The 121,896-nt window shown below is 38.8% G+C and overlaps 1 protein-coding gene, 1 long non-coding RNA gene and 1 other non-coding gene across 4 annotated transcripts; all 3 read left to right on the top strand.

Moving 5' to 3' along the window:
- The first annotated feature begins 27,852 nt into the window (after positions 1-27,852).
- LOC116658802 lies at positions 27,853-37,639 on the top strand. Its single transcript, XR_004314110.1, has 3 exons — positions 27,853-27,942; positions 37,549-37,551; positions 37,630-37,639. It is a non-coding gene; the product is annotated as an uncharacterized LOC116658802 (long non-coding RNA).
- An 11,150-nt stretch (positions 37,640-48,789) lies between these two features.
- TNFSF4 (TNF superfamily member 4) lies at positions 48,790-121,391 on the top strand. Of its 2 annotated transcripts, XM_006187695.3 has the most exons (4): positions 48,790-49,281; positions 101,452-101,610; positions 116,522-116,570; positions 118,104-121,391. In XM_006187695.3, exons 2-4 carry the CDS (start codon positions 101,461-101,463, stop codon positions 118,448-118,450), a joined length of 546 nt encoding a protein of 181 aa, XP_006187757.1. In that variant the 5' UTR covers positions 48,790-49,281; positions 101,452-101,460; the 3' UTR covers positions 118,451-121,391. The 2 variants fall into 2 exon arrangements, with proteins under 2 accessions (XP_006187757.1, XP_032319611.1); XM_032463720.1 differs by lacking the exons at positions 48,790-49,281; positions 101,452-101,610 and adding an exon at positions 103,049-103,327.
- LOC116658839 lies at positions 78,382-78,484 on the top strand. Its single transcript, XR_004314131.1, has one exon. It is a non-coding gene; the product is annotated as a U6 spliceosomal RNA (small nuclear RNA).
- Positions 121,392-121,896: the final 505 nt, after the last annotated feature.

Consider the following 121,896-nt stretch of genomic DNA (forward strand, 5'->3'; position numbering starts at 1 on the left):
CTCTGTTGAATGATGGCATTTTTGAGGAAGAGCAGAACTAAATTCTAAGTGTGGAACAGCTCAGTGAAATGATTCTGCTTTACAACATTCTCCTTCCCTCCTTCTTTCCTTCCTTTCTTGTCAAGACTCAAGTGTATCATTGTCAAAATACATGTTTTTCTTTTGAAATTTTTTAGTAGTAACAAAGAATGCCATTTATAGATAATAGAACTTGCCTTCTGGAAGACCCAGGTCCCCTCTGCCCCTTCCCCATATATTTGCTGAATGTCTGATCATTGCACAGGTGCTGATGATTACCTGGTCTTATGGGGCTCTCCCACCTTCAGCAGCTCCTATAGTTTGAGAGCAACAAGGATCTCCATGGGCAAATCACAATACCGTTTCCCTTCCTGCTTGCCAGTTTCCCACAGTAGGAATTGGAGTTCAATTCATTCTTCTTCCTAACAAAACCACAGAACAAATGATTTGCTATGCAAAAACTCCAGCCAGTATGTTTTTCCCAAACGCTTCATTCTGCTCAACCACTCCTTCTCTTGTCAGCCACTTTCTGAATCTCGTCAGTGATGGCTCATGTTTCACCATCTGTACGCTGCCTCCACCCTCAGTCAACACATGATCTTGCCTCCTACACACCAAGACAACAGCGGCTATTAACCAAAAACTCCAACTTCCCTTTCCTTCATGGCCTAATGTCTATAATGTGACAATGAACAGTAACCAGGAAATCCACAGTTCTGCAGGAGAAGAAGCCCATGTGTTGGTTGAAGGGAAGAGCCCAGCTGAGAAATCTGGAAGTGATCCTTTAGTGGTCGTAAAGGCTCAAAACATTATCTGGGAGAAAGAGGGAAAGTTGGTCACTCCCACCAAGTGAAATGAAATGCTTCCTTCCCTTTAGCAAAGTCAGCACTCAGCAAGAGTCCAAGGAAGGAGGTGCCACAGTGCTGTAGGTACAATACCGTAGCACTGTAATGAGAGATCCCAGAGGGAATCGGGTCAAATTAGAGTTGTAGCATTTCTTAAAATTTCTTACATCCTTGCCCTTTGTATTTCTTGTTTTCCAGCCTTTCATTCATTCACTTGCCCACTATTGACTGAGGTTTATTTCCCAAGATTTTAAGAGTCAAAAATCCCTGTTTTCATGCAGCTTACATTCTTCAGGGAGTAAAAGAAAGAAATAAATCAATGCCTGCTATGACAGAAGGTGGTATTTTCTAGGCAATAAAAGGAGGATGGGGAGTCCTGTGGGGTTGTGGGAGTGATGGAATTACAAACAGGATAGTTAAGGAGGACCTGTCTGATCATATGAGTAAGTCCTGAAAGAAATGAGGGTGTTAGCCATGCAGATATCTGTGAGAAGACCCTTAGAAGCAGAGGGAAAAGCAAGTGCAAAGACCTTAAGTCAAGAATCAGCCTGATTCCTTCAAGGAACAACAAGGAGCCACATCACGGAAGTTTTCTCAGCCACTGTGATTAGTTTGGCTTTTGCTGGGAGTAAGGAGGGAAGTCACTGGATAATTCTGATAAGAGTCACGGCAGGTAAATATGTAGAAATATGCAGTATGCCAGACATTGAGAACTGTCATGAAGAAAAACAGAGACAAGGGGGGAAAATGGTGATGCACAAAAGAAAAAGAGAGAGGGCCCAAATAAATAAAATTAGAAATAAAAGAGGTGAAATTACAACCAACATAATCCCAGAAATACAGAAAATCGTAAGAGAATACTAAGCACAAGTACATAAAAAAATTGGACAACCTAGGAGAAATGGATAAAATCCTAGAAACTTATCAGAAAAAATTATGTTATGTCCTAGTGTGAGTCTGTTTGGGACACTGTGTGCTTCCTGTACCTGGATATCTGTTTCCTTCTTCAGGTTTGTGAAGTTTTTAGCCATAATTTTACTGCATATATTTTGAGCCCCCTTCTTTCTCTCTTCTTCTTCTGGGACCTTGTAATGTGAATGTTGGTGTGCTTGATGTTATCCCAAATATCCCTTAAACTGTTTAAATGTTTTAGAATCTTTTTCTTTTTGCTATCCTGATTGGATGTTTTCCATTATTCTGTCTTCCAGATCACTTACTCATTCTTCTTTGTCACCTAGTCTGTTGTTCGTTTCTTCTAATATGTTTTTAATTTTTAGTTATTGTATTCTTAACCTCTGACTGGTTCTTTTTTTACTTTCTAGTTCCTTATAAAATTCTCACTATGTTATGTTCATATATTCCTTTCCCTAATTTAGTTAGCATTCTTATTACTAATGTTTTGAATTCTTTATCTGGTAAATTATTTATTTCTGTTTCATTAGTTGTTTTTTCAGGTTTTTTTTTCCTTCTCTCTCATTTGAGACAAATTCTCTTGTTTCTTCATTTTGCTTATCTTTCTCTGTCTCTATGAAATTAGGTAAAACAATGACCTGTGATGGTCTTGAAATGGTGTCTTTATGTTGGAATGTCCATGTACAGTCTGCATGGGTCCAGAGGCTTTGGTGGGAAAGATAGATTTGATGTGAACACAAGTAACCTCTTTCCTTAGGATGAGCTGGCAGCTAACCTCTTGATAAGGAGATGTGACTGGAGAAGAAGGGGCTAGGTCTAGAGTCAGATGTCGGGCAGGGATTCCCCTCTGTTCAGTGGTTGTTACCACCCTATTTGGGTGGGTTGAGGTCCCATGTTGCTGGAACAGAAGGCTGAAGGTTGGGTCCAAGCTGGCTTAGTTCCCTTTAAATGTGTGTTCTTCCCCTTTCCAGCACCAGCATCCTCTGCCCCAGAAGGGAGCAGTGCTGGAGCAAGAGGGGCTGGTATGAGTATCTGGTGAGGTTTGAGGCATGAGGTGTGGTGGTCTGGCCAACCTCTGATGGGATGCCTGTGTAATCACCAGTAATGGATGCTCCCCTCTCTGTTCAGATGCTGCATAGCATTTGAGCTGCCACAAGGCAGTCTCTGCTTTTGGTAGCAGAGAAAACTGTGTAGTAACCACATGAAAAGACAGATGAATATGATAGGGATAATGTTGAGCACAAGAAGCCAGGAACAAAAATGTACATACTGTAAGATTCCATTTATATTAAGCTCAATAAAGGCAAAATTAACCAATGGTGATAGAAGTCAGAATAGTGATTACCTTTGGGGGTATACTGACTGGGAGGGAGCCATCTGAAGTGGTGCCTTTATTCTGTATCATGATCTTTTGGTGAGTACTCATGCTGAGTTATGCAGTTAAAATTTGTGCTCTTTATGGTATGTACCTTAATGAATAAGAACAAAGAAAATTCAAGTAAAAGTAATGCTTAACTTTATAAAAACAAAACAAAACAACAAAAAAAAGAAAGCACTATATAAATGTTTTAAGACACAGGCTATTTCCAGGCAGTCTATATATTTGTTCATAACTACTGTGGTCTGAATTGAATGTTTGTGTCCCCCCAAAATTCGTATGTTGAAAACCTAATGCCCAAGGTGATAGTATTAGGAGACAGAGGCCTTTGGGAGGTGATTAGATCATGAGGGAATAGCCTTCATAAATGGGGTTACTGCCTTCTAAAGGAGGCCCTGGAGAGCAAGCTTGCCCCTTTCAACATGTGAAGATGCAAAGAGACGCCTGCAGTCTGGAAGTGGACTCTCACCTGACCATGCTGGCACCTGGTCTTGGGTGGCTAGTTTCTAGCACTATAAGCAATACATTTGTGTTGTTTATAAGCTGGCAGTCTATGGTATTTTGTTATAGCAGACCAAAGGAACTAAGATGAAAACTATACCTGGAGAGTCCCATTAACTTTGTATTTTATAAAAATGAAAGAGGATTTGTTTGAAAACATTGGATTCACAATGTGAAGTTTAAAAATTACGTATATTTAGTAGTACCTTAATAAGTAAATGTAACAATAATAAAGATTGTTCATGAAATTTGATACACACTCCTGGTTTTCTCTCTCTGAATGTCTGGGAGGAACTGTTTTCAGTGCGGTTAGGGAAATAATCTCCAGCCTGGTCCGATCTCATATGTAGTCCTTTTTCCTTTTCTTGCCTGATTTGGAGTCTGTGGGTTTTGTTTTCCCATCATATTTTAACTGTTTCCTACTGTGGATGCTGGGGATGCCTGATTCCTTGCTTTCCAGCCTTATTGCCCTTCTCTGCTCATACACGTTACTCCCTCCAGCAAGCCCTGTAAATTGTGGCTGATTCCTTCACATGTCAGCCTGGAAATTGGTGTCTGTTGCTGCTCCTCCAGTCTTCCCAAACTGTGTTTTCTGAATTCGTTTGTTCACTTAACAAAGTCAATGTGTTTGTACCTTGTGGACAGGGCTTTTTAAAGATTTTGGAGGTCTTATGTTATTTCATATTTACTAAAATGTCTTCATAACCCATATAAACTTTTTTCTTGGCTATAAAATTTTTGAAAGGATTTTTTTTTTGCTTTTTAAAAAACTTAGCTGCAAATAACTCCCTTAAAATACTACTAGCTACAATTTCTTGCCAATATTGGAAATGATAAAATGTGACTAAAATTGTAACTTACATCAGTTTTCAAGTATAATGATGTTTTATCAACACTAAATTTAATAATTACTAAAATAATCTCTTAATTAACTGATAATTAATCATTAATTTAATAATCAATGCTATAGTTTTTAGACTTTAACATTTGTCAGTTTTACTTTCTCAATATTTAGTTTTTGGAGCCAGTAAAAATATTTTAGCTCTCAAAAATTTTCATAATTCCTGGAAAGCCTGAAAGCTTTTTCACTGACTCTGTGAAGCTTGTAGTGCATAAAAGAAGCCTGATTGTGTAGTCTTTCTATACAAGTTTTCTTTCTATGTGTTTGTTCTCTTCTATAATTGGTGTCCTCCTAGTTGTGCCAATGGGAAGAGTGTGTCTGAATTTCTTTTGACTGAAAGAATGAAAGCCTACACTGAGCTGAGACACAAATGCCTGTGTTAGGTAAAGCATTAAACATACTCTCACCTTGCCCCCAGCCCTACCTAAGGAACAGGTTAGGGAGTGTGGTTGCACTATTTAACCATTTTGTGACCAGTATTATGTTATGAATATCAGTTTTATGATGAATATCATGTCTCAAAAGTGGTTTCATGGACTGGTGCTGGTAATAGCCTGCAAACAGATAAGAATAAGAATTGAGAGTAAATATTTAGAACATTATAAAGACAATTTGAGAGGGTAATTTTATTCTGTGTAATTAAAAATAAAAAGTTGGTTTTCCTTTTTTGTGTTATTTTGTTTAGTAATTTATTCTTATATTTTTCAAAGGTATTAGATCATGATGGATTGGGGAAAAGTGGTCCTCTATCATAGATGGTTTGAGAAACAATGATGTACACTACACTTTAATATAGTAAGTTCTTGGTACGTGTTTGCTTCAACAAATAAAGAAATTAACCATCATGTGGTTTTGGCCATAAGTTACAAATTGCCTTCTAGATCTGGAGTTTTCTCACTTGGAAAAGATCTTTGTTCTGAAACATCTAGTGTAATCTGTGATACTCAAGAACTTCTGAGTACAAAGTATTTTAGGGAAAATTGATACAACCTTGAAAAGCTACTCAGTGATAAAACTATAAGTTTAAATCTATCTCATTGTATAAAGTCATAAATGCCTTCTTACCCTTGAAAATGTGCCAAAGAATCAGTTTTTGCACCAAAAGTGGACTCCCTTTCATCATGTGCTTCTACAGTTTAGGATATACTTGAAATATATATATATATATATATATGTATTTTGCCTCCACCTATGGCTGGAATATGATTTCATGGGGTTTTCTAAATCCCCAGTAGTGTTTTCCTGAAGCAGTAGACTGTGGTTAACCTCAAATAGGTGAAGAACTCCCCTGTGATATTCATCTGGTATTCTTTTTGCCTTGATGACTAGAGTGTTTACCCTCAAAAATGATGAGACTTTTACCCTATAAAAATATGAATGGAATAGTTAATCTATGAAGGTAATTTTTAGGGGATTGAAATGCCAGATTAATTTAAAAAATCCTTTTGCCATGCATATGATGATACTGAATTTTCAAATATACTAATTGACCTATCTCAGCAAGTACCTAGGCTGGCTAGAGTTTTCATTTATCTAAGTATTCATAGCTTTAAATCACAACTGAAGAACACAGAAGAGACTTAACCCTGTATAAAAGGTGGGAAACGATCATCAGCTTCCAATGACCTTGCTTCTGATCTCATCCATCACCCTTCCTGAGTTTTCTTCATTATTAGTTACTGTTGACCACTTCTGTCATCTTGGACTCTCTCCCATTTAAGTTTCCATGGTATTGATTCACCCTGCTGCCTGCTTCTCCTCCTCATCACCCCCCCCCCCACCTTCCATTCTCCTCCCATTTAACTGTGGGCATACCTCATGCTTGGCGCTCAGTCCTCTCCTCTATTAATACCTCACTTGGGAGAGTGTGGCTTTGACTATTGGGTAAATGGCTCCTTGAAAGGTCAGTGTCTCCAACTCTGATGTCATTCAGCCCTTTCTCCTCTGTGTTTCAGCATTACACCATGATACACAAAAGTACTGCAGTGGTCTCAGTAATCAAATATTAAAGAATTCAGCTAGTGATTTTCTTCTTTCAACAGTGACTGAGTCTCTGTTTTGTAACCTCCAGGCTCTTTGTAGCACACTGGAAAGAAAGCAGAGATGACAGAGAAAGAAATTGCTCTCAAGGAGCTTAAATTCCAGTAATGCATGTACAGAATGAAATAAGTTCTATAGTAAAAGTATGCACAATAGGTCTGCTGTGGGAACACAAAATAGAAGTTTGCTGTCATCAAATGGGGGACATTGAAGGCTGAGAAAATAGAGGAGGAAATTTGCCCCTCTACTCCTCTTAAGTTCTTGTGATTGGAATAATAATAAAATTGACCCAAAACAGATTCACAGGGGAAAAAGAAACAAATTTTAATTCATGCGCACAAAGGTTTCATAGAAATGGGACCAAAGAAGTGGCCAAAGCAGGAAGCTTGCATTTAATTAATTAATTATTGAGAAAGAAACAGTAAATTTGAGAGGAACTGATGGAACAGAGAAACTTAGGTTTGGGTGCTTAATTAGTAAGGAATTTAAGCAAAGTTTGGGCAAGTAGTAAGTTAGTACAGAAGTAACAAAGTTTGTTTATACAGCCTTCTTGGTCCCAAATTCCTGTCTCTGGGGATAAGAATGTCTTTCTACCTCCTGGTACAGGAAGGGCAACTTTCACACAGGAGTTATTTCCTGCTTTCAGGGAGATAGGGAGCTTTTACATCAGTTCGTTCTTAAGTAACTTTAATTCAAAATAATCAATATGACATTAAGACAGATTTGGGGGCAGCCCGCCTTGGCCCCCAACAGCATACTTCCTGACTGAAAATTAGCAAGTATTCATTTGGTTCAGTAGGCTGAGAGATAAATCAAAATTAAAAGCTCAAGAAAGGGAAGAATGGTGTGAAACAAAAATTGGTAAGTAGAGAGGCCAATAAATTTTAGAGTTGTTACTAAAATTATAATGCAATAAAATGTAAACAGTATTTCTTAGAAGATATGCTACATAAGGTGAGAAGAAATAGAATAATTTGCATCAGAAACTCAGTTAAAATTTATGAGATAGGCAGAGGGGAGGCTATTATATTCCACAGAGGGAAATCATTATTGATTTTAATGCATGTAGTTTAAAACAAAACTGAGTTGCCTTATTAAGCTGAAAAGTATGAAAAGGTTTAACTTGTGTTTGTAATGAAGTCTTTATTAATTTTGAATTTTCCTATAAAATGCTAAATATCTGAAATATCTATATTAAAAAATCACATAAAAACTGGAAAGCAAATGATAAACCAGCAGAAAAAAATAAGCTGTATTATGGGCAATAAATGGGTATCTTTCATGTATCAAGATCTCTTATGTAGAAGGGACCATTTTCTCTTCTTCCTGGAATCCCTACATACGCCAGTAAAATAGAGTTTTCAACTATGTATTAGAAAAAGGAAGGGAATTTCCACCCTACATTCTGTTCTTCTCAAACCTTCAGTAAGATTGAGAGAAAGAATTAGGCACACAGGGCTGCCACCTGCACTGGGCTGCCCATCTGTGCCGGTGGTGAGTAGGGGGCTGAAACTCAGTTGAACTTTCAGGCCTCGTGCCTTGGAAGAGAGCTAGGTTTACCTGGAGGAAGGAGTGATCCCAACAAAGACGTTGTGGAATCTAAGCCTTGTGCCAGAGGGTCTGGATCCACCTAGAGTGTCTCTATCTACAAAGTTGCCATTTGTGCTATTCCGGGGCGCATGAACATGTGTATTTTAGCGTCTCCTGAGTTCTTTTCTTTTTTAGATCTGCCTACCCCTCAACCAGGGTATCTTAGTCTCCTTCTCTCTACTTGACAAGCTTAATGAAGCTGAATTAAGAGACCTATGGTTTATGCACATATTAGGGGGAGGGACTAGTGTTATATCTGATTAATTCAGGAGCAAAGTATTAAGAAGTGTTAGCATTTGGCCTCTGCATTCCTCAAAATATCTTTGTCAGTAAGAAAACTGATAGTTTGGTCTGATTTCTATATTCCGAGTCTTTGTCTGCTATTTCCTCATGATTATATTTAGGTTTTGCATTCCTGGCAGGCATACTACATTAGTGATGTTTTATCCTTCTTAGTACATCAACGGGAACATAAAGGACCAGGCATAAAGTAGATAGTCACTATATCTCACCCTACGGTTACATTTTTTTTGCTGTGAGCAATTTCTCAGCATTTTTTGAGGAAAAAGTAGAGAATTAATTGATTTAACAAAACCTTTTTTTTAAAAAGCATTTTATGTGTGTTTTTGCCTTAAAGTTGATGATTAAACCAGAAACAGAAGTGAAGTTGCCTAAGACTGACCATTCCAAGAAGCAATTAATGAGATGATGTTCTTAGACCCAGTGATGATGCTTCTAGAGAACCACTGGAGAGGTTTTCATGTGTTCCTGGACGTTGGAGGGATGCAGGGACTGGCATCTGACTCACACCTACCAAGTCTAAAGGTGAGAGTAGGTGGCCTGAGCTCTGTTGCCGTGGAGCACAGTGAGGGAAAAGGGCTCTTTTGGAATCCACCACCACTTCTAGTCTCCGGTGTGAGACAAAGGATGTTTGAATTTCCCATGAACCCATGAGGTACCGCCCCTACCCCGTGCCCCAAGTGGGTAATTGTATTGGGTTGTTTTGAATGGGACTCCACACAAGAGGACTAAATCCAATGGAGGGGTGGGCCACACAACACCAGTGGCTAAAGGGGAAGTTGTAAGTGGCCAGCTGGAGGAGGCATAGTGTACGTCAGAGGAACTGTAGGCAAGAGATCCCCCATGATGGAAGTTGTCTCTGAGGAAGCCACAAAACCACTTTGAGAAAGAAAGAATTGACATTTAGAACATCCCTCACAGAGAAGATACCTATAGCAGAGTACAACTGTACTGTGAAATAATATTTTATTTACTTGTGGTTCTTTTCTCTCACCTCAGTCCAATCCCCGAAAGGTTCCAAAGCATTGGCTAGGGAGTCAAGGAGAAGGTAGAGGAAGAACTGGAGATGACCCTGACTATCCCCATCTTCTTTCATTAGAGGCTCCCAAGCCTGAAGTAGGCCAGGGCTCAGAGAAGGGAGAAGTTTTAAGTTTGATGAGAATAGGATTTTGATTACCATACGCCACTAGATTTTTTAATACTGAGAAGAAGAGATTATTAAATTTCACTGAGCTTAAGATGTTGTTGATTATAAGATGTTCCATTATTTTGTATAACACTAAGAAAGGGGAAAAACCTTTCAAGTTATGATTATAAGATGATACTGAGATTCAGAGATGAGATATTAAAATGGAGAAATATATTCATTTTAGAGTAGATGAAATATAGTAACATTTTATCATCTGAGAATAATAGGAAAAGCTATGAGATCTGATTGAGATTTCATTGAAGGGAGGGTAAATGAATGAATTATGGAACATTTAAAGGGGAGCAGTGGTGATAAAAAGTAAAAGTTCTTCTTTCCTGTACCCTAGGTGTCCAACTTGTACAATAAACTGGTTAAATAATCTAATTTCTCAGTTTAATTTCAAGCAAACACACTCACATGAGCTAAACCTACCTTTGATAAAAGCCTGAAGAGAAAAGGAGGTCCAAGCACTCAAAGGCTCATTTTAAGGTTCATTTTCTGCAACTTACATATGTCTTATCCTGCCCAGAGAGAGCAGAACACACTCCCTGAGTGCTAATGTAGATGCCAGATTTTCTTGGTTGGAATTAAAAATTGAGAACTATGAAAATAATGAAATACTCGGGATGTTTTCATAATTCATGAGGACTAATAGGGAAAGAATTAGATCTCATGCTCTCATTAACACATTTGATACCCATGGGGAGGTTGACAGTATAACTGAAATATCAGCTGGCCCCCCTGCCTCTCAGACGTCTAGATACACTAAACTGAATCCTCCCAATTCTATGGACTGTGGAAGTCTGAAGAACTCTCTTTCGCTTTTGTGAATTCCTGGAGAATCATGTCTCACAGTCCCCTAAGCCTCTGGCTCTTATGTGCATCAGCCTGGATTCAAAAAAGATTCCTGGGGTGGTTTTAAAATATGTCCCCAAATTCTTTGACATTCCTCTCTTCAGGAGATGGCACCTAATTCGGTCCCATTGAGTGTGGGATGGACTGAGTGACTTCTAGTGAAATGGATAAGGTGGATGTGGCACTGTGTGACTTCTGAGACTAGGTGATGAAGCACGTGGCTTTCTTGCTGCCCTCTCTCTTGGACTGCTTGCTCTGGAGGAAGCTAGCTTCCAGGCCATGAGGACACTCAAGCAGCCCTCTAGAGGGAGAGATTCTTGTGGTGAGAAACTGAGGCTTCCAGCCACAGCCATGTAATTAAACCATCTTGGAAATGGAGGTTGCTTTCTTTGGCAATGTATTGAGTGCAAGGGACGTTTTATAAGGAGAGGCCAGAGTCTATATTTATACTGTTGATGAAGAAGAAATTTTCTTCCACTCTTCTAGGTTCTTCTGGCTGGTCTAAGAATTAAATTGACATGAGACATCCTAATAGGAGAAAATCACACAAAAGTTTAAAAACATGTTTACATGGGAGCAACCCAGAAAAACTGAGTAACTTGCCAAAATGGCCAAATCCCTCACCTTGAATATCTTCAGCTAAAGACAAAAGAGGATACTGGGGGTACTGGTTTGGGATTTCAAAGGAGAGGAAGGCAATTGACATGGAAATGAAAAAGCAAATGTTTGGTAGCAGATGTTTGCTGGGCCAGGCAGAGACAATAGGACACAAAGAGGGATTTTAACAAACAGACTTTGCTAGGTCATCCCTGTTTACAAATCTAGTTCATACTATTGTTATATATGGTGATAGCTCCCATCCTGGAACAAATCCTTTATCTACCTTCTTCGGGCAGTTTGAAGGTAGAAAGTCAAAATTTCTTCCTGAATCCTTTGGGTCTTGATTTTTTTCAGTTTGAAATAATCCACATTCCAGAGAGACATTTTGAGGTGGTACGTTTTGCTCTCCTACAAAACTTCTGTCAGCAGTGATGATATCAACGCTGAGTCAATTTGCCCCAACAGTACTTAATATCTTAATAAACTAAATAAAGTAATATTTTTAAAAGTAAAGGTAAAGTATTAATAAGGTATAATACTTAATATTGTTACTGCAAGGGGCTTTCTGCCCAATGCACTTAGAAACCAATACTATAGCACTGATTTTTAAGAAAAGGGTTTATTGAGAGGTCAACCAGTAAGGAGACAGGAGGCAGGGCTCTCAATCTGTTTCCCCAGTCTTGAGTTTGGTCAAATTTTTATGAGTTAGGGGACGATGGGTTGGTGTGTAGAGCAGGTTTCCATTTGAGAGCTTTGGAACTTGGCCATTCATGGTAAGGTATGGTAAAGGGGGCTTCAGCACTGGATCTCCCTGGACAATGGACCATTTCCTTTTGAAAGGTTTCCAGCATTCAGGTTCTCGTCATGTCCTGGCTCTTTGGTTTCTGGGTGTTAATTGAGATCAAAATTTTCTCCTCTGTGCATGCATTGGTTGTATGATTTAGTTTTATTCTGTTGTCTCTGAAAAACAACTCAGTATCTGGTTAGGAATGGAATAGGGCTAGTTTGGGCTGGTTTTTTGGTTAGAATACCTTAATAAAGACTTCCTGTTCATGAGCAACTGGGTCTCCTTGCCCCTGGGTTTTCCTCATTCTAAACCATTATCTTTAGCCAGTGAGATCTTCCTATATCATTTATCCAATGATGCTATCCCCCAGTTAAAAATTCATTCAGGCCCCATAAATACCCAACGCCTCCAGAATAAAATTTCAACTCCTTTAGTTGATTTATAAGAACTCATTAAGTATGGCGATGATATGAGATTGTGGTCACTTCTCTGGCCATGGGATACTGATTTTGAACCTCATGCAATAAAGATCTTATTTTTTCACAAGTTCTGGGTGAAACAGAAGATAGCATAACCTTTACCTGGAGAATTTTTTTTGTTCTAGAAATGAATACTTATTTCATGTCAGTATTTCTTACATACACAGAATTAGGGGACCAAGTGACCAAAGCTTCTGGGAAAGAAAGAAATGACTGTTTTCACACCTACAAAGTAGGAACAGCTAAAACTCTGTGGGTGGTTGAAACTGGACAGGAGAATGAAAAGAAATTGGTGAAGCAATCTATCTGTCTTCTGAAAATATATTATGCATTAAATTCTTAAAGATAAAGAAAAGAATAACTATGGTATGTCCACCGTTGAAAAGAAAAAGGCAGATCTATCTGTTGGCCTGGAACATTGTTTATCATATGGAGTGGAAAAAGTGGTGAGAAAGTAGTATGTAGAGAATGATCACATTTAGGTAAAAGTTTAGATAAACAAATAGAGTGCAGAAGGCACAATATCAAGTTGTTCATGATTGTCTCCAGGGCAGGGGCTTATGAGGGGAATTTGTGGGTTACTTCCTGTGTTACTCACTTCTGCATTAAAAAAAAAGTGTAGAAACATATCCTTTATGAATTTAAAATATAGTACCATTTTATAAATGTCAAGTATCACAACTAGGAAGCTTGACTTCTATCCCTTTGTCTCTTCACAGACTCTCATTCAAATTTCCTTGGCATGATGGAAGGTTTGATGTCAGGGTATAAATACATCTTAAAATCATATTCCAGAAGTATCCTTCATAACCTCATTAGTGGCTAAAACACTGTATCTGATATTAAATTCTTCCTCACAGCTAATCCTTATGTTACTCCATATACATTTTCCCCCAGCGTGCAGTTAAAAACCTGGGAACAAAGAAAGAGTTGATAATTCTCCTTTTTATTTATTTATTTATTTATTTTTATTTTATTTATTTAATTTATTTTTTATTTATATTATTTATTTATTTATTATTTATTAAAAAAAGAGATTAAGTGATTTTAATTTTCTTTTCATAGCATATTTCTCTTTTGCCAAATTTCATGCCCTTGATCATTTCTTGAAAGCAACATGGTGAAAATGAAGAGTGTAGGGTTTGAAGTCAAAGGACTGGCCTCACAGCTAGTCATCTTCCTTTATCGGTAGGCTACTTGTGGACAAACCACTACCTTAAATCTCTGCATGTCAGCTTACTCATCTATAAAATGGAATGAGAGTGACTGAGAGGATCACAAGAGATAATGGAAGTGGGAGTGAGGTGAACAACAGCATCTTGCAATGATGCTGCTTGACCCTTCTCTTGCCCCCTTCTCTCTTTTCCTTCTTTCTTTTCTTACCAGAGTTAGAACCCTCTAATATTAGTGTCCTCTTCTGTAAAACAGAATGAAAGTAATCCCTCCTTTATGTACTCCAAAGGGTCACTTTTGTAAGACTCAGCTGGGCAAGTGCATGTTAAAGCATGTTGTAAAGGCCAGGGTCCTAATGCTAGCTCTATTTGTATTTTGCCACATGACAGTCCTATGAGAGGGTTTGTCAGAATGGACATCATCTTTCCCATTTTACAGACAAGGATGTGGTTGGAGAGGCTGTGACTTCCACATGGTCTCACAGCATGAGAGAAGAACCCAGGCTTCTAGACTATTAAAGGCCATTTTTAAAGTTTCTGTAAGTTAAATGATCTCAACTCTTCTAGGTTTTCTTCATAAATTTCACACATCAACCTAATCCATAAGGAAAAGCAAATTAATTTTTCAAGTGGTTTTCTTCTCTGGAATTTTGCTATTCAGATTGGGTTGAAGTATGTGAGCACTGAGTGAGTAATAGCGAGCACTGTGCAGGGAACACAGTGGTAAATGAGAAGTCATGGTCCCTGCCTTTATGGAGTGTTTGTTCTGTGGGGGTTGGGGTGGAGTCAGTGGATAGTAAGCAGAAAAGAAGTCAGTAAGCAAATAAATGAACAAGAGAGTTTGGGGTAGTGATAAGCATTTTTGAATCAAATAAAGTCTAATGACCCAAAGGGGTGACAGTGTGGTGGTGTTGGATGAGGAGGTGTGACCTAGACTAAATGATCAAGAAGGGCTCTGAAAGGAGGTGACCACAGAGCTGAGACTTCAAGGAGAGAAGGGACTTTGCCTTCACCATTGCGTCCCCATTCCCAGTGACTTAGCCAGTGCCAGGTAAACAACACGTGTTCAGTAGATACTGGGTGAATGAAATTAATCAGTGAATGAAGGAGCCATTCATACAAAAATCAGGGAGTGTATAGAAATGCTTTTGCTATAATAGCTCATATTAATAGCTGCTCCTGAGTTTGCTCATATTACATGCCAGGTCCTTATGCTTAATGATTTACATTTATTTAAAAGTGGACTCCTCATAACAACCCAAATAATTAATTACATTATTATCCCATTTTTTCAGATAAGGGCTATAATGACATTTGTGGTAAAGGGAATGGAATTTTATACTTTAAAATCTTTGATTTTCTTGTTACTCAAACACTTTAAGATCAACATTTGGTTACATTTTAATTAGTCAAAATGCTGGGAGATGTGATGTTCTGACTTACCTAATTTCCTATCAAAACATATTTTTTAAGTTCTATATAAAAATAAGTTTGTCTGTCTGCTTCTTTCATATGCTAGTTAAAACTGACTCATAGAAAATCTGAGTTGAAAGCATCTGTAGAATTCAACTTGTCAGACAGTGCTGTTTTACACATAATGGGATTTAGCCATCAAGAACCTTTTCAATTTTTTTCTTCAATAACTGAATTTTTCCCGTGACTATTTGTAGTCAGTAAACTTATAATAACAAGACTCTGTCATTTGTTAAGCACATGAATCACGTGTTCCAAAAACAGTTTATTCGCTCTTCATAAGAACTGCAATGACACAGACATTAGAATCCCCACCTTACTGATAAAAGTACCTGAGATTCAGGGGCCTACATGATTTGCTCAAGGTCACCTTGACCATAAATGGTAGACCTGAGATTCATAGTCAGAATCTAATACACCATGCTGCTTCTTCCAAAATAGGGTCAATCCATAGAAAAAATTTAGAAATTGATCACAAAAATTATAGCAGTTTGGATTGAGTATTTACTCATCCTGGGACGCTAGAAATTATGTTTATTTTGTTTATTTTGGAGGGGGAGGCAAATTTTTCTCCACCTGGAAGTAAAGGGTAGAAAAAAAATTCCACTTAGTTATATTTGAATTAATGCATGTAGCACCACACATCCAATGGTCAACAAAACGCAGCTCATTTGAACAGTAAGACCGTTGGCTTTTGGCAAAGACAGAGAGGGAAACTTGACAGAGACTTGTGGGGAAGTCCCTACCCTAAGAAAACCCCTCTATGACAACGAAGTGCCCCAGGGACCTTTGAGTTCTCTAAGGGCTGATAAAGTGCAATCTTTACACCAGTGGCAGATACTATCTTTCATGTCTTCTCTGATTGACTAAGGTTTTCTGCCTCTGATATTCTTCCCTTCTCCTTCTCATAGGAAGTTCCTGGCTGGAGAAACCCCCAATATGGGTGGGCTAAAGATACAGGACTCTGGGGCCGCTCGGTCTTCTCCAGAGGTTTTAAAGATGAATGTCAGCTGTTATTTTATCTACCTATCTGTCACCATCATCATTGCCACTTATTTTGGAGGAGGTGGGGGAGTATAAAGAACAGCCATTAAAAAACATCAACAGCAACAACAACAGAGCCTAGTGATTTACTGACCTCAAAACAAACCAGTAAAATATACCTTCCAGAGATTGGGAGAAACCAGCCTAAAAGTGATTTTAGCCATTTGAGGCCTTTTGAAGATGAGTTTAAACAACATTTAGTCTTTTTTTCCCTTTATTTTTTAATTTAATTTTATTTTTACTATTGAAATATTGTCAGTTATAATGTGTCAATTTCTGGTGTACAGCATAATGTCCCAGTCATGCATAGACATACACATATTTGTTTTCATATTCTTTGTCATTAAAGGTTATTACAAGATATTGAACATAATTCCCTGTGCTATACAGCAGAAACTTTTTAAATCTATTTTTATATATAGCGGCTAACATTTGTAAATCTCAAATTCCCAAATTTATCCCTTCCCACCCCCTTTCCCCACTAACCATAAGATTGTTTACTATGTCTGCAAGTCTGTTTCTGTTTTGTAGATAAGTTCATCATGTCCTTTTAGTCTTTATAGTTGAGAAGCTCCTCAGTCCCCACTCTCTACTCCTTTCCCGCCTTCCCCCCACCCCTCTATCCCCACATGCTTTGGGGGCATGCTGGAATCCCAATATATCTAGTCATCACAGTCTGAGAAAAAGACTATGCATTCATGATTACAAATTTAGATTATTTCTGCAAGATAATTGTTGTGTCATCCCCCCAAACCTTAATTCCAGGAATAAATCCAACTATCAGTACAAAAAGCACTTATGAGATACTTCCCGTGAATTTTTGGATAAAACATGGTGGAATTTAGCGGTTAGGTTGCCCTAAACCGGTAGAAAAACATTTCAAAGAAATAGACAGAAAAAAGTCCTCAGTTCCCTGAAATCATATAAATGTCAAGCCTTGATCTTGTCAAGCTGGTCCTTTGGCATTTTCTCTTCATATCTGTATGACATTACGCTCCCAAATGGATTACCAGAGCCACCCTGGCCATCAAAACCAACATAATAAGATAAAACCAAAGACGTCTATATTTTATAACTAAAAATATCAGGGAATATGCTATTTTCTGTGACTGAAATTTACACCTCCCCATCCCAGGTCTTCCCCAGGACGTGTTGCTTCATTGTAGGCTTACCACTCTCTACTGTAATTGCCCCTTTGCTTCTTAGCCTCCCAAACTAGGCCAAGTCCTTTAAAGACAGCTCACAGTGCTAGTCACACTGTGCTTGCCTTAGGTGGGCTTCCACTGGAAGACATCCACGGGAGACTGGGATGTGTGTGCAGACATTCTCAAAAACAACACCTGTGGTGGGGACGAGAGAAGCAGGAATGGGCCGAGGGAGGAGTTGAAATGTGATACCATCACGAGGAAGGCCGCACAAGATCCCTGGGTGGCTCTAAAGCTGGGATGACCCCTTCAGAATCCTCTCACCTTGAAGCAAGGGAACTAACCGGGCCTTTCTTGCTCATCCGCTAATCGATGCAGGTTGGCTCTCCCAGTGCGGCATGACCTTGGGCAAGGTGACTCTCACCAGCTGAGGGCAGTTCCCAGCAAAGAGTGACTCAGCTAAGCACTGTCAGCTGCCGCCAATACTCCCCAAAGCTGGGGGAATAATGAATGTGCCTCAAGTCTGAATGCAGTGATCTGGGTGGCATATCACAACATTCACTACAATCCTCAAAAAAAATTATTAGATAAGTGGCATTATAGTTCAGCCATTTCTCCAAGTGACTGGTGTTTTTGATTTCACATATGTAAGTGGAATACTTCAACCAACTGGGGATGTATCGTGCATAGCTTTTAGTCTAGAAGGATCACTTTTAGGTAGCAGTTACATAGCTACTAGGTTTTGGCACAAATTTTTGACAGAAAATTCGTTTTATTTATCCAGTGTTGAAGAAATTCTGAAACCAGAGTTAAAAGACCTGGGTTCTTATTAGAACTCTGCCACTTACTACATGAGTCATGTTACTTCTTTGTTTTCAGTTTTCTCATCTGTAAAATGGCAAAAATGGTATTTTGGGTGACTCTTGCACAGGGTTGTAGGACAAATAACAGAAAGGATGCTTGTCAAACCCCTTTGTCAGTGACTGGTGAAGAAGGGACCAAAGAGGCTGTGGGAAGCCTCCGTTAGCATGAGGAACAGGGTAGGGGATGGCCAAGGGAAGGGATTAGGAAAAAGAGGTGGAATTTTCCCAAGGTGCCGAAAACCATCTTTTTATTTCACCACTGCATCTCAGACCTACTCAAGCAAATTCAAAACAAAGGAGAGAGACAAATCATCTGACTGGATTATATACAGTAAGTCAGTCTTCATGTATTTTAGGATTTGTTTCTCACCCCTTTCCCACCAGGTAGAGGCTGCAGCAATTAAATTATTGGGAGGAAAGGAAAACCACTGTGTTTATTTAGTTCTTGGGGTTCTTGGCTACAATGTAACATCTATCACCTCAACACCACTTTGACTCAAGCTGTTCATCCGAAAGCAAGTGGGTGTGCATTTCTAAGTCTCTCTTTATCTCTCTCTCTCTTTGTTGTGGTCGTGGTTGCTTTGGTCTCATTTTTGATCTTTCCCCATGACAGCCCTTTCTTAGTCCCTGTCCTGAAAGCAGTTGATCATCCTTCAGGTCTCAATAAAGTTAGCATGGACTTCCCCACAGTAGCGGAAATGTTTCCTTTGAATTTGAAGCTTTTTCACCCTGATGGCATGACCTTGGTTTGGGTTGAAAACTGGAGATAAATGTCATGTGGTCAACTCCAGGGAGGTGTACTTGGCTGATTTCTAACCAAAGATATTTCCTGACCATTTGCCCACAAGAGGCTAGTTTTCTCTTCTATCCTAGAGGTTTTTCTGTTGCACATTCTCCCCTTCTCCCTCTGCTATTCTTTCTAAGAATCCATCCATTCATCCATCCCTCTCCCTTCCTCTTGGTTAAGAAGCCAGCTTACGTTGCATTGCAAATTTCATGTTCCCTTCCGCAGCCTCCTTGCTTAGGCTAGATGTAGATGAACTCTGCCTTCAGTTTCACTGCTGTGCTCCTGGGAGATATGTGTGTGTGTGTGTGTGTGTGTATTTGCACTTTATTTTTTTGCTTGGCCTCCACCTCCAAGAGCTGGCGATGGGCCAGGATAATTTCAACAAAGCAGTGGGGCAGATCAGGATCTGGCCTGCCCTGGGCTTCCTGTTGTTATTTCAAGATTTATGGGTTGCATGAATCTTGCACTCAGTCCTGGACTTGTTATCATGTTTGTTTTTATTGGTACCCTATAAAGAGACCACATCAATGCTTGGGAAACCTGACTTGGACTTTGACAGATCTGGCCTCCATATCAATGTTCTTTTTTCCTGTGTAGCCAGGCAACTTTCCCCTTACCAGGTTTCTGAAAGGTAATGAGGTATTGCATATAATTAGACAGTATATGGATATAATGGAAGCATTTTTCTCATGGAAGCCTGCCCTGACCCCTCAAGGGTAGACTGGGTACCCTTCTTATGGCACCATATACTTTTCCCTGTATTTTCTGAAGTCAAAAAGAATCTCTTGTTCATCATTGTATCTCCAGAGTCTAGAACACAGAAGTGTCAATACGTATCTGTTCACTAATTACCTGAACTTTGGAAAGTGTGGACCATCGTCGTCCAGTTTCCTGAGAAGGAAGGGAAGTAATGATATCTGCTTTTCTGGGTCCCATCTACCCTGGGCTCCATGGCCTCTTGAGAGGCAGTGCTGAGGGTAAGTGGATGTTGTGTTCTTACATGTGATTTTGTCTTTTCATCACTGTGTCCAGCCATGACATCCTCCTTGTTATACCTAGAACTTGTCAAGCACAGTCCTCTCCGTGGGGGAAGCATGGTTGGTCGGCAGTGGGTTCAGGTGGTCAGGACATAATAGCAAGCTGCCGATAACCACCATTTTCTTCCTGCCTACCCATGTTCATTAACAAGGTGAGGAAATGTGCTTTTTGCCGTGTATCCATGCTGTCAAGATCCTTTCCAAACCTTTATCTTTCTCTTTGTATAAATATCAAGTCAATGTTTGTTGGGTAGAATTGAAATTCAGGTGGTAAGACATCCAGATTGTGATGGGTAGATGTGCTTGATACCGTCACCTTTTGTTTCCAGGGGATCAGGGCTTCTAACCAAGCCTTTCTAGCTCTTTGTCTGGCTAACTCATACTTATCTTAATATCTTCCTCTAAGGGACCCTCTAGGGTGATGCAAATTTGGGCTTCCTGCTACATGGTTCCCCATGTAACTGGAGTGTATTATCATTTTTATCATATTATAATTTCTTGTGTAATTTGTCTTTTTCACTCATGAGAATAAATGTTTCTTGAGGGCAGGGAACTTGTACATGTCTTTTTTTTTTTTTTTTTTGTGGTCAGACTTGGTTGAACAGTGCTGTCCCAGAGAACTTTCAGCAATGGTGGAAATGCTCTATTCTGCTTGGTCCAGTGAGGTAGCCACTAGTCAGATGTGGCTGTTGAATACTTGAAATGTAGCTAAGGTGACTGAGGAACTACATTAATTGTATTTAATTATAATTAATCTGTATTTAACTTTAATTAGCCATGTATGACTAAAAGTTAAGGTGCTGAGCTGCACAGTTAGAAGTCTTTCTATTTATACTATTGTTTTCAAAGAACAAACTTTCGGCTTTGTTAATTCTCAATTTTTTTTTTTCCTGTTTCAATAAATTCTGCTCTTTATCATTTCCATCTACTTCTTTTCTTCTTTCCCCTTTTTTCTTTCTTGTTATTTTTCTAACTTCATCATTAATTTTAACATTTCTTCATCCTACTGTAAGCATTCAAAGGTGTAAATTTTCCTCAGTGTTGCTTTATTATATTCCACAAATTTAAGCTACAGTATTTTAAATCAACTTTATTTACATACATTAAAGTGCATCCTTTTAAAAAGTACACTTAGATCAGTTTCAGTGAATGTACACACCACCTATTTTACCACCATCACAATTAAAATATGGACTTTTTCCATCACACGAAAATGTACCTTCATGCCTGTTTGCCATCATTCCCTATCCCATTAATCTACTGTCACTACAGACTAGTTTTGCCTTTTGTAGAATTTCATATAAATGGAAAAAAATAGCATTGATTCTTTGCTTCTGTTTCTTAAATTCAACATAGTGTTTTTGAGAGTTATCCATGTTATTGTATGTAACAATAATTACTTCCTTTTATTACAGATTAGTATTCCATGGGATGGGTAGATCACAATTTGCTTATCCATTTATTTCTTGTTGAATGTCTGAGTTGTTTTCAGCTTTTGGCTATCATGAATAAAGCTGCTTTGAACATACATGCACAGGTTTTTATGTGGAGATGTATTTTCATTTTTCTTGGGTACTAGGTGTGGACTTGTTGGGTCATATGGTGACTAGAAGCTTAACTTTATAGGAAATGGCCCAAGTGTTTTTAAAGCATAGTTGTGTCATTTTCAATTTCCACCAGTAACATATGAGAGTTTCAGTTGCTCCATATCCTCACTGATACTTGCTATTGTCAGTGTTTTAACTCGTAGCTGTTCTGTGGGTACGTAGCAATCTCTAACTTATTTTATGCTCCTGATGCCTAATGATGTTGAGCATGTTCTCATGTGCAGACCTTTGTGTAATTTTTGTGATATGCCTATTCAAATATTTTGCCCATTTAAAAATTGGGTTGATTATCTTCTTAGTATTCAGTTGTAAGAGTTCTTTATGTATTCCGGATATAAAACTTTTTTTTTGTCACCTCTGTGTACTACAGATTTCCTCCTTGTCTGTGGCTTTCCTCCTCATCTGCTCTTTTAAAAGCAAGATATTATAATTTTAATTAAGTTCAGTTTATCAACTTTTGTCTTTTATGGTTCATTGCCTACCCTAAGGTCACAAAGATATTTTCTTCTGTGTTTTCCTCTAGAAGTTTTAGAGTTTTAGCTTTTAAGTTGAGGTCTATGATCCATTTTGAGTTTGTGTGTGTGTGTGTGTGTGTGTGTGTGTGTAAGGTGTGGAAGAAAGGGTCAAAGTTAATTTTTTTCCAAACAGGTATCAGTTGTTCCAGAACCACTTGTTGGATTTCCTTTCCCCAATGAATTATCATGGCACCTTTGTTGAAAATAAATTGACAACATGTATGTGGGTAATGTAATGTCTGTCTCTTTATTGCATATTCCGTTCCATTAATCTATATGTGTACTTTATGCCAATACCATACTGTTCTGATTACTGTAGTTTTGAATTATCTTAAAATTATATAGTGGAAGTCCTTCAATGTTGTCTTCTTTTACAAAATTTGGCTATTCTAGATATTTTACATTTCTATATAAATTTTAGAATTAGTTTTGTCAATTTCTAATTTCGTTTGGAATTGTATTGAATCTACAGATGAGTTTGGAGGAATGACATTTTAATAATACTGAGAATTCTAATCCCTGAACAGGGAATATTTTTCCACTTAGACATTTTAAAATTTCTTTCAATAGTGTTTTATAGTTTTTAGTGGGGGAGGATAGCTCAGTGGTAGAGTGCGTGCTTAGCGTGCATGATGTCCTGAGTTCAATCCCCAGTATGTCTGTTTAAATAATAAAAATAAATTAAATAAACAAACTTAATTACTGCCCCCAAATAGTGTTTTATAGTTTTTAGTGTATAGGTCTTGCACCTATATTGTTAAACTTATCCCTAAATATTTCATATTATTTTCATTCTATTATAATTTTTTAACTTTGGTTTTAAATTGTTATTTAAACATACAAATGATTTTTTATATTTGTGTATTTTGTGTATTGTCTTTTGTATCTTCTAACATGGCTAAATTCACTTATTATTTCTAGTAGCCTTTTTGAAAAAATAGAATGCTTAGGATATTATATATTTACTAACAAGCTGTCTAAGAATAAAGACAATTCTACTACTTCATTTCCAATATGTATAATTCTACTGTTCTTCTTGCATATTGCGTGGGCTAGGAACCCCTAATACAATATTAAATAGAAATTGTGGGAACCCTCAACATTGCCTTCTTCTTGCCACCTTCTTAGTCTTGGGGGAAACATAATTCTTGCAGTATCAATTGTGGTACTAGCTGTAGATTTCTTAAAGATGCTCCTTGTCAGGTTGATGGAATTAGTTCATTCCTAGTTTGCTGAGGGGTTTTATTGTGAATGGGTGTTGAATCTTGTTAAGTGTTTTTTCTGCATTTATTGAGATGATCATATGGTTTTTCTCCACCTGTGAATATGGCTAATTATGTTGCTATTTGAGTGTTAAACCAATCTTTCATTTCTGACATAAATGACACTTTGGTGTTTATTATGGTATATTGCCCTTTATGTACATGGTTGGATTTGATATGCTAACATTTTGTTAAGAATTTTTGCATCTGTGTTCAAGAGGAAAATTTATTTGTATTTATTTTTGTAGTAAGTTTGTTTCATTTTGGTATTAGGTTAATGGTGGTCTCATGAAAGGAGCTGGGAATTTTTCCCTTCTCTATTTTTGGAAAGGGTTTGTATAAAATGTGCATTTTTTTCTTTCTTAAATATCAATATAATTCACCAGTGAAGCCATCTGTACTAGGAGTTTTCTGTGTGGAATTTTTTTATTAATAAATTTAATTCATTGACTATATAGGCTTATTAAGATTTTCTGGGTTTTTTTTTTTTAAGTTTTTGTTGGTTTGCTAATTTTTGACTTTTAAGAAATTTGTCCTTTCTATTTAATATGGTATAAATTTGTTCATACTCTTATCATCTTTTTAATATCTGTTGTCTCTTTTGAATCCACTAATTTCTCATATTGATAATTTTTCTCTTTTCTTACTTCTTTTTCCTACCAAGCTAGGGGTTTATCAATTTCAAAGAACCAACTTTTGGTTTTATTGAATTTTCTGTAATGTTTGTCCAATTTCTGTGTTACAGACTTCTATATATATATTTATTATTTTGCTTTTTTATATACTTTGGACTTAATCTGGCTTCCTTTTTAAAGAAGACCTTTGTAGGTCCCTTATGTGATAATTGATCCAAGGGCAAAAATTCATCACAGAAAATCTAGCCAAGAGATGGGAAGGCCTGCATAATCCAGCAAGAACTAGTCTGAGGGAAATATCTTGGTTAAAGTCAGAAAGGCTGTGGGACTGCCACCCACTGACATCTTTTTTTTTAAGTAATTTGGTCAATGACTATCTTTTAGCTGATTTCTTAGCCATCCTCCAGAAATATGAGGCAGGGGGCACTTACCCATTAGGTACAGTAGGTGAGGTGCCAAAGCCCCATGATCTCACAAATGTTTAATTTCCTTCACAAAATGATGGTGAAGATGATGGTCCTCGTGACCATAAAAACAGGGTAAATCATGTATGGTCCCAAGCATAGGGCCCATTATGAGAAGCTATCTTCAATATTTGAAGTAATAACACCTCCAGAGCATCAACAAAACATATCTTGAAGGGAGAACCCTAGAATCCTCAATCTGGCCTGGATCTCTTTGTTTGACAATAAATAAAATTTAACTTTTTCCTGAGCAAGAAATCAGAATGCTATTTCTAGAGAAAAGGAGGGGGGAGGGGGACAGGTGGAAACTCACATACTTCATTTTGCCTGAGCTTGTGGGGAAGACCTGCAACCAGAGACGCTGGAGTGGACACTGCACAGGATGCAAACTCCACTGTCATGTCCCAGACTTGTGCAATGCAAGCATTTCTGGATGTACTAAGTCCTGGGTAGTGGTCTACCCTTGCACTCTGATGTGGATTTATTCCTAAAAATCTGGAGCGCTTAAACTTTCTCAAGGGGCGGTTCGAGTTTCTTGCAGAGCTTATCTGACCCAGAATGCTTTGCAAACCCAGCCCCAAGATCCCACTCCCAGCAGAAACTGAGAAGCAAGCAGCATCCTCGTTAATCATTTCAGCTTAATAACTAGCCCTTGGCCTTTGCAGGCTGCCAAATATGAAAGGCTGGACCATGAGATGCTCTCCAAACTTTTCCATAAGGACTCTGGAGGTTAGTGTGAGGTCTCGTGTCCCCACCTTCCCTCGCATTCCCCTCATCCCAAAATGAGCTTGCATAACAACCCTCAGGGCAGACACTCTGCTCCAGTGGGGAATAGCTAGCTTCTGCAGACGCCCACGCTCCCACCAGCCCCCTGTTTTCCCAGAGGCCCTCTTTTTTGGCCACGCCCCAGCCTCTAAGCAAGCCCCACCCCCCTGCAGCTGGCGGTAAAACGTCAGCCAATAGCGATCGCCCAAGGCGGAGCACGTCGGTAGGCATTGACCCCCCACAGAGCCGGTGGTAACCAGTTCGCTGCACGCGAAATAGCGCGAGGCTGCCTTCGCTTGAGGCCGTGTTTGCAAACCGCAGAGCTTGTGGAGGCTCAGGGTTTCCACAGCGCATCTACTATGGCGCCTGGGCCCAGGGGCCTCTACTGTGACCGGGCTACTACTGCCTAGGGGGTGTACGAAATGGAAATATGACCTGAATCTGTGCAGGGTCCAGCGCCAGAGCTAGAGCACGCTAGGTGGAGGAAGGAGATTCAGGCCTCGTGGATGGCGGGAACTACGAGGGCGGCGTTGGCGGCCGGGAGCCCGGGTAGCAGCCCCCTGAGGAGACGGGACAGGCGTCCGCTGCCGCCGAGGCCCCGCAACCCGGAAACCGGCTTCGCTTCTGTTTTAATGTAAGTATTTCGAGCTATAAATCCCCTCTAGGCACTGCCTTATCTGTATTCCACAAGTTTTGTTATGGCGTGTTTTAATTTTTATTTAATTTAAAATATTTCTAATTTCCCTGTGATCTCTTATTTGATTTGTGGGTTGTTTAGAAGTGCATCTTTTAATTTCTAAATATAAATTATTTTACAGATTTCTTTTAGGTATTGATTTATATTTCTGGTCGCTTATTTCTAACTTGAATTTATGCAAAGGAAAAGCCAGGCTGGGCTAACTCGTAAATCTAATTTTAGCAAGTGTCAGATTACTGATCTGAGTTCTGCTGGGCTAACTTGTAAATCTAAGTTAATAAATGTCGATTTGCTGATTCCCTGCTCATGTTTTTTGCTAGCCAGCTGGATTTTCAGAGAGACATATCTGGCCTTGAAATGTTGGTTTGCTGCCTCCCTGCCTCTGCTTTTGTGATAATGACGCGGCTAATGCTGTTCCATGCCTATTGGCCGAATACCCCAAGCTTGTAATTAACCCTATAAAACCTCATGCACACATTTCGGAGCAGAAGCCCCTCTGAGCCCGCCAGCGTAATAAATCTGAGTACTCCAACCCTCCGAGTGGTGCTTATTTCTTGGCTGGCCTGTCATTTCCTTAACGTTTCCAGTCCTTCTAAATTTATCAAGACTTGGTTTATGAAAGAACATAAAGTCCATTTCCGTCGTTTTACGGGTATATGAAAAGAATGTGTGTTCTGCTCTTGTGGGTTGCAATGTTCTGTAAATGCCAATTAGACTAAGTTGTTAGATAGTGGTGTTAAGTTCTTCTACATCCTTACTGATTTTGTCTACTTGTTCTATCGTTTATTAAGAGAACAGTATTGAAATTTCCAGTTACACTTGGGGACGTACATATTTCTCCCTGAAGTTCTGTCAGTTTTGCTTCAAGTGTTTTGAAGCTTTGTCATTAAGTCTGTATAGACTTAAGATTATTAGCTTCCTAATGATTTAACCCTTTTATGATTATGAAATGTCACTCTTTGTCCTTGATAACTTGCCTTATTTTCATGTCTAGTTTGTGTGATATTAATAAAACCACTTTCGTTAATGCTAGCTTTCCACCCTTTTGCTTTTAATCTGTATCTTTATATTTTAACTGTTTCTCATAGACAGCATAAGGTAGGCTTCCTTTTTTTATCTATTCTGATAATCTCTGCCTCTTAAGTGGAGTGTTAAATTTATTTCTTTATAATAAGCAATTTGATGAGGCATAAACCTGCCATCTTGCTGTTTGTTTTCTATTTGTCCCAGCTATTCTTCCTTTTTTCCTCTTTCTTACCATACAATAGATTAATGAGCTTTTTTTTTTTTTTTTTTTTAGTATTCTTATTTATCTCCACTATTGGTGTCTTAGCTCTGTCTCTTTTAAGTGGTTGCTCTAGGGTTTCAAGTTGCATCTTTAATTCATCCCCATATACCTTCAGATAGTATTATATCTCTCCATATATAACGTAAAAATCTTTCACCAGTATGCATTTATTTACCCTTTTGTAGCTTGCAGTATTTTGTCGTACATTTGATTTCTGTATGTAAAAATCACAGTTTTCATATTTCTGCTGTAACACTCAATTATCTTAAAAAATGAGAAAGCAAGAGTGAGTTATTTATTTATTTGTTTTTACCATACATTTATCATTTCTGACCCTTCACGCATTTGTGTAGATCCAACTTTCCGTCTGGTGTAATTGTTTTTCGATCTGAAGAATTTGTATTATTCTTCCTGCCAGTGACAGGGTCCTTCAGCTTTTGTTTGTCTGCAAACGTCTCTATTTCCCTTCATTTGAAGGATATTTCTTATGGATATAATGAATGTTGACAGATTTCTTTTCCAACCCTTTAGAGATATCATTCCCTGTAGTCTGGTATACATTATTCTGACAGTCTGCAGTTCTTCTTATATTTGTAATGTAATGTCATATCATGTCATATGTTAACATCTTTTTTTTTTCCTGGACACTCTTAAGATTTTCTCTTCATGAAAAATTTTAAAAGGCAATTTGATAATAATGTACCTTGTGAGATTTCTTTGCTTTTATCCTGCTCTTGGTTCATTGAGGTTCTTGGGTCTATGGGCTTACAATTTTCATCAAATTTGGAAGGATGTTGAACCATTAAATAATGGTTCAAATTTTTTTTACAGCCTCTCATCTTTATTCTTTCTTTCTGGAACTCCAGTTATACTTCTGTTACATTGCTTAATATTGTCCTACAGATTCTTGAGGCTGTGTTAGTTTTTTTCATCCTTTTTCTCTTTTTGCTTTAGTTTGGATTGTTTCTGTTATATATGTTCAGGTTCACTGATTGTTCTGCTGTGTCTAATTTGCTGTAATTATAGTCAGTGAATTTGCAATTTATATAGTGCTTTTTCAGTTTTAGAAGTTCCAGCTGGTTCTTTATTAAATCTTCCATTTCTACTCACATATGTTCATATTCTTTCACACACTTGAGCAATTTTTTTAAAATTTTAATTAATTTTATTGAAGTATAGATTTACAATATTGTGTTAATTTCTGGTGTACAGCATAGTGATTCATATATATATATATATATATATATATATATATATATATATATATATATATATATATATATCCTTTTTATTTTCTTTTTCATTATAAGCTGTTACAAGGTATTGAATATAGTCCCTGTATAGGAACTTGGCTGTTGATCTGTTTTATATATAGTAGTTAGTATCTGCAAATCTCAGACTCCCAATTTATCCCTCCCCACCCCTTTCCCCACCTAGAATCTATAAATTTGTTTTCTATGTCTATGACTCTGTTTCTGTTTTCTAAATAAATTCATTTGTGTCTATTTTTTAGATTCCACATTTAAGTGATACCATGTAGTATTTTTCTCTCTTTCTGGCTTACTTCACTTAGTTGTTATGTGTGAATAAGCTTCTTCATTTAAAAGTTGTTTTAAATTTTATCTGGAAAAGCTTAAAGTAGTCTGTATTAGCTCAAATATCCCTCCACCTTATGAGAGCTTTGAGAAGTTTTCATCTTGCAAATTTCATCTTCATTGTTTGCCCAGCCTCACAACATTTCACATTATATATACATGGCTTTCTATTCAGTAAAGGGGACCACTGTGCATATTTCTAGAGCTTTTTCTATGCATCTTTTTCTTTTCTTTAGCACTCTGCTATAAAAAAAAAAAAAAGTCTCCTTAGCACCTCCACCCACTGCCAGAGCTCTTCTGTCTCTTCAAGTCACTGAGGAAAGTGATCTCTGATGATTCTCCCTCTTTGTACTATAGTCTGGAAATTCTTCCAGCAGAAAGCCAGGGTGAGCTTAGGGTTCTCCTAGTTGATTTCATTGCTGTGAGGGATCACAGTACTGCGTAGCTGTTATACAATTTCTTAAAACACTGTTTCATACATTTTGTCCAGTTTTACAAAGCTTTATAGTAGGAGAATAGGCTTGGTTCTATTTATTCCATCATGCAGAAGTAGAAGTCGTGAACTGTGGTATTTTTATTATTGTTTTTCTACTATGATTTATTTTAACCCATGAATTATTCACAACTGGGTTTTTAAATTTCCAAAATGTGTGAGAGTTTTAAAATTGTTTTGTATTGATTTCAAAGTTAATTGCGTTGTGCCCTCCAAAAATCTGAAATTTGCTGGAATTTGATACATAGCATATTACCCTGAGAATATTTTGTGTGTATATGAGAAGAAAGGGTATTTTCGAATTGTTAAGGAGTATGTCTATATATGTCCATTAAATCAGTCTTGTTAATTGTGTTCAAATCTTTAATCTTTACTAGTTTCTTGACTGCTTGGCTATTTCTTAAAGAGAGAAGTAAATTGAAATCTAATACTGGGATGATTGAGTTGTCAATTTCTCTTTATAGTTCTATCAGCTTTTGCTTTATGTATTTTTACACTTTAAAGAAAATTGAGGTAAATTATACACAGTAAAGTACACAAGTCTTAAATGTATAGTTCAAAGAATTTTTACACACACATACCAACCCATACAACTACCACTTAGATCAAGATACGGAACATTTCCTGAACCGCAGAAGCCTCTCTTGTTTCTGCTTCCTGGCAATACTCAAACCAGTATTTGAGCCTTTACCAACATTGTTAAGTTTAGTTTATTTTTAAGCTTCATATAAATAGGAATATACAATATATATTTTTTGTCTTTTTTTTTGCCAACATGATTTTGAGATTTATCTATGCTGCTTTGTGTATCAGTAGATTTTAAAAATTGTTCAGAATAATTTATTCTGAATATTGTGTGACTGTTTCTCCATTCTATTATGGACAGTCATTAAAGGTTGTTTCCAATTTGGAACTATAATGAATAATGCTTCTGTAAATATTCTTGTACATGTCTTTGGTGGTGGGAATAGGCATGTATTGATAAATTCCCAGGATGGAATTGCTAAGTCCTAAGTAGAATTTTAAGTATGTGCTTCACTTTTGTAAATACAGTCAAACAGTTTTATAAAATAATTGTACCATTTACACTCCTACTGATACTATATGAGAATTACAGTTGCTCTACATCCTTTTAAACAGTATTGTCTATATTTTGGTAATTCTGCTGGGTATGTAGCAGTATCTCATTGTGGTTTTAAATTTGCATTTCTCTAATGACTGACTGATGGTGTTGAGCATTTTCAGATGTTTGCCATTTGGATGTCCTTTTTTTCCCTTTTAAGTGACTATTTTGGCTGATTTTTTCCCATTGGGTTATCTTTTTCCTATTGATATACTGAATTTTAAAAATATTCTGAATAATAATTCTTTGTCAATTATATGCATTATAATATGTATATATGGTTTGCCTTTTTATTATCTTAATAGTGCCTTTTGATGAACAGAAGTTTTTTATTTTAAGGAAGTCTAATATATCACTTTTTCTTTTATGCATAGTACTTTTTGTGTCTTATTTAAGAAACCTTTGCCTTCCCCAAGTTCAAGAAGATGTTCCTCTAATTTTTCTATTAGAATCTTTATTGGTTTAGCTTTTATATTTAAGTCTGTGATCCATTTGGAATAGATTTTTGCATGTATCATAACATTGGAATTAAGGTTAATGTTTAAAAATGGGTATCTTATTGATTCATCACTATTTATTGAATTGACTATTTTTCCCTACTGAATTGACGTCTTTGATACAAATCAGGTGATTGTATATGTGTGGGTATGTTTTGGTTTCTATTCTGTACCGTTGCTCTATCCTTGTGCCAATATAATAGTGTCTTAATTTCTTCAATTGCATAATATTTTTATATCAGATAGTGTAAGTATTCCACCTTTAATCTTGTACAAAATTGCCTTGGCTATTCTAGACCCTTTATGTTTCCATATAAACTTTAGAATTAGCTTGTCAAATTCCAAACAAAATAAAACCTCTGCTGGGAGTTTAGATTGAGATTGAACTGAATTTATAGAACAATTTGGGGTGAAATGACATCTTAACAATTTTGAATTTTATAATCCATGAGTGTAGTATATTTTTCTATTTAGTTACATCTTTAATTTTTCTTGGCAGTGTTTTGTTATTTTCTGAGGCTACTTTGTTGTTTCATACAGTCAATTTTTAAAAATATCTTCTAAATTAACTGAATCTTTCAACCTTTCCATGTCTTTTTATTTTAGATCAGATGTCAGCAAACTTTTTTTCTGTAAAGTGCCAGGTTTTCAGGTATGTAGGCCATTAAGTCTCATTGCAATTAACTTTGTTGAAGGGTGAAAGCAGACAGAGACATGTAAACAAATGAGTATGTATGTAATCCAATAAAACTTAATTTATAAAAACAGACAGCATAATTTGGCCTGTGAACTGTAGTTTGCTGACAGTCTTATATAGTTTTCTTATAAGTAGCTTATAACTGGTTCTCTTGTAAATAGGATATAGCTGAATTTTTAAAAATCTAAGTGAACAATCTGTGTATTTTAATTGTTGACTTTAGTTCATTATATTTAAAATTGTTTTATCATTTGTTGATGTTAGTTCATTATATTTAAACATTATTTTTCTCATATAGACTGTTTTTCTCTACCATGTTACTTTTTCTTTGTATTTTTCTACTTTTTCATGCTTTCTTGTTGTCTTTTTATTAAATTAATTTTTGTTTATTTTCTTTAAGTGTCCCCTTTTTATTACTTGTATAAATACTCCTAAAATTTTACTACATTTACCAGAGTCTGCATTTTCTGAGCAGTAAAAATATCTAGAATATTTTGATTCCATTTACTTTCCTGTGAACTTACATAGTGTTACTGTCCTGCATTTACTTAGGTCCTTATTTTTCACTAGGCCTTTCTATTAGCCTTTGTTATGATTTTCCTGTAAATAGAATGTTTGTTTAGGTTTACCTATATGTTTTACCGTTTTCCTTGCTTGTAATTTTTTCCAGCATCTTAAGCTTACTCTAGGGAACATTTTTCTTACTGCCTGAAATATGTTCTTGGAAGTCTTTTTGATGAAGGTCTTTTGTTGATGACTGCTAGTTTTTATTTATGTGGAAATGATATATTTATTTTACCTTCATTTTTGAAAGGTAGTTCTGATAGTATACAATTCTTGGTTGACAGTAATTTCCTATTAACAACTGGAAGACATTAGTATGGCTTCCTTTGTTATAGTTGAAAAGTCAGCTGTCAGTTTAATCTAATTTTCATTTCTTTGTTAGTGAACTGCATATTCTCCCTAAGAATTTAAAAATTCTTGTTCAACAATTATACTTTCTGTTTCTAAAAGTTCTGTTTTTCATGTCTCTCTTCCCATTTTGAGAGTCTTTTGATTATTGCTCATTTTTGTGACTCCATTTCTAGAAGCATTTCATCCATAGTTATTCTATATTATGTATGTATCAGCTAATAACAGAATTTTAAGTAATTTCTCCTCGAAATTTGCACCCCCTCCAAGTCATGGTGCTTTTTGGTGACTGGGAAATTAATTATTTCCTATAGAGTTCCTAGCTGGTTGAAATTAACCTGTGAGGATCCTGAGACCATACATTGGGGGAGTGCTTTTATCTAGAGAAGATTTACAGTTGTTTCTACTAACAATCAAGAGGCACTACTAAAATGGGACCATTTTTGCCTCTTTCTAGGTTTCATTGGCGTATTATGTCTTGATAGATCAGGGACAGATTTGCAGCTGAAAGATGTTTCTGTATTTGCTTGCAGTTGATGTCTGCAATTCTCTTTCAAAATGAGCTTCCTTTCTTTTAAATGAAAATAGTTATTAACAATGATAAGTGCCTGTTCAGTTGATCACTGCAGGTGATGTATCAAAATTTTTGCCAGTCACTTTTAATACCTCAGTAAGAATTTATTATATGCATAAAATCAAAGAATCATCACATATTCAAGCTAAAAGGAATCAAAACTTTATGGGGTTTAATAATTTTGTTATGTATATTCATATACATATTATTCATAACCAGGGTGTTTAAATGTCTAGCTTAAGATCCTAAAATTGATGCTAGAAACACAAAGGAAAAGTAGATTTTTGATAAGATTGGGATGGTGAATAAGTATGAGAAGACTTGGAGTCAGACACACCTGGCTTTGCCACATAGTGATATGTGCCTGGGAAGATTTTCATTCTTTCTGTGCCTTAGTTTACTTTTCTCTGAAATAGGAGTAATTTTAGTAACTCCATCATAGGATTGTTGTGAGTATTAAATGAGATAAGGTATGTAAATCATTTAGCAAATATCTCATGCAAAATGAGTTCAGTACATGTCAGCCATAGATATTATGATCACCCCATCCCTCTGCTTGCAGTCTGAAACGAACACAGAAGAAAATCACTGATGTATATATATTGATCACTCTGAGCCACCAGAAAATATCTAACTGAAAATAGTCTTAAAGAGCCATCTTAGCTTTGTCACGTAAGTGAATTTAAACAACAGTGATAGTAATGAAAAGTTGCAGTTTAAAGGGGTATCCAGTAACTGTCTGAGAAGTGCAGCCATGCATTAGTGCTTATTTAATTTCTGATGATGACATATAAACAAAATAAGGTGTGTACATTCCACTCTGCTAAATTCCCATGTTCTTGCTCTCATTTTGAGGATGAGGATGTTCAGGCTTAGGAGCATGGAGTAACTTCGAGGAAAAAACCCAGGATTCTATACCAGCACATCCAAGATGTTAAGTATGAGGTTTTTTTCCATTTATAGTATAATATATTCCTCTATATCTTGATCCTTCCATACTGAAAACAAGAAGCAGAGTGCCTAAGGAACTAAAGGAAAAACCAGGAAAAAGTATAGCCTCAATCTATGAAAAGGGAGTTTTATAAAGGAGGAATGACCAACAGCATTGAATGTCATTGACAGATTGACATCCTTTAAAAGAATGAGAGATTAAAAGAAAAGTGAAAAACCTAGATATACATTTGATTTTGAAATGTGGTGTTCCCTTAATCACCAGTAAGTTCTGTTTATAAAAACTAGAAATTGTGATTTTTGACCTCCAATTTGCTATAGGAAACTAGCTGAATAATTCTTGAGAGTCATCAAGTGATAACTGAGTCAGTGGACAGGAGAAAAGAGGATTTCTGGCAATAATTTATGTTCATTTGACAAGTAAGGCAGCTGCTAAGTTTGTGTGCTAGGAAGATTTTCCCTTGAAATACGGTCTTAATTTTACATGTATGGATTACAAATATGACCTTCCTTAAGATGTTTTTTGTTGACATTAGGCAGCCTAACCTATTTTGTATGCAGCCACTGTGTCTGAGCTTACATTCTTACAGGGTTTCTAGTGCTTTAGTGGGAATTCTGGCCTTATCTTCCTTCTTGACAAATTGGCCAAATTATATCATCATTTCAATTTATTTCAAGAATGCTTCTGCTAGCTGGGCCATTGGAATCTCCTCGGCCTCCCATTCCCCCAGTTAGAATCGAAACATACTTGTGTGGAAAGATGGTTTCTCCGTATTTATACAATCACTTATATATTAGCTGTGCTCTGGGATCATACTTGATTTGTTAAAATATTAAGTGCAATTTTTTTTGATAACTTTATTTTTCAATGAAAATTTCATTGAGTTCTGCCTCTTAGATAGAAAGGCTTTTCATGCCTTTATATTGACGGAATGACATAAATGATGGTGGTAGAGTTACTTAATAGAGACAAACACAAGTGTTATTAAAGTCTTCCATCCCAGCTGAAACCTGAAATAAATGAGCATAAGAGAAGAATAAAAAATATTTCTTGCCAATCTTTGGGAGGCTAGAGATAACCAGAAATGCACCTGGTTGAAGGATGAGGAAGTAGAATATAGGAGATATATAGATGTAATCATTTATTCAGTCATTAGCTTAAAATAGCTAATTGAACATCTATTCAATACCAAGCATTGTGCAAGATGTTGGTGATACAGTAGTTAAAAAAAATCCCTGGACACATGTAATGGGAGAACATAGGAACATGTTTTCAGGTTTCTTAGTTTCAGGTTGTCTGAGAAGGCTAGGGAAAACAAAAATGAGACTTGGGGTGTCCCACTTAAATTGTCTGAGAGGATTTAGGTGGCATCTTTCTTAGATAGGCAGATCTCAGTGAGTACACATTTAGGCCTGATACGAGAAAGGTTCAGACCTACACTAACTTTTGTTTGCTTGCTGGGATTCTTAGTGGTATCATTCTCCCCTAGTGTAATGGTCCCTCTTACCCTCATCATGTTATTTCTGCCAAGAACTTTTTCTTAGAGCTTGGTCATATAACGAAATGGTTAATAACATGAGTTTTAAAATCAGACTGACTGGGACTATAGTTACCAGTTTTGTCATTGATGAGCTGCATATCATTAGGCAGAGCACTTACTGTCCATGAGTTTCAGTTTCTTGTCTGTTAAATGAGGCAATAACAGTACTTCACAGGACTGTTGTGAACACTACATGAATGAATACACAAAGCTTTTAGCATAGTGTCTGATTTATGGTTAGTATCTATCATCATTGGAATTGTCCTGGATTCATTTATTGAGTACTTACTATGTCTCAGTTTTATGATAAGTAGCTTACACATGAGTTGACAGTATCTCTTCCTCTTTATCACCTTTCACCCCTCATTTTTTCTTCTTACTGTTGAAATTCCCAGGAAGCCTGCAAATAGAACATCTCCTAGAAATTGGAGTCAGTAGGCCAGAAGGGCTACCCAGGTCATGGTAGGATGCCAATCTCTGGCTCTTGGGTTTAAGACTCACTTTCCCTCAGCTCTGTATTTAGACATCTTTCTGATATTTCTCATGGTTGAGACATTAGAAGCTGGTTGAACAGAAAAGATCTGGATCAGTAACATCTATGACAGATAATAACTGCTACAAATTCCCCTATGTTATTCATCCCAGACAAGTTTCTGTCTCATCACTGTCGAAGGTGGTAGGTTCAATATCATGAAACCATGTGTTGCTTTCCTTTTTACCACAGGCACAGTTTCACTCTGGTTGAACAGGTTCAAAGAGAAGGTTTCGTTTTAACTGATGGTACTTAGACCTGGAACATTTGAAGCATTATTATTATTGCTGATTTGTTCTGAAGAACTAGAGCATTTCTTATTTTGGGGACTGTAATTGTGTGTCCTTGAATGAAAAGGGAGAAAAATGTTGCCTTCAGAAATCAATGTTCTATCATAGCATTACAGTTAAATATCATACTTAACATCCAGCTAGAGAAAATCTAGTCACAGTGCTGAGTGCCCAGCACAGGCTGAGGGACTCAGGAGCCAGTTTTTTGGTTGAAGGGACCAGAGATGAGCAAGTTCTCCCCATGATTCTGCTTTTGCTTCACCTAATGGCCTGTTTTAATCTCCCTTTCTAAATTGTAGGTAAATGCCAATTTTGTCAAAATGTTTAGTCTTTTTTTTTTTCAAATTTGAAATGTGAAATAGGAGATCTCTGCCAAATTGAGTTTAATAAATTAATGATGGTCATAGGAGCTAACCAGGAATGCATCTGGGTAAGACAGCTCCTTTCCTGTGGTCTGAAGGCTCTAACTCAGGGACTCCTCTCTCTACTCATACTCTCTGCTGCTTCATTTTCTTCCGGCTTAATGTAATTTTCCCCTTGGGCAAGATTACAAGGGGTTGGCCTGCTGTCATGGTGTTTGAGAGTCTTTTCCAATTATGGGAAGTTGGAAACAACTGTGTACCCTCTGAGGATGTTAGCAGTAGAGGTGAGGAGATGAGGAGGAATAGGACAGTAGGGAGAAAGTCTGAAGCTTGTAGCTTAGTGGTTGTCTTCTTAGGGAAAAGTTTCACTCACTGGACAACAGAGTTATAGAGACAGCATAGATTTGGATTAATATTTCTATAAACATTTATTGAAACTTTTTTCCATAAAACAGTTGTCACTGGCCTATTCTGTTGTTTATCTCTCTGGCATAGGTTTAATACAGTTATATATAGTTTTTCATTTTTAGGTATGAAGTTGATTGTTGATTTGAAAGCGGTAATTCTTTATAATGTTAAGGAAACATCTGTTATAAATTTTTAAAGAGTTCTTTTAAATCAAGAAATAGAGTTTGATTTTATCAAATTGCTTTTTAAAGTTACCAATTAAGATGGCTTTATTGTTTTTCTTATTTAATATGATATTATTATCAACCACACTGTTGTTCCAAGATTTGAATGGATTAATGAATGTATGTAAAGTTCTTAGAAACATGTTAGCTGTTAATAATGACAGTGTTAGGTGGAGGGTAATAGCTTATTAGTGGTTCAGTGCGTGCTTAGCATGCATGAAGTCTTGTTAAGCCTTCAGATGACTGTAGTCTTGACTGGCAGCTTAATACAACCTTATGAGAGACTGTCAGGCAGAAACATTTGGGTAATTCCTGACCCACAGAAACTGAATAAATGCTTGCTTTTTTAAATCACTAAGTTTTTTTGTAATTTGTTATGCAGCAATAGATGACTGATAACAAAATCCCACTAATTAATGTCCCACAGTGTGCATGAGCAATTACTATTACATATACAATCTGGCAGATACTTTGTTTTCATAATGTGATGAATCTACTGGTATGCAGAATAGGAATCAGAATTTGCTGTACATATTTAGGGAAAAAGTGCACAGTGACCTTTTCTTTTATTCATCACTGAAATCACATGTTATAGAGAAGATTTGTTTTTGTTAACTACTGATGATTTCAGAAATTATAATGTAGCCTGGTAAAGGTGCATCAGGATACAGAATTCCAAGATACCCACTATGTTTGCAGCAAGAATGGGTATTGCCCTGCTAATAAAAGAGATTGTCTGAATTCTGTTCCATACCTTATTATTATTTTTTTTGCAGAGAATAGTCAGAGAATATTACTGAATATGCCTCTTGATCTTAGTTTATGTTAAAGGAAATAGTGAAATAGTGTGTACAATAGATAACAGTCACTGTATCTTTTTATTGCTGTGTAAATAAATGGATAATATGTGAATATAAAACTGTCCTTTGCTACTCTGGGAACTCTGGATATCAAGAATAAAGGTACTCAGTTGAGTTTTTAAAATAGCAGCTAAGTTTAAAGCATTTCTTTATATCACTGTGATATTAAGAATGACAGTAATAAGCATTTCTCTGATTACTTATGGTTTGACCTCCCATTAAGTAGTTCCTGGATCCTCAAAATTTGAGAAACACTCACTGGACACATGGTAGACAATAAATGGCAGTTATATCATTTTTTGAGAGCTCCCCAAATGCTTTGCACTGGATGGACACTAAGAATATAAAAGTAAAAATAAATGTGACTGTCACAGAGACTCAAGCCTAGAAAAGAGAGTAAAGCACGTAAATTAATCATATGAATGCCAAGGCCTTAGTGTGCTGGGAGAATTCACAGGGAAGACAAAGAAGGACACCTAGTTCAATTTCGATGGGGCCTGAGAAAGCTTTCCTGTAGGAAGGATGTTTAAGCAGAATCTTAAAAGAGTGTAATAGAGGCTGTTATTGGTTGAGGTTTGACTCATGTACTCCTTCTGCTACAGAAGCTAGACAGGTAGGTGCCCATCCTATTTTGAGGTGACCAATCAAGATGCTCACCTGGTGGGAGGTCATCCCATTTCTGTACAAAGTTGAGTTGTATTTTCCTGGTGAAATATATATACCCTCGTTACAGTAACTTGCCTTGTTTTCTCAAACTATTTTTGCAAAGCTGTTTCTGCTGTCTTCAGTACCCTTCACTACATCATCCATTAAACTAATTCACACCCATTCTTTCAAATATTCATCCTGTGTTACTTCCTTTTAGAAGAATTTCCCTTTATCCTGGTTGTATTGGGTATTATTCTTCCATGCTTTTCCTACTCCTGCCTACTCTTTATATCCATTAATGATTTTTTTGAGGGGTGTAATCCAGTATAGTTTGAACTTTTGGAAGAGCTTGTGTCCTATTAGGATGGCTTTATTATTATTCTATGTTATGAATCCAATAAGCAATCATTAAGACCTACTATATGCCAGGCACTACTGGCCATTAAGAATAAAAAAAAATGACAAAGTAAGGTCTCTGCCCTGCCATCATAAGTCTACAGTTTATGGCACAAAAACAGACATATGGATCAAAGGAATAGAATAGAGAGCCCAGAAATAAGCCCACACACCTACGGTTAATTAATCTTCCACAAAGGAGGCAAGAATCTACATTGGAGAAAAGACAGTCTCTTTGACAAGCGGTATTGGGAAAACTGGACAGCCACATATAAATCAGTGAAATTAGAACACTCCTTCACACCATACGCAAAAAGAAATTCAAAATGGCTTAAAGACTTAAATATAAGACAAGACGCCACAAACCTCCTAGAAGAGAACATAGGCAAAACATTCTCTGATATAAATTGTAGCAGTGTTCTCCTACGGCAGTCTATGGAGGCAATAGAAAGAAAAGCAAAAATAAACAAATGGGACCTAATTAAACTCATAAGCTTTTGCAACCAAAGAAAACCATAAATAAAATGAAAAGACAACCTATGGAATAGGAGAAAATTTTGAAAACAATGTGACTGTCAAGGGGTTAGTTTCCAGAATATACAAACAGCTCGTACAACTTAACAAAAAAACAACCCAATCTAAAAATGGGCAGAAGACCTAAACAAACAATTCTCCAATGAAGACATATAAATGGCCAACAGGCACATGAACAAATGCTCACACCACTCAGAATGGCCATCATTAAAAAGTCCACAAATGATAAATGCTGGAGAGGGTGTGGAGAAAAGGGAACCCTCCTACACTGTTGGTAAGAATGTAGTTTGGTGCAGCCATTGTGGAAAATAGTATGGAGATTTGTTAAAAAAAAAAACTGAAAATAGACTTACCCTATGATCTAACAATCCCACTCCTGGGTGTATATCTGGAGGAAACTCTAATTGGAAAAGATACATGCACCCCAGTGTTCAAAGCAGCACTGTTTACAGTAGCCAAGACATGGAAGCAACCTGAATGTCCATCAACAGATGACTGGATAAAGAAGCTGTGGGGTGTATATACACATATACATACATACAATGGAATACTACTCAACTATAAAAAAGAAGAATAAAATAATGCCATTTGCAGCAACATGGATGGACCTGGAGATCATCATACGAAGTGAAGTAAGCCAGAAAGAGAAAGAAAAATACCATATGATATCACTTATATGTGGATCTTTAAAAAAAAGGACACAAAGGAACTTATTTACAAAACAAAGACAGACTCACAGACACAGGAAAAAAAACTTGTGGTTACTTGGGGATACATCGGGTGGGAAGGATGAATTGGGAGTTGGGGAATAGCAGATACAAACTACTATATATAAAACAGATAAACAACAAAGTCCTATTGTATAGCACAGGGAACTATATTCAATACCTTGTAATGGCCTATAATGAAAAAGAATATGAAAAGAAATATGTATATATATGTGTGTGTGTATATATGTGTATACACACACACACACACACACACACACACATATAAATGAATTGCTATGCTGTACACCAGAAATTAACACAACATTGTAAATGAACTTTCATAAAAAAAAAAAGTCCAGTTTACCAGGAGAAACAAATATACAGTTTATTCTACTAAGAGATACAAGAATTATGACCAAGTTTTATAGTAGCACAGGAAAAACCTAATCAATACTGTAGGGCTCATAAAAGGCTTTAAATATGAGGTAACACTTGAATTATCTCCTGAAGGATGGTTAAATGTTTACTGGAGGGAAAAAGCAGGTTCAGTTGAAACAAACATTATGTCCAAAGGCATGAATAGCTATTTGGGTGTTTGAGGAAGCAGTGCTGTTTTGGTATATCATTGGGGAATGTGAAAGAAGAGAAACACCCATGAGAGATGAAAATACAGGGATTTTCCAGGGAGGGCTTGCATACCAGGTTAAACAGCTTATATTATTCCAGAGGTATTGAAGGGTTAAGGTGTATAGGAAGGGAATTTTGTGATTAATTTTGCCATCTAGAAAGATGACTTTTTCAGTAGAGAAGATAGAGTAGAAAAGGAGGTATTAGAGCCATAAAGGCCAGTTAGGAGGCTATTACCACGAAAGCAAATTAAAATAATGAATGAGAATTAAAAAAAAAACAAAGCTTGAAAATTTAGTGGAAAAGGATCTCATGTCTAACTGAAATGAAAGATATCAAATACCTGGAAAACCATCCAAAGAAGACAACATTAAGGAAGACATGACTACATGATAAACATACCATATTTCTGATTAGGTGATTCAATAGTTAAGTTGTCAGATTCTCTGTAAATTACTTTAGAATGTTGATGATAGCACAATAAAAATCACAAAAGAATTTTTGAACTGGACAATGTGGATCTACACTTGGAGGAATAAATAGTCAAGAATAATCAAGAAAAGTTTGCAAATAAGAAATAATAAAATTAAGGAACATAGACTTGAACTACTAGAGATTAAAAACGGCAGTGACAACAAATACAGGTCCTGGCATACAGAACTAAGTAGAAAACTTAGCAAGAGACCCAAACATACATAAGAACATAGTGTGCCCTCAAGGTGGCAGTTCCGGTCAATGGTAATTGTTGAGACAACTAGTTAGCCATTGAAGGGAAAGTAGATTTTAATCCCCACCTCACTCCATTCATAAAATACTCCAGAATAATTAAAGATATATGCAAAAAATGAAATCATGTAATTACTAGAAGAAAATAATGCTAAATATTTACTTAATCTTGGAATGGTGAAAAACTTTTCTAAGCATAATACTAAATGCAGAATTCATAAAGGATAATATTCTGACTGTGGTTTAGAGTGCTTTTTCATTTATTACTTTGGGATAAAATCTAACTCTTCCTTTCCCTTCTCAGAAAAATAGCAAGGTGTTGGTGGCTCACAGTGAAAGAGAATGTGACAATGAATGTTTGTATGTTCATGTATAATTGAAAAATTGTGCTCTACACTGGAATTTGACACAACATTGTAAAATGAATATAACTCAATAAAAATAGTGTTTAAAAAAAGTGTAGTAAACTGAAAAAAAAAAAATAGCAAGGTGGCTACTGGTATAGGAGTATGGGAAGAGGAGTCCATCTGAAACTTGAGCCAAGCATTGAAAACTTTCTCAACTGTAGAAGAATTAAATTCTAAAGTTTTTAATGTTTTGAGAGATTTTTGCAATATTAGGAAGCAGAAGGCATTTTTCCAGAAGCAAATAGACATACATAATTAAAATAAATAGAAAATTTAGAAACAAATTCAAACCCATTAAGAACCTAGTATTCAGTAAAGGTGGCATTGGTTTTATGTGTCATCTCATGAATCATTTACAGTCATGTTCACCCTCCTTTAATGAAATATTAATGGTAGAGTGAGACTTTAAAACTCACCGCATATTCTCTGATAGTCACAACAATTAGGGACAATCCAACTAAATATGAAAAACAATTTTAAAGAGCATTAAAGGAAGTGTGGTGTAACAAAAGGAGCATGGCTTTGAAATCAGATTCTGGCTTTACCACTTCCTGTGTGACTCTGGATAAATATATCATTCTGAATTTTCACATCTGTGAAGTAGAGAGAATATTCTCTGCCCTGAATGTCTGTGATAAAGATGAAAGATAACATATCTCAAGTTTCTCTTGTGGTGTGTTAAAACATAGTATTTATTTAAAAAGCAGCCATTAGTCATCCAAAGTCTGCTTGACATTCATCTTAGTCTCATTCATGCATCAGTGTTCAACAAATATGACCTGAGCACCCAGCCCTTGTGTTGAGGATGACAAACTCTAGAGCCAAAATCTTTCCCTTTTAGGAGATCACAAGGCCTGGGAGTGAGGTAGACAAATGAATAGTCAAATAGTACCATTCAGAAGAATTATAAGAATTGGTGCTTTCTCTCAGGTTGTTCTTACTCTTCTTACGGAAACCAGGAATGTACAAAACCAAGAAGGAAATACTGTGGCCCCAAGCAACAAGTACTAAGTTCTGGGACATGAATGGTAGCTGGGGTGTTTTGAGAAGATAAAGATTGTGATATTGTGAATAAAAAATAAATATGTATTTGGTATTTGTCCCTGTTTCTGGCACAGAGATCCTTAAACTCTTGGAATTATAAAGAGAGTGACAGAGGAGTCTTTTATTATGTTAATGAGGTGACTTTTGGACCATACCTAAGGATGGGGATGAGGGCCAGGAGAACCAACTATGTGATTGGAAGGTTGGGACTTTTAGTCACACACACTGCCCCTCCCCCCCTCCCCGACTTCCAGGAGGGGAAGGGGCTAGAAGTTAAGTCAATTGCCGGTGTTCAGTGATTTGATCAATTATGCTATGTAATGAAGCCACTATAAAAACTCAACAGGGCAGGGTTCAGAGAACCTCTGTGCTAGTGAACATATGGAGATTCAGGGAGAGTGATGCTTGGTTGGAGAGGGTCTGGAAGCTCCTCACCCTTTCCCCATACCTTGCCATATATATATCTTTAGTTTGGCTATTCCTGAGTTACAGCCTTTTATAACAAACTGATAATCCAGGAAGTAGAATGTTTCTCTGAGCTGCATGAGCCACTGTAGCAGATTAATCAAACTCAAGGAAGGAGTCATTGGAACCTCCAATCTATAACCAGTTGGTCAGAAGCACAGATGACAAACTTGACTTGCAATTGTAGGATTGAGCCCTTAACCTGTGAGATCTGATACTATCTTGAGGTAGTGCCAGAATTGAGTTGAATTGTAGTTGAGAAACAGCTGGTATTTGAGAATTACTTGGTGGAGTGAGGAAAACCCCTCACCCCCACACATTGAAATTGGTTCCAGAACCTTCAGAGATGAAGAAAGAAGTCATGTGGTAGAATATGAGCTGTCCTTTGGGGAGTGAAAAGGATATGAATAGACAGAATGGAGGTAGGAAGGAGAAAATATGAGCACATACCTGTGCATGGGAATGATGGCTGATGGGAATAAAAGAGTAACGTCTATCCAAAAGTTTCTGCCCACATATACAGTCACTGATACAGCATGGTTCTCACAGGCTCCCCATCTACTGTTTCTGGTCCTAAAAAATGTAGCCTGTCAGGACTTTCCCTATGTCTCTAAATCTGGCTAATTCCTATTTATTCTGTAGCTCTCAGCTAACATTCCTTCTTACTGGACCAGCAGTATATAAAATGGGTGTGTGTACCCTAGAAGATAAGTAAAGACTTACTTGGGGGTATATGGTCACCAGCAGTTTAAATGAAACACATTTATAGACCCTCGACTTCCAAATATATTCTTCCTTTTAAGTTAACCTTGTGACATCGCATTACCTGGATAAAGGAATATCCTGGACTCCTTTCTCAGCTCCTTTTCGCAATTGGACTCTCCCTCTCTTAGAAAAGTTCTACTCTCACTCATCCTGAATTTTACTGCGCTACATTTTCCTGGGGGTAAGAACTGGGGACCATTTGAAATATTAGTATTGGAGAAGTCTCTTTTGGTCAAGGTACCATAAAGTTTTTTTAATTTGTTTTTTGTTTTACTTCCTTTGCTTTACATATATTTCCATGAAACGGAAAGCATGCCATAGAAATAAGATAATTTGCCTTGTGTTGTGATGTTCTGAATTCAGATTTGCTGTAGAGTAGGGCAGTGAAATTATGACAATTTTCACTCAGCAATTTGCCCTTCTTCCTTCCCGCAGTGTCAGTGAATGCAGTAACCCTGAGATACCCTAAGGGAGTGTCATGAGCAGACAGCAGAATTTTCAAAAGAACCAGGGAGGAAGGTTAACCTTACTGCATTTATTAACAAACCTGGGGTAAGTTTCAGTCCCTCCTCTCTCTTTCTCTTTCTCAGAATTATAATTCATAAGGGAGCTGGTTGTTACAGAGATGAGTATTAATATGCTTTATTTTAATTGAAAAAAAAGTCAGAACATATGTCTGATTTGACTGGTTTGGCAGTGAAGTCCTGCTTTGTTCATTAGTTTAGACGGTAGACATTTTGCATAAATACCCTCTGCTAAATCTGCAGCTTCAGGATTTGATAGAAACTATATTTAAATATAGAGTTAAGTTGAATATTTACATAAAAGTAAATGTTTATAGTTAAATATAATTACATGAAAAATTGTGTATTGTGTGTGTTGTGTATTAATTGAGGTTTTACAGAGAAACAGGGCCAATGGGATTGATTGATTGATTGATTGATTGATTATAAGGAATTGGCTTAGGAGATGATGGAGGCTGTGAAGTCTCATGATCTGTGGTCTGCAAACTAGAGACCCAGGAAAGCCAGTGGTGTTATTCAGTCTAGTCTGAAGGCCCAAGAACCAGGGAGCTGATGGTGTAAATCCCAGTCCAAGGGCAAGAGAAGGTGAGATGAAGTATCCTAATTCAAACAGTGAGGCAGGAATAAAAGGGATGAGTTCCTCCTTCCTCTACCTTTTATTCTACATAGGCTCTAAATGGATTGGATGATGCCCATCCACTTTTTTGAGGGGAGGTTTATTTTATTGAGTCCATGGATTCAAATGCTAAACTCATTCGGAATCATCCTCATAGACATAATCAGAAATGTTTAATCTGGGCACCCCGTGGCAGGTCAAGTTCACACATAAAATTAACCATCCCAAAGTTGTTGCTGTGGTGCGCTTCCCAGATCCTCCCTTCAGGACCAAGGTACTGATTTCCCTCACTGCTTAAAATGGTTACTTCCGACAGCCCTGTTCCCAGCATTCAGAGGCTACTTGCAAGTCCTCTGGGAATTGTCCTTTGCTAAAGGGAGCTACTCTTCCCAGTACTACAGCCCTCTCTGAGGCCAGCCTACATGCAGTGACTAGTTTGATGCAGGCATATAAAGGCCCCACCACTTGCCTCCATTTGGAACATTTCTGAAGGGCCATTCCTACTTTAGGTCTCAAACTAAAGAAAGTGCTTCTTCATGAAAGAGTACAACTGCAACTTTTAAAAAACTAATAAGCTGGAACCTCAGTTAAATAGAGTTGGAAGATCAGAATGGGGAGCTCTCATGCCCTACAGCACTAGTAGAGCCCATCAGGAAAAAGAAAGACTCCTTGTCTTTCCTAGCAAGCATTCAGCTAGCAGAAGTTATGGAGGACTCTTTATTTACTACAGCCCTCCCGACTTCCTTTTTCCCTCTATAAAATCTTCCTTCCTTCTTTGCAGTGCGGGAGCTTGCACATGACCCACATGGTTGTACGTCCTGAATTGCAGTTCTCTGCTGGTCCCAAATAACCTGTATTTGCTAGAGACGTATCTGGCAGTTTATTTGTTTAGGATCCACAAACTAATAATCATTTGTTAATCATTGGTAGAAGCCGTTTTCTGGTTTACTTCCCAAAAGTTGAGAAAGTAAGTAACTGTAACTGCTGGGTAACAAATTCTTTAGCGAGTTAGGTGGTTTCTGGTTTTTTACTCTAAACAAAAGGATCAAATTGGGTTCTCAGATGATGCAAATTAAATATAATTTCTGAGGATAGCTTGTTTTCTGATTTCTAATGTAACATGGAAAAAGTCCAAAGAATTGAGTAAATTACTACAGTAAATATCCTCCGATTCCCAAATATTTGTATGAACAAGGTTTCTCAGTTTCATTTGTAAAACCTAAAATAAATATGATACAGGATCTTGTCTCATTTAGCATAAAGTATTATTCATCTGAAGATAAATGAACTATCTATTTTTTGAAGCTCTATTCACTTCACTAAGAAATACACTTCCATAAAATTTTGTTTCTATATATTACTTGATCACTTGTATACTGCTAAGAATTTTCATTTTGATTTAATCCAGCAGAAATTTTTTAGTAATTAGAGTCTTACAGTTACAAGAAATAAAAAAGAATTTCAACCAATGTATGTATTTTGTTGAGGGAAAATATAATAGGATAATAATAAAAAATACTTTAAATATAAAAAAATTGGATAAAATTATTCAGGGAAAATGGAATAGAAATATGGTTTTGAGGAGGAAAAAATGATACAAAATTTCTGACCGCTGAAGAAGTCCTTTTCTTGTATTTTAAACAATTGGTAATTGCGGGTATCAAGTTTCTACTCTCCCCTTTGGGCAAACATGGAAGAACTTCAGTGTTACCTTAAAATATGAATATTTACAATATAGTAGGGATTATATAATTTTTAACTATTTAAACATTAGAAAACTTAAGCATTAGAAAAATTTAGATATCAACTTAAATATGTATGAGGAAAGAACATAATTTTTAAAACTTCTTTTAGGGGGCATGTAAACAAAGAAAAATTGATCATTGCCCTAGACGAGATGCTCTTGCCTTATGCTTCCATAGGAAACTTGTAATTCTCTTGATTTCATTTTATTGTAATTCAGTATTAATTTGTTTTTTGTAATGGTCTATAACATTTGAAGGCAGGAACTCCTTGCTTATCATTGTATCTCCAGAGCCTTCTATGTTGTCTGATACAGAACAGCTCAATAATATGCATCCTTAAGCATCAAAATGTTATTCAAAGTAGAAGAAAGCTGAGAACAATTTAAATAGCCATTAGTAGGGGAATGGTTAAATGTATTATGGTATGTCTGGATGTTGGAATAGTATGGACATGCTTAAAAAAATCATATATCAAAGAATACTTAATATCAAGGAGCCAGATCAGAGTACCAGTCTCGATTCTGGTTTGATCTGCCATGGAATTTTCCTGAATGGAAAAAAAGTGTGTAATCTCATGTTTTGGATAAATTTCTCTCACAGGAATATGCAGATGTAATAAATAATTTAGCTGGTCTTTCCCCCTAATTCCTGGGAGGTAGCCTCTAAATCCTGTGAATAAAAATTTGGCTGGCTTTTATTCCGAGTTCCTAGAAGTTGACTTTAACTCCTTGGAATTTCTCAAGTAATAGGAGTATCTTTGTTACTCGTGGCGGGCCCTGATAGTTTATTCTCAGAAGCTGGGAGAAGCTGGTCATGTCAGAAAGACCAACCAGGTGATTAGAGGGCTGGGGCTTTGAACTACAGTGATACAGCCAGATATCCAGGGAGGGGATGTTAGGTCTGGAGATTGAATTCACCTAAATAGAAAATGATTTAATCAGCCATGCCTATGTAATGAAATTCAAATTAAAAACTCTAGACACTGAAGCTCAGCTTAGCTTCCCTGGTTGTCAGGACTCAGTGCATCATGATACATGATGTGCTAGGAAGACAGTGCTGCAGCTGGTGTCAAGCGTGTCTTAAGTCTTCAGCCCTGTGCCATCATTTAGTTCACAGGGTCTAGATTGCTTTTCCCTTTGGCAAGCTTTCACACTGATCCATTACATTGATGACATTATGCGAATTGGACCAAGTGAGCAAGAAATAGCAACTACTTTAGACTTATTGATAAGTCATTTGCGTGTGAGACCATGGGAAATAAATCCTATAAAAGTTTATGGACTGTTGACCTGAGTGAAAATACTAGGAGCCCAGTGGTGTGGGGCATGTCAAGATATCCCTTCTAAGGTGACACGTAAGTTGTTGCATCTGGTCCATCCTAAAACCAAAAAAGAGGTGCAATGCTTAGTGAGTCTCTTTGGATTTTGGAGACAATATATTTCTTATTTGGGTGTGCTCCTCTGACTCATTTACTGACTCAAAAGGCTTTTAGGTTTTAGAGGAGCCCAGAACACGAGGAGGCTCTGTAATAGGTCCAAGCTGCTGTGCAAGCTGCTTTACCAGTTGGGCTGTATGATTCAGCAGATCCAGTGGTTCTTGAAGTGTCAGTGGCAGGGAGGGATTTTTTTGCAGGCGTTTTGCAGCCTTCTGTAGGTAAACCACAGCTAGTTCCTTGGGATTTTGGAGCAAAGCTGTGCCATCCTCTATGGATAACTACTTCCTTTTGAGAAATAGCCTTGGCCTGCCGCTAGGCCTTAGAAGAGACTGAACATTTAACTGTGGGCCGTCAAGTTACTACGCAACCTGAGCTTCCCACCATGACTCTGATCCACCAAGCCCCAAAGTGGGGTATACACAGCTGAAGTGGTATGTATGTGAAGAACAGTTGAACTTCTTCCCCCTTACTGCCTAAAAGAAATTAAGATAGAAGACCTATCTCAGGAAGGAGCTATCACCGTAGATAACTAAAGTATGAACTAGATGTGGTAGACAGGGAGGAACCTAGCAAGGCCTGTTTGATCAGAGTGCTCTCTGTGTCCCTTGCTGTCTTTGGACTTCTTCATGGTAATTTGGATTCCCTGTGTATATGTAATGAATTTAATTTTCTCCTTTTAATATGCCTTGCCATTTTAATTGCCAGCCAAAAGAACTAAGAGGGGAAAGGGGGAAATTGCCCTCTGCACAATTGACAGTGTCAGCAGGATACTTTACTGGCTGGCAGAATCTGGCTGAGAAACTGCTTCCTCCTGAAGACTGCTACAGATGACGAGATCCCGCCTGACAAAGGCTGGCAGGAGGTAAAATTTCTTACCATGTCAGTCTCCCAGAATCTCAGTCTGAGGGTCTGATGGAGTGAAAATGGTGAGAATCTTTTTTTTCCCTCTCTCTTAGTTTAGATTAGCAAGTGAAAATATTTATGGAACTAGTTCCTTGGGCTTAATAACTCTTTGGAAATGTGATAGAGCACTTCTGGTTTGTTGAGTCTTTTCCTCTCAGAGATGGTCATTGTCTTTCTTTGTCTCTGTCTATTATGCTATTTGTCATAAGAAGGACATGCCACATGGTAGGACGCAGGCTCAGGCCCTGCAAGCCTGTTGTCTGGTCTGGCCCTGGAATCTGGTGAGTTTGTGGATCTCACCAGGCTGGCGTCCATTTAGACAAATTTTGCTGTGGGTTAATATGCATATGAGGTAAAAGCTGTTGCTAAGGGATGTCTTAGAAGCCCCAGCCACACCACTGATGGGCAAAGATTGAGCATTTGACGGCTGGTGCTCACCACCTCAAGAAGGCACCCGTGAAAGGGTAAGTTGGTCAAGGAATGGGTTGGGTGGACACTAGGTCACCGGCCAAGCTCAAAATTTCCATGCAGTGAGGTACTCTGTAAAACATCACACACTCCCCAACCCTGTGGCTCATCCCTCTTAGGCATTAATGTGACTCCAGGAAACCCAAGACTTAGCTAAAGCTGATAATGTGCATATAAGGAAAAAAACAAACATGAGTTTTTTTCCTTCTGTCTTGTTATGTGTCGTGAAGAGCTAGCCTTGTTGACCAATGAGAAAACTCTCTCTGGTCTCTGCCATCTGCAAGATGTGTTTACTGGAGTGCATCTGGTGGCCTAGTTGAATAGACTGGGGTTCTGAGACATGAAATTGCAAGCAGCACTCTCTTTGTCCAGCTGTACATCAGCTCTCAGGGGAGCTTGTCGTAAGGGGTCCTAGTCCATAAGGGGCCTTTGTCATCTTAACCTCTGTTGCTTAATAGTGCTGGAAAAGCCCATTCCAGTAGAAATGGGCTTCCTGGTGCCATAAATTATTGGGTTTGTGACTGGAAGTACCCCATATTTCTGTGAGAGGCCAGAGACACCATTTTTATACCATATTTACCGCCTGTGGAATGAAGGTCTTTACTTTTTTTAGACTTTTTGGGAGTGAACCTTTGGATCGTGGGAGCTTTGGGAGTGAACCTTTGAAACATGGGAGCTACATCATCTGTGCTCCCACCAGGGATACCTCTTGTGTCCATGGTGAAGATTTAGTCTAAGCCTGGAGGGTAGTTCTAGGTCTTTCCATAAGTAGGATTATTGGATTGAGTCACTACTGGGATATGTACACTAATGAAAATCCCCCCTATCAATGGCCAGACAGTGGTTCTTTTGAACTTGAGAAACTTCTGTATTTGAAAAATTTTTTAGAGAGCTCTCATTCCACACAGCTGCCTTTTTAGTATTTATGGAAAGATCAAATTAAAAAGAAAACCCAAATAAGTATAATTGCCAGACTCAGGGAATTCCTTAATAAAATGAAAAAAACAAAAGTCAGACTTGGAACAAAAATTAAAAGCCAAATATGACATAAATTCCCCCTTTCCTCCCTCCTCAATTCTCATATATCCCCATCCTCCTGTCCCTGACCCTCAAGAAAATCTTCTGAATGTCAGGCCCCCTGGTTTAAATCCCCCATCTTAAAATCCTCAGCTAGTTCCCTTACATCCTAAGACCCCAGCTTCTCCAGAAAACATCCAGCTGCCTATTTTAACTTTCATTTCTTTGGAGTACTTACAGAGGGTACGCAGGTGTGACCTCCAAGCTGAGGGCATACAGGTAACTTGTGTAAATGCTGAAACAGGAAGTGAATTGAGCAGAAGTAGCCAGGAAGGACAGGAAGGCTCATTTTGCTGCTCCTTATGACTCCTTCTATTTCCCAGGGCTCTATAATCAGGCCCTGTCAGCTTCAGACATTTGTGTACAATGTCCCTTACTGATGTATCCAGGACCCCTACCACAGAGAATTCATGCCCCTTGAATAGCAGCTGGTCTTTTAAATTATAAAATGATTTTACCTCCACTGTCGGAAAATTCTACAAAATTCAGAGAAGAATTAGAAAGATTAGTGGCTAGCTTAACCCCACTCACAGAGACCTTGACTGGCTACTGTCGACCGAAAAAAAGTTGAGAATTCTGTTTTATTTGGGCACCTTACTGAAGAATGCTGCCCAGGATGGCAGCCTCTCAGATAGCTCTGAGGGACTGTTCCAAAGAAGTAAGGGAGGAGCCAGGATAGATGAGAGTTTTTGCTGAAAAAAAAGACTCATGTAGTTGAACATCAAAAGATTACTGCTCATTACAAAAATCAGATGTCCCAGGTTGATGATTTTAGTGCTTTTCTGTGTGTTGGAAGATGCAAAAGTCTGGGCTTATTGAAATTATTCCTTTGAGATGCACCTTAACCACCTAGGGCCAGTATCCTGTTTTTCTCCATCCTGAATCCCCTCAGCATGCACCATGGTGGGCGTGGGTGGCAGCAGTGGCTGATGGCTTTATGGCTGCAACATCCTTTGTTTACTGAAATAGCAGGTGACATTCTTTGTCCACAGCGCCTCCTCTTGGTCATAAATTCAGCTAATGTTTGGGAGGCACTTAATGACTAATTTTTTTCCCATGACACTAGGAAGGCTCATTCCCAGATTAGGTGAAGATTCTGTTGATATATCACTCAATGTGCTGATTTTTACATTAGGCCCTTTTGATAATCTAATATTCTGTGGATGGCCTGTTTTACTAGTCTGTTATAATCCAGGAAATGTTTTCCCTTGTTACTTCTTTCCATATCTAGAGATGTACTATTACAATTATTCTGTGTAGAGCTATATATACGATCAATTGCCTCAAGACATTTAGCCATCATTAATTTTGTTGGCGGCCTGCTTACACATTGGGTAATGCAGGAGACAATAATCTTTTTAAAAAGCCAAGATATAAATAACACAGCTAATGACATTTAATAAATTTATAAGTAGGGGTTTAAGCCAGGAGCTTCCAAAATCAAATCAGCTCCCTAAAAGACCACCGAGACTAGGAAGTGGATGACTTAAGGTAGAAATCTAATTTTTCATGTGGGTTATTAAATGCATTATATTGGAGGATTTGGTGTGAAAACACAGCACTCAGTTTGAATTATAGCACAGGTGCTTCCTTGAGATGCTATAAGGATATTGAGGGCAAAGTGATTTTGTAACACAGCTTTCCTCATCATAGAGACCTCAGAATTTAGTAGGCTAGTAGCCTGGTTACTGCCATGTAAGGCCTTTTGAGTGAATTCTGTTAAGGCCTTCATATGGGCAATTAAACATTTTCCAATCCTACCGAAGGCACAAAAATAGCTGCTAAGTGATCACATCAGTGAAATACAGGTCTCTTGGTTCATTGGGCTCGTACTAATGGCAGCTTTGCTGGGGTCATATCTAAATTAGTGTGCAAGTAGCCTTGAGCTCAAGGGAATCCTAAAGTACATCTTCCTATCCATCCTGGCAGAAGCCAGGGCCTTACCTTGGTGCTGAAAAGCCACTGAGTTCCATTAGGTGTGACCTAGTATATTTCTGGTTGCCTGACCCAATCTGTTCCATACCAGTTGCTATCTTTAAGGGAAATGATATATTGCATTTTTCATAAGGCACCCAGCTTAATTTTCTAGTCTTATTAAGCTGATTATCTTTAGGATGATTTAATTGTTCCCAACATGGGTGGGGGGGCTTTAAACTGAAATAACCATAGCCTGATGTTAGCCATATAAATTTATCCCATAACTGAGGGAGGGTTCCTCCTAATAAGTGGGAAGTTATATTTTTTGACCAAAACTTAGCTCTTTGTTCTAATTGAGCTTGAGTAACTTAAAAGGAAAACTCATATTTATGACCAGGATCTGAATAAGTATGCTTGATTGGCCAAGTGAGAGGTTCCCATCTAATCTTAGCAGTAGTGGCCTGGACAGAGCTATAACTTCTTTCTTCTAAAATAAATTTCCTAAGAGTCATCCAATCAGAGCCTTGGTGAGGAGAAACCCACCAGAGTTACTAGATGTGGGAAATTGACCACAAACCCGACAATTGGATTAATTTCTTAAATTATCATACGGTTGTGCCCTTGACAGAAAAATGTTTGATTTGTGTGCAAAAGTCCAAGGAATTTAAAAAAAAGTTATAAATAATCATACTAGTCAGGTCTGGCATCTTGGGATAGCTATCTACTCATCCTGGTATGAATGTTTCCTTTCTGTTACAACATTGTTTTAAGATGAGTTTGAGGTCAGCAGTTTTCTTTATAAACCAGTCTGGTGCAGGGGCCCTTTTTAGGTGGGAAATAAGAATCCAAGAATCAGTTCCCTTCAGTTTTGCTGTGTATAAGCTGGTTAAAAGAATCTAATAAGGGCCCTTCCATCTAGGCTGGAGAGAGTTCTTTAAATAATGCCTTTTCTAGTATATATAGTTTCCTGATTGTAAGTCATGGGGTATCTGATCATCATTTAAGGATAGATTACTGAGACAAGCTTCAGAAACAAGTTTAGAATGTCCTGTTAATAATTCATTTAAACTCTTGCAATAATGTGGCATATCCCCCTTCAGTAATATAGATTCATATAATTCTGTTTTGTCTCATTGGTCTCCCCATGATAATCTCAAAGGGAGACAAATGATGTTTGCTAAAAGAGGTGAATCTGAAGTTGAGGAGAACCAATGGAAGGACCTTAGGCCAGTGTAAGGAATAAGCATCCATAATTTTAGCCAATTGAGTTTTTAATCATTCCATTTGTTCTTCCTGCTAATCCAGAAGACTGGGGGTTATAAGCACAATGGAAATGCTGCATAATTGGCCAGATCTTACAAATGTATTTAACAGTGCTTTTCAGTAAAATGAGTTCTTCTATCCTTACGTAGTTCTGAGGGAATTTCCCAATGGGAATCACTCTTCCTAAAATCAGTTTCCCCGCTGATTATGTTGTCGCCCTTCTGCATGGAACGCTGCAGTCCAGTGTGAAAACGTACAAATTGTAACAAGATTGATAACCTTGAAAGGGAGCCATTTGTATAAAATTAATCTGCCAAATTTCAAAGACACCTGCAGTAATGGAAAATTTCCTTGAGAACTGTGTAATGGCTTCCCCAGGTTATATTTTGGATAAGTGGTGCCTCTTGGTAAACCTTCTAGCTATTGTAAAAGAAGTCTTCCAAAAATATTGTTTATCCTATAATACCGTCTTCTCTGAGTTCCAATGAGTTAACTAATGAATATATTGTAAATCGGGATATTGAGCTCCATCCAGATGGAAGGATAGACTTCCCATAGGGGCCTATCCACAGCAATTTGTTGGAGTTGAATCTTCCTCCCTTCTGTGTCCCGGTGTCCTTTTCTTTTCGGGCACTGTTCCCTGCAACTTTAACAGTATGTCAGTAAGGTTAGTAGGAGGCTGAAAGGCAAAGGCAATGGTTAGTAGGTGGTTGTTTTTTTTAAAGCTGCTGTCTTGGCAGCATGATCAGCTAAAGGGTTTCCTTTTGCTTCTGCAGTGTCAGCCTTTGAATGACCCAATACTTTAATAACAGCAAGTGTACTTGGTAGCAGAATTGCATCTAATAACTCTGCTGCTTGTTTTCCATTTTTGATAGGCTGTCCTGAGGGTGTTACAAATACTCTTTGTTTCCAAAGCATGCCAAAGTCATGTGCCACCCCCAAACCATAGTGTGTAAATATTAGCAGGTTTTCCTTTTGCCAACTGGCAGGCTCTTGTTAGTGTTACCAATTCGGCCTGTTGGGCTGAAGAAACATAGGCAAGGGAGCATTTTCAGGGATAGACACTGGGTAAACAATGGCAGAGCCAGCCTGGCACTTTCCACGAAGTTCTCACAGATACGAACCATCAGTGAATAATATAAAACCGGGATTATCCATAGAGCTTTCTCGAAGATCAATTCTAGGAGATTAAAGATTGTCAGTTAAAACAATACAATTATGTTTTTTCATTATAGACGTCTGATTCTTCTGGGAGCAAGGTGGCTGGATTGTTTGTTACACCTGTGGAGAGTTATGTTTGGTAAGAGAAAAACAATCTAATGAGAAGTTAAACAGCTTGCTGAATAACGTGTGTGACGAGAGTTTAGTAAAGCTTCCTCAGAGTGGGGAACAAAGACAGTGAGAGGGTGACTCATGACTGTCTCTTCTGTGGTTTGACACAGCACAGCTGTTGCTGTGACTGCCTGGAGACAAGGGGGAAGGCCCCTGGCTACCGAATCTAGCAGTTGGCTGTGATATTCTACCGGTTGTTAGTAACTGCTGTATTGCTGGGTTAATACTTCTAGTACGACAGCACCCTTGTTTTCATGTACAAAGAGAAAAAAGGGTAAATCATAATTGGGATGCCCCAAAGCAGGGGCTTTACCAGGAGGTTTTTTAGGGTCTCCATGGCCTCAGAGTGTTGTTTCCCAGCAAGGAGGTTCAGGTTGGGCTCACTAAGCATGTTACATAATGGTTGCGCCACTGAGGAACAATGTGGAACCCAGTTCCTGCAGTAACCTGCAAGGCCTAAGAATCCCCTTAAATGCCTTTTTGTCTTAGTGGCAGGGAAAGCCAAAATGCCTTTTACCCTATCTAGATCAATTAAAAGCCCTTCTTTAAATATTTTATGTCATAGATATTTTACATTAGCTTTATGCTTGTTTAGCTTGGTATTCTGGTCTAAGAACCAGTTTACCCTCAAAGTCTTCATTTTTTACAGTCCCTTTTCTGGTGACCTTTTTTTTTTTTAATTCATTTGTTTTTGTTTTTTTACGGTAAAAGCAAAAGCTAGGTTCCTTTTTCAGTCGTCAATAGAACAGGGGTTTGTTAACCATCAGCCAACCTTGATTACTTAATTGGTGCAGTTGAAGGTTCATAATTTTTATAGACATATTTCTCTCCTTCCTTTTAGTGGTTTTGGAAAGTTGTTCTGCGTAATGGGGGCTAACCTAAATTGTCTTTTAATTAGAGTAGCCAGTTCCTTATCTATGCCTTCTAAAAAGGTGGAGTTAAGCAAAGGATCATTTTGGTGGTTAGAGGAATGATTCAGGTGTCATGCCAGAATATTGTTTAAAAGTTTTCTTGAACCTCTCATAATAATCTGGAGTTGATTCATCTGGTGTTTGTTTACACTGTTGGATTTTTGTCATCTACAGATTTTAGGAAAAGCTCTAGAATGTCAGAGTAATTTATGAGCTAATTCTTTGCATCCAGCTTGAGCCTATGGACTATGTAGATTGAGATTTCTTAAGAGTTTTCTCCATCTTGCTTTCTCTATCCATTCCTTTGTTTTACTTTCAGAAACTAATAGCCTATATTAATTGATACAGATCTAAAAACCTGGGATCACAGGCTCAGATGGTTAACTAGAATTCCTTAGCAAATCCCGATGGGTCTTGACCAGTAATGGGAACTTCCTTATCTAAAGCTCTAAGTCCTGCTTGGGTCCAGGGTGTGTACATAAGCATTGAGGATGATTTGCCTCTTCCTCTAGTAGGTTTCTCCTTAAAGGGAGCTATAATTACTTCTGATTTTATGTCCTCCTTTACTGGGGAAGAGGAAGCAGCAGGAGGTGGGGGTGATTGGAGAAAGAAGGAGATAGCATATGGGTTAGGCAGTTTAGATAAATGAGGATATTAAGGAGGAGCAGAGGGAGAGACAGGGTTAATGTTAGCGGCTTTTAAAAATTCCAGTATCATTTCAAGCAATTTTTTGTTTCCTGCAAAGAAGTCACTTTATCATTTCCTCTTTTCAAAGCTTCTAAATACCTATTGAAATAAGCATTCCATTCAGTCTGTTTAATCTTATGGTCAGCTTTCTGTAGCTGTATATGAAAAAAAAATTAGTTTTTGAATGTCAAAAGAGCCCCAATTTGGCCATTTTAGGTTGAGATCTCCTTTAGTATAGTTTCCCCAATCAAGTAAGTATTTGCAAGTATAAATTAACTATGTATTATCCATGAACCTGGCTGGAATGTTAGTTGGAGGTTGACAATGTCTTGTTCCCTTTTTTGTTTTGAAAGTTTTTTTCCCCATTCTGAGGTGGCTTTGTTAAGATAAAATCACTAGTGGGCCAACATGCTGTTTGTGAGCTTAACTCCTCTAGGTGTCACCCTAGAGTCGTTTCAGCTCTCTTAACATAATCTCGGTTTCTCCCTTCATAGCCTAAGACCATTTGGTGGGTGCTTGGGTCACTGAGTGGCCATCTCATACGTGTGTTCCTGGAAGAGCAAGTTTTTAATTAAAATGAGTGGGTTTCCCTATAGGGACAACTGTACATTATGAGGAGTCCTGAAAGTTTCCCAGTTGCCTGAGAAAGCCATTGCGAGCAGGACGTGTCCCTTATTTGGAGGTGAAAGCTCTTATGAGATAGATATATTTTCTTTTATTCTGATAAACTCTATTAAAGTTGCCAACTCAAGGAAAAATGAAACCTAACCTCCCACCTAATTACCTAGTCCAGCTCTATTCAGTGTCTTTTACTGAGCAAAAATCTTTTCAGTCTTTCAACTGAGGATATCCCAGGTACCTCTTCCTGAACCTAAGTTCAAGGAGAGCTACTCTCCAGTGAGGAGTTTGATACCACTGAATAAAACTTAGGATCATCAACCAGTAACTGGAGATTGAAGACCCAGGAGAGACTCACCCAAATCGTCTGGACTCGCAGAGGACATAGCCTCTGCTAGAATCAAGGCTCAAGTTCATCGTAGAGTTCAGGTGAGGAAGAGAAGTCTGCAGTGGGTCCCCTCATTGGTTGCCAAAACTGTTGACTGAAAAAAAAATTGCGCAGTCTAAAAGCTGAGAATTTTGTTTTATTTGAGGACCTTACTAAAGACTATATAGCTCAGGATGGCAGCCTCTCAGCTCTGAGGGACTGTTTCAAAGAAGTAAGGGAAGAGCAGGATATATAGGAGTTTTTGCTGAAAAAAAAAAAAAAGACCCATGTAGTTGAACATCAAAAGATTACTGCTAATCACAAAAATCAGACATCCACAGTTGATTTTAGTGCTTTTCTGTGTATGGGAAGATGCAAGAGTCTAGGCTTACTGAAATTATTCCTTTGATGTACAGTTGAACTATCTAGGGCCAGTATCCTGTTTTTCTCCATCCTGAATCCCTTCAGTGTGCACTGTGGTGAGTGGAGGATGTTGGTGGGGAGTAGTTCAGTGGCTGATAACGTTATGACTGCAACATCATTTGTTTACTGAAATGGAAGGCAACATTCTTCATCCATACTACTAAGGGGCATTCTTCCAGCCATGACTATTCTGTAGTTATCAGACAGGCCAGAGAACCACCTGGAGAAAGTCCCTCTCAAAGAGGAAATACATGGCCAGACCCTCTCCCAGGCCCTCCTGCAAGTGACCAAGGGATGGATGGCTCTACTGGAGGCTGATATTCAAGGTTTAGGAGGAGTGATTTTAGGGATATTTCCTCCTATATTTAATTGGTCAAAGATTGAATTATGTACTTAGAAAGAAGGATGATACCCAAAAGCTTTTGTTGAACATTTTATACAAACTTTTCAAAGGTGCACTGCATTAAACCTGGAAGCCTCAGAGCGTAGTAATCTCCTAATTTCTGCTTTAGGAGGAAAATTTCTTCCTGATATTAAAAAAAAATGTTCAAAAATAGCATGCCTGTCACCTCTTATTCTATTCAAGCTATCAGAGTCTCTGGGAAGCCTATTTCATTTCCCATATCTTAGCCTGCCCCAACATCTCTTGTCCTCTTAACATTCATCATACCTTTCTAGCTTCCAACTATTTACCAACAGGTCTTTATGTAAATTTAATGCCACTGTAAATTGTAATAAGAAAGCCGTTTTTTTTCTCATTCCTCAGACCAAACCCTAAATCTTCTACTTCCCTTTCTAGAACCTGATTCTGTTTTAAATTCCTCTGAAAAGGATGAGTCCTTAAAAAAATGTCCCAGTTAGTCTCTGGGTTACGTATGCCAATGAAGTAGGATTGTTGTTCCATTACTTGGAAGAAGAATAAACCATTTCCATCGATCGTCTAGTACTATCTCCTGGAATGCAGAGCCAGGAGTTGAATCTGTAAGAGACTTCTTTTTGAAGTAGGGTGTACTAGCCTTTACTTCTTTACTTCACCTTGAAACACCCCAATCTTGCCATTAGTAAAAAGGCAAAATTAACTCTGGCAAGAACCAAGTCTATCAATCTGTACAAGACCTAAGAGCCTAAACTCTTCTGTTGTTCCTCAACATCCTCTTATTCTTATCTCAATTCCTGGTGACACACCCTGGTTTATGTAATTGACCTCTGATTAGCCTTTTTCTCAATCCCATTGCACCCTGACTCACAGGTTTTTTTGCATTTCTGTTTAAAGGGAGACAACTAACATGAACTCGTGGACCTCAGAGATGTTGTGAGTCTCCCTCAATGTTTTCCCAAAATCCTTAAGGCAGACTTAGATTCTGTAGCATTTACCCAAGTCTCCATGCTTATTCAATATGCTAATGACCTTTTGCTTTATAATCAAACTAAGCAGGAAGCTCTTATAGACTCCCTCATCTTCCTAAAAGGACTAGCGGGATGAGGCCAGAATGCCTCCAGATCTAAACTTCATTGAGTACAAATGACTGTTACCCATTTAGGACATGACCTATCTTAAGGCATTCGAAGGCTCATCCCCCAAATGTCTTGAGTCAGTTTTGTCCATCTCTACCCACTGAATGAAAAAACAATTGCATAGATTTTTAGGGGCAGTAGGCTATTGCCACCAGTGGATTCCTAATTTCACAGCCCTTGCTAAACCTCCATATGCTCTTCTCCCACATATTATCCCAGAGCTTATTTCTTGGCTTTCAGAAGCATTCACCTCCTTTGCAGCCTTAAAATTAGCTTTGTACATACCCCTGTCTCTTGGCTTACACCTCATTTTGACAAACCTTTTCATCTGTAATGCCATGAAAATCATGGGATTGCTGCAGGTATTCTGTAACAGTCTTTCGCCTCTCAGATATGTTCCTCATTTCTCATGTCATTAGACCCTGTGGCATCAGGAATCCCCCCATGCTTACGTGTGGTGGCTGCAGCAGCTACCTTCATTGACAAAGCCAATTCTCTTACATTAGGCTCCCTATTCATCTCTCTGCTCCTGGTGCTGTGCTGTATTTCAAGTCAAAGGTCATAGCATCTGTCTACACAGAGACAGACTGCTTATGAGCAGGCTGTTTCCTTTAACTTTTCCATTATCTTAAATCATTGTTAACACTCTGAATCCAGCTACTTTATTACCCTTCCCTGGTGATATAGACCCCCACTCTGTGCCATGTGGTTGTTGTGCAACTGGAGAGATGATCTGTAAGCCACATCTCTCAGACAATCCTTTATGTAACCCAGACTTCTATTCTGTGATGGCTCCTGTAAATAAAATTTCCAGGAAACATAGTAACTGGTCATGCCATAGTTTCCCCTCATGAAGCTCTTGAAGTTTATTCTTTGCCTACAATAAAATCAGCCCAAGCTGCTGAACTCATAGCTTACTAGAGCTTGCACATTAGCAGAAGGGAAAACTGCCACTGTACGTGAAATATACTTTTGGAGTCTACCATGCTGTTGGCACAATTTGGAAATTCCATGGATTCAAAACTTCTGCAGGGATTCCTGTTGCTAATGGACATAAAATTGCTACCTGATTACAATCCATTCACTTCCCTTCTAAAATTGCTATTTTTTTTTTTTTCAGCTCATGCTCATAAGCAGGCAGATGCTATATAGGGCTGACAGAGCTGCTAAATTTGCAGCTCAAAACGGACCCTATTGTCTTTTCTCCAGCTAATTTTTAAACCTGCCTTTATCCCTGACTGACAGTTATTAACTATCAAACAAATGCTCCATGATCTGAAAAAGACAAATGCTTACGAAAGGTTGCCAGATAATTACCAGAGGGATTGTACATTGGGCCGAATGGACTTGCTGTAGCTCCCTTTCCTTTAACTTTTTGGCTTGTACTTAAATCCCATCAGGCGGGACATATGTGCAGATGGGAGGATAGTTAAGGATCTGAAAGACAGTGGGTTTTGCCCTGGCATCCACAAAATTTCTGACCAAATTATTTTTCAGTGCACTAGTGTTAAATATCACCAAACTTCTGGGAGAAATCAGTATAACACAGAAAGTTGTCCAAGGCCGTTACTTCCCTATGTGGCACTCCAAATGGATTTTATAGATTTGCCTGCAGCTTTAGACTATTCTCACTGCTTGGTTGTGATCTGCATGTTTAGTAGATGGGCTGAGCACTGTCTGACTAGATGTGTCGGTACCACACAGTGGTAAAGAAATTAATAACTGAGGTTATTCCTCATTTTGGCATTCTTTCACGGATTGAATCAGACCAGGGAACTCATTTTACAGCAAAGATAAACCACATGCTTAAAAAATTTTGGTGTACTCATTAAAATTTCATACCCCTCAGCATTCTCAATCATCAAGGCAGTGAAACGTAAAAATCTTGCCATAAGGACTTTAGGGAAGTTTTGTCAAGAAACTGGATTTAAATGGCAAGAAAATTTTCTCTAGGTCCTTATAAAGAACCAGAATACTCCAAATAGGAGGCATGGACTGACTTCTTTTGAAATAGTTTTCGGACACCCAGTTCCTACTGACATCTTTAAACCTCCCATTTCTGGACTAAGCGAACATTATGGAGTCGTAAGTGAACAATTTGATGCTATGACTAGCTGTACAAGAACTAGCTGGTGTACTTGAAGTATATCACCAACAGGTAAGAGGGTCATGGCCTCCTTCAACTGACAAGCCTCGCCACCCTTTCATCCAGGAGATCAAGTGTACGGCAAGGTCTTTAGAAGAAAACGTGCACTGTCATCTTGTTGGGAAGGACCTTGTAAGGTGCTGCTGGCCACATACACTGCTGTCAAAATGAAGGAAAAATCCTCCTGGATCCATGCAAGCCACACCAGAAGAGACTCAGATCATTACTCTCAGGACAGTTGGGAGACAGTCCCCATAGGTGACCTTAAACTAAGAATTTCCTGGGCCAAGTCCCAGGCCCCAGAAGCTGCTGACAACGTGAGGTAGATGGCTTTTCCCAAGATCACGGACCAGGAAGCCTCACTTTCACCTACTCCCCGCTTCCCACTTCTAAGACTCCCCGTACACGCATTAAACAAACACCACCACGAGCAACAGAAACTCTGCACCTTGTCTGATTAGTGAACGCTTTTTCTGCATTAATCATTTATTAAATGGCTAACTGGAGAGTGCTTATCTCTATCTATTCTGCTTCCCCTAAGTTTCCACTTACGGGCTCTTTTTCAACCTGTGTCTTGCTCTTACTAACTCTCTCTTTTTCAACAGGTTGGGCACAGACCAAACACCCCCTTATACCAGTTTACCAAACCCTGGCCACGCTAACTAATCAGGCTGACTGTTGGTTATGGCAGCATCTAGATAGTGCAGAAGAACCTAGTGTTCTTTCCTGCCAATGTGAGCACCTGGTGGACTAAGTACAGAAGATAGATAAGTGACAGGATATGGTATCCATGACAGGAAAAACATCACTCTGTCTCTTCTTTTGGTGAGTCATTTGTGCCCCAGAAGATGCTATAAAAGCCCAAGGACTGTCCCTTACACAGATAAGGACACTAAGTGGAAACTTTTCACTTTGGATTGAAAACAAACATGACAATGAACCTTTCCTGGGTGACATACCAGGACAATATTGCAGTCAAACTCTGTGGTGTGACCCCACAGGTGGCATCCTCAAACCTCTCCAGGAAGCTGTAAGTGACTCTAGCACTACCCTTTTTGGAATAAACATCAGCCATATCTCTAAATGGCTCACAATCCACCCTTGTACAGTTTGGGGTATTGTAGCTGCCTGCATGATTAAGCTACCCAATATTGTGAACTATATATGGGTGGATCAAAAATCTGGACTGACTGGGTTAGGTGACAGAACCAAGCTTTATAGCTGTCAAGACCAGACTACAGGCCTCCTATACCAGCTATTTGGCAATCTGTTTTGCTCTCACAGATTGACAGGAATGGTTGGGAAATGGAGGTGTTTGGATACTAACAGTACCAATGGCAAAGGTCAGGGAATATTCCGGAAGCTGAGATTACAGGTCCCACTCCTACTTTAATTAGACACACTGGTCTTTTTATTTTATGTGGCAATGAAATAAAAAGATTCCCACCTAAATGATCAGGACCACGTGGACTTGGCTTCTGTCACCAAATACTCCACTCTAAGTGTCAGTCAAGTTATAATCCTGGGCTCCTTTGTCAAAAAAGTTGTGCTGTGTAAATAAGCCAGTGAAGAAATTGTAGGTAATCCACTGGTATATCATAACTCCAAGCTCTTTTCATCATTGAGGGTCACATTCCCAAGCTTTGAATGTTATGAATTGGAAAAAAAAACCTATCTTAAATCTCTCTATGGGAATGAAACAAGAGTTCACTACCATATGCAGACTTTGAAAAATATTCCGGTCAGAAGTGAACAGCTTAACCTCTGTGGTGCTCAAAAATCGACATGCCCTAGGTACACTGAGTGCTCACCAGGGAGGAACTTGTGTGATCACCTGCAAAAAATGTTGCTTTTATGTGAATCAAACAAGGCACGTAGTAGCTAACTTAATCTATTAAAAGATAATATTAACATTTTCTATGAGATAAATGAAGTCCACATATTTCATTGGACTGGCCTATTCTCAAGATTGAGGAACTGGTTTAACGGGCTGTGGGGGAAATGTGCCCCGATTTGTTCTTTTCTGTTTGTTCATCCTCATTCTAATCTATGTTTTTTTCTCCCTTTGCAGACTTCTTACTACTCAGTTACTAACTTATTTTCTCTCTCACAGTCACCAGCTTAGCTTTTTGTATGTGAAACTTCCAGGGAAGTTTCAGAGGAGGGAACTGATGGGGCTTAAGGCAGGGCACCCCAAGATGTGCCACTCTGGCACATGGATTATTTTGAGCTGAAAACAAGCAAGGCCCAAAAGACTCAGGAAGAACCTTTGAACTTCCCCCTGACTGCCTAAAAGAATTCAAGGTAGGAGACCTGACCAAGGAAGACTCTATCACCATATACAACTATAGTGAAATTTGAATTAGATATAGTAGACAGGGAGGAACCTAGCAAGGCCCCTATGATCACTGTCCTCACTGTGTCCCTTTGTCTTTGGTGACCTAGCAAACATTTGTTTACTAAACATTAACTTTTTATCTTCCTATGAATTACCGTACTTCCCTTTGAGGTCCCAGAGCAATATTGCCTTCTCCTTACCCAGAATTTTTTATACACACACATACAGACACACACACACACACACACACACCCCTCGTCTTGCCTTGCTATCTTCCTGTTTTTGGAATCCTTCATACTTACGTCAGTTGCCCTTGTGCCTGTATTAATTTGATTTCCTTTTAGTAAGCTGCCCTATGTCATTTAATTGCCATCCCAGAGAACTAAGAGGAGAAAGAAGGGGAAAGTCCCCTCCCTACCCTGCCTATGAGGCAATAGAAACCCAAATGTAGGGGCAAACAGCATGCAGTTCAGCCCACTGAGCTGATTCATTTTTGTCTTCTTCAATCAGAGTGGTGGACTTCCAAACAGAATGTTGTCCATTCATGCTGAAACTGCCACCCATAAACCAAAGAGCTACTTAGCAGACAGTTGGTAGCTGTTTATAGGGTATTATCCAAGGGGTAATAGGGTGTGACAGTTTCTTAGATGGTTTCTGTAGGGGGAAAGATATCTGTAGGGGGGAATAAAGGGCTCCCTGTTTATGAGTACCTCCTTGCAATCACCCAGTAGCATGGTTTTTTATAAACTATTTCCATTTTATTATGGGAATCTTCTGGATACTGCTTTTCCCATTAGAACTGTTCTATCTGCCAAAAAAAAAGAGAGAGACATAGATTGCAGATAGCTCTGAGGTATATTCTGTAGGGGAAGGCCCTGCACGTAGCCGGCAAATTGAACTGATATCAGTAATCCCAGGAGGCCCAAAATGGGTCCAGACAGGAATAGACACTGACTCTGAAATAAGCTTTGCATACCCGATGGTAGATGTAGATGCTAAAAATACTATGAAGGGACCAGAACGGAAGATACTGCACCAATTTAGACCATTGAGTCACATTTCTTCAGACTAGGGAATACATTTTACAGTCCATAATGCCCAACCTGAGGCAAAGAGATAGCCTTCTCTCATTTGAAAGAATTGGAATGACACTTGGAACATTGGTTGTCTAAAATGGGAGGAGATGAAGGCATGGAGACCTAGCTTACGTACTTTCACACATGTGCACACACACTCAAGTGTCTGTGGGAGGGTTCCCAATAGACAGATTCCTCCTCTTGTCTGGTGCAAGGTGAGGGAGGGTCTGGTCTGACAATGACTATATATTTTTCTTTCTTCCCCATGTTATCTCAACTTTGTTTTTCTCTGCTGATGCAGTGGTCCTCAGATGAGGGCTATAACTGCAGATGCTGGAAATAGGTGTGATTCCTAAGCAAGAAACTGTAACCATATCTTTAAACCTTTAGGTCAGAATTCCTAAGGGCTTGATGGAGTGAATTGTGCCTTCAATCTATCTGACAGAATTGGTGTTGACGGTTAATGCAGTTGTATTGCCTTGTGGTAGAAAAAACCTGTAAGTTCTTTTACTTATGTTATCTTATTCTACATGAATGGAAGTAGACTGAGGAGGGTGTACTTTTAAAACTAGTATTGCTATAGTAATACTGTAGACCAGTCCAGTAGTTGAACCTAATATCCCTTCTGAAGGTAGAAAATTTTGTGTATAAATCAAGAGAAGGACTAGCTGAGGGAAAAGGAATGAATAAATGGGCTACACAATGAGAGAATTCCAATATAGTACATTAACTCTTGGACAGGGACTCAGCAAGAGATTATATTGTCTTTTAGCTCAATTATACGAGATACCAGAAAGGGTGATGACATGTATTGCTGAGACTCCTGTTCTTTGAACTTGACAAGATTGAATGAAAGCCTGCAAACCTGAGTGGCCTTGTCTGAAGAGACATTTTGGTCATGTGATATGATGATGGACTGGCCTAAGTGCTAATTACCAAGCAGGAGTCAGTAATATGCAGCATCTTTTTACCCTGTTTTTTTTCGGGTTATATCTAGCATACTTATGGTGTAACACTGGCATTGCTGGTAAGATTATAGTACTGACATTGGTGGTCAAATGTATTGTGAAACTGAGTCAAAAGCCTCCTGTATCTACCCCAAATGTTAGGCATATAAAAAGAACCATGGCCAAGGGCCAGTATAGTGAAAATTTGGCTGATCTTTGTCCTGGTTCTTGGCAGGTAGCCTCTAAGCCTTGGAATTTCCTGAGTTATAGGAAAGTGTCTTTGTTATTCACGGTTGGCCCTGATGGTTTGACAGGCTGACTCATGGTGGGCTCCTGCAGCGGTTTTGCTAATGAGATGACTCAGGATAAGAGACCAGCCATGTGATTAGAGCTTGGGGCTCTGCGCCACAGAGATACTCCTAAGGGGAGGGGAGGGGCTGAAAATTGAGTTCAACTGATGAGTCCAATAATGATGCCTATGTAATAAAATCCAGTAAACTCTGGACACAATGTTCTCCCCTGGTTGGCAGTGTTCTGTGTGCTGTCACACGTGGTGTGGGGGGAGGGCAATATAGCTTGCCTCCATGGGGAGAGGATAATGGAAACTTTGAGTTTGGAACTGTCAATGAAAACTTAGTCAATCTAAGAAAGAAATGGAAAACTTTATTCAAGCCAATTTGAGGATTATACCTGGGAAATAGCATCTCAGCTCTAAGAACTCTTCTACCCACTGGAAATCAAGGCACAGTTATATAAACTTTTTGAGACAGAGAACTGTACCTTGCATGATGTGTTACTCATAGTTTACACAATCCAGATCTAAGCATCATCATAACCCCTTAACAAGATCACAAAGGAATGTTCTCTTTTACGGAGTCATCTTGTTGATGCTAGGAGATTGTTGCTCTTTAGGGCCGAGCAGGTATTTCTGCTGATGGAGTAGGTTTGGTTGATGCCTAATGCAAATACACAATGCACCGTAGAGGGGACAGAGGTGGCCAAAGGGCAGAGAAAATTTTTAATGTTTAAATTTTTCTCATCTTGCCATAAAATATGAATTTTATTTCACAGAACCTTCCTAGACCTTGCCCTCTGTCTCTCTTCCTTTGACTGGTTCTGATTTGTATCTTTTTGCTATAATACTTGAATCATAAATATAGTAGTTTTCTGCATTCTGTGAATTGCTCTAGTGAATTATCAAACCTGAGGGGGTGGTGAGAATCCCCAAATTTATAGACCAACTGGTGAGAAGTGAAGGTGGCCTGGAGGCCTCTGCACTGTTGGTGTCTGAAAGGAGGGCAGTCTTGTGAAGGACTGTGAAGTGTGGTTCAACTCCAGGTAGTTGATGTCAGAAGTCATTCCAGTGATTACCCCACTTAATTAATTCTGGTTAAGCATATTAATAAAGTACTATCTAAATATATAACTCTCAGTGTAGATGCTTTGTGTCTAAAGCCACAAATTATGCAGGAAATGGAAGTAAATAAAGAGGGATTAGATTTAACATCAGAATCCCTACCATACAATATTTGGGGTTTTGTGAAGTTACTTATACTGAAGTTAAAGTGCAGCCATCAGTGCACACGTGTTACTTAAAGTAATTAGACTGAGTTAATACCTGTGGGAGATAGAGAAGAGATTCTCAGGTGTTTAAAGAAGAAGGGATAGATGGTGTCTTCTCCTAGGGGAGAGGAAGATCTGGCCCCATCAAATCACACCAGCCACATGGGCAATGAGCTCAAAAGTGGAGAAGTGATCTAAAGAAGAGCAGCCATCCAAGAAGATGATTTTAATCTCTTTGCCTCATCCACCAAAAGTTTCCATGTGACCTAGTATTGTTGTGGAGTCACTTTATATTTGAACCATATCAGAACCCTTCTTTGAATGGCTATGAATTCAAGAGTAGGGGATGTGTTTAGACACATGAGTGTTCTTTAGAGGTAAGTATGTGGTTAAAAATACAGCAGGAGAAATGGTCTTGCCACCTACCTCAGAAGGCCTTCCCCAAAAGATAAGGGAAGTATCCATTTGTTCATTGTTGCAAGTCATGCTTTTAAGGAAAAGTGACAGGATAGTGCAGTAAGAGATGGGTGGAAGCCTCATTCTGTCTTAATTTTATCCACATTTACTCTTGTTTCCAAGATCAGAATATAGATCAGGCTATGAAAGCTTCTCACTTTGGCCCCCTCTCTTATATGATTGTTATGGGTTATGTTCTCCCCAAATTTGTATGGTGAAGCCCTAACTCCCAATATGATGGTATTTCAAAATGGGGCCTTTGGGGGGCAATTAGGTTTAGATGGAGTCATGAAGGTAGGACCATCATGGTGGAATCAGGGCCCTTAATAGGAAGAGACACAGTGCTCTCTCTCTGCCATGTGAGGACACAGTGGGAAGGCTGTTGTATGCAAACTGGAAAGAGGGTTCTTACCAGGAACCCAGTCATCTAGCACCTTGATCCTGAACTTCCCAGCCTCTAGAACAAATTTCTGTTGTTTAAGCCGCTCGGTTTATTGCATTTTGTTGTAGCAGCTCAAGCAGACTAAGATGGTGGTTTGTGCTAAATTTGCTCAGAATTGGGTAAATTTTTTATTACACTATTCTATGTTATTAGTATTTTTCTGTTTGTGTGCTTGGAAATCTACATCTGACATAGGTTGAATCTGCAGATTCAAAACCCCTGAATATGGAGGGCCAACTATGTTTATTGAAAAAAAAATCTGTATATAAGTGGACTCGTGCAATTTAAACTGGTAATCATTCCATCTGCAACTTCTAAAACACATTTTAAGTAGAAATTATATCAGAAATTTCAGTGAAAGTGGGGAGGATATAGCTCAGTAGTAGGAGGCATGCCAATCATGCACGATGTCCTGAGTTCAATCCCCAGTACCTCCATCAAAAAATAAATAAGCAAACCTAATTACCTCCCCTTAGAAAATAAACAAACAAACAAATGAATAAATAAATAAAATTTCAGTGGAGGTTTGCTGTGAAATACTTGCTGCAGAACCTTATCAACCTGGGGAACTCTCTATTGGTCTTGCTCTGAGCAGTGATCCCTGTAGTGCCTGAGTTGCTGCTTTCTCTGCATTCAGTGCAGGTCTGCTCACAGTGATCGAGCATACATCCTACTATGATGGGAAAAGCTGCTTCCTAATTGGAGTCCAAGCATCTAACAGTATATAGAAATACAGATGTCAAGATACTTCCTGGGCAAGGCAAATAATCATTCCTCTAACTGAGACTTAGGACAGGAATGCAGTGTGTATTTAACCATCTTAATACCTAATATTATATAGATAGTTATCCCAAAGGAGGAGAAAAATGGGAGGCTCCGTGCTGGAAAGTCTCCTTAAGTAATTCTGTATATTTGTTTTCAATGAATAATTGTGAATTTCAGCAACTTCAACAGAGCTTCAATCTGATTAGGTTTGTAGAAAGATTGTATGAAGATATATCAAGAGATCTATAGTTAAGCTGTTAGAATCTTAGATCAACTTTCCTCCAAAGTAATTATTAACAATTGGACTTGTCTCTTAAGATAGAATTTCAGGAAAATCTTTAATTCTTCCCTGTCTCTAGCCCACCGCCCCACCCCCCTTCTTTCTTTTCTATCATGAGCACTAAGGCCTGGAAATACCACAGAAGTGGGCGAATCAATACTTTGGCAGAGGTACCTTTATAAGTATAAAACATTTGACCTTGTTAGCCAACTGGAACCTGCCTAAAACTCAAGAGTCACACAATAATAAGGAAGTTACTGTATTCTCTGATCATATTTCTCTGGCTTCTAGAAAGGACTTCAATAAAGGACAGGGCCATATGTTTCCTTTCAAGGAAAATATGTTGCCATATGGGGTAGGCTTAAAACCTTATAGTAAACTGAACAAGAGAGAGGTCTTTCTCCTAAGCCTTAACTCATCTAAAGTACTGCTGTAATAACAAATATGATTAAAAAAAAACCCATAAGAACCAACGTTAATTAACAGTTTCCTATGTCCCAGGCCCTCTGCTATGCCTTTAACATATATTTTCTCTCTTAATTCTCAGAATGACTCTAGGGATAGAGACTGCTCTTGTCTCTATTATACATATAAGGAAAATAAAGCTTAGACAGATTAAATAGCAAGTGCAGGGTCACACAGCTGCAAGGGCTGGAACTGGGACTCAGCCTGGGTTTTTATCATCAGCCTCCCATTTAGACCACCTTGAGGGACCACCTAGTCAGCCCTTCCCACATATGGAATTCCCTTCATTCAACAAGTATCAAATATCTTCCATGTGCCAAGCATTCTCATAGAAAATGGGAGTCCAGTCATTTGGAACAACGTTTCTTTCAGTCCTCAAGGAGTTCTGAGATTAATTTAGTTTCTTCCCATTTTATTCTGTAACAAAATACATCTTCAGATCTCTTTGTTGGGCAATTAACCAGAAATAGAAACTCATGCTTATAAGGAATCTACAGTTAATTTGAACAGTGTGAAGTATGCTAGGTGAACGTAGAATTCTGGGAGCAAAGCTGCTTGTATTTGACCATGATCTACACATCTGCGTAGCATTTGCCATTTTAAACACCCAGCAGCTCTATAAAGTCTTATGTACCCACTTCGTGCCTTTCTCCTCAGTGTTTCCAAACCTGAGTGTGCATCAGAATCACCTGGAGAGCATGTTAAATTGCTCAGCTGCCCCCTACTCCCCACACCTTTCTAAAAAGTTCCCTCATGATGTGGATGTGCTGATGTAGGGATCACATTTTGAAAACCTCTGTTAGATCGTCTATATATAATTTGCCTTCCTAGTTGTGTTGTGAAATAATTCTTTCAGGTGGGATCTCTGATGAGTTCAGTCTCTCCACAGACATTTGATCTTAAAAGCCTCAGATCTCACTCTCTTCCATCCTGCAAAAATATTTATGGAAATCTGTGTTAAACTGGAGATACTGAAGTAAGACCCTATGACTGGAAGTTTTGTATAAATAAGACAAAAATTTCTATCTTTTAACCTTTTATCTCCATATTAACTCTTAGTGTAATCCATTACCTTTTAAAATGGGCATGTCCTCTCTAATGTTGAAAGTTTGTTTCAAGATGATCAGCTAAATAAAAAATTAAACTTAAAATTCATTTAAGTTTTATTAATGTGCTAACATGATCAAACTTAGTTAAATCCTTTGGAAGTTTTCATAAAAACAAAGAAATAGCCACTAGATGCCATGTACGTGGAATAGTTAGATATGGAATGACTTATTAGCTGTATTTATGAACAGGGAAGTGCCATATATAGATTATCGATTTTTAAATGTTCAGGATGCAAATAAGGATACTCTACACTATATATATTTTTTGAAAAATACATGAAAATTAGATGATTTGATGTTTTAGGAGTTTCAAGATCTATAATGGCTCAGAGTCATCAGTATAACCACCACCGTCACTGCTACCACCACCCAACGTGTATTGAGTGCTTCCTCTGTGTCATGTGCTATGTTTAGTGCTAATTATGCATTATCTTGTACTCCTCACAAAATCTCTGAAGCCAGAACTTTGTCATTTGTTTTTTTCTGAGCTTAGAAAGATTTAGCACTAAGTGTTGGTACTTAGTGTCAGTGTTATTGCTAAGGGCAGGAAGCTTGGGTGTCCAGGTGCACAAGCTTCGACCTGGGGGGAGGGCTTGTATTGTGAAATGAGTGGGTAGACTCAGGCTACTTCCCAGCAGTCACATGTGCTCTGCCCAAGTCCTCCCACTGACTTTAAAACCCAGCTGAGCTTTGCCCTTTTCTTGTGTCCTCCCACCCTTTGGTGTGCAGGATGTGGCATTGTTACAGGAGTGACATCACAGGGAACAGGGCTTGTAGTCCATCTAAAGACACCAAGAGGATAGGTCTTCCTTTGTAGGCTATTTGAGAAATTAAATGGACAGTTTTATCTTTGGATATTTTCCTTAGCCTTGTACTTTGATGATGTGAGGGATGTTCTCAGATACTAACAAAGACTTTTTTCTTGATATATCTTGAACAACTTTTCAGCACTTAACAAGTCCTCTTGCTGCTTTAAAATGTATGTCAATTTTGACATGTCCAGGACTGAACTTACTATCTTCTGGCCTCTGCAGACATGTGCCCCTCTAGTGTTCCCCACCTTGAAGGATGGCCCTGTCATGCATATAGTTGTCCAAGCCAGAAAACCATCCATCACTCCTGTTTCCTCCCTCTCTCTTGTCTTATCTGATTAATCAAGTCTTATCAACTTATTTCCTAGAAGATGATCCACCCTTTCTCCAACATACTGCATTCACCCTTCTTGCTTTCTTTCCTTATTTGCTCCTCTCATCTTTTATTCATGTTGTCATGAAAGTGATCTAAAACTTAAATGATTATGTCACATTCTTACTTAGGCACCCTCTGACAGCTTCCCAGTGCTGTTAGCATAAACTTAAATTACGATGCTCCATGACTGGCCCTTACCTACCTCTCCTGTCTGTTTCTGACCACTTATATACTTCTGTCATGATGAATTTGTTTTTGCTTCTTGAAAGGGCTATGTATTCTCTCTCATCTGGGCCTTTTATAGTGCATCTCTGTCTGAAAACCTCAATTCCTGATTATACTTCTGATATCAGCTTTATTATTCCTTTCTGTAGGAAACTTCTATTCTTTGACATGAAGGAAGGTATGGTTCTTTAAGTGTCTTGATCTTCTCTAACATAACATGTTCATTTCATCATATATTTTTGTTTAATACTCTATCTTGTCTGCTAACCTATGAGCTCAGAGGTGTCAGAGACCATATCCTGTTGTTCGTAAATGTATCACAGGGCTTGGTACATAGTAGGGGCAAATTAATTAATTAACTAATTAATTAACTAAAAGAAAGACTTGAGTAGGGGCAGGTATTGCCCCTTAAGTAGTTAAAGTATCTTGTAGGTATAAGTAAAGTATTTAAGTAGGTACAACTATCTTTTGCCTTCCTAAGTTATTAAAAACATGTGTGCAGCATTTTCATCTTTACTAGCTTTTGCTTTTCTTATTGGCTTTAAAAACAAAAATTAAAAATTCCTGAACTATTTGGGAGGTGTCTGCAGCCTTGGTTTATCTCTAGGTAAAACTGTGAAATGGAGAAAAGATTAATTCAGTGGTCCTAATTGTCAGGTGGCTGAGATTAAGATTTCTCTCCCTTCTGCCCAATGCTCTCAACTGGAAATCTTGGTAACCTTAGTTACACCTAGATTCTGAAATTTTTCCTATTGATCTTTTAAAAAAATTCTCGTTGAAAAATCACCTCAGCTTATCCTTTCCTTTTCTCCTCCTCCAGAACACACCCTGTGTATGCTTTATCATGGAGCCACTGGACCACAGACATACAAGAGACCTCAGACAATTTCTGGTCTAGCTTACCATTCTGTACTTTACCTGTTCTTTTTCATTTTCGTGTCAAGGGTTATCCAACACCAGTGGCGTGGAACTCCCTACCTCCAGAGACAGCCCATACAGATGATGCTAATTGGTCAGAAGACTCTGTTGAAAGGGCATCCATCCCTGAAAGGAAGGAGACGTTTGGCCTAATTGCTGTTGTAAACTTTGAGGGAATTTACCCATCTTTCTCTGAGACCAGGTTCGCTAGGAGATAAGGAAAAATAACATTTAAGGCATTGGGTTCCCTGGGAAAAGGAGGCTAAAAGAAGAAATATATATTATTTAATTTAATATATTATTTACTTTAATGTAATATGTATTATATGTATATAAGAATATAATATATATATACACATATACTTCCCATATTCTATTCCCTATAGAAATAGGAAAAAAGGTATAGAAATGGAGATCTGGTACTTTCAGGAAAGTGGAGTTACTCCTAAGTTTACCAAGTTCATGTCTTAGACTTGGGAATGTTTGAAAAGAGAGAGAGAATGCTTGAAAGACAGAGCACCCAGAGGGACAAACAATGATAGATTGTGGTGGCGGTGTATTTAGAAGTGTGGGGGAGCAGGAGGGAATGAAGGTTGCAAAGTTGTATTATTATTATTTGCACATACTTTATCATATGTGACAATTAGTTTCTAAGACGAACAAAAAGATTTGTGCAACTAATACTTCAACATGTGTATTCATAAGTAGAATAAAATACTTCATGTCAACACTGTTGCCAGATGTATTCAGCAAAAGTTCATGTTGTTTTTCCTAAGCAATTCTTAAGAATTTGTCTTTTTTTGGATAATAAACTAAGCATTGTGAATGATGAAGAAACCAAGGGAACTCAGAATATCTCCAAAAGCAGACTGTCCCTATGAGAAATGAAAATTATTAAAAATAATAAATAGTAAACATTGTCATCAACAAACATTATATCCATAATGCCATGAATTTACTTTCCTGATCACCTAAGTCTGGTGACTTAAAATTTTTTTAAATAAAGCTGACCTTTGTTTTTATTTTTGCTTTTTAAATGAAATAGCATGCCAAAACTAAATAGAAAACAGTTGAAAGCAGAACATTTTGATTGAATTTGAGGTGGGACACTCAAAGTTCTGTCTCCTTGTTTCCTCCTCCCTTCCTCTATAGGAACTGAGGGCTCTCTCTTTGGAATTTAGTTTGAAAACTACTCATCTAGTATAGCCCATCACCATACAGATACAGTTAATGTAATGCCAGGCTTATCTTACTGTGTCAGATGCCCTTTTAAAATAGCACAGGCAAGAAAAGATCCAATTTCACAGGAACAGAACTAAGAAGTAGCACATTCTGTAAGCATGTATTTAATTATAGACACGGTGATATAGACACCTATAAGAAAAGATACTCAGAGTAGGCTGTTATGTGCTACAGAGTAATGGACATACTGTGTGCACATATCCACAAATGTCACCTAGGCACCTGGGGTCACCTTTACCGTTACGGAAAGTTCCTAGTGCCCCTCAAGATTTTTACTAATTCCAGGGCTTTTGTTTTCACGGTCATCTCTGACTCCAAGCTTCTGCTGCAGTGGGATTAGTTGGGTTTATGAACTGTTGCACTTGCACCCGATACTTTCCCTCCTTCCTACCATGTCACATCAGATATGGGACTCAATCCTCAGGCACATAATCCACTTCATTTGAAATGTCTTTATTGATTCTACTATTACAACTCCTGAAATAATAGACAATTTTATTCTGCTACATGCATCATTTTTATAGTTTGAGCTTTATGATTTGAATGTTTAATATTTATTCTTTACTATGTAAGCATTTACAAGATTAGGGGAAGAAGGAGCATCTTTGACAGGGCTGATAAAAAGACGAGTGTACTGATGTCATTTTGAAATTGCAAGTGGCTACTCCCAGTTCTGCAAAACTCCCAGTGACTTAGCAAGACAAGCTTTGCACAGCCTTCTCTAAGGAGAAAGAGATGATTGAAACTGTTGTGGAGTAGAAGGGGGCATACCTAAAAGTAGAGACATAAAAGGGGGGACTGTGAAGGATGGAGGCACCAGCACTGCAAGTTGCTGCGTGAAGTGTGAGAATGTAGTGGGAGAGGGCAGACAATGGGAGGGTGGTGAGAGAAAAGGGGAAGTCATAAGGAAATGGAAAGATTTTTATCTTTGACTTCTTGGGTTCTGTTTTCGGGATGGCTAGATGCCTTTTATTTTTAGACTTGCCAAAATTAGAGATGTGTATTAGTTATTTTGCTGCTGTAACAAATCATCACAAGTGTGGTTGACAACATAGATTTATTATTTTACAGTTCTGTAGGTTGTAGTTCTGTCTGACTAGCTATAATCAAAGTGTCAGCAGAACTGTATTCCTTCTGGAGACTCTAGGAGAGAATCCATTTCCTTGTCTTTTCCAGCTTCTAGAGGCACCCACATTCAGTGGCTCGTGGACCGTGAGTCACCCTCCATCTTCAAAGCCAGCAGCACTACCTCTCTCTCTGACCATTCTTCCACAGCCACATCTCCCTCTGGCAAGGTCTTCTTCTTTAAGAACTCTTGTGATTAAAGTGGGCCCACCCAAGTAAGCCACTGCCACCTTTCGAGGGCCCTAACTTAATCACACCTGCAAAATCCCCTTTGCTATATAAAATAACATTCTCACAGGTTATTTTGCCTATTACAGGGTAATCCCTTCTTGGGCCTACTCTAGTTCTTTTAATCAAAATGAAATGAGGACACATACTAGCCAAAAGAATCCTATTCTTTCTCTGTTTCCTATAAAATTCATTGTTAAGCAATTTCTATGTTTCTTCTGTGTTGTCTAAAGATGGGAGCCTCTAAATATCTGAGTGATCCAGGGACCCAGACTGCCTGAATTTCTTGATGTTTAGAGAGTAGATTACAAAGCAGGAGTAGTTACGCTTGGTAAACAGCCTTCTGTCAGCATAACCAGGTTATTCCAATAGGAGAATGAATATTTTGATCACTCTTATTTTTCCCTCAGGGAAGACGTAGTGGCCTGCAGTCTATCCGATTCTAACACTCTTGTCTCATTTTAGACTGTTTTTTCTTTTCTTAAATTTAAAATAAAGCAGGCATGATTAGTAAAGAAATGGGACTTCTCATTGTGAAAGTGCAAAAACTGCAAATTGTAAGACCTAAAACTTAAGTGCTGCTTTGATATCTTTGAGCTTCACAGGACCCTAAAGGCCCAGGCATGTGTCCCCCTGCTCTTGCCAGATATACCCCCAACCTAGCAAGAAAGGGTCTCCACCTGGCTAGTTCTGGTAACAACCAGACCTGCTGTGCTGTACCTTGCCTCATCTTCAACCTAATGGGATTCACATTCCTGACAGCCCATAAAATTACTCAAACAAGTGAATCACAACTGCCCCCAGGAACCAAAGTTTATTCATCCTCTTGTCACTACAAAGCCTGCTTCCTGCAGCCCCTGCTGGTTCACTCTGCTCTCAGGATGCATCCTGGTGTGGCCCTGTATGGCTTGCAGTCTACTCGCTCCCCTGGGCTGTGAGGACATGTCACTAATCAGCTGCTGCTGCCAGCCTCATCTGTCCACTGTCGGGTGTCATGTGCTCGACCACTTTGTACAGTTTGGGGTGGTGAATTCGTCCTTCACCAACTGGATGACTGGGGAGTGATCAGAACATGTTTGCTTTCCTTGTAAAGCATTCAATCCATGCTCTGGAAAGAGACACATGAATGTTCCTGGTCTCTAACTAAGAACCGCAGGTCCAGTCTCCCTGGTGGGAAAGAGAAAGAAGTCAGTATGGGTAATGAGATTGGAGTCTCTCAGGATTTTTCTAGGGGGTTTCAGTAACACTGTTGAAATGCGACTGAGGACAGAACATAAGGAAATTGGTTTCACATTCAGCTCACTAGCTTCTTTGAGTGTACCATGACCACCATTCAGACACTAATAGACACTGGAATGTGTTGGGGAGGCATTAATTCTCGACAAAACAAAGCTCCATTCTATCTCACTTTCCCAGCAGAGATTTTTGTCTTGAGTTTTGTAGAAAGTGTGTGTGTGTAATAGCAAGATCTGAACTAAGAAGAGATCAATGTCTAGAACATAAAAGAAACTCCTACAAATCAATAAGAAAGAGACAAGTACTCGCTTTGGCAGCATGTATACTGAAATTGGAATGATAGAAGATTAGCATGGCCCTTGTGCAAGGATGACATGCAAATTTGTGCAGCATTCCATATTTTGGGGGGGATTAGCAGATACAAACTACTATATATAAAATATATAAACAACAAGGTCCTACTGTATAGCACAGGGAACTATATTCAATATCTTGTAATAACCTATAATGAAAAAGAATGTGAAAAAATACATGTATGTACAACTGAATCACTATGGTGTACACCATAAACTTAACAAAACATTGTAAATCAAATATTCTTCAATACAAAAATAAGAAAAAGACAAGAAATTCAATAGAAAAAATAGGCAAATATATATCTGGGCAATTGGAAAATCCTGATGGCTAATAAAGATTTGAAGAGATGCTAAGTTTCACCAATGATCAAGGAAATGCAAATTAAAATAACAGTGCTACTTTACACTCATCTTTTGGCAAAATTAGAAAGTCAAATATCAAGTGCTGGTGGGGACGTGGGGAAACTGAGTTTCTCATGCACTCCTGGGGACAGTGTAAACTTGCCTAGCTGTTCCAGAGCACAAACATAATTAGTAGAGAAACTAAGCATGTCTGTACTCTGTGATTAGCACTTCTGCTCGTAGGAATATGTCTCAGAGAAGTCCTCAAGGAGGTGTTTATGAGGGTGTTCAGCCAAGTGGTATTTGTGGCAGCAAAGAACTGGAAGCAAACTAAATGACCATTGACTTCCAAGACAACAGATAAATAAAATTTGATGAGAAGATCAGATTCTCCCCATCAGTCAAAAATAATAATTTACATTTCTGTTTAGCAACATTAATAGATCTCAGACACATAATATTGAATAAAAGTAATTCAAAAACGGGATGACACTTTTAGATAGTCCCTTTTATGTCAATTAAAGCCCAAAGACAAAACATGCTATATATTTAAAAAACACACATATCTCTAAGTAAATGTATGAAAAGTGGATTGGAATGAGTGTTTGTTATTGGAGCAGGAGAGGGAATTGGGATTGTGGATACGGCATGAAGATGAAAAAACAGTGAAGAAAGATACAGCAAGTGAGGGGCCGTCTCCTAACTGAAATGATAGTGCATCACAAAATGGGGGTTGTGATTAACTCAAGTCTGTGCACTTGACTCCAGAGAAATAAGGAAGAGGCAGAATGTGGGGCCAGGTTATAGATATCTGACTTTTGGGGAGGGGGTTTTCAACCACTCAGCCGATTCTCTTGTAGCCACTTTGGACTCCTCCTAATGAGGACAAATAGACATGAAGACACCCTAGTTTGGCAGAAGGGACCTTGGAGTGGAGGACAAGAGACATACCTTTCTTCCAGTTCAGTCACAAGCTGGTTAAATGATCTTTGGCAGGCCACAGAGGTTTCCTTTAGATGAGGAATAATAGGAACTGCTCTGCATACCCTGCAGGGTCCTTGTGAGGGTGAAATTAGGAGAAAATGTGACAGAAGACGTTGTAGCTTTTGATAAATAGCAGATGATGTGTCTGTTGCAGTACTGGGAGTAGACAGATGATTCTAGTTGAGAGAAGGAGAGTAGAACTAAGTTTCTCGTGCCCTGGGTCTTGCCTGGGTCTTTGTCACCCTGAAAGAGTGAGAGGACAAAAACCAGATCTAAGGGAGTTTGTCTTAACCTCCCTTCCACCTGGCCCTCTCCCCCTCCCTCCCTTCTCTCCTTTCCCTCCTTTCCCTTCCTTCCTTCTGGAAAAGATGGATTTTGCCACTAAATTATGAGTCTCAAAGCCGCAAGGGCTGGGGCACATTCTCACACACACACACGCCTTATATGAATTATACTTCGAAATTCCTTTCAACAGAAGGTGCTTCTATAGGTTTTCTCTAAAGCCCATTCTGGAAAAGTTTTCTTCAGTTCTAACTAGAAGCCCCTGAAGGCTTTTTCTAAATTGCTGGTTTCATTAAAGATGGAGTACAGGTATTTTTTTCTTAAGATATTTTGAGATTTTATCCTCACAGCCCATTCCACAGAAATCAATTAAATGCACCTTTGTTTTTTTGATGAGGTAGAAGGACATGGACTTTGCATGATTTTAAATCCTAGCTCTACTGCTTAGTGTCCGTGTTTCTGTCTCAGGGTTGTTATACTTGCTGTTTCTTCTCTCTGAGTCTCTGCCTGGATCTCTCCTTCATATCATGCGTGTCTCTGTTCACTCCTTAGCTTTTTACCCTGTTTAGGTTTCTTCCTAGTTCTTCTAATACTTGATACATTATTTGTTTTGTTGGTTTTTTATTTGAGTGCTCGTTTATTGTCTCTTCCTCCACTAGATAAAGCTGCCATGGAGCACACACTCACTGAATCTTTATTAAGTGGATGAATAGGTGAGAGAATTAGTGACTTTGAGCAACTTAGCAACTTTCTATGAGCCTCATTTTGTTTTTTATGTTAATCAAGGGTAATTAAATCTTCCTCAAAGGATTGCTGTAAAGATTAAATGACATACCAGAAGACATCTAGCAGTCACATCAAATGCATTCAGGACTATTTTTTTCCCCTGGTGATGGATGATTCCTTTATAATGTTTATCTAATGAATACTTGAGGATCTGTATCATTGAGAGATTATTAAGTTAGTACCTGATGATAACAATGGCTCAAAACCCCAAAATATTTGTGCTTTCAATGGGTTATCCGGCAACATGGAGAAAAAAACCCTCAAAATTAACAAGAATATTTTGTAAGACATGGGAGAAAACTTCATGGTCTTTGATTTTCGGATTTCCTCCTGTTATGATTAAGACGAGATTGGTACAGTGAGGTTAGGTCACTTGCCAGGTAATTAGTAGCAGAGTTGGGGCTGGAACATACATGCTTGAGACTTGGTTTGTGCTCTTGCCTCCTACACGTCAGTTGCCTCCAAACACGAATTCGTTCAAACTAGTTTCACAATTTAGAGTCTCTATAGATGGAAAATGTTAATCATTATGGTTTCAGGTTCTTGGCTGATTCCAGATTTCTAACTTTTAGTTATAAACATGTCTTAATCTTTGTCATAATAATAGCACCTTAATAAAAATAAAGATTTGGAAACATTTTTTTCTCTTACTAAATTAGGTGACCTCTTTAAAATGTTCTTTATAGGCCTAAAATTGTATTGTGGAAAACAGTTAATGAAGAAGACATATAAAAATGAGGAAGACACATGCAAGATAAAAATGACAGAACATAATGCTGGAAACACTTTAAAATCAAACTTAGTATCCAGTCAGAGACTTATAGTCTGAAAGTGCCAACACCAGTCAGTAAATGTTGTGAAAAAATGAGATAAAGCTATGAATAGGATCTGAAACTGTGGTAGAAAATAAATGCAATAATTTAAAAAAAGTATGACTTAAAATCTCATTTTCAAGTTTCTTAGACGTGGATAATTTTCTGTGAAATTTGATTTGTTCTATAATAGAAGTTTTACAAGTTTAAAATAATTAGACATGCTTTATGCTAAATCAATTTTATAGAAAGATTAAAAATAAAATGTGTATTAGACAATCACATTTTCCATGCAGCTTATTCTGGGTGGAATCATAATAGATAACTTTTTTAAACCGAGTTCATAAGAATGAGCTACATTTTTTTCCTACTGGACTTCTAATGACTTTGCTGGTGCAGGTTACGTTTTGATGTTCCTTAAGAACAAATTTAGTCATTAATTTCCCTCTCACAACCCTTTAGCTTTTCCCTTCTCTCTCATACCTGTCTCCTCTCTCCTTTCTTCTCTTCCCCCTTCTTCTTCCTCTTTCTTCACGTCTCCTTCTTCCCCCATGCTACTTTTCTTTCCCATTTCCATAATTATCTCATTGCCTTTGCCTGTCCCACTTTCTTTTCTTTTATTGGCCCAAGTAAACTTGAAGAAATTATAAGTAAGCAAGGGTCTCAGTCTCTTGAAAAACTACATAGGTAAGCCTTTTAACTTAAAATATTCTATAATTTTTATTAGAGATCGAAGTGATCTTAGATACAAATTGTAATATATTGCATTAATGGCCCTAATTCTTCCCTGTAACTACCCTCTTTGCCATATGACTGTGAAGCTCTACTTCCTGAAAAGGTGGAGATACATTTCCTCTCCCTTTGATTTTGTTTTGGCCGTGTGACTTGCTTTGGCCAATAGAATGAGGCTGAGGTGATGATGGTAGGCCACTTCCAAGCTTGCAACCTAAGAGGCCTTATGTGTTTCTGTTTTGCCTCCTTGCATCTCAGTTATTGCCAGGAGAAGATAATGCCCAGATTCTTCTTTTGGTCTCAGAAAGAGTATAAAAATAGAACCACCCAACCAAGTCAAGCCTCAGTCAGCTGGCCTGCAGCTGACACACAAAGGCCTGAGCCAAATATGTGCTTATTGTTATGGGCCTACTGATATTTGGTGATTGTTTGTTACACAGCATTATTGTAGCAGTAGGAAGTTGATATGCTGCCCAACTTAATGCCTTCCATTTTGAACATACAGAGACTGAAGCTGGAGAAGTCTAGGGTGACAAATTAGTTAATGACAGATCTGGAACAAGGACTCAGAACTCCAGGTATCTTGTCCAATGAATTGTGACTTGCTTTGAAGTGAATTTGCAAGCTCCCAAAGTTCTTAATGTACTACCTTTTAACTTAACTTGTATTAGCACCTCCTTATTATTTCTTTCTTTAACTAATTTGAATCTATCATTTCAGCAGTCTGTTGGGTTAACTAGATTTACTCAATTTATGATGAAAGGCAGGAAACAGCGATATCATATTGTTAAGGCTTGTCAATCTTGCTGTGGGGTGTGTGTGTGTGTGTGTGTGTGTGGTGGATAGCCAAGAAAACTTGTCATCATAGCTATTATTTGTTGAGTAATTACTATAATTAAATTATACTCCAGGTATTATGGAAAGTACTTTTTATGAGTTATCTTATTTGGCCTGTACCATGCATTAACATACTATGGCCTACAGCAGGAGCCAATGCCTGTCTGCTGCCTGTTTTTATAAATAAAGTTTTATGGGAACACAGTCATGTTCATTTATTTATGTATTGCCTATGGCTACTTTTGCACTACAGTGGCAGAGTTGTGTAGTTGTGGCAGAGACCGTGTGGCTTGCAAAGCTGAAAATACTTACTTTCTGCCCTTTACAGAAAAAGTTTGCTGATACCTGGTCTTACAACAGTGCTTTTCAAGTGTGATCTGTGGTCCCTGAGGTTCCTTTAAGTCATCTGAGAAGTTAAAACTATTTTCACAACAATACTAAGACATTTTTGTTTTTGTCATTGTGTTGACATTTACACTGATGATGGATAAAATTACTGTCACTTTAGCATAAATTAAGGTATTGATGTCACACTGTAATAGTCACCATATTCTTCAACTACCCACAGTAAACAAAAAAGCCAACTTTACTTCAGATGTCCTGATGAAGCAGTAAAAATTAATTTTTATTAAATTTTGACTCTGGGTGTAGGTCTTTTTAATATCCTAGGGGATGGAATGAGACGTGTGCATTAAGTTTTGCTGCACACTGAAACATATTTGTCTCAATGGAATGAATACCCTTATGTGACTAAGTTGGGAGCTAAACCCACTTTTTTTTTTTCACAGAACAGTTTTTAGTTGAAAAGAAGAACACTGACAAGGAGTTAGTCTTTTGGATTTTTCAGGCTTGAATATTTGGCAGATATTTCTTAAAAATGGAAGAAGTTTCAAGAAAAACAACTGACAGTATTTTTTGCCAATGATAAAATTGAGCTTTCAAGTGAAAGTTAACTTTGGAAAACTGCATCCACCACCTTGAAACTGGCAGCTTTTTAAAATTTAAAACACTTTTCTAGCGACCTCAGTGGGATATTAATGAATATGATTTATTTATTTAGCCATTGTATAAGGCAGTGGGTCATTGTTTAGAAGGTTTCTATAACTCTGTGAGCTAATATTTTAAAATGAACCATGAATAATGTTACAAATTCATGGTTGGGTAAAAGATCTTTGCAAAATGCAACATATTCCAGTCGGTCTTCAAGTAATAGTGTAATAGTTCATTAATATGATTTTTGATTCTACCTGGCAGCTAACCTTTAAGAAATTATGACTTTTTGAGTTTTGGTGTGCAATCAAATGATAATACCCACAATTATCTGAAAAGAATATTAAAACAGTCCTCTCTTTTCTAACTATACATTTGTAATTATGCAGTTGGTTAGATTTTCCTCATATACATCAGCCAAAGCAGCATATCACAGCAGACCGAATGCAGCAGGTATGTGAACCCAGTTGCCTTTCATTAAGCCAGACATTTAAAAAATCATAAAAATGTAAAGCTCTCCTCACTAATTTTTTGAAAATAGTTTTTTCATAAAAATTTCTTATTTATGTTAACATGTAATAGAGTTAATTTTAAAATGAATAAATAAATATTTTTAAAATTCTCAGTTTAAATTTTTTCAGTGGTAAACATCAATAGGTAACACAATAAATAAAAGCTCTTAAGAATTCTCAGTAATTTTTAAGACTATAAAGAGGTCCTGAGATTTTAAAAGTTTGGAAATTGCTGTGATATAGGTATAGTTGATTATCCTCATTTTATAGATGACTAAACTGAGGCTTAGAGATACTAAGTAACTTGCTCAAAGTCGAATAGCTTTTTGTAGAGCTAAGATTCAAACTCCAGCAGACTAACTCCAGAACTTAAATGTATCACCACTGAAAATGCTTTCTGATATTTCTGGATTTAGAAAGCTCAGAGAACTCAGGACAGTTGTCCACTCCCATTCCCCCTTCCATCTCAACCACACATACTTAGAACATAATTTTCTATGCTCACTTTAAATTCTGTTCATCCTAGTTTTTTCTCAGTTCTCAAGACATGGGTTAGTTTATTTGCAAAGCTGCATGTAATGCAATTAGATAAAACGCACCCAGAGAAAGGAACTGTGGAGAGAGAATGACTTTAGACCTGTTTGGGTAAGATTTTTCACTTGTAACTAAGGAGGAAATGGAGAGAAGGCATAACTTGGGAGTGTGGGGAAGGTTGGCTCAGTAAGCCAGGGTAGGTGGCAGGAAGATCCAAGGACTGGATTATGTCCTGGTCCCCATCTTAAGTCAAGAATAGGCCAGAGATGGCACTTCTGCATCCTAGTGCATGACAGACATTGATAATTGGTCAAAACTCTCTTATTGAGCTTAGAGACAGCTTCAGTCTTGTCTTAAGGCCACATCCCACACAGTCATTCCACATAGAGGATGTGGCATATATGAAGAAACCTTATCACCATCCTAGCTTTATGTTGTACCTGTAACCCCACATCAAACACAGAGCCTATCAAGAGGTTTTGTATGACTTATTCTAAGCCCTGGAAAAACAACTCTTGTTATATCTGTGGAGTTTTCACTGGCTGTGTTAATTAGGAAAGATCTGTATGTTTTTCTCTTATGCATGTGAAATTGAACTGTCTTTTGTCATCTATGCCTTGTAGACACAGAATGTGTAGTGGTTAGTAACATGGGCTCTGGAGGCAGATTATCTGGATTTGATCTTCTAGTGGTATTGTAAAGGTTAGGTGACTTAGTATAAATAAAACATATTTAACAGCACCCAGCTTATAGTAATGCTCAGTAAATATTAGCCATTATTATTATTACTATTACACTGTGGCAGAGACCTTATTTAGGAAAGTGTTAATTGTTTAAAATGAGGAATTGCAGACTGCCAGCTTCAGCAGCAGGCGGGTTAGGTAGCATGAATTATCCTCTGGTTGAAAACAACCAAAATAAATGGATAGAATGTAAAGAATATTTAAAAAATACATCTCTGATCAAGAAAGGAAGCTATTCACAGAGGTTAAAAACTACGTGAAAGTGGGAAACTTGAGGGCAAATGAACATCAGAGCAGATTTCATTTGAGGTTATATAACAAACCTTGGTGATCTTTTTTGATGGATGCAGAGGACTTAGAATTCTGACAAGAGATAAAGCCTGAGGTTGGCCAAAGGTGGGGGATCTCATAAGAGACCCACACATAAAGAGCTATGGCCTCCATTTAAGGTTAAGCTCAAAATGAATCTGCCATGTTGAGTGGGACAACAAGGAAACTTGTCTGCTTTGACCATGGTTTGAGTAGAGGGGAAAAAAATCTCCCCTAAGAATTTATAGCCACAAGCCAGTCCTCTCTTGGGTTTGAGAATGAAGGGAAATTCTGAGTTGCAAAAAGAAATGGTGAGCAAATATGTGATTAAATAAAAACAAACATTGTATAAAACAAAAACAGTAATAATAATGTCTAATTGATTGGACAAATCAAAAACAAAACAGAGCCAAAATACTAGACAGCCATAGAATTTAAATCCAGGAAGTGATGCCAGTCAGGGTTGAAACATTGTTAAGATACATGTAGTGTTTGAGAGGAGGGTAGAACTATTTATGAAATTTAAAGTTTGTTAAGCTTGCATGTTAAAAAAAAATCTAGATTAACCACTAAAATAGACACAGCAAGCTCTCCCTTGTTAAATACTGTTTGAAATTCTTCTCAGGTATGATGATTTGGCACTTAAGTGGCATTATCCAAGTCCCTGCAGTTAGGTAATAAGGAGAAGCAAAAGTTTTTACAACATGAAATATTCACTAATGAATTGGCTAATAGTGAAATTAGTCCACACATAAATATCCTTACCCATCTTTTCTAAGTACATGGTTGTGAACATTTGAATGCAAAGTAAATTGAGTGATGTTGAGTAAAACTGTATATCTTGCAAGAGTGTCAGTATATTAAGAAGTCAGTGAAAGTGCATTGGAGAATCACAAAGCTTTTGAAAAAGGAACCTCTGGCAGATTCAGACTAGTTAACAACTGAGGAAGAGAGAATCAACAAAGATGATAACATGATTAAATGATTCAAAGAAGAATGATTTTGATACACAAGGATTAAGAGAATCCTTGAGAAAAATGGGTAAGTCTCTCTTGAATTGTATTAATTATGGAAAAATCTAAGCTTCTAGAAAAGAGACCCCAAAATACAGTGACTTAAAGAAGATAGAAGTCATGTCTCTTCTATATAACAGTTTAGCTCTCTGAAGTCAATCAGGGATCCAGGCTCCTTTTGTCTTGTTGCTCTGCCTTCTAAGGAGTGATGCTCATTTGCATAGATGAAGCTAAATCATGTAGTATATCTGTATTCAGTTCAAAGGGGAACAGAGAGGAAGCCTAAGACAGGCAGTTTCCTTTTAAGCAAGTGATAGGATATATTTATCACTTCCTGTCACATTCCATTGGAGAGAACCAAATCACATGATCACAAATGCTAGTGAAGCTGGGAAATGTAGTCTCCATTGGATGACAAAGAGTCTACAAACAAGAGGAGAACAGATCTGGGGAACAACTAGCAATCTGCCCTACGAATATTTATGCAAAATTATTCTGTGATCATACTCTGAAAAAAACATAATGTAAAGGGTGATGAACCTCTAATTAGGTATGATGGTTTATGCTCACCCAAGTCAGTTATCTGATTCATTCTTTAACTTAGAAAGATCACAAATATCATTATTAGTCACATTTTGTAAGTCAGGTGAAGTAAACTTACTTTGAGGGTTTACTAGATTACCAGGTGCTTAATAGTCTGTTTTGTTCTTTTATTTTCTAGTAAAATGACTAGAAAGTTCTAATTTCTCATTCACATCTGTAGTTGGTATGATTTTCTGTGCACAATCTCTGTGTTCAAGAATTGTAACCAACCTAATTTCTATTTTTCTATTTTTAACCCCCATTTATTTTAGCCCAGTCGTGGCAACTTAATTTCAATTCATGGTTCCTCTTTTTACTCAGATTTGAATCTAAATTCTAGGGGCTTAGAAAGCACACAGAGATTGTTGGGGGTCTGTCTAACCTGGCATTTGATGAAACAGCCATCATCCATCTGGGCCTCATTCATTCAAAAAATATGTAAAACACCTACATGTGCCACTGAGAAATACTTTAGCCCCTCCCCTTATGGGACATATCATCTAGTGAATTTTGGTGAAAAAACTCCAGCCCAAGAGCAATGTGAAGGCCAAGCATGCACATGTATTAGAGAGAGAAATCAATTTAAAAGATTGATTCAAAGTGAGGAGGAAGAAAGTTAAGGACCAAATGAAATTCTGGGCATTATTTATGATTTTCCATTTTCAATGAATTTTTCATTCCACTGTTGTCTATAAAAACTGGGAGTTGGTGATACTTAGAAGTCGAAAAGACTTAGAAGAAGATGTCTATGTGTGAGAAAGAGTGACCTCTGTTCCTCCAAGAGATTCCTTGTTTGAGGAGAGGGGAGGGGTCTGGAGAGGAAGATCTCTATAAACACTCAACCTAGTGCAGTAGGTTTAACCCACCTCTTAACACATAACTGCAACTTTCTAGTCACCGTGAGATGACAGAGGGACTAAGAGCCACAGCTCTGAAAGTTACATAGAGTTTTTAGGCAAAGAAAAATTATATCCAGGACAGGCAGGAAACAGAACTGTACTAATAAAACACTGTGGCACAAATAAAGTGTAACCATGAAGAAGGGTAGTTTATGGATTGGCAGGGAGGCAGGGGAGATGATTATAGGATGGGAGAACAATGTGATCAGTTAACTGCAAAGGGGTGGCAAGGACCCTGTCAGTAGAGGGTCTGGGTGGTGGGGGGACAGGCCTAGCTGAAAATAAGGTTTAGGTGGGAAAGTTTGCTTCTGCGGCCATGTTCTCTCCCCAACTGCTTGTGCTGCACAGCTCTGCAAGCACAGCTCTGCAAGCCCACCCCTGCAGACTCGGTTTAATCCTGCTACTCTTCTCTTAAGCCTAGTAAGTGAGTGTACTGGCTTTGCAGCCAGGCAGACTCAGTTTGAGTTTTGGCTCCACTACTTACCCGTATGTGATCCTTAAACTCCCTGAACCTGTTTCCTTATTGCCTTGTAATAACTACCATATGCGAAGTATCCAACAGAGTTTTCAAAGGGCTCAGTAAGAGTAGCTCTCTTCATTGCGGCCTGCCAGTGAGGAGATGAATGCTGGGACCAGGGAGGCAGGACGGGGGCAGGAAGGAATGAGGTGTTTTAACTTCAGGCAGTCCTGAGTTCACATCCCAGTAACATCACTTTCCCTGTAATTCCCACTCTGCAGGGATTACATGAGGTCATGAATATAAAGTACTCCACAAGGGCCTGGTGCCCCAGCAGTGCTTTTTAAAAATGTTTATTTCCTTCCCCATCACTTACCCACTCTTTATTTCTTTGCTCCCCAGCATTCAGCTTCTAGTCTTATAGTTATGTGTTTGTGCAGAGTAGGACAGTAGACACTGGCTAGGGTGGTCATGTCTTGGCTTGCCCCAGCAGTCCTGGGCAAGCTGTTGACCTTGCATTATATTGAATAGTCTTCCCTTTTACTCATGTAGAGTCCTGGTTTAGCAATAAATTGCCCTAGTACGACCTTCAGCTTTCTGCCCTCCAGTCTAGCATTCTAGCCATGATCTGATCCCAGGCTGCCTTTTCTGAGGAGGAAATCACCTGGGGGCTTTGGGCTGGGGCATATCCCTCCAGAGTTACTGCGGAGTTGACAGGCATCCCCCGAGGCAACCCCCTCATTTGTATCTTGTTTGTTGCCTGGGGGTCCCCAGGATTAACTGGCTGGCTCTCTGCTTTCAGCTACCACATAGTCTTTCCCCTGGGGTTTCTCTCCTTCTGGAGCTCTTATTGAAACAAGATACAGACACACAATTGTGTTGCTTCCCTCCCCTTTCACATTTGCCTCCAGCCAATGCAGCTTTTCTAGTTGTCTGGGTTTCTGTCATTTGTTTGGGAAAAGAAAGAAGAAGGATAAAAATAACGCACAAGAGGAAATGACCCTAACCTTCGTCGGCATCTGAAAGTTGGTCTTTCTTGGTCCTCCTTTTTCAGAGTACTTCTGAGTCCACCTTTGTCTAGTCTTCCTGTCTTTTTTTTTTTTCCCCCGCTTGGGACTCTAAGCAATGGTTTCCTGCAATTTTTTCTTTCACTTAGCAATTTTTTGGGGCACCTGGTGAGTGCTCAGGCAATATTCCTTTGAGAGTTGGGGCAAGCCACAGAAGTGGACTGAAAAGCAACAAATTCCTGACTTTTTGTTTTTAAAGCTCATTCCCGCCGAGAAACCTTGTTCTTACCAGAATGAAACTACAGATAATGATATAATAATGTGAATGCTTATTAAAAGCTATGTGCCAGGTACTTTATGTGCACTATCTCACTGACATCTCACAGCAACCTGCAGAGTTAGGTACTAAATACATTCACTGTACTCTTTCCCACATTTATTAATGAGAAAAACAAAGGCTTGAAGAAGTTAAGTAATTTGCCCGGTTTCCTCAATTATTCTTCCATTATGACTTGAAAAGCTTGAGGTAAGCTGGGATTCAGACTCAGGCAGCCTGTTTCCAGAGCTCTTGCTCTTAACCATTACACTAGACTGTCTCCTCAGACTTCTGGAAAAAGAGACCCCACCCAGAGGTGTAGCTAGGATCCAACCTGGAGGTGGCCTGCCTGGGGTGAGGTGGCCCCTACACTTCTGAAAAAAGGCATGTCAGCCATTTCCGCTTGTCTCTCTGCTGTGTCTTGGCTTTGCCCTGCTTCCTCTGATAGTTTTTCATTGCAGTCTTAATGATCACATCTTCATTTTACTTTTCAAACTTAGGCTCCATTTTGGTGACTGTTCAGAAGGGTCATTCCCCTCCCCCCACCCCTACTGTCAGTTGTCACTGATATTTCACTGCTGTTTATTTTGGCCAAAGGGCATACCATGTTGGAGAAGGGATACTGTCACTGAAGGTGTTCTGCTGTTAGGCTGTCCACTGGGATGGTGGAGGAGGCTGCTGCTCAGGGAAGGAATTTTTCAGGCATTTAAGCTAAAATCTTTCAGTCTTGCTAATTTGGACCAGTCCTTCCGGTGAGGTCAGCATGGGGGAAATGCTCTTGAATACGCCTCACCTTTGGTTTTCCAGTATCAAGATCTCTACTGCCTGATTGTATCATGTGTGGTTACTTTTTTTTCACTGATGCAACTAACTTTCCCTGATTAAGGTTGGGACTTTTTCTCTTTGGTCATTTCAGACCCTTTCAGTGGAGTTTTTGTATCTTGTCTTTTGTTTCTGATGTTTCCTTTACTTAGTCAGGCTTTATTTCAGGTTTGACTTAGTACATCTCCCCTGCCCCCTGCCCCCCCCCCCCCAATTTTTAGACGTCAGAGTATGTCCATCATAGGTGATCAAGTTGTCATGCTGGTACACAGTCTTCATAATGAGAAATAAAACTAGTACCAAAGCTGAAGGACAATTGGGTAGAGAAAATACACCTCCTGAATGGGTGGGTTCTTTTAGTTGGAAGAAATCTAAGGTCATAATGCTGCAATATTCCTAGCTTTGGAGGTGACCAACTACAATATTAGCTAACATGTACCCAACATTTATTTTATGCTATTCAATCAGACTGCCTATCTTGTATCACTTAACCCTCACACAGATCCCAAGCGGGGAACATTCCATTTTCAAAAGGACAATATCAAGGCTTAGAAAAATTAAAGGCCTTGCCAAAAGGTCACACAACTAGTAGGTGATGGTTTTGGGATTAGAGTTCAGCAATATCTACCTCTCCGCTGCTGTGTAAAGGAAAATATCATGTAGAGTGACTTAGCCAGACAGCCTTGGCCAAGTTACATAACCTCTCTGTGCTTAGTTTCCTTATCTGTAAAATGGGGAAAATTAAATGACCTTGGAGTCATTTTCAGCCCCTCTGTGGTGCTTAAATGAGGAGCTGTCCAAAACAGAGCTCTTGATTTGCAGACTGCCTCCCCCATCTGCTCCTCCTTAGTCCTCCTCTGAGACTCAGGTCATGGCGCCTCTGCACAGCTACTCAGCCAGATCAACCAAAAGCGGCCTTTGATTCCTTGATTTCCTTCACTTACCCCATCTAATCCAGTTAAGTCTTACTGCTCTTTTTCCAAAGTATATCCTACATCTGGTCATTTGTCACTGTTTCTATTACCATGACCCTAGTTGTCAAACTACTTCACTTCTTACCTCGGCTACTGGGTCTTACTGCTTACATCAGTGTCAGTAATAATCAACTCCTATACAAGTGAAGAAAGAAAAGAAACAAATGAACCTTTCTCCCTTTTATTTATTAGCTAAATGACCCATGAAGAACATTTTTTATTAACCCTGCATAACAGATCTCACATTTTACACATTATGAAGGAGCTTTAGGAAACGTCAAAGGCAGCTTTTTGTATGTTAGGGGAATTTTGTCCCTCACAGAATTTACTCCTCTCCCTGGGCCAGGAATAGAAGATGAGGTCTTAGTAACTGGAAAGAGTGAGTGCAGAAGAGAGGGGACTTCTGTGTGTAAGGAGACTTAGGATTTTTTTTCATTGGTGGACACAGAGTTGGCTCTTCACTTGCCACCTGCAAGCTGTGATGAAATGGGTAGAAACTGTTGAAACAGAGTTACTCAGATGCTGTGAGTAGACATTTCTGCTAGCTGTGAGGGGACCTAACCCACAGCAAATAAGATTAAGGATGTGGAGAGATCAGTCTGGAATGTCAAGTTGATGGGACTGTGCAAAGGGCGTAAAGACTCAGGAAGAACAGTGGTTCAAAGAGAGAAATGCTGGTAAAGGTGACAGGCATTACCCTGAGCTCTCCCTGGGATGCTCAGAAATGCCTGGGGACCACACTGTGGAGTGTGATGGGGTCATGCTGCCATGTGAGTTAGGGTGTGTGTACCCAGCACTGTCCAGTACGAATATCACAATGTAATCTAAAATTCGTTAATAGCCATATAAAACTTTTTTAAAAGGTGAAATTAATTTAATAATATTTTATTTAACCTCAAAGATATCATTTCAATAGGTGGCACTAGCCTTGTGGTGTACTGGGAAAGTAACTGAAAAAAGTCCCGGTTTGTAGTGTTTACCGATTTCCATGGTGCAAATACTCTCACCGTGGCCGTTTTCAAGCTACAATAATGATACTGATAATGACAGCTAACATTACTGAGTGCTACTGTATGTCAGACACGTTCTTTCTCTCTCTCTCTCTACATAATTTATTTATGTAAATTTTATCTAGTATCTGTTATCTATAGTAGAGGACTGATTGAAGGCTGGGAGGTTAAATAACTTGACCAATGGAAAATAGTAAAAAACTTTGATTTGCACACGAATCTTCTGACTTTTGCCCAAAGTGTCAAGAATAAAAGCAAAGTGAGATCAAAAAGGGCAGGGAATCATGGAGCTAGGAAGTTAGAAGAAAACAAGGAAAAAGCTTTGAGGAATTAGAATACAACCGTAGCCTCCATCCAGTCTAATTCCATTCTTGAACTGAACACGGTCGCGGACTGGTGCTAGGGGAACTCTCATTCTCATTCACGTGGGAATGAAAGGGTGTGGACTCTGTTCCTCGTGGGGAGACAGGCACCTGCCTGCAGAGCTCTGACACAGGGCCGACTGTGATCTGTGCTAAAAGAAGAGCCTAATCCACCTTCCCCAGACTAAGCCTAGGGCAGAAGGAAGGCAGTGTGGTGCAGAACCCCACATTGGGGCAGAGGGACTTGGGGGACCTGGAGCCTGAGCAGTTCCTACCTAGCAGGGCATGCTTTGAGACTTCAGGGTCAGTGATGAGACAGGAAGTTGAGATCTAGGTTTCAAGTTTAACCAAGGTAAGTTGAAAAGTTTGAGCTGATATAGGAAGGAAAATGGTAGGAACTGCAGAAAGCACCAAGGATCACAGCAGAAAGTAGGAAGCAGGGGCCTGGAGGAATTCCCTAAGCCAATTTACATAAAGCTGTAGGGGTTTTTCTGGTGTGTGATTTTTGCAGAAAGGATATACCCCAAGGGCTTATCAGTACAGCTTGGGAGGCAGAAATGAGTAAACAAACCATATACAGTGGTATTGGGGGTGGGGACATAGGGAATACTACCTTCAAAAAAAGTAATCCTGCCAAAAGCTTTAAGAGGTGGTTAATGTAACATATGTCAGTGAAAGAATAAACACTGAAAAATGCTTACAGGTTTTAAAAAACAACACAATAATGTCTGTTGAGGACATAGTTTGTCTAGACAAATTGCTTGGTATATTGCATAGATTATTTCACTCTAGCTACAATATAGGAAGGGCATTCAGAAAAAAGTTCCTTAGAGAGACACTGAGAATAACAGGATAAAACTTTTGTTGTCTCAGAGTGGATATATCTGAGGGTATAAACAAGAGAGTTTAAGAAACAATGCTCTTTTGGTACAATTTTTATAATTTCTAGCTGTCTTGGTCTGCTTAGGCTGCCATAGCAAAATACCGTAGACTGGATGCTTAAACAGCAGAAGTTTATGTTTTCACAGTTTGGAGCGTGGAAGGCCATGAGCAAGGAGCTGGTGCGGTCAGGTTCTGGTGATAATTCTCTTCTTGGCTTGCAGATGGCTGCATTCTCACTGTATCTTCACTTGGCAGGTAGAGAGAAAGAGCAAACTCTCTGATGCCTCTTCTTATGAGAGCACTTATCCCATCTGAGCAGGGTCCTCCCCTCATGACCTAATTACCTCCCAGAGATTTCATCTCAAAATACCATCATATCGGGCGTTAGTGCTTCAGCATATGAATTTGGAATAGACACAAACATTCGGTTTGCATCAGCTACTGAGGGTTTGGCACAGTTAAAAGAACAGATAAACCCAGATGATCTTGGTTTAAATCCCAGTACTGTTGTGGTTACTCTGCTCTGAGATTCTGGTTCCTCATATTAAAGATGTGGTTAGTAATAACCATGCACAGTGTTCCCAGGAAGACAATTTCATGCCTGGTACAAAGAAGGCACCTGAGAACAAAAGATATACTCCCATTCACCAATAATTTGGAAAAAATAAAATACCTAATTGATAGGAAGAAATTTTCTCTTATTGAATTAGTGGCTGTGTGCATTTGGCATGTTAGTATCTGCTTAGATGTGTTGATTGTTTACTAAGTGTCCAGGCCAGACATAGAGCTTATATTTTTATTAAATATAATACTATTAAAAATCAATATTATCACACAGAAGTTGAGAACAGTCTCCAGAGTTAAATGACCTGGATTCAGATCCCAGCTTTGCCATGTACTAATTGTGTGATCTTGACCAAGTCATCTCGCTAAGCCTCAGTTTCTTTTAATTATGAAATAGGGAGGAAAATAGTACCTTCCTCATAGATTTATTGTTGGGCAGTGGAGAGGCACGTTGGGCCGGACAGTAAGCAAATGTGACAACTCAGAGAGTGAATATTGCATTGCCTCATTCGAGGTCAGTTATAGACATGGACATCTACACCAGGATTTCTCGACTTCAGCATTATTGACGTTTTAGGCCCATTATCCTTTGTTGTAGTGGGAGACTGTCCTGTGCCTTGTAGGATGTTTAGCAGCATCCCTGGCCTCTACCCATTAGATAGCAGTACCACCCACCCCACATCCAGACAGCCAGCACTATCCCCAGATATTGCCAGATGACTCCTTGGGGGCAGAACCACCCCCAGTTGAGAATCACTGGAATTATAAATAATTCCAGTTTATACCCAATTAAATGTATTTTGGAAGGAGGAGAGAATCTCTTATGTACTTAGTTTAGATTTGCTTTTGGAGTGATTATGATTTAAGAAAAAATCTTTTGGGAATGAATAAATGTTTTGCATGTGATGGTGGGTTCTTGAGTGTGTATATACTGTCATTAATTGTTCACTTTAAATAGATAGTTTATCATTTATCATTATATTCCAAAAAAGTTGATTTTTTAAAAAAAAGCCTATATTCTATTATTAATTGGAAGATCTACTTACAAATTTTTGTGTATCTTTGGCATTGTAAATACATATTTTAAATACAGAATTTAAAATGTAATTTTATAAGTGCCAAAAATCTGTTTATATATTTGCTTTCCATAATGGTGTAGTACTTCACAGGCTTATTTCCATAGAGAGAAAAAATTCTGTAGCTGTTTTTTGCAACCAAGTTTTAGAATCTATCATCGTGCCCTAAAATAACTTCCAGTGATCAATTCAAGATAAAGAAAAGTAGCAAACATGAAGAATGAAAGGGAAAATCAGCACCAGAAGAAAGGGAGTTGACAAGTGAGGGGCTAATGAGTCTGAAACCCAAAAGGAATGTCATTATATGAGTTCACATTTGCATTTGTACTAATGGTGTGCATCCGGTTTCAATGAAAAGTAGACATTTCAGGTTTGCTAATCTTTCACATCTAAAATCAAAATCCAGCTATCGGGAGACTTCTGTATTTAATAGTGCCATTTTCAGTTTTGTTTAGACTCTCGTTCTTTTTTGGTCCTGAAAATAGCATACCTCAGATCTACTGCAAGCAAATTCAATTCGATTTGACGGGTTTTTATAGAAAGACAGTTCTGGCACTGTAAGTGAGTCCAATACAGGACTCTTGACCTCAGGATCATGCAACATCTGGGGGAGACTGAAACAGATTTAAATAGTTGTTAAGACAAGACAGAGCATGAAAAACGCTGTCAACACAGGGACATAAACAACCACATCCTTCTGGGAGGCCCAGGTGAGGCTCTGTATTGTAGAAATGTAACAGTGAAACAGACTTCAAGTGGTCATTTGGGAAGAGACAATTCTGGTTCTTATGGAAGCTTTTAGAAGTATAGGTTCACAAGGCACTATTCCAAACCTACCAAATCAGTTCTAGAGTAAAGAGATTAAGTATCTGAATCTTTGAAAAGCTCTCCTGGTGATTCTGATGATCAGCTAGGCTTTCTGAACTACTGATCCAGCAAATCCCCTGCTCAATGCTAGCACTCCCGAGAACAGTATTCCTTCAGGTTTTGTTTAGCCTCTTCTGGAACACTGAAAGCTCAGTACTTTACAAGGCAGCTAGCCCTTCATGGAAAGTGTGTAGGGTATAGGATTTTGATCATCAGAGATGGATGGTAAGGATATTTGAGGCAAAGTGATTATCAGAAATAATCAGGAAATGGAGAAATTTGAAGAGGAAACTTGGGGTTCCATTACAGAGTGACTTGGAGGTCATGCTAAAGAATTTCAGCTTGATCCTCTGTAAGGTGGATACTCCTTGATAAGAACTGGGTCATCGTTGGGTTTAAAGATCCTGCCAGAACAGAATGGATTGAGGATCAAAGAGAATGGAAGTAGGGAGAACAGCTGATTGAGTTTAATTCCGGGGATCAAGTGAGGAGTAATAAGGACTTGGGTCAGAAGCAGTTGAAATGGCAAAGTGGAGGAGAAAATGAGCTGTATAGCAGGGATGGCCCTACAAGCCTGATTGACTGGTGCAAGGAAGAGTCAAAGCTGATTCTGGGGTTTGGAGATTCTGGGGTGCTGAAAACGTTACCCGGGATGGGAACAGTAGAGTCATGAGCAAGCTGAGAAGGCAAGTGGCAAATCAGGTGTCTGATATTTGAAATTCGTTTGTTTTTATCACCTCGCATCTTACTCTGTCACCTGTACCAGGGCAGAGCCTAGTTATGATTCCCTTTGTGTGCTCGGAGATTGGCACAGAGTTGGCCCTCAAAATGTTTGGTGAGTGAACAGCCACTGTGAGTATCTTCTCCTCTCTTTATCCTCTGCCTTAGATTGGGACCTTACAGTTTCTCTCTTAAATGATAAGCAAGCTTGAACATCGCCCCAGCTCATACTTCGTGTGAATTAGAACAAGGTACTCTCTCTGAGTTTATGAATTAGAAAAAGTTACCTTTATCTGGGTGGATGCAGCCCTTTGTTCAGGACTTGGGAAGCAGCGGACAGCTTTATGGGAAGATAAAGGCTCCCCTTCCAATAGGATGGACGCTCCCACTCTGGGATGAGGGCCTTGGAGAGCTGAGTGCAGAGGTAGAGTTTTAGACTCAGCTCAGCTGGCACAGAGCGCCTTGAAAGATTCTGCATTCTACTTACAACCATTCCATGTTTCCGCAGTGCCTTCAGGATAGAGTTCAAAGTTCCTAACTTGTAACCAAATTCTATTCACGACACGTCTCAGCCTCTTCTCCAGGCCACTCTCCTTCACCATCATCCTCTCCATTCACAGTTCCCTGAGTGACCTGTGCACAAGTGGGCTTGCACTTCCCTTACTCCCTGCCCAGCAATCGCTGCCCCTCTGCATTCTTCCGGATGAGCAGACTGCTTCTGGTTTCTCTAAGACTTACTTGGCTTGTCTCAAGGAAGCTGTCCCCATCCTAGAACCTGCCCCTGTGCACCCTTCCCTCCTGCACAGCCACCTTGGACCCAGACCCAGCACCTTCCTAGCTGGGATTGTCCTTCCTTCCTGTCTGTGACCTCCTTTTTGTTCCTTTTTCCCCAACATCAGCGTGTAGGCACCTGGCTCATGTTTGTTGAATGGACTAGTGACTTAGGAACAAAAGAAAAGTACGGATGTTACCAAACACCTCAAAACCAAAACAAACAACCCCCCTAAAACAAAACAACAAAAACCAAATACCACCCCCTACCAAAAAAAAGTTTTACTGCTTCATAAACATGTCAAAGCCTTCTCCCTCCTCCCTTACTTTCCTATAGTCTTAAAGTGGCTGTTCACTTGGAGATTAACCATCTATGGGGAAGCTAATTGCTTGGAATGAAGTCTGAGGCTTCCATTCCAAGGTTGATTTGCTCTGATGTGTCTATGCATATGATCTTTGTGAGATGCTGAAAAAAACTGTCTATGGATTCAGGTACGTACTTGACTTCTTTAAAAACATGTCAGCTTTGAAGATGGAGGATTCGCCCATCTGCCCAAGATTGAAATGCCAACAGTGATATCTCTGATGATGGTTTCATTTGTTCCAAATGCTAGACCAGTTCACTGATGAACTTTGAAATTCTTTCATGGTCTTATCAAACACCCAGCCCAGTTGATATTTATTTTTTCATGTATATTCCCAGAAAGAATGTGAAGAAGCTATGGGAATGTATTCAATAAAAAAAGAAAAAAATTAAATGTAAAACACCATTTAAACCTCAATAAAAAGCACAATGTGGCAGTAGGAGACAGAGGCAAGGGAGATGAGAGGTGTGCCTCCAATGTGCAGGCCCGCGTGTTGGTACAGCTGACCCCGTGCTTTCCCCAGACATCACCAACGTGGCCATTCGTTCTTTTGCAGAGTTCTCATCGTCTATAGAGAAAATCAGTAATTGTCAATTTTTCGTCATAGAAGCCTTGCTGTTAGCAGAGAAAAGATGTTGCTCGGGCCACAGATATGCAATGTTTATTTAAAAATATTTTCTATGATTTTCAGCATTAGTAGTTTTACTGTTTCTTTTCCAGCTGGTCTCTGCAGTTTCCAATAGTATTTTAGGCTTTTTTTTTTTTTTTTTTTTTGGCTGTGACTCTCTTTTAGTCAGGTTTTGAAAGTAGATGAGTAGTTACCCATTTTAATGTTTACTTGTGACTATTAACTTTAACTCAAGAATTACGCTCCACAGACTGATTTTTCTTTCAATTTTTTTTTCTTCATACCTTGGATGTTACACATACTTTTCTCATAGGAATAACTATTAATAATCATTTAGAATAGTTTTAAACTGAACTTGATTTCTAGTTTTGGCTTGGAGTGTATGATGTAGTATCTCAGTCACCCTATCTTTCAGACAAAAACTTGAACTTCTGAAGACCTATATGTTCTGCAAATGCAAGGTGTAATGATTATAATGAGGGTTTCAATTCATATGTTAACTGATTAACACTGTAATAATAAATGTACTTTCCATTTTCCACAAACTGTTTCTCTCTCGAATATCAATTTTCTGTAAAATTAAGTTGCATATAACGTTTGTATTGTTGATGTCAAAATGTTCCTTCCTCCTTTCTTTCTGTAACTATCTGTTGAGTGGCTGCTGGGGAGCTCAGAGAGACATACTTGCCCACAGAAGCATTTTTCTGTCGTAAACAGCCCTTCCCCAGCATGCCTGTGCTGTCCAGTACAGCACTGGGCTTACTGTGTACTCGGTAAATATTTGTTCATTTGAACCTGACATTATCCATTACTTTATCACTTACTTCAGTTAATCATTAATTTCAGTGGTAAAGGGTAAGTAGTGTCTGTTGGTAGAATACCCTTACTTTCCAAGTTCTGAGCCTACCCTGATCTTAAAGAAAGGAACAACCTTCAAAGCTTATTTGAAGCTATTCATTTGTTCATGCAGCCAAAAATTAGGTATGGAGAAAATGTAAAGCAGAGAGACAGGGGAGAAGTCAGGATGCTCTTCTGCTTCTTTCCTGCTATCTTAAGGTTAATAATGTATGTGTTTCCTAAATTTACCTGAAAGGATTAAATGAGAAAATGATTGAAAGGCTGTCTAGCACAGTGCCTAACACATAGTAGACACTCAGTGTATACTAGTTTGTTCATTATAATGTAATGGACTAAAACTAGAGGATCTCACTCCTGTAATTCTACATGATCTACCGTCACATTTTCTTTAGTTTTCCACTTCAAGAATGGTATGTGTGCGCTTTTATTTCTGAATCTGTAAAATGGGTTCAGTGCTTAGTTACCTAAGAAAGTGCAGACAAGAACTTAAGGCTAGCATTTTCCATAAATCTCTTCTATGACTTAAGACACCTCGGGGAAGGGAGAAATGAGTTCCGACATCAACGGATGATGATTTTTATCTTCATCAAGTGACCCACAATTTGGTTACTGGTGCAATGAGAAATTAAGAAAATAGCACACTTTTATGACTATCATTTCACAGTCACTCAAATCAGAACTGGAATGCCACAAAAACAACTCCCTGTTAGCCCAGAGAGAAAAAAAAGAAAGAAAGTAAAGGGGAAATTCAGATTAGTCACAAAGAAGTTCCCCCGCCTGCCTGCAAAAACTGCAGCATTAAAACTGAGAGAGTCCGCTCTGCTCTTTCAATCGCCTTTTATCTTTGGTCCTGGGACCTCCCTCTGTGTGTTTTCTGATTGATACGCCTTGTTTTGGCTTCATCTCTTTCTTCGTGGGGAAGAAGTCAGTCCTACTTCAGGTTCCCCTTTGTCACAGCTTTCATCTTCCCTGCATCCAGATTGTGAAGATGGAAGGGGTCCAACCCCTGGACGGGAATGTGGGAAACACGCCAGGGCGGAGATTCTTGAGGAACAAGCTATTACTGGTGGCCTCCGTAATTCAGGGGCTGGGGCTGCTCCTGTGTCTCACTTACATCTGTCTGCACTTCTATGCTCAGGTAAGATGCGCCACTGGCACGTCCTCTCCTCCAGCTCATGCTAATAGCAGCCCCAACCGCTGCAGATAGTCACTTGGAAATAATCTGACGCCAAAACTGTTGATCTTTTTCCTTTTCCTCTCAGCGATCATAAAGTGTGGTCAAACACCCTCCTGTCTCTCTTTTCCTTCCTTTTTTTCAGTATGGCAGTGGTAGGGCACAGTGAGGGTAGGGCAGGGGCACTGCTTCTGGACTGTTCTTTCTCTTTGCAATACAAGAATCCTGGTATTCCTTTATGAGCTGTCACGTTGAAGCTTTGAGTCACTGGTATACCTGCTTGGTTCACCTGTGCTGCTGGAAAGCATCTGATCAGGGAACTAATACAAAAAGGAGATAAGAAAGAGAGGTTCCACTTTCCTATCATATTCATAAATCCCATAGACACTCAAGGAGATTTGCTTTTTGAAGAATGCTGACAGTATCAATATTCAGTTCTGTCTGTTTTCAGGGCAGAAATTTATGTGTTCACGTCTGAATGTGCACATGGCCAAACATCTGCCCCAACAACTTAGTCAGAAACTGTCTCTCACAGTCTTTCTCTACCAATCACAACTTAACAGACATCACTTTGCCCAGTACATTATGAAGTGGGTGGTCATCTTTTTAGTATTCCCCCTCTTAATGAGGGTATTCTTTCCATTTTTCCTTCTCTTTATTCTGGTCCCTTTTACATTATTTTTTCTTAGTTACTTGTTCATATCTACAAACATCTTTAAGGATGTTCTTGACTGCAGGAAATTCTACCAAAAAGAAAATAAGTATTATTTCCCTGAGTTCCCTTGTTGGGGCTAATCTGATAATTCTTGTTTCCCTCGGAGTTACTCTGGATTAAAAAAGTCTCCTTGGTGAAGGTCTGACAATAGAAACTTCCGTTTCTGATGGCCAGGTCCAAGACTGAGTACCTCAGATGAGATCAGGATGAGATGAGCCGGTTCCTTAGTCTTTGCCTACAGGAAATAGAGGGTTTTGGTGCTCAGAGGCTAGTGGGAGTGCGGTTGTGATCACTGTACTGTAGAGAGATCTCGTGTCCCCAGATTCCAGAAGTGTAGCTGCTGTCATGCTCAAGTCTGTAGACCAGTGAGTACAACAACACACCTGTCCTCATGCCACATGTTTCCTTCTCTGTGCAGAACCCTTTGGGTGAAATTAGAGTAGGTGATCTGGGGAGAAGGTGTCGGGGAGGAGCGAAGTGTCCATGGCAGGATGCCCAAGACATAGACCGGAATTAGGCTCTTCCGAGAAGAAAAGAGAGTAACCCAAAATAGAACAGCTGAGTTTATTCACCGGGTCTGGGAGCCCTGAGAGTGCTTTTTCAAACAACCACAGTGTTGCATATTTCCTTACACTGTGGGATGATAAAAAGACAGAATAGATGTCCCTAGTCTAGGCTTAACAATGAATTGCACTAGGGCTCTGAGCAGGAGAGAACAAATGCTGAAACAGATACAGAAGTGTAGCCAGCTTCAGCTGGTGCCTGGGCTGCTCCGGAATATGAGTACCTAGGAGACGCAGAGGAGAGGGGTCCTTTCTGACACGTCACCCAGCAGTTCTGTGCCAGAGCCTGGAAGGGAAGCTGAGTGCTGCTTTCCAGGACACTAGGATTCACGGTGAGCTGATCTTGGGGAGAGAATTAGCTTTCTCTGGTCCTGGCGCAGAAATGGAAGCAAATATAGAGAAGGTACGTTAGAACTGTTTGCTCAGTAAATGTGCTCTCATATACGCTGGATACAGATTTGGTGAGGGGAACAGATACTTGAAATTCTTCACTTGATATTAACTTTAATTTTTTCTTATTTCTAGCTAGACTGTTTCAGCTAACATAATTTCTTATGCTGCTAATAGGACCCAAGGCAGCACAATGTATCCTTACATTTAATCTCATACACTGTGTGAAGGGGAACGGTAGCAAAGATTAGGTCGTGTGTGTTCTCCCTGGAACTTGATCAATGGTGGTGTGTGTGTATGTATGTGAATGTGAGAGAGAGAGAGAGAATGAGAGAGAGAGAGATTGAGAGAGAAAGTGTAGAGTAACTCTTGAAGAAGGGACATAGACTGGTAGCCTTCCTAAATTGATAGGTGAGACTTTGGAATTTTGGTTGAAGGATAGGGTAGGTAGCGATGCCAGTCAAACCCCTACTTCTGTAAGGTGTAATATTACAGTGATCTGAATAGGGGATGAAATAGAGCTGCAATGCTCATCATTTAGCCAGTTAAATAGATCTCTTATTATATGAGAAAGATATTTGGAGAATGATCATGATTTTTCCTTATTTCTTAGATTTAATTTTTAACTTCATAAAATAATTGTCTACATAGATGACTCTAAAAAAATACAGATATAACTATTAAACTCCATTTGGCAGTCAAACTTCCCTTTGATCAAGTTTATTTAGTAACCTTTGTTTTCTCACCACTTGCTTAAATTTTATTTAATTGTGTGAAAAGCAGAAGTTTTTGCTTTTGAGATGTCAGAAAAAAAGATGGACCTTCCCACTCCTTGTATAACTTACTTCCCTTTTTGGGTCTTGATTTTTTTTCATCTGAAATGTGAGGCAGTTGGATGAAATGATCAGAAAGATCTCTTCCAGCTTAATCTCCTGTGAGTATGTAGTTTATATATATTCATAAAATGGGTACAAGGATCTGAGAAATAGAATAGTAAGTCACTGGATTTTTGTGTCTAGGCTTATTAATATCCTGGTTCTTAGGAAGGAACTAGGGGAGATCAGATTTGCACATATATTTGTGATCTGTATTTATTAATATACTATGTACATATCTAAACAACTTATTCTGGGTTAGAAAGGGGAAAGAAGTGGCTGCTATAGAAGGCTATCCATGCTGCAAGTTATAAAATTGAGTGCTTCTGTCGCAAAAAAAGATACACGCTATTTGGCTGTTTACTGGGGCTGCCGTTTAAAGTATCAGGCTTCCAGTCTTACCTGTACCTCCGCCTGGGAACAATGGCAGAAAGAAGCTGACCTATAAGATAAGAAGCTTTGGTAAATTATGTCCCCGAGCTGTTGAAGCTGGGCTCTTCCAAGATTTTTATCACCTTTGCCAGCACACCTCATAGATATGCTTTTAGTGATAATTCTTCAGCAAATCCCACTTGAAGTTAAAGGTTTGCATTCTTACCACCTTTACTCTTGGGAAAGACAGGAGTGGAGGTGTTTGGAAAATGAACTGTTTCGTGTCAGTGAGGGCTAGAATTAGAATTCAGTTTCTTGAGGAAATTTCAGGCTACAACTTGGACTTTTGTTTGTATCCTTCAGGAATAAGAAAGACTTTTTTGCCTAGAAAAATCTTGTCTCAGATTAGGTCAACTTAAATGTGTCCCCATGTAATTTAACAAGTTAAAGAAAATTTTAAATGACAGATACTCAAATAAATTATTTTCAGTGCAATTGAATTTGTATTTTATAAGCAAATCTGTAAGAATTTAAAAAAAACATCTGAAATATCGAACTGACTTATCATTAAGTATTTTGAGGCTCTTAAAGGAGGTACTAATTAAAACTTACAGAATCGTTGGATTTTTGAGCAGACATTAGACATAGTCCATTTACAGATAAGAAAACAGAAACTCAGGGAAGATAAAAGCTGGAGGAGGAGGTAATGCTTCAGCTAATATTAGAAGAAGGGGTAGAAATTCTTTGAATAGGCAAGAGGGATGGTGGTGGTTGGATATGGGTAGAAGGCTTTCTAGGTAGAAAAAGCAGATTGTTCAAAATGGTTGAAGTTGAGGGTTCACTGGGGAAAGTGGCAGAAAATGTAGTTGAAAATCTAGGTGTCTTGGGAGCACACTTCATTCCATTCTATGCAAAATAAAGTAAAGGAAAAATTACCCAAATTGTCATTTCACCAACTTTAACTTCTCTTGCATGGTCTACATATTGACAAATACAGATAGTGAATCTAATCTCGCATAGCACTAGGGGGCACCATAGTAAAACTAACATTTCTCAGATACCTTTTAAAGAGAATCCACTCCTTTTTTTTTTTTTTTTCCTGAGGAGTTAAAGATGAGAAAACTTTTCTCAGGAAGCCAAGTGCTCATCTGTGGATGAACAGTATCAGGAGGGCCTAATATTGTTCACTGTTTACCTAGTGATGATATTCTCTAAATGTAAAATTTAAATACAGGTTCTGACCCAAGTACTCAAAATAGGACAGAATAACTCGGACAGGGATCCTGCTGGAAAATGCCACATATGTACACATGTGTAGAAACAAATATACACACTCAGAGGAGAGATGGAAGGAGCAGAAAGGCTCTTGGTGTAGACCTAGGAATAGAACGTCCCTGTTCCTTTCTCTGACCTCAACCCTTAGCTGCAAGCCCTGAGTAGGCAGACCCAGCCTGGCCTAGGTGCTGACTGCCCTGCCCTTCCAGCTCTGTTTCTTTTAATAGCAATTACTTTTGTGCCCATCGCTCTGAGAGAACCTTTGACTTCCCACCCACTTCAGGGATTCTCCATCCATGAATCCGATTAGGGACGTTAACTCTTCTGGAGTCATTCAGGTTGGAGGAGCCATGTATAACGTTATTATTACATTTAGGAAGTGAAAAGATACAACTGAGTAACAGAGTAGAAAGGCTATTTCTCATAGTCACAGATGAAATACACGGTAGTGTTAGGATGACGTTGTGTTCCCCACTGTGCTCGTGCATTTTGTTTGCACCCACCCATACTTTTGACATCCGTATCTTTTCAAATGAAGGAATTAAAACACGTCTTCATACAAAAATACAACACATCTCAAACTTTTGGGGGAGGCATTGAGGTGTTAGAAGAGAGTACGTTGGACCAGGAACTAGAAGACTCTGGTTCCGTCCAGTCTTTTAGCTTCAGGGCTCTGGGTAAATTCCCTGAAATTCTCTGAGTGTCAGTTTAATCATTTCTAAAACTGGAATTTGGTTGTTACGAGGAGCAAATGTGTTATAGAGCTTTGTTAAGTGTTGAGATTATCACTGTTTATGAACATGCTTCCACAAGCACACCACCATTAAAATGTTTACCTTGTAGCACACATACACCGTAACTTCAGTCTCAGAAAGCATATCACAGTTAAGATTAACTTAACTTCATGGATTTTGATATCCCTGCTGTAACTTTAAGGTTAAAAAAAGACCTTGAAATAATTCTAGCATGTGTGAATATAGGTTTCTAATTAAGAGCTTATTAATTGTATTAGCTTATTAAATGTATTAGCGAACAAAGGAAGAATGAAGGGGAGAATTTATGAGGGTATAAAGTGTTCTTAGGTTAGTATATGAAAGTGGTTCAGAGGCCTAAAATGACACCCTTACAACACATGGCCCAGGCTGGTTCCATCTCCCCTACTTTGATACAGTTCATCCAATTCTCCAATAACTTGGTTGCAGAAAATTATATTTAGAATAGAGGTCTGCTTCACAGTAGTAGAAACATTGGGGATGTGACTGACATAATTAAAAATTTTTTTCTTTTCAGTAGACATTTCATTCTGAGACGCAATTTGGATGGATTATCAGTCTGTGTAAATGTGTCTAGCTTTGATAACATGAAAATGCTGTTAAAGAACACACTCTGACAGGAAGATGGACAAACAGACCCAAACTTTAGTTCTTCCAATACTAATTAAAGAAGAGCTTATGGATAGAAGCCTTCACTCCCAAGGTGTTGTCTAGGTGGGGAGCCGGAGGGCCCAGTGAGTGTAAATGGACTCTCAGGTTGGGCTTCCCCGTAGGCATCAGCCTAGAGAACCAGTGAAACTGACAAAGATCAGGATGAAAATGACAATCAGTATTACAAGAATTATAAACAAGCACCAAAATAGTCAAGGGACAGTATAAAAACCTTGCTGGGTTATAAAATAAGTTGTAAAACATGTGTTTTACTGCTCAGTAATGTAAAATATATTTTGAATTACCTATGTGTTCGGTGCTTAATGTTTTTAACTTCCAGGGTCCCTCAAGATCTTAATCTGGCCCTGTATTTTGTGGTACAATGAAGATGGAGAACTCAAAGCTCTTTTTGGGGGCAGTTTGAGGGGCATCACTCCTGGTGCTACTTGCAATAACCATCTGTGTTTTTACAGTCTTTTCCCTACTTTCATCCTCACTTCACTGTGATCTTGGAGGAAGATAGATATTTGTGTGCAGTTCCACAATGAGGAAATTTGAGGCATGGAGACTTGTCTAGGTTAATACAGAAATATCAGGCTTAGAAAATGAGGCTAGGTTTAAATTCTAGTCCTGTCTCTTTCCATCACACTTGGCCAAGACTCCATGACGCTAAGCCTTAAGAACTTTGGCCAGCTGTTTTAAAATTTGTTCTTTCTAACATTAATTGCTTTTGAGGAAAAGTTGGGGGAAAGGTTTATAACTTGGCATAAAGGTTTGAAAGATTCCTTTTTTAAAGGGATCTAAATATACTTAACAAATATAGATAATGTAGTGAAGCTTTAACAATAGCATAATACCTCATATGTTATTTTGATAGAACAGACTGTTGCCATGTGTAATATATTCATAGAAGAGAACGGGGACCTGAATTTGGGCACTAGCTCAGTCATTAGACTATGTAATCTCCCTGGGTCTGTCTAGTTCTATCAGACTCTGATTCAGATAATTATTTGACTGTCATAAGTGGGATTTCACACTAGATACAAATACTTTTGCAACCACGCATTAGTTTCCTGGGGATGCCCTAACAAATTACCACTAATTGGATACCTCAAAACAAAAGAAATTTAATCTCTCATAGTTCTGGAGGATAGACATTTAAAATCTAAGTGTCAGCAGGGCCATGCTCTCTCTGAAGGCACTACAGAAGTGTCCTTCCTTGTCTAGCTTCTGGTGGCTCCCAGCAATCCTTAGTGTTTCTTGGCTTGTAGTTCCATCACCCCAGGCTCTGCCTGCATCTTCACATGACCATCTTCCCTGTGCGTATCTCTGTATCCCCTCGTCTTCCATTAAGGACACCAGTCGCACTGGACTTAGGACCCACCCTAATCTAGTTACCTTATGTTAATTAAACCTGCAAAGACCCTACTTCCGAATCAAGTCACATGCCAAGTTTCCAGGTGGACATGAATTTTGTATAAACCATTTGTTAATTTACTTATTCAACAAGAATCAGTTACCTGTCAGACATTGAGGAAACAACAGTGAGCAAGACCTGGTCTTCCTTGCCCTCTCTGAGTCTGCAACCTAGTGGGGAAAGAAGACAGTTAAAGAAGCAATAGTGTAGTATATGCCAAGTACTGGAAAACCAAGTAGAGTGCAGCTTTTCGGTAAGAAGTTTCACCAAAAGCTATCTCCCTAGCTTCAGCATCTAGTTTCTCAATTGGGATTATAAAGTGAGCATACTTTTCTTTTGCATTAGGTGCTTTATTTCTCTTCCATTAATTAACAGGAAGGCCTTAGTTTAAAATGTCACTGTCATTATTGCTACCACCACCACCATCATCCTATTTGGTGATGATTTTTACCAGTTAACAAACTTAGTTCGTAGCAGAATACAGGTTGAGTATTATTTAGCCTTATGCAAATGAGGCTAAGAGCTTCATTGCATAAACAACACAAAAGATACTCTTGATTGTTCATTAACCATCAGAGGGAGACACTTGTGGAGAAAACCTGCTACTTTTGTTACAGCTGAGGGGTTTATTGTGTTGAAAAGATCTGTTCAAAATGTCTTCTTATCCCCCAGTAATTTGGGATTCTTTTGAATGTTGCGATTTGCCTAATCTCTGATACGAAATAAAGAGTCCTTAGATGCTACTTATTCCACATTGCTTATACTACTGTCTTAATTGAGGTTGGACATAAAAATGAGGAAATTAGAAATGGAGGAAGGGAAAAGACTTGTTCTAAGACCAGACCTAGGCATTCCTATTCTCAGTTTATTTTTTGTTATACTCACTAGTTTGTTTTATTTTTTAGATTCCATGTGTAAGTGATACCACTTTCTCTGTCTGACAGGAGGGGAGTTCTTAGAACCATGTTTGGACAGACCCTTCTGTCAGTGTGCTTTAAGGATTTCCCCAGTTAATGTGTAAAGGGAAACCCAGGTATAAGAGTATCTTCCTCTTGAGGCTGTAAAGAATTGGTTGCATTAGGTCAATCACAAAAATTTGAAGGTGTGTTCTTGTCACATGGATGCTTTTGGTTGTTTACCTGAATACTTGATATTCTTGTTAGAAATCTGTTCATTGCTAAGGATTTGGAACAGTGAAACCACAGTAGAGGAGAGGGGCAGTAAACAGAGGCTAGCTGTTGCTATGTAAATTTGATGCAAAGAGTGGAAGTGACCAGAGAGGGGAAACAGTATTAGAATATCACATGGGCTGTGTAGACAGAAGAGGGTAAACGTTAGGAGACAGATTATAGAAAAAGGTACTGGCTGCCATGGTGAAAGGTAGGGATGGAGAAAGAGAAGCTATTAGATGACAGTTAAAATGGCTTCTCTTTGTGTTCATTGAATCTCAATATTCTTTAGTCAGCAAGATTTTCAAAGCTGTGCATCTTTATCTCTAAGAAATATAACTTGTGGGATAGTGTTTTCTGAACATGGAAGACTCTTTGGCCAAGAATCAGTTTTTGCCTGTTCCTCCTATTCCTTTCTCTGAGTGGCGTTCTGAACTTCCCTGATCAGAAGTGGGAGTCCTTCCCTTCATAAGGGAGTTCCCGCTATGTACGCATTAAATCCACCAGGAAGAGAGTCTACCTTTCCAGCCCCCTGTAGTGGGTAAGTATGGAAAATTCCATCTTCTTCTTCAGAGGCTCTTGAAACCTGAGAGTTTGTGAGGCTGTGCTTTCATGATCTCTCAGGTCTCCTCCGATTGATATGAAGTCTAAGGTTGAGGGAGCAGAGGTCCATGTTCCAGTGGGGGTGGCATGGTGAACCAGGGAGTCTCCATCACAGATCCGTTTCCCCACCATCTTCCACTGACTCAAATTCCATCCCACTCCTACCTAAGATCTTGACTGATACCAAGTGAGGAAGGGCAAGGCCACATAGTGAATGCAGAGCCCACTCCTATTATCATATTTGATGAGTCATTCCCTCCTGCCACAGATGCCTCCCTTCCAGGGCAAATGCCACATGAGAATAAGTTTGGCAGCTTCACGCCACATCCCAGTGAATCAGAATTAGAAACTCACACACTCCAAGGATGAGCTTTTGAAGCAAACATCACTTTTTTGGGCCCGTGGTACAGGCTGCTGGATAAATGCTAGGTACCAGACATTTCCATCTATCTTCTAGACAGTTCAGTGCTCAGGGTGCTGAGAGAGGCCAGGAGAGGACATAATTCTGATTGTTTTTTGCATCACCTCCTTGCTGTTTACTTTGTTCTTGTCCTGCTGCCCCTTGTCAGGACAGTTGCATTTAATCAGAGCCCAGCTAGAGGCTTTGCCACCCTGTACTACACAGACAGCCTTGTAGGGTTGGCTGAGGAGCTCTGTCCTGGGGAACATCTAGATATTTTGAGACATATCTGAATATTTTGACAGCTATCTAAAACCTATTATTTTAATCTTGCTCAGTATTGATGATGAAAACAATTCAAATTAATCTTGGGCCCTCAGACAAGTGGTTTCATTGTGGTTTTTTTTCACTCCTAGGATAGTGTGGGGTAAATAGAAAGGATATTATCATGAACTTGGGGTTCAGTTAGACTCAAGTTAATACCTATTTATTCCTGAGCAAGTTCTTAACAGCACTGACTCTCATTTTCCTATCTGTAAAACATGGCTAATTATTATTCCTACTGAATAGTATTATTTTGAATAGCAAACATGGTAATGAATTTGAGAAAGGATAATGCAGTGCACGGCACATTGTAAGTTCTCAATAAGTTTTTATTGTTTTTCTTGGCTACACCAAGAATGATCTCATTTTTAGACCTTTCTTCCTTTTGATTACCTATGTCCTCTTTCTCTTTCAAGGCTTAAGCCCAAGTCTTTCCTCCTTGAGTTGCCAAATCCTGCAATGATTTTTCTGTTCTCCGGAACCTTACGGTATATACATTGCCTATTGATGTTTACCAGAGGTTTTATGTAGAGGAACTATTTCCCCAGTTGGCATACAAGTTTGTAAAAAATAATTATGTGTTCTATTCCTTCATGTTCTTAGAGTTAAATGTAATGCCTGCCACATAGCAAGTACTCAGTAATTGTTGATGCTGTTTCAAATCACTAAATAATACGACAATCATATAACTATTCTGTCAACTACTGAGTAAGACTTACAGTAGAGCAAACGTTCCTTGAGCACCAGCTTTGGGATAGGGATGCTTTTTGCCAGTGGCATGGCTGAGAATACATTTCCCGGATTTAGGCCTTCAGGAGTTGACCGTTTAAAGTAGTAATTCTCAAATCCTGAGCCTTGGATGCTTGGAAAATGCAGATTACTGAGTCCACCCAGACCTTTTGAATCAGAATCTTTATGACTAAGTTGGCTGTCTGCACAATTTTACCAATTTCCCAGCTGATTCTAATGCACGGTAGAGTTTGAGAACACTGGGCCAGTGGACCTTCTGTTGCATCATCAGCTGTGCCTAGATGGGACACATGATTATTCAGTCAGTTGGTCAGATAGCCTATATGTCAGCTGTCTGCTGAGGACTCTGTTCTTCCTGTTTTCTTGGTTCCACTTATCACAGCCCTCAGACCCAGGAGGGAAGCCTGAGCTCTGGGCTCTCTCTGTGCACTCTTAGGATGAGACCACCACCCTTGCCAGTCTGCTGTGTGCAGCAACTTCTTCTTTCCTCCAACTTGCACCAAAGTGAACACAAGGAATGGAGAATGAATACAATCTTCATGGAATTTTTCCTCATTTCAAATTTGCATGGGGAGAAAAAAACCCTTTTTTATATATAATGAAAATTGTACTGGATTCGAGGGTAGGAGTTGAATTCCTTTACTTCTGCAGGCTTCAAATTCTTCGTCTGTAAAATACCATGTTCACTTAGAAGAGGACTTCTTTTATACTCAAATGCTTCTGAGACCACCTCATTCAAACTTCAGTGCTGTACTTTGCTTCTGGTATGTAGACTTATAGGAGTTTCTATTCCCTTTTGAGGATGGTATGGGCTCCTCTGACTTTCTGGGTTGAAGAAGCTTTATTCTATAGCTTTTCCTCACATGAAGACCCTTTGGGACTTTTTATATATCCTATTTTCTTTCAGTATCTGGAGAAGACCTGAGGATTTTGATTTTCTTGATATAAAAAAGGTCATGTTTGTGCATGTGGGTAAAATAAATATTTTCTGATTGTTTCCTGGTGACCTTTCTCATAAAGCCGGGATCATTTTGTATTGTTTCTCTGGGCTACAGAGATTCAGAGAGCTGATATTTTGGGGATTTTGATGGTTTTCATTTTTTATTTTAGTAATACCTTTATTCTCTAATCATATATAAAGTTTAAATAGTGTTATACAGAATAAATTGAGAACATGACATGAATCTTGTCTCCCATGGGCATCTAAGAATAATAGCTGACATTTATCAACCCCTTACAATGTTCCAGGACAGGTGCTGAAAATTTACAGACGTTTTCTTATTAAATCTTCACAACTCTCTGAGATAACAGATTTTACTGTTTCCATTTTACAGATGAATCAGCAAGGTAATACCATTTTCCTAACATCACACAGCTGAGTGGCCTTGTAGAGGGGAGGAGACATGTATCCAATAGTGGTAGATTAAAAAATTTTTTTTACATTACAGTTCATTCTTGGTATTGTACATTTTATGGATTTTAACAAATGAACGATGACATGTACCCACCATTAGAATATCATAGAGAATAGTTTCATGACTCTAAAAATCTTGTGTTCATCTCTCCCACCTCCTTCACCCCTGGCAACCACTGATCTTTAACTATCTCTCTAGTTTTGCCTTTTTCTGTAGTTTGCTTACATAGTGGAATCATCCAGTATGTAGCCTTTTCAGATTGGCTTCTTTCACTTAGTAATATGCAATTAAGGTGCCTCCATGTCTTTTCATGGTTTGAGAGCTCATTTCTTTTTAGCACTGTATGATACTCCATCGTCTGTCTATAACAGTTTATATAGCCATTTAAACTACTGAAGGACATTGTGGCTGCTTTTGCTTGGCAGGTTTTGGCAATAATAAACAAAGCTACTATAAACATCCATGTAAACAGAGCAATTTTTAAGTACTTGCTATGGGAAACCCAAAATCAGGAATTTGATTTAGGCCTTGAAGGTGATGATATTTTGATGGGTAGACATAGGTGGAGGGACATTTTCTTTTGGTGGAGAGAACAAAGAAAGCAGGTAATTTTTGGATGCTCACCATGTGCCAGGCACAGTGTTGAGTGCCTTCACATGTGTTCACTTATTTAAGCTTTAGAGTCATCTCCTGGAACATTGCAATAACAATATTATGGCTTCCTTTCACAGACAGGAAAGCTAAAGCTTAGAAGTGGTATATAATGTTTCCAAATTCACAAAACTAGAGAGGTCACAGTTTGAACTGAATCTGACTCCCAAACCTATACCCTCTGTCTTGTCCTACCAGGCTCTATTCAAGGTCAAGGAGATTAGAGGAAATGGTTGGTTTGGGCATAGGACATAGAAAGGTTATGTGTAGTAGTAAGGCTTGACAAGGAGGTTGATGGAAAGCCTTGGGTTGGGCACTGTGGGCGTGTTTCTGGGCAGCTGGGTTGTCAGCATGAGGTAACCAGGCTTAGGAGATGAAGGGAAACATTGTGGAAGGACGTGGAGCAAGAGGAAGAGCCATCTCATTTTATTTCACAGCGTTGTCTAGTCTTGGTGACGTTGATGCTAGTGAGAAACTTCTGAGACTAAGCAAATTTCTAATAATTTCTCCTGGGTAGCCTTCAGGAGAAGGAAAGAAGCTTGAGTCTGGAGTTGCAGTGGATTTCCCTAGGAGAGAAGTCAAGCGTGCTTTCCTTGCTGCCTCTCAGCATCTTGGTCTCAGAATATCCTGTTGGTCACTACCACCCCTACTTCGTCAGAGTACTTCAGAACTTTGGGGGATTTCTTTGGTTTGCAGGAACCTTTTGAAGATTTTACAAAATCCATCAAATATTCAAATTATGAGGGCTTTTAGGTCAGAGAGCTTGATGTAAATTTGGGATGAGGAGGCTTCCTGTTTTCCTCTTTTATTAAAACTGACTTGCAACTTTTAAAATTTGAATCATGGACAGTGCTGAAAGGGATGCCTGTGATCTTTGAGTAATTTTTAAAGATGAGACTCTGATGCCTAGGGAAGTTTTGAAGCTGGCCTAAAATGACACCATCCTTGCCTGGCTGGCATTAGAACCAGGTTGCTGCATGCTGAGACCCATGCTCTTGGTGTGATAGCACAGGCTACTTCTGACTTTTCCAAGGAACCAACCGGCTGGGATGGCAGTGGGGGCATTCATTCACGCAGCGGATTGCGGTGCTGGGGTAATATGCCTTTTGAGAAGCCTTCCTCCAGAACATTGCCTTAAAGCACGAAGGACATGAGTTCAGCCTCACACACAGTCCACAGAGGGGAGAGCGCCAAAGACTTTCAAGTTCATGTGCTCACCACTGAATGATAGTGCTCCTGGAGCCCAGCCACTGGCAGAGCTCAGAAAGGCTCTCCCTTCTTCCTACACTGCCTGTTGGTTTCAGCTTGGTAAGGCTTATAATTTTGTGTACAAGGGGCGTAGGGGATTCTCCGTCTGTGTGGGCAGTCCTCAGCGGAATCCATTTGACTGCGGCTACGAGTGTGCCAGGAGAGTGGGAAGCAGTGATTCCCACCTCAGAGCATGAAAACAGATTCCTCCCCACACCTTTCATCAGGACATCTTGGCAAAAATAACCTGGTGGGTGGAGTAGTTCTTGGCAGGTGCAATAGGTGGTTTTTTTTTTTTTTTGTAGTTGTTGTTGTTTTGTTTTTCTATTTCCTTTTTTAGTAGGTAATACAAAATTTGGAAAATATAAAAAAGTAGACGATGGAAAGTGACAGAACCTCCCCCTCCTGACCTCAGGCTTCCAATTTCTTTCTCCAGCAGCAACATTATTTTCTTTCAGATAAATTCAGTGCCCACACAAACATTATTTTTTAACACAAATGGTAATGTACTTTATACATGCGTCCACTTTTTGCCTTTGCTTTTTTCACTTAATGTATTTTGGAGTTTGCTCCATGTTGGATTTTGTTCTTTTATCCACCAAACTTCTACAGGCATTGTATCTATCAGCTTTCCTTTCTTCATTGTTTTACTTCTTTCTTGCTGTTGAGTAGTCACTTGGTTCTAGTTAGGTTTTTCATGTGGTTAAAGAGTAGGTGAAGATCCAGCATTAAAAAAAGTACACTCAGATCTACTCATGTCTGAGGATTATGACAGTATTTGCTGCGTGTATGCCCTGAAAACAGGACACCCTTACCCCTGTTGTACAGTGACAGAGCAAGCAGCCAGGAGGCTTCCAGAATTCACGCCCAGTGCTTCTGGGAGTCTGCTGCCATGCTGGGTTGGTTGGTCACAGCCTTCTCCATGAGGGGTCTCTGTGACTGAATGGGTTTCTTAACAGGATGACTATCAAGTGCTCTGTTATCCAAAATGGGAAATTGGGGCTCGGTGAGCCAAAACAGTATGCCAAGGAAGGGTTTGGCAAGTGAGGACAGATCTTAGATGCATGAAAGAACAGAATACTCCTAACTTATCTTCAGAGATGTTGTGGAACAGGAAGTGGGGCAGGTAGGAAGTCTGGGTCCAACCCACAGAGAGAAAAACCAAATCTCTCGTCTAGCCGTTCCCTTTGCAGGCTACTGCAGTTCTGCTTCATAGGCCGTGACTTGTTAAGTCCATTTGTTTTTTTTCTTTTCCCTAAAAATATATCCTTTTTCCTCCTTTAGGTGCCAGCTGAGTACCCTCCAATTCAAAGTATCAGAGTACAGTTTACCAGTAAGTATTGTCAGAAATTTAACTGATTCATAATTTTTAAAAAATCTTCTCTCCAGCCTCTTAATTTCCTCCATAACACAAGATCTCTCCATATCCTTAGGGAAGCATTTTAAATCCTGGAGTTGTTAGAGCCTGCATATTGTTTTCATTAGGGACAAAGAAGCTGTATAAAGAAGAAAAGGGGAGTAGTTAGTTACCAAATACTTGCTTGTCAATGTGTTAATTACTTTATAATCCTCACTTAATCCTCCCAGGAATCCTTTGAGTAGGAATTATTCTCATTTTTTAGGTAAGTAAACCAAGACTTTACTTCTTACAAGTCTGACTGTAAGACACATTATTTCCCAGAATTCTATTATGGGACAAGATTTTTACCTTAATGAGAGTTTGGGGATGCCAACCCTTGTCTTAAAGGAAAGGTGGTATTTTAATTACCAGGAGAGCATTATTTGGATCCATGATTAATACTAGGACAACCACCAGTAGTTTCTGTGTAAATATTCACTTATTTATTCAGTTCTGCTGAGCTGAAGGGAAGTATGTCTTGCCTTCTATACATGGTCCACATTTTCAATTCAAAGTATGCCCCCTGGACTTGGTACATAGCAAGAATTACTGAATTGTGCCCAGCAGTGGGAACCTGTTCTTTCCTATCACCAAGGGACATGGGCCAGAGTGGGGACTTTGAGATATGGTTGCATGACCACTCAGAATGATACTGAGGCTGCTGTGGAAATAAAAGAAATTTAGGTGTTTCTGACTTATGCTTGAAATGGCCTCACACAAAGCTACCCAAGCCATCACTCCGCATTCTCCTACTCTTCCCTTTCTTTCTTGAGTGGCAGCAGCTCTTCTCAAGGCAATAAAATGGTAGAAGGGAGAAGCAGATCTGTGTCCTTAAGCCCTTCCACCCGCATCTCACTTAGCAGAACCTGAGCCCATGGACATTCTGTGCATAGCCGCATTGCTAAGCTTAACTGACCGTTGGCAAAGGCCAGGGGTACCTGCTATTGGTAAGTTCAATGCCCAAGACATGTGAAAAATTTGCATTTCATGGTCAGATGGAGAGAGGATAGGGAAGAGTTAAAAGCAGTTGCTTTGCGTGGAGGGGGTGTGCAGGACACAGGAAAAGGGCACTTCTGCCACCCTTTGCCCTGGTCTAACCATTGAGTAAGAAAAGAAGCACTGAAGTTGGCCAACCCCTCATGATTTAAAAAAAAAATCAGGGAAACCTTGAAGCTCCATTTCCTGCCACAAGTCTGTTGTGACACCTGCCAATTGCTGTCATCGTTCAGCTCGTAAACAGCCCCACCTGAAACGCTCTTGGCTGCTAGTATTGGCTTTTCCTCATCTTCCATTCCACAGGTAAAGCAGATTCCAGCTCAGTACTTCCTTCCTTTCATTCTTCTCAGAATCTCTCCCTATCACTTTCTCTTCGCATGTTTCTAGACATACTGGGAAGTTGTTACCCAACAACCTTCTAAGAAATCATTCTTTTCCCTTTTTTTTTTCTTTTTGCCCTACCCTCCTTAGAGTGTGAAAATGAGAATGGTTTCACCATTGCATCCTCAAACAAGGATGGGACCATGAAGGTGCAAAACAACTCAATCATCATCAGCTGTGACGGCTTCTATCTCATCTCCCTGAAGGGCTACTTCTCTCAGGAGCTCAGCCTCAGCCTTCAGTACCGGAAGGGTCGGGAACCCCTCTTCTCCCTAAGCAAGGTCAGAACTGTCGACTTCGTCACAGTGGCCCATCTGGCTTTCAAGGACATAGTCTACTTGAATGTGAGCACTCACAGTACCACCTGTGAAGACATCCAGGTGAATGGTGGGGAACTGACGCTCATTCATCAAAATCCCGGTGGATTCTGTGCTTAATAGGACCTGATGGCTGCATCTGAGCCAGACACCAGCATGAATGCTGAACTGGGCATGGAGAGGACACTGAGTCTTCCTTGGGAGTGGGAGTCATCCCAGCTCAGCCCTCATACATGGCCACATGGGATGTGACCAGAGCAGATCACTCCTTCCCCACTCAGGGATATTTAAAACATTTTACATAGCAGTTAACTTTACGTATTTATCCTCATAGCTCCTAAATCACCTAGCCCTCATCCCTCATGATTGCCTCAAGCCTAATAGGCATCTCTGAGAGAATGAGAAAAATAGGTACCTCTTCCTCAAGACGTATTGTTTCTGTTGGTTAGGAAATTATCATAGTAAACTTTCTTTATCAGAAAAGACACTTGACTACCATTTGCTGGATATGTGACATATGGCATTGTCAAAATGAAGAGGACCAAAGAGGCGGGTTATGAATCTGCCAGAAGTGGTGTGGACCGACTCCTGGCAGCCAGAGGTGCCTCTCCAAGATGAACTTGGTTGCAGTTTGCGTATTGCCTAAATACCTCTCTCATGTGGCGGAGTTCAGAAGGAAGATCAGCTTGCAAACAGCTGTCAGGACTCGATGAAGATAGCCGGCTAAGGAGTACTCCGTGCTCTGGGCTTCTTCCTTCTCGCTCACACTTTTTTTTTTTTGCTTTCCCAGCCACCAAAATGTTTTCAATAGAAATTTTCCTTCAAAGAGCCATCTTGGGGATGTGATGCTGTGAAAAATCTAATCAGTGATTTAAGGAAAACTGAGAGAGATTTTTTCTAAACTGGGAGAGGGAGATAATTTATTGTGAAGGTTGTCTTTATCACACTGGAGAGCAGTGAAGCTGGATCTCTCAGAGCAACAGTCAGTGGGAATTCAGTCTGGGGAGGAAATCACGTTCTTGGTCACCGATAGGCAAAGTGACACATGTCCATCCTCCTGCTTGTGCTGAGATGATACTCAGCCCCATGCCTTATACACATGTGCCATCTTGCCAGTTTCAAAAAATGAAGTGATTCTGTTATCAACTGCAACTTTACGTCAAGAGACATTGAGAAGTTATAACGTCTTATAAAAAATAATGATCTCTGTCTAGAAACACCGTAACATCACATATGATCTCACATTGATAATTGAGACTAGGACCAATAATCAGCCAGTACCAAGGTTTGCAACGAAATAAGATCACCTTGTGTTTGGTTTAAATAACCCTCTTTAATATATCAAGCTTTTGGCATTGTGGACAGATGTACTTTTCCTTAAGTCAGTTTCCAGATGATTTGCAAGTTTTCTGACAAAACTTTTATAAATTTAAATTTTTGATAAAAACTCTTTTGAATGGTAGCAATGTTTCCTTGCAATTTTGGAGTGCATGATGGACCACAGAATCTTTCTGGATGATTCTGTGTCATCATAGTAATTATACTATGCTACAATATGGTATCTTCAGGATCTCCAGAAAGGTGGAACGCAGTTTGCCCCTACACTATATGGGTCGTAATTACATTTGGAGGTTTTTTTTAATCTGTTTGACACAATTTGCCATCTCCTCTTGTCTATTTCCAACTATATTCCCATCCTTTTTTAAATATTACACAGAGGCTAAGTAAAAATGCTAAATAAAAAGAAGCTAAGTAAAAGAAACTGTGCATGAGGTAAGAGTAACCAAGCTCTGAGTGGCTTCCCAGGCACTCATGTAATTGTAGTCATAATCATAGGTAAACATCTATGGAAGGCCTACTGTAGACCAAGCAATGGACTAGATGCTTTACATGGATTGTTCTGAGCAAGATATTCTGTGCCATCCGTCTTGACTACTCAGGATTTAAATATGTGTGTGTGTATGTGTATACTTCGTTGTTATGGACCGTGTTCTGCAAAGTCAAAGTTATTTAGTGAGTAATATCTAATAAGTAAGTGTTGATGACTATAGATAATATTTAAGAAAATCTTATGTTTACTTTATGTAAGTTTGGAATTTCTGACTATATTTCTCCTGGATGTACACCTTTTAGGCCTAAGCTTAATTGTTCTGTGAGTTGGTTGTCTTTGGTGTCATAGCCCCTGCGCACAGGTGCCCACTCTCTTTGGGTACACATGGTCTGCTCTTCCCACGCTGGCCTCCTTCATCCACAGAGGGGCATTAGTGACACCCACCAGGCCCACTCCCTGACCTTCTACCATCAAAATATGTGTGTTCCCTTAAAGTCATTCCTTCAAAGGCATAATTGACCTTTCTCTGGACACAGCAGAGTTTTGTGGAAATGAGAAGTCAAGAGATCAGAATTCAGATTTTGATTCAGTCACTAACTAGCCAAGGGACCTTAGCTAGTAATTTCCCATTTTTCCACCTTGTTTTTTTTTCCCTCTCTTGTTTTAGAATCTTATGCTCATAGTTGTAACTGTGAATGTACATACTGAATATCTATGTACTGGTTGCTATGAGTCAAATATATCAACTTCTCTTTTACTGTATGGATTTTTTTTTTTTTTTCTTGGACAAGGTAACATCATCCCTCAGCCTTTTTGGTGATTCCTTTGAGAGCAGTTACCAATTGTTACTTAGTAACTTTCTGTTTAGGAAATGGCTTAGGGGATTCCAGTCTTGATCCAAATTATAATTTGTTTTTTGGGTTGTTTTTTTTTTGCAATTTTCTAATGATTTATTTAAGTAATTTTTAAATTTCTCAAGTGTCCATTCAGTTTAGCAACTCTTTTTCTAAATGGGATTGTACAAATGCACCGAAGCTAAAACAATTAATATTCCTGAGACTTTAACTGATAGTTTGTTTTTAAGCATACCGGGCAGGTCCCCTATTTTAAACCAGAGTTTTGTATTTAGTGCTCTCCTGGCTCTCAGAGAGTAAAAATATTAATATTAATAATATAGCTAATAATAATATTGATATTTACATGGAAACAAATAAAAGATTTAAGAATTTACTGCTGGTTAGAGTGTTGGAGTTTTTATTTATCCTTCTCTTATCCTTCTATGTTCTGATCAGCTAATTCCCTGATGAGGGGAGGACAACGGGGCAAGCTTTCTGGTTTCCTATCTGCTTCTGATTTCAGCCATCAGAATCGTGTCTAGGGGGTGGTTGAGCTGCCAAAAGCCACCTTTGCTTTTGAAAAGGCATTCAGTGGAAGTCCTCAGGGCTTCCCTTCATGGTTCAAGAGACCAATTCAAAGAGAACTATTCTATACACTTCTGTTCTTTCCCTCAGGACTTCTTGGCTTGTTTCTAACCCTCGGATGGTTTTTAAAATGTTAAATATTTTTTAAAGTAGTATTTCAAAATATCAACCTGAGATGTTAATGAGCAGTAAGAAATAATCTGTGCAGTTTGTAGTTTCTGTGCACATTTATTTATTTGTTTGTGACTTAAATATACCCTGTTTCTAAAATTAAGTTTTTGGCAGTGCTTTGGAATTGCGTATCTCTGTATCTG

Source organism: Camelus ferus, chromosome 21 (assembly GCF_009834535.1).
Source record: "Camelus ferus isolate YT-003-E chromosome 21, BCGSAC_Cfer_1.0, whole genome shotgun sequence".
Taxonomy (NCBI): domain Eukaryota; kingdom Metazoa; phylum Chordata; class Mammalia; order Artiodactyla; family Camelidae; genus Camelus; species Camelus ferus.

Coding starts and splice junctions, on each gene's coding strand:
- TNFSF4 (XM_006187695.3), top strand. CDS start 101,461: ATGGAAGGGGTCCAACCCCTGGACGGGAATGTGGGAAACACGCCAGGG. Junction 101,611..116,521: donor GTCTGCACTTCTATGCTCAG/GTAAGATGCGCC, acceptor TTCCTCCTTTAG/GTGCCAGCTGAGTACCCTCC. Junction 116,571..118,103: donor TATCAGAGTACAGTTTACCA/GTAAGTATTGTC, acceptor TACCCTCCTTAG/AGTGTGAAAATGAGAATGGT.